Genomic DNA, 144,179 nt, shown 5'->3' on the forward strand with positions numbered 1-144,179 from the left:
AAATGTTCGGGTTACTAGATTCAAACTTTATTTAGATAACGGAAAAGTCTGTGTTTCTGAAAGGTTATCTGATGATACCATTTCAGATTTTAAAAGCTAATGCAACTCCACACTTGCCCAAAATAGTAAATTCAGAGTCCCAAATATGACAGTAGATGAATTCTGATTTAGAGGTAAAAACATTATCTATTGAATCAATAACATCATCCTTTTAATAGAAGTTCAGGTGAATTAAATAGTATTTTTTTATTGACTTTAATTGGATTCCATCCCTAATATATCTTAGAAGCTTCTTAGCCATGGAACAAAAGCAATTGCTGACCTTTTTTACCATGCTAGATATCATGAGATTTCAGTGCAAGGTGATAGAACTTCAAATTCAAATTCAGTCACTGGATGTAGAAGGAACCAAGTGTTACATTGACAAATGTGAGTAGGCAAAAAATGGGTGAATAAAATTGTAATACTGACCATAATGATATTTTTTATTTCTCTCTTTGCTTTTAACTGTTGAAACCATAATTTAATCTTGAGATATTTATTACTATAATTTGGTAATAAATCACAGATAATCTATAGTGATAATAAATTTTCTGACATTTTCTTAATGTTGGTAGTTCTTAACTATGGAAATTGTTACAATTTCATTTTCACTGCTAGCTCTGAAGATTTTAACAGAAGTATCTTTTGACTTGAATGGTATACAAGGAAACACACTGACTTGGTTTACAATGAAGAATGAGGACAAATCATTGAAACTGATCAAGGAGTCATAGAATGGTTTTGATTGGAAGGGACCTTAAAGACTATGTAATTTCAACCTCCCACCATGGGCAGGGACACTTCCAGTAGACCAGGTTGCTCAGAGCCTCATCCAGCCTGGCCTTGAACACTTCCAGGGATGGGGCACCCAAAATTCCCCAAGACAACCTTCTTCCAGCAGCTCATCACCCTCACAGTAAAGAATTTCTTCCTAATATCTAATCTAAATCTGGTCTCTTTTAGTTTGAAGCCATTCCTCCTTGTCCTGTCACCACAAATTCTAGTAAACGTGTCTCCATGTTTCTTGTGGGGATCCCAATTCTCTTAGTCTTTCCTCATAAAAGAGGAAATCTCTAATCTCTAATCTAATCATCGCTCTAATCCCTCTAGTCATTTTGGTGGCCCTCCTCTGGACTCACTCCAACAGGTTGATGTCTTTCCTGTGCTGAGGACCGCAGAGGTGGATGCAGGGTTCCAGGTGGGGTCTCACCAGAGTGGAGCAGAGGGGCAGAATCTCCTCCCTGTCCCTGCTGGCCACGCTGCTTTGGATTCAGCCCAGGATACAACTGGCTTTCTGTGCTGAAAATGCACACAGCTGGATCATGTCCAGCCTCTCATCCTCTAGCACCCTTCTCAGCAGGGCTGCTCTAGATCCATTCTCCACTCAACCTGTATTTGTGCTTGGGATTGCACCAACCCACTTGCAGAACCTTGCACTTGGCCTTGTTGAGCTTTATGGATAATAAATAATTTGTCATCAGTCTGAATCTCAGAAAATGTAGTCATGGCTGGTGATGATCATTCTTGGGCGAGGGCTTTGAGCACCTCTGTGTTGCTTGTGAATATGATAGCTGTTGATCATTTGTATGAGAGGTACATTGCATACATCCAGATGCTTTCTCTATATCTGAGTATTTTGGTAAGAATTTTATCTGAAATTCTCCTATCTCATTCTGGAACACAAAATTGCCATGGAAGATATTATTGTTTTCTCTAAGCTTTACACACTTAATGTAGGTTAATACTGAGATACTTTCTATGACCTTAGGGAAATCTACTCTAGATCATTTGGTACAAACATTTCCCTGCTTTTATTTGTATTCTTCATCCAGAGGGTCCTGGAACTGGCTTCTTAGGGAAGTGGTCAGAGAACCAAGCCAGACAGAATTCAAGAAATATTTGGAAGATGTTCTTAGGCCCATGGTATGACTCTTGGAGATGGTCTTATGTGGGGACAGGAACTGGACTTAATACTCCTTGTGCATGCCTTCTAACTCAGAATATTCTGATTCTGTGATAAACTGTAAGAATGAAAGTAATAAATACAGTCTTTTTTGTGGATTGCATTGAAACTTTTTCTAGTTTAAAGAATATTCATATTTTGGTTAAGAACCTGCTAAATCACTCAGTTTTACAGATATAGTTCTCAACTGCTAAATAAATCACTCTTGCTGCATTATATGATAGTAAATAGACATTTAAAAAAAATCTGGAATGATTCCTTGGTTTATCTATAAAGAAACGCATTTGGTATGAGATGCTGTTGTTTATAAGTACTTTAAGCTATCATATGCCAGCACTGCCAGAAACAATGCTTACCTCTCACACCTGCTCTCACTTCAGTTCTGTGCAATGAACCACACTGGAGAACTGATGGAGCTGAAAAATAACTATTTCCTTCTGCTGTGCAAGTTTTCATTTGAATCAGTCTTGGTTCTGCCACTGTGAAGTTATGCCTGCTCAAGGGAGGATATGGCATAGACAGGACTATGTAACTTAGGATGCTACTAGCAGTTTACAAAGATCAAGCTTCAAATTAATGCTCTCCTTTTTACTGAGTGACTTTTCAGTGCTTTTCAAAAAGCATTTTCTGCTTTATTTTGCAGGATTAATTAGCTAACATGGTACAGTAAAATTTCTTTGGTTTTCCACTCTAAATTACTCTTAATGTTTTATATTTGCTTTAAATTACTCATATTTGAATGAAAAGTTATTGGGTGAGATATTTTTCCTGAATCTGGGAAAATCAAGGACATGTTTCCAACCCTGGCATAGATGGAGGTGAGGGAAAAGGGTGATGGTGGGGGGAAAGAGCCTTTGCAGCTGTGTAATCGCAGCTGCATCACAGGATGCAGGAGACAACACAGCTATTGAGTGTGAACGGCGAACCTGAGTGCCCTAAGCACACCTGCATCTCAGCATGGTTAGTACAGCACTCTTAGTTTTAGAGAATTACATGTTTTTAACTGCCTAAAAGGTAGCTGGAGTATATCATGCTGTGGAGGTGACACTGCTTCCCTTGAGTTTAGACTAGACCACTAGCTTTCCAACCATAATGCTGCAAAGACACTGAGAGATGAACCATTTGTTAAAATCTTATTCACAAGGATCTTGGCACAAGGTAAGCCTTATGAGGGGAATCAGATCTGTTGAACAAAAGGTGGCTCTCCAGACAGAGATGGGCACCCCCATTGCAAGGGTCTGTGCATCAATGTCTTCAGCTGGATTGCCTGAGACCCATCAACCCACTGCTCTGCTCTGCTCTTGCAGTTCTTCTGGCACTGCTTCTGTGTGACAACCTCATCATAAACAAGCTCCACTGCAACAGATTATTTCAAGCTACAGACAAAATGCCCCCTAATTCTCTTAGCTGTCTACAAAAGACTGCCCCGTTGGACTTTTCTACATACAATTTGATCAATTTTGTGCCAGGAACCTCCTGAGAGTCTCTGAGATAGCACATTTCTCCACCCAGGTTGTTAATCAACATATTTAAGCACAAAAATTGGTCTAGGCACTGCAGGGTTTCCTGGGGGAAATCTTCAGGGCAGTCTCAAATTTCCACAAGGAGAGCTTCTTCACCAATTAGTCAAATCCTTAATTGAAAGGGTGGTTAGAAGTTCGGTCAATCACTGTCTCAAGTCAGTCTATTGTCTAAATTACTACATTATCTCCTCTATGCAGATGTATACATGGGGAGTTTCTGGATCACCCAAGGAGTTAATGACTTGAGTGCATCAGGTGTGCACACAGGCACAGCCCTGTTTCTCAGCTACATTACAATTATAACTATAGGACAAACTTGAATTTCATACCTACTTTTATATTTAAATTCTATACCTCTTGCTGGAATTAAAAGCCAGGCAACCTGAAACTCAGTACCTCAGTGACTGTAGCATTGCCTGAGGAGTAAGACTAAATTGTAATTTTTATCTATTTTTTAACAGAAATTATTTTAAACAAGCCTTTTTCTAATAATATTTTTATGCTTTTAACAGATTCAAATCATCTTCATAAATGCAGAATGATTAAAAATAAATATACATCCTCTAACAAATTTAAGGCATGACCTCTCTTCCTTGTGTAATAAGGGCCTAACTGAGCAATGAAGTAAAAGACTTACAATTGCGCTTTTTCTTCTCTTTAGAACACTTAATATTATGCCTACAGCTTACCAAGCTGAAGAACAGCAAAACCTCATCAGAATTTTTATATAAGTAATAGTTCTTGCACACACAATATTAATGTACACTGAGGTTGCTAACTCACAGTAATGTCTAATTTAACTAAATGTTCACTCAGTAAGAACAAACTCACTGCGTTTGAAATGCCAGTCTAATAAAGTAATTGTGGTCCTTTCTTTATTTGCATTTAGCTTTTTGTAGGTCATGGTAAATGAAAGCCAAATGACTACGCACAACTTATGCTGAAGGTAACTTGAGCACCATTTATACCTCCATTCTCCTGCCAGAACAACTGAGCTCATCAAGGATCATAGCCCTACTGTACTACTGAAACAAACCACCAGCTGAATACAGCTGGGAGCATCCGGGAAGGGAGAAGGGAGGAGTAGTCAAGACATATCCTAAGAATATACATCCTATCCTATGAAGGTAATTCCCTCGGACATCATTTTGGGACATTGCATCTGGTAATCTCAGTTAATGGGGGGTTATGCTCAATTTGTAACTGAATGTTACAAATTCCTATATATTTTAGTTCCATATCTTGTTCTTTGTCTTACCAGTACCAATGTTAAGTTAAAAAGAAGTCAGAAAGTGAGAACAAAACAAGTCTCCCCACTGTTACATCTCAGCTGTTGTATTGTTTTACCTACATCTGAAGAGTAACAACAAATACAAGGACTGGGACTTGGTGCTCCTAAATCACTTTAGAAGCTGTTTTTAATAGGTATTTCTGAAAGAAAAGCATCTTAACTGAGGTGTTGTTAATGCAGACTTCTTAATCTCAAGACCTTATTCCTCCCTGCAGAATATCAGCAATTTCTACTGACTTTAAATAGAGGCAGTTTGTGTCCTGCAGGGAAGAAAAAGACCTAGGGAGCATTAACTAAAAAAGCTTTAGCACAGAAAACTGTAACTGAGGTCATCTTGATTCAAATATTTTACACTGTGCTGGCCTTAAATGAACTAATTTGAGACCTATGACCTTAACGGAGGGATTTCTCAATTGACATACTTTTAGCTGATGAAAGGTCTACCTGCAATAGCCTTAGGAAATCTGTATAAGCATATTACTAAGTATATACCTCAGAAAATGTGAAATTCTTCTAGATTTACTAAAATCAGATATTCATATAGAACTTCTATGAGGAAAGCTTCAGATTTTGGGTATTAGCGAGTTTTTGAGTGAAAATAAGAAAGTAATAAAGAATTCTGCTGTGAGCAGATTAAAATATAAAATTATAAACCTTTCCTGTGCCATAAAGAAAGTTATGCAAAATCAATGGCACTGTTTCTGCTGTTACCTAGAAGAGTTTCAGAGACTGACCCTTATATGCAAGGCCCCAAAATAGCAGCTAGTATGTGCCTGAAAAATTTGGAGCTAGCACCATCTTTAAAAAAGATTGGGTTTGAAAATATTTTTTAAAATCCAAATCAAAGCCAGGGATACAGTTAACAAGAATATAAATGATCAGAGGTTATGTTCAGGATTCAAGCTACCCCACATGATTTTCCCTTGTTAAATATAAGATGTAGCCATTTGCATGGTGAAGGAGAACTGTTTCTAAATTATCAGTGTCCCACACCTCATCCCCCACAGTCCCAAAAATAAAAATACAAATAGAAAATTCCAGGAAATAAAACCTGATAAAACAAAATAAATCCTTTGTAATTGTCCCAGTCATTACATCTCAGCTGGCAATGAGTATAGAATGGTTGCAGGTATCTATTTTGGCTTTTCAGCCAAAGTCTATCAGCATGATTCCTCACAGCTATGTGGTGTGGTCAACATTGGAAAGACAAGTGTGTTTCAGCTCTTTCCTGGCTCATTCCCGGCTGTACGACTTGAGAGAGGGTGACTGAGCTAGAGAAGTCCCAGTGCGTGAGAAAATAATATGGGGAGGGAGCTGTCACTGGCAAAAGGAAGGAATTATGGCTCTACTCCATCACTGCTTCCTACAAGAGTTGCCAAAGCATTTTCCCTTCTCTCAAAGGCAGATGAGTATAACAATTCATCTAACCACAATAATTCACTACTAATTTTTTAAGAGTTACTAAAGAGAAAAGGACAAATAAGCACAGGAAAAAAACCCCAAAACTTATATAGCAAATGTTTTAAAGAACCGATGCAAAATATATTTCCCCAATATGTGTGCATGAAATGCTAAGCAGACCCACTAAGCTTGGGAATTTGTGCACATGTAATTCTGACTTCTATCTTCACATCAAGTATTTGGCATGTAAGTGCATGGACAGTTAAAAACATTTGGACTTCATTGCGTTGTTACAGATGCTAAAACAATACAATACTTGGCAATATCTAAATAGAGCATCAGTGCATGACTCCTGCATCACAGTCCCTGTAATGGAATGTTATTATATGTTACAGGTTTAGGATGGAAACAAACCAAAAGTGATATAAAGTTCTGACTTCTCTTCCCACACAAAAACCCAAGACTTTTTTTCTTTTTTTTTCATTTGATCAAGATTGCTACTCTCAAAATTGTGTGTTAGCTTTAGCTCCAGAGATTACAATTTTGTTCTCATGACCGTGTTTTTTGGGTTTAGTGTAGTCTGTTGATTTTGGACTGCTGAATCTGACTACACATATTAGACAAAGGAATTGGATGTGTGCCTTCAATGTCCCCTTCATTAACAAAATTTGCTCTGCAGAAATGACATCTTTGGTGTTTCAGAACTGAAGATATTCTTTTGCTGCTACATTAGGTCCTCTCAGAAGGATATACTTATATTTTTCTGTCTAACTTTCTTCTGTGATATGTTAGTTGATTTCTATTTTTAGTTTAAAATTATACTTGCTTGATGAAAATTTCCTTCTTATAAAGTTTCATACACTTCCACCACATGAATACAGTGATTTTACAATAACAATGAATTGCTCTTAAGAAAAATACTTAATTATGTATTTGGATATTACGTATGTGGATATATTGTATAGAGCTGCTCACATTTTTTTTTAACATAACTTCTTTATGTAACTACCTACGTTTGTACTTACTTATTATGTACTTACCTATGTAAGCACCTATTTATGTACTTATATTTGGCAATATAAGGGAAAATGATATTCCACTGTTTGATGGCATACTTATGCTGCAGACTTCTGACAGAACATCCATGTCAGCTGGGATAGATGTGGTGTCATTTGAGACTGATTTAGCTGCAGGAGCAAAAACCTAACTTGTCGACAACAATGGCAGAACCATATTTTTGTCATCTCTCTGTGAGAAAATGTGCTTTGCCAGACATAATAAAGATATGTAATCACAGTAAGAGAGCTTTACTGACATGATGTAACAGTCTAACTGTACTTAGAAAGTAGTTCTAATCTGGATTTTTTTTTTTTGTTTGGTTTGGTTTTGGGTTTTTTCTTGCTTGTTTTTGTTTTTGGTTTGGTGTTTTTTTCTCATAACAACTTTAGGCAGCTTTTCAATGACACAAAAATCCATGAAAACTCCTTAATGCTTCTGCATCTGGACTCTTCCTTGCAATATTAGGTGAAAAAAAGTCTATGTAAAGCCTCAGAGATTTAGTACATTTTTGGTTCTGGACTGTTTGTCTACTGGATCCAGTTGCTTCAGTAGATTATTTATCAGGAGTTTGGTTCGAGTAAGAAAAAGAGTCAAACACAAGAAAAAGAAAATAACTTTTTTGGTCCACCTGTGTAATACGTGTTTTTTATGAAGTTTATTCTAAACAAGATGACATAAATCCCACCATATGATGCTGTTTCCCAGAGTATGTTTTTCACTCTCATTTATAGTTTATACGAGTTTCTTGAATTTGTGTCTGTATTTGAGAATCCAACACCAAGCAAATGGGTATTCAGACTATGTTAAAAATAAATATATAGGTGTTACGGCTCCCAATTTTTTAAGCTTTTTATCAAACTCCTACCTGTCATTGTGACAGCTGTACTTGGCAATGGTGGTAAATGTCATGGCTGATACTCCAACAAGGAGCTCTTGCTCTGGGATACTGTGCTAGGTGAGGTCTTGGTCTCAGAAAACTCAAATTTGTTCCCTCAGAAAAACATAATGGGTTTTTTATACAAGGATGAGATTTTGGTACTGAGTAAATACACTGTAAGGACCCAGATGAAAACCTGCTTATTTAAAAGACCTTTTAGAAACATTAAAAATATCCTGAAAACTGATGGGGAAATAGACCTAAAACTTCTGTTCAAGAAATAAACTCAATACCTGTTATATTTTTGGAGACAGAGTACATAAAAAAATAAATACTAGACCTGAATACAAAAAGTAAATTAAAGCAATGTTATTTTAGCGATGAAAGGAATTTTTTTTTTTTGTAAATATTTTTATTAAAAAAACCCAAACCCAGCACTTTTGTAGAAAATTGCTTTTTCACTATCAGATTTTTAACAAACCTTATAGCAGATGTCTTTACACTTTTATTAGTTTATATATTTTCCATGGGGACTTGCAATAATACATTCCTGATGAGATATTGTGGTTCAGACTTACAAATGCATTCTCTTATCTTATTGTGTTGGGTTTTTTTATTTTCTTTCCTCATTTTTAATAACTCAGTTATGCACATATTTTGCCATTATGTCATACTCTTCTCCTGGTTCTCAGATAAAACTTTCAAGAACAACTAGCTAATATTAGTCTAAATGTTCTCTTTATTGTTGTTAAACTGATGAATGCTTTTATACTCCATTTTTGCCCTGAGATTTTTGAAAAAGTAGAAATCATATCAGGTTGCTGAATTACAGGAAATACATTCTCCAGTATTATTAGGTGCCTAAGCACTTACCAATCACAACTTTCATCTAACTATTTTAATCTTCACCTTAGTATTAGTCTTTACTTAATTTGCTCTGGCTTACCTTCAGTTAGGTCCATTGTCCTTTATATCGTTCTTTACATTATCACAAGGGACTTATTTCTCTCTCTTTTTTTTTGTAATCCTTTAGGAAAATAGTGAAAATTATGCATTTACTGCCTTTAGGTGTTTAGAGAAGTACAAGTCAAATGTAGATTTGCTTTATGTGTGCTGAGGTGGAAAATTTCTGTAACTTTTATTACTGTGTTATACAAGTGAGATGAAGATTTCTTGAAAGTAACTTTTGTGTCTCAGCTAATTTACGCTTCTTGAAAGACAACTGGATTCCTCATAAGCATAGAGAAGAATTTGTAATGTTTCCTTTATTTGCAGAGCAGCACCCTAAATCATTTAAATTGAAAAGAACCTTAGAAAGGTTCACCCAGCTGTTTGCACTGCTAACAAAATCTTAAAGCAAAGAAAATTCCAGGAAATTTGTTCTGTAGAAAAATTTTCTTACCTTTTCTCACTTACTACTTATCACAAGGTTCATTTTAATCTTCCTTATTGTCTGAGGTGTTGTCTTTCAAAACAGCAGGTGTTGAAGTCTATCATATAGCCAAATTCTTCCTTATAGGCATAGAGTGGAGTTAGTAGACATTTAATATAGAGGTACTTGAAGTGAAGCCAAACCCACATGAACCACACAGCTGTAAAATTGATTATAAGATACTGTGTCAAGGCAGATACTTTATTCACTTCCATGGAAGAATGAGTTAGAAGATGGAGGATTAGGTAAAGCAATTATATTTCAACTACCCAAAGTACTCCACATTTTGAAACGGAACATCTCTGTGATTTTAGCTGTTGTAGGTCCCTTCTGGTCAGTCAGAAAAGTTAAGAAATCTAGCAGTATAAAGAATGTTTTCATTGCATGACATTCAAGGAAGTAAAGTAGGACGTGTGTTTTCCCTTGCACAAATCACTGGCAGTATAGAGTCAGCCAGAAGGGAAGGTCTTGTGGGAAGACCTGCTGGACTGCTGCCAGTAGGCTTTACTGACATACTGTCCCTGATAACCTGAAAGGGGGAAATTCTGAGTTTCCTTACTTTGTCAAGAACACTGGCAAAAATAAATGGTAATTTTATAAATTGTAGCTCATGACAAAATGTCAGTCAGGATTAGGATAAAAATAGAAAAAGAGTGTGTGAGAGACAAGGATCTATGGACTTTTCCTTTCCTCTTGCTAACTATAAAATTATTTGCAAATCTTGTTTAGATATTAAATATTATATAGTTAATTGATCTGTTCCCATGGTGGATAAGATATTTTTGCTTCTGATATTGTAGTGTATTGGAGCATTCAGTCTGTTTGTGCTTGCACTTATAATCATAGTGAGCAAACACTAGCTAGAATCAGAGGTTCTTCTCCAGAAAAAATAAACACTAAAGGAATTTTGTCTGATTTAAATCAGATATATACTTCACCTAAATGTCAATTAAAGATCCCCAGTTTTTACCACTAAATACTAATCATAAAATTAACCTAGCAATGCAAATATATTGCAACATAGTATATAGTCAACATAAATATATATCATCATACAAGAGATCCAACACATATAAGAATTTTAAAAATGCTGAACCCCTAATTTGCTTCCTTGATGTACGAGTATTATATAGCTTTTTTATTATTTTGCTGCATATTATTATTTTGCTGCATCATTATTTTGGCGGGATTTGGTCTCATTCCATTTACAGGTAAACTCTGAGAAATAATTGGCAGTTACACAATATAATTTATAATAATATAACATAAAATAATAACATATCATAATATCATATCATATCACATCATATCATATCATATCATTAATATAATTTGTCACATGTAAAAATTATTTAATGTAGTATATATGTGTTTATGGTGTCTTTACTTTCATCAGCTCCTTTTCATCAGTAATTGAAACATATAAATTGAGAGTCAATAAGTCTGCCTACAATATTCCCCTAATGTAGCATGAAAAATTAAATGAAAAAATTATCTTATTGATTTTGCTTATCTAACTAACAAGTAAACCAAAATCAGCATCTTGTGTTAAACTAAGTACAGCTGATCAAAACTGATGTGCTTGTATAAGTATCTTTTTTTTCCCCTTTCTTTCCACTGTCAGAATTAAAAATAAATAAAATGGAAAAAAATTGATCAAAATGTTATGAAATTAAAATACGGGGCACGATTTTATTTACCTGAAGGAACATTCAAGACACTAAAGTATCTCCAGGACCATGAGCAAATCCACAAGTGATTGAATCCGGTCACAGCAATGGGTTGGCAGGGACAGCATCACCTGAAGGACAGGCTCGGAAAACCACACATGGCTTTCACATGGGACACATGATTAACACTGGGACAGAAAACACCAGTGAAATCTATCTTAGCAGGAAATTTTCCCCCTTTTCTGACATGGTTATAATCTTGCCTTCGTGTAGTACTGCTGAAAACAAACATATTCTCATTCTTTAGCCTTGTAATTTATATTTGGTTCAAGAATTTAAATAAAATTTAATGTTTGTTGAATCAATTTGGATAATAGTTCCATAAAACCAAATTTCTTTCAGGGAAAAAAATCAGAGAAAACCATCAATTTTAGTTTTACGAATCTCGTATATCATCCACTGTCTGAACAGATGAAGTAAACAGCATGAGAGCATCTTGAAGCATTTGAAATATGTGGTAAAGTGAGTAATGATCACATAAACATAGCATATAATTATTTCTACTTATAAGGGGGCAATATTTCAATAGTAGTTTTAAAGGTCATATATTTTGTGATGAAATATTTACTTGAAAAGAACTTGAGCATTTGAACCACAGTTTATCTTTGCATCTTTGAGCAAATTAGCAGCAATTTGGCTTCAGCTCATGAGGTTTTCTTCCCTTTCTACCCACAGTAGGAATCCCTCTGAAAGCGAGTAGGCTGTTTTACAACTGAAACCTTAATTTGAGACAAACAGATGTAGTGTAAAACTATCAAGGTTTGTTTGTTTTGCTACTGGAAGAAAAAAATAAAAAAAAAACCCCACAGATTATCATGCTGGCTACTTTAACCACAATCAATAATTTGAAATTCACCATTAATTCACCTTTAGACACTCGTTAAGGCCTTACAAGTTTTTCTAAGAAATAATTCCACAATTTATCAGATCTCCAGAAAATGGGTTACCCTACACTAAGAAAAAGTTATAGAATTAGGATTCAGTCTTCAACTATGCTACATCTGGAGTCTTATGACTAAGTTAATGTTTAAAATTGTTTGTGCTTCATGGCAGAAGAAATACCTCAGAAAGGCAATCTGAGCTACAAGAACCATATAGCACCACATAGCACTGCATCATACCCAGTGTAGAGTACTGGCAGGAGAAATATTCCAAATCCCTTTTCTCCAGAGGTTAAGTATTGGATGAAGAAAGAAGTATTAGGTAAAATTGACATCCTAAAATATCTTTTAAAAAATCAGATATGTTGATAGAACTTCTTCTTCTCACCTTCTGTCAGCTGTGTACTTAGACCATTCAAAAAGTGAATTTTTAGTTCAAACTCTTTTTATTTTCTCTCTCAAGAGAATGTTCTATTCATACAACTCAAGAAATTAATAAGAAAAATACATACAGATTTTTCTGACACTGGGTACTTTGAACCCATGTCTTGGGCAAACATGAAAGCATGAATTAATGAATTACTGGGAAAACATAGATTCTTACCATTGAAAAGACCAGTTTTATTTTCCTTTCTTGAGATCATTCATTTATTTTGTCCATTGACTCTTGAGTATAAAGGTAAAACAATTCCTACAAGCAGATTATATTATAAAGGAAATGGGAAAAAAATTAAGATTCATCTATTAACTCTTTGCTGAAAAAACTATTTCACAACATTTTCACATTTCCTAAAGGAAATTTCTATTTGTAATCTACTGCTTATTTCTCTGAATATGTTATAACGAGGTTGACATACTGAGACATCATTCTATGTCTCAATTTTATGTCATAGATCAGAATAATAAGTAAATATTTATGTCCAAAACTTACACTTAACAGTTTCTGATAGTGCTTAAGAAATTAGACCATAAACTAACTGACCAGAATTATAATGCCAGCTGAGACTCACCATTAGCAAAATGTGATGTGAACACTTTTATGTTCAGTTAATATTTTTCTTTTGCAATCACTGTCCGTTCTCACATTTTCCACAGAATTCTGGCATGTCCCCTGCAAGTATCTTTTTAGTATTTAGCAATGTTTCAATCAATTTCCCAAGTGTGATGAAGAACCAGTTCAAGCACTGACAAACCAGTATACTTGAAGGAATTGTAAAAATCTTAAATAGTTAATCTGTACAAACCAGGTTATTTTCACAGTGATCCATGGGAAATCATTCTCCTTTGTTAACAAAAAAACTATAATCTGACAATTGCTCTATTATTTATATAGCTTCTTTAAAGTGTGGTAGCTGTCATGAAAAAAATGCAGAATGTCTATTAATACTTCTTGTGGACAGATGCAAGTAGCAATACCCATTATCTTTCTGAAATTAATAATAGTGAAAAATATTGCCCACAAGTCGAATCTGTCACCCTCTAGAGTCACCTATTTATTTATAATGGTAAAAATAAAGGCTCATTGAGTGTGAAGGTGGCTAATCTGTGAAACATGAACTCCATCCTCATAGGAAGATAAGGCATTTGAAAAATTTAACCTCACCAAGGTAAGGACCTTGATAAAGGTTGAGATTACAAGAAGACATAAAATTAAGGGAGAGAACTTGAAATAAGTAAGACTGGAAGATCACTAAGGACTTGAAAAAGCAAACTGGTTTTTTATTATCTTTTTGTAGAGTCATAAAATTATCCTAACTAGGCAAAAGGGTAATCAGCATAAAAGACAAAAAGAATGAATTTTGAAAAGGCAGAAAATATAGAAGATGGATTCAGAGACTGACAGTACTCTTTGTCATCTGCTCATCCTTCACTGAGATAGGCTAAATAAAAAAATCTCTATTTTACAAGGACAAATAAGAACAAAAATAAATTTCCTGTTACATTGTAGTAAACCTTCAACTAAGCTATTTCTTTCCATGCTGGTAAGCAATTTTGCATAAAAGATCTTTTACTCTAAAATGTAGTCCCTAGTGAATTTTGTACAAGCTAATTATGGATTGGTGAAAAATAAGATAAGAGAAGTGCTGACACAATCTTAAATAGCAGCATGCTAGACTAAAATGCCTAAGTTGGATAACAACTTCTGAAACTTTGTTCACTGGTGTGTACAACATTGGCTTTTAAGCAAACGTAGCTGTTTGCAGCTCAGCAACATAGCTAAAGAAATTTTATAATACATAAAATGACACAAATGTGATTGGTATGTCACACTCAGATCAGTATGCTATGCATTGTGCATCCACACAGTATGAGTGGTTTCTGCACCATAAAGATTAGAGTTTAAGTAATGGAGTAAATGCAAGTGTTATCTATTTTGTATCATTCAGGACTGCAGTAGGAAGATTATTGACAATATCCAAGAAAGTTTGTTGGGAAGTTGAGGAGTGAACGAAGAACTTTTCATAGCCTGATTAGTGTCTTGAACTTCTGTCATATTCTTCTGGTTTTGTTTTTTAGCTTGATTTTTGGGATTTTTTTTTTTTTGTATTTTTGTTTTATTTTAAGACTATGACATTGTTTCTATTTATTCACAGTTTTTTGTCTAAATAAATTCAAATAGCTTTTCCAGACTAAGGTGAATTGGTCCTGAGTCTCTAAACTTCAAGCTTAGCAGTGCTTACTTGTACAGATAAAAACCCTGAAGCTAAATTTATGAAAGGAGTATTTACAAAATTTAATTTTGCATACATCACTGGGAAAGATGAAACACAAAAGAGAACAAATTTCTCCTTACTTACCCATTATGATCACTTCTTAATTCAGTTGGAAATAATAAACACACTTTCTTGGGCATCTTGGCAGGGGAATTAAATTCTGTCTGTGCAGCTAAACATAGTTTGAGTTTGTCAAGGGAAAAGAACCACAGTTTTGTCAGCCCTGAAAGCAAGCAGTAAAATGTGAAGGTAAAGTCTAAGTAGTATACCACTGAGGTATTGGATTACTTGGATAAGACGTTCACTGCCTTGTTTGTTTGTTTGTTTTCTCATGTATCTAGCCTTCTTCTCTGGAAGAGCAGAGCTTGTTAACATGCTAAATTTTCATGTCCTTCTCTTGGAAGCCTATGTTTCTTGGGAGGAGAGCCAGCAACTGTGCTGATGTGGTTATTGCCCACTGCTGTAATATAGTCACCATTAGGATGGGGGTCTGTGTGTCCTGAGTGGAAAGATGAAGGATATCCTTAGTAAGACATCTGCACAAAGGGTTGTTGCATAAATATGCCATGGTTTAAGAGCATGAAGGGCTCTCTCACACTTTTGTGTGTAGAGGATAGCACCTCTTTCCTACTATGAAGTAACATTTAGATGAATATACCAATCATTGAACTAAGGAAGTTTTATCTCTTCAATCTTAGCGGCAGAGAGGAGATGTTTCCATTTTGTTTTCCTACACACAAAGATGAGATCTAGGAGAGCTGTAGTCATGAAAACAACACCAGTTGAGCTTCCCACCCTACATTTATTTCCCTTCTCTTTGTAAATGCATGTGGTCTTAAGCTTAGTAATAATTGATGCAAAGTTAAATATTTATTAAAAAATATTTAAAATATCATCTGCACTTTTACCTTGCATGTTTATGCTAGATAAGAGGAAACGTTTTTAGTCAGATGAAAAAACATCAACATTCTATTTCCTGTAAAGAGAGTAAATTACCCCATTAAATATAATTTGCAGGAGGTTTCCAAAAGCTTCAAGATCACTTAAACAATCACCTTTCTGACACAGCTTCCAACCCTTTTTTGACTTTAAAGAATCAGCTCCATTGTTTGCTGGAGCATCTAATCTCTGCTAGATTAATTCCATGGAGACACATTCCAGTAGTTTAATCTCTGCTTCATTGGATTTCTTGAAAAAATAAATTAGAGACTTCTGAGCACTGAAGTTTTAGATTCCAACTTCTCTATTTCAAATTAAAACAAAATAAAATAGCGCTAGACCTAGAATCTTGGTCCTTAAATATACTTCAACACTTGTAGAAGTATTTTGCTTTAGAAAAGGACATTGTAAATTTTAGGAATTGTTAAATGTTATATACTGTACTGATGCTAATATTACAAACACGTACAGGACCAAGGTTGAAGACTTGACTGACTGAGCACTGGTAACAATAGTTTTAGTGGAGCCAGTTACAATATTAATCACGTGTATAATCATACATATAAATGTTTTCATGCCCAGGTATATTATTCAAAATTATTTTCATAAATGCCTTTATTTTGTGTCTATTGAGATTCTACTTCTGAATCCTGTAAGTGAAGAAAAACTGAGAATGAATTTGAACCTTACATAGTTTCCATTTTGTGAACATTAGAGTAGAGGGAGCAAAGAAAATGAGGAGCAGAAAAGTGTACTCACCTTTATAAAAAGAAATCATAACAGAAAATCGAAATGGCTTGACAAATGGACTCCTCACTACAGCATTTTCACACAGGGCCTTAGGTGAAATTCTGATTATAAATTATAGTCACTTACTAATAATAGTTATGTCTCATTTTAAATAAACACCTGCTGAAAACTCTTTGGGAACAGGCATTTTTTCGTTGCTCCTCTACAGAGTTGTGTATATTCTTCTATTTAAATAATCTTCACAAAAAAATAAAATGTATATGCTTCCAAAAATTATGTTAAAAGTGAACATAAAACACAAAATCAAAATTCATTTATATCTCTCCTAGTTATTACTCAAAAAGCATAGGATAAGTCACACTGTCTCTCACTGTTCATATGAGATGCATGCAGCTAATATTTTAAACAGAGAAGTACTGAAATGTGAGAGTACATTAAATAATTTTTTCTGGGTGAATCTACAGTAATTATTACTAGTTCTCTTTGAGAAAGTCTTGAAATAATAGCCATGATCTTACTTCTATTAAATAAAAGCAGGATATCTGTTTACAGAAGAGCACCCAGAGGGGAAATAAAAATGTACGAAAACCTGTATGATTTATATAGATCTGTGACTTAGAATACCAGCCTGGGATTCTCATGAAAATTTTACAGTCAGAATAATAAACAATTTTCTTCTAGATCAACTGATGAATTCCAAGTTCTTCATCTCAAGCAAGAGTTCACTTGACTTCCAGTGCCAGTTCATTATGTGAATAAAGGAAATTATAATTTTTTGCTACATTATTTGTATAAATAGCAAAATATTTAACATATATATGTAATCTTTCCCATAGGAAAATTTCTAAATGTATTAATCTGATTTTCCAGGGGTTTTTGGTCTCTTGACAGAGATGATAGTGATATCTTTCTTTTAAATTCTGTGAAATAGTTTCACCTGCTCACATACAGATGCAGACATTGTTGCAGCCTTTGTGGTAATAAGAGCTTTTATTTAAAATCCTCTAATGAGCCACTGAGGAAAGGATATGAGTAATATTTGAAATTCAGTTCATATGACCTTGAGAGACAGCCAATACAAAGCACGGAAGAGGAGCACACAATAAAGCCAGTAAGAAAAAAAAAAGGATCTTTTTAAATGTATCCTGTTGAGGGGGAGTTTTCTCTTCATCCCTCATTCACAATGAAAATGGATTGAGGTAAAATGAGTCTCCATATCCTCACATATGGACCAGTGTATTCACCAAACTCCCATTTCATTTAGTACAGCATCATAAGGGGATCAAGATGGACTCACTGTAAAGTTTTTGGTAAATATTCATCCACAAGTCCAAAAAGTTAAGAAATGAACAGAGGAAAAGGGTATAAGTGTTTCAATATCCTCTTGAGTGAAACTTTCTTTTCTACACAAAATATCCTTTAATAGGTCACTGGAATACTTCTGACCCAAAGTTAAAATGGACAGAGGTCCCTTCTCTAACCTTCCACAATTGTCTCACATGGAACCTAAATTACCTAACACTTTCTTGAATGGATTCCACCGTAACTCAATAAAATGTGCTAAGGGGAACTGAGGAGCAATACTGGAGTAAATTTGATTTCATCTGCCACCCACCCTTTAATTGCTTCAGTGTCTGAAGTCTCTGACCATTTAATCTTTGAGGCCTAATAATGTGCCCAAATGATCAGTTACAAGTATTTAAAAATTGCCTTGTGTACATGCATTAGGAGCTCTTGGTAGGTGCGGCAGGAAGAAGTTGCTATAGAAACACCACCTTAACACACTCCATTCACTGAGGGCTGTAAAGAGATGCAATGGCCCCTGCATAACTACTATTAATCCACATGATATTTGAAAATTACCAGGCTTTTGCTCTCAAACTCTTGTAATTCCAGGGGAACTCCCCTTCCTTCCCTGAACCCTGGCCTCCCATCTCTCCATTCAAACCTTCCCAGATGGAACTTTGCTTGAATGTCTACTTGCCTGTGTTATTTTGTTCTGTTTCATGCAGACAGATGAATTCAGCTGTGATCAATATGAATAACCTAAGATTAAATAAAATCAGCTGCTTTGTCAGAGATACCTATGCAACCAACTGGCAAAATACATTGAGAGTATCAGTTTGGAATAATGCTTGGAATAAATGAACTTTTTTATTTCCTGTAGCTTTTCCTATCTGATTCAGACTGCTTAAAATCTGCTGTCCCATCCATTGATCCATTTTACCTTCTTTCCAGAATTTTTCTCCTTAATCTGGCAAGTAATTAAATGTGTCCTTTCTTCCATTCCTTATTCAACTTTTAACATTCCCGACATTTAATCACCTGTAAGGGATAGAAGTACATACACAGTACTATTAATCTTTCTCGATTGTAATTGTGATTCAATTTGAGATTACAATCTCCGAAGAAAACTCAAAAGTTTAATCTACCCAGGACTAAAACTAAATCCAAGACATCTTGTGGAGTTAACCCCAGTCAAACCTTAAACCAGTAATTCAGGAGGTAGAAGCCCTGACTTCTAGACTATCCTTAGATTGGAGGGAGGCATAAACCTAAGAGAACATAATGGCCTTTTTTGCCATTCAGATTGTTTCCTGTTCTCTTAAGGTAAACCAAAAAAAGAAAAACAAACCAAAAAAGAGCATGTATTTGAGGCAGAATAATTAGAGAACTTATTGAGAATAAATTATCACAGCTGGATTGTCTTCCAAGGGCATTGAAGCAAAGGAGAGACTTTAAACAGGATCTTTCTCTGCAGATGTTAGATGTCTGCTTTCCTCTGCTTACTAAGATTGCAGATGGTTCTTTTAGATTACTTTGGTTAGTGACCTTCTCCTTTCTAGATATGAGCCTCTACAGTGTCATTTGGATAATATCTGGGCTAGATATCTAAAGTGTTAAGAGTTCCAAATTAATTTCCTCCTTTATAATATTCTCAGATCTTGTAACTAAAAGGAATGTATTAATTCATTGGTCTGTAAACACTTGTGAAATTATTCTTCCTGTCAGAATTTTCCATTTAATTGATTGCCCTGTTTTGGACTGGGATAAAGTTAATTTTCTTTCTAATAGCTGTTGCAGGGCTGTGTTTCTTTTTCAAGAAGAGAAAAACTTTAGTAACATGCTGTTGTTTTAATTGTTGCTAAACAGCGTTTCCACTAAGTCAAGGACTTCTCAGCTTCTCACAGCACCCCACCACTAGAGAAGACTTGGGAGCACAAGAAGCTGGGAGGACACACAGCCGGAACAGCTGATCACCGACCAAAGGGATATTCCATACTGTACGATGTCATGCTCATTTTATAAACTGGAGGGAAAGCTGCCTGGGAACTTCCTGGGTTGTAATTGCGCTGTGCAAAGCTTGTTGTTTTTTTTTTTTTTTTAATTTGTGCATCATAAATATTATTTGTCCTTCTTTTTCTGTATATATAGCATGCTATAGTGTATACAGAGGATAATATAGTGTATACTATAAATATAGTATCCTTTTCTGGGTTTTATATGTATACAGTGTGCTGTAAAAAAATCTAAAACTGTCAAAAGTCAATGATTGTGTACTGGTTCCAGCCAGGACCGAGCTAGGCTTTGCAGCAGGCTGGAGAAGGCATGGCTAGAACCCAGAGATTATTCTGTACTAATTCATGTCATTGCCGGGGGTGGGGAAGGAAGTTTTTCTGAGAAGAAGGGATTCCTTTCAGTCAAGTGTGGCAGACAGAGAAGGGGGATAATGCTGGTCCCAAGACAGGGCAAACAGTGGGTTGGGACTGGTCCTGAGCTGGAGGGAGCTGTCAGGGTGGTGTGGCTGTGGTTGAGCTCTGCAGTGATGACTTTTGCATGTGAATCACTCTCTCCTTTACGCATTTTTGTTATTGTTGTATTAATATTGTTGATGTTACTGTCTTTTCTTCTTATCTCAGTGCTGTTTCCAGTAAATTATTATCTCAGCTTGTGATCTTTACCTCTTTTTCCCTCCAAACCTCCTCTCCATCCTGACAAATAGAGTAGAAGGATAGGACGTGAAAGCGAGTATGCAGCATGTGGAGAGTCTAGTTATTTTTATTTGGGAGCACTAAACTGGGAAATACCATTCCTAAATCATGACAGGTATGTAAAAGTTACTTTGACAAAATAATTTTTTTTTCTATGAAGCTGTAATAATATAGTATGTTTTTAATGTGAGGAAAATACAAAATATTTTTATTTTGTTTTCTTATTCATCTGTATACAGTGAAGTTGCTTTGATTTTAATAGTACTTCATCCTATTTTTTAGCAAGGCTGCAATTTTAGAAAAATCAACTTTTTTTTTTAAGATTTAACAGTAATTGTTTTCTAACAGTTGTTGTAATGTCTTCTTTTCTGAAGGCAAAATATATTTCTATACAAATGTAATAATTTGTTTCTTAATAGTATCAGAATTTTGTTATCACAAAAAAGAAAAAGAATAGAAAAAAGGAAGAAAAAAACCTCCTGATTTAGTAAGCTAATATAAGCAATGAGAACAGATATCAAGAAACCAAAGTGTTCCCTGAACTTAGTTTAATTCATATATGAAGAAGGACCACCTTACCCAGTGTGATTAATCTGAAAAAAATGCTGAATGTCAGGTTCTTTAATGTCATCTCACCTTATTAAAATGAGACACATACAAGTGCTGTGTTAAAAAATGCCAACAGTTTTTACATGAACCCTGCATAGGCTGATATATATTATTTAGGTGCAGCTGGGGAATTATTTTTCTTCAAAACCTAGATAAGTGATATCTCACCATCATATGCTATCAGGAAGCAGTGTCTGGTCTGATGTAACAAGAATTATCTCCTGGTGTATTATCTTTCCTTTACTTTTGTGCTTTATTTCCAATTTCAGAGGTATTTTGGTAGTTCAAAGACTTCTCATATAGTGTGAGTGCACAGTTCCCAGTTTTGTCTCACATTGAATCATTGTTTATTTATTCACCTCAAAAAGTGGTTGACACCACACTTGAAAGCAATAACTTCTTCAGACATTCTCACAGTAAAGTTTTTGGATTTCTGATGTTCTCTATATTTCCTTTAGGGGAACTAGTGTACTACTAGCAGCTTAGATATTCCCATAGAAAATATAAATTTCTTTCTTTTCTTTATCTTTTATTTTTGTGTTTATAAAAATTTAAAGAGATAACATGAAAACATGGCACATCTCACTTTGGACACCAAATTAATAATAATAATAATAATAAAAAAACCAAAACAATAAAAAACCACAACCAACCTACCAAATAAAACCTAACCAATAACCTCATCCATCTAAACAAACAATTTTTTCTCAGTTTGCCTTTACCACTGCTTAGACTTGAAACACTGAATATGACTTTTCCCATTGTTTGTAGGATGGGAAACATAAATTTAAGACAGACATTATTTCATCTCTGGTACGCCATGGACACAGGGTTTTGAAGTAATTTGAAGTGTTATCCTGACTGTACAATGTTAACTGGCTATGTATGATTACTAACTGTTAAGTATGTATGACAACTACTGTTAAGTAACCAGGCAGCTTTTGAGTTTGATCAGCAATTGAAAGCATTTTTTTTGAAGCTATATTACTTTATATTAGACCATTAAAATTATACTGTACTATATACTCAATAAAAAATAAGGCAGTTATTATGTCTGTAATCATTACATGATTTTGAAGGTTAATTGGTAATAAAATCTGAAATGTCCAAGCTGTTACAATCATAACTATTATATCATTTTTAGAACAAAGATCACATAACTAGTGAACTATAACAGCCCTCCCAGTTTTTATGAAATATGTCTCAGGAGGTCTGTTAATCTCTTCAGGGCCATCTGTCCTATTTGAATCAGAGAAGATAAAGACTTTTGGGATCAGGGAGAAAGTAGGGCAATGCATTCTGGGACATATCTAACTTAGGTAGAAATATCCAGGAGGGGCTGTTAAACAAGGATCATTGAACAGGACACATGAATGACTAGAAGTCTGGCTAGAAGACTCCTAAAAGTGCAATTCTTTACACAGAATTTCACCACAGCTTGCTGAAGTTAGTAATAGAAAGAAAAATTACAGTGATTGAAGTTTGGATTCCTCAGACTTTATCGGAAATTACTTCCCTTGTCTTCATGATATTTGTCTCCTGCCAATTGTGCTTTTTTTGTCTTATTAAGAAAAAATGTCCTTTTTATGTAGGTATGTACTGAAAAATGGCAATATAATTTAATGCGTCTAGTGGTCACAATTATTGAGCCTCTGGCAGAGACAGGAATTTTTGTTGCTCTTTTTCTTTTTTGTTTTTCAAATAAAAAGTGTATTATGGTATAAACATTCAAACAGCCACAAATAAATAAATAAATAAATAAATAGAAATAATAAAGTAGTAATATTTAACAAACCACAGAAATATGATAATGAAATTTACAAACTTTAACAATTATGAGCAGTTTGTATTGCCCTGGTGGAAAATCACAGCCACCTGCAGAAACAGGTGCCAGAAAGGCGGTGGCAAGTTCAGCTCCTCACCGGTGCTCACCCTGTGAGCCCCTTGGTGCTCTGCTGTATCCGTACTCCCTTAAGGGCTAATCCTCACACTCGCTCTGTCTCCACTACTAGAATGGCTTGCTGTTGGCTTGTCAGTCTACCCCTGGGAAGAAGTACACAGAGACTTCTCTTTAATTGGGACTATGCATTTAGAAACAGCTCGAGATATTTTAATGGCCTCCTAGATATCAGTAGGGAACCATACGCTTTATCAGGTTCAGCTATACAACAATGAACAACCTTTTCAGAGCCTGTCAGTGACAGGGAGTTTAGACTGCTGTATGTGCATTTGCTTCTCTTTGAATGCTCCATCTCTCTGCAAGTAATACTGTCCAACAAGGGAAAAGGGCTTTTTTATTATTTCAGCTGTAAACATCAAAAGCTGGCTCTCATCTTTTCCCCTTCAACTTAGTACAAATAACCAACTAGTCAAAGAGCAAGAACTGCCTTAAACAAACTACAAAAGAATCAGAATAGCCAAAGGTGTAAAAAAAATCTGAGCTTCAGATGTGGCTCCCTGATAATAACATTGTTATGTTAAGCCACTGGGTTGACTAGACTAAAATCACATGCTGAACCTTGCTTTTAAGCACATCATTTCAGAGGCTGAATTTCAGACTTCAGCTTTCCTAAACTGTGAAACCTCTAAGTACAACATAGTTAAAGTATTATTTTTTAATTGAATTTGTTAAAAGTTCTACTGCTTTTAGCTTGCGCCCTGGAATAGAGTGCAATGCCATAAACAATATTTGATTATATTTGTGTAAAAATAATTCACGCAGGAAACTGTCTTTAAAAACTACAAGATATGCTGATAGCAAAGCTCTCAGTATTCCCAAATATTCCCAAAGCAATATGTTTCACACCATCTCAATACAAATATACAAGCAAACAAGAAAGACATGATGTTTTATGCAAACCTAGGTATATTTAGTTCTTGCTCTTACAACTGAGCACTGTTGAACTAGTAACTAAGTAAATGCAGTGGGAAGATTCTCACAGATGAGAAGCCACTTTGATTACAAGAAAAGAAATCTAAACACTGAAAAGCCCCAAATATTTCATTAAGTTACTTTGGCTTGTTGAAATGCCATGTATAAGCTAAACCAGCATAACAGAACCATTTTATACTCTCATCTCATGGCAAATGTGAAACAAAACTTCCTCCAAAAACCCAAATATTATTTTTTTAAAAAAATGTTGTTCCTTTTAAATTAAATATTTTATTTCTTTTCTGCAGTGGGTTAGGATCTACAAGGACTCAGTTAAAGCACCTGTCTAAGGTGTGATAAGTCAATTACATGTCTTAATCTGTATATCCTAGACTAATATGCATTTAAGAATTATTCACATTCTTGTCTTTTAACATGTTTTACAGATGTACACTTGCCATTCCTTACTTTATCCCTATACTATTTATTCTCTTTTGCATTATTTTTTAATTATGACTATGACCTTGCTTTATCTATGACCTTACCATCTGGAAAGCTGATAAGATTACCAGCCATGCCTCTGGCACCAGGAATGTCACTAAAAGGATGAGGGAAAATAGAAAGGAAGTATTTTATCTAATGCAATAATTCAATGTCAAATAGGAGCTGAGAGCCTCTCATGGCAGAGATTTCTCACTGGGGTGAGGATTCCCTCCTACCAAACTATAGGCCTCTACCCCAGAGGAAGTCACTACCTCTACTCTACAGGTTCTTCTAATCTACAGTGTTCAAGGCAATCTCCCAAGATATCAGTCAAGGATCTAGACCCAACAACTGGTGATTCTGTTTCTGTCTGTCCTTGCTGTAATAAATTTGTTAATTAGCTCAGAGATGAGAGGAGGTTGTAGTATATTCTAAGGTCAAACGAGACTGGATGACAATATTGATGTCCAAGCTTTCATATCTCCTCCTGAAAACATTCAGTTCACCTCATTTCACCTAGGGCTTATTTAAGAATGATCTGGCAGCAGTTGAGGACTAAAATTAATTTTCCATGGGTGTCAGCCTGTTTTGAATGCATCCACATTCCTCAGGTCACCAGTTGCACTGTCACCAGCAGCTGTCAGTCCTCATGCTCCCAAACTTCCTGTCACCAGGCAGGAAAGAAGGTGTCAGCCTTATTTAAGGTAAGGATGAGTGGATTCCTAAACACAAGTGTCTTGGAACAATACTTCCATGTGTTAAATTTTCATGATGCTAGCATATCCTTGGAGCATATCTGAAGCAACTGGACAAGAATACATTTTGTTAAGGGCTATTGCACTGCATGCTATATAGTTGAAGGTTATGATGTCTTGTGGAGGGTTGGAGATAGGAGGAGGAGGAGGAAAGCAGGAGGAAAAGGGAAGGTGTTCCCAAAGATATGAGATTATCCCAGGGAGTGTGTCCACACAGAACTGGTAGATGATGGACTGAGTCTTACATAGGCAGCTTCTAGATGATTCTAACCTGCACAGGGATTGGATATTTGGATGTCATATGCTCTCATGCCCTGCTTTGGCCAGCTCATTATAGAGAAGATGAACACACTCTCACCTGAAGGAAATCTGTCTAACCTCTGCTGTTTGTGCAATACTTGAAGGGCTTCACTCCTCCCAGCGTGTGCAGACTGTACCCAGAAACAGAGGGAGGCTGATGTCTGAATGCCAGACTTTCGGTGTGCCTCCAGCCATTACAGAGAACTTAGACTGGTTTCAGCAAGGCTAACCCTACATGAACACCCTACATCCACCTGTAGGGTCAGTGTGATGCCAGAAATTCTGCTGCTCTGTGTGTGCTGAGAAGGGCTGGATATTCCCACAATCAAGGACCTGTAGGAATATGACATTGTGTTTGAGAAAAATCAGGTGTAAAAATTTAAGCCCAAAAACCATAAGACATTCTTACAAGTGTTTCTATATTGCAGTGCAATTATGACTAAAAAGCCATTTTTTAGTGGTATTTATGTACCTAGTGTTTCCATCACATTCAGCATAAGGATACTTTAAGCACTTTAGTGCTTTCATTGATTCTGCCTATATTATAGCTACTTAAGGGACTTAAAGCAAATGATTATTTTAAATAATATTTTAAGGATTAGGTAGAAAAGAACTTGTGTTTCTGCCTTCCTTTGCCTCAGAAGGAAAAATGAAAAATAGGCTGTGTTTGTTCCTATGGAAAACAACCTCAATCCTTGCTTAGAGGAATAAAGTAATGCAGCTAAAAAAGGTCATAATTTCCCCAGCGTGTGTGGAAAATGATACATAGAACACATCTATTTTGCATTTGTGAGCAAAAATTACAACAGTAGGAAAGACAGCAAAGTACCCATCCTTTTAAAAAGAGATCTGGAGAGCAACATAAAGCTGTGAGCTTCCCCAGAACTTCAGCTTGGCTCTCCCTTAAAGTGTGACAATTATAAAATTATTTCAGTGGATCTCTGTCTGTCATTAGCCCTTGTGATCCCTCCTCAGCGATGAGGAATGATTCACCTCAGGAGAGTTAAAGCTGCAGTGAAAGAATTGTGTGATTACTGTGTACTCCAAAGTATTTTAAACTGGATGCGTAAGAGATAAAAAAACACTTTCCCATAAGGGCATATGAAGAGAACACACATTTTAGTTGTGTTACAAAAGGGAAGCTAAACTATGTACAGTACAAGTTCTTATGAGTTCTTTTCCAGAAATAAAAATCAGCCAAAATTTTCAGAGTATTTTAGACATTATTTCTATTTTTTTTTAATCTCAGTTTTTCTTGCTCCCTTAACAGTTGCTGGATGAACTGCCTTAAATACTGTAAAGTATCACATGCATATGATTCCCTCTATGTACAATCTTCTTCAAAGATGAAAGATCTAATTTCTCCATTTCTGCTGTCTGCAGTGAATTTTTTTCACACAGCTCTAGATGGCAGTGCTGATAAACAACTAGTACATTCAGCAGGGATAGATTTTACTTGGTGAACTGCTACAATTGATTTGGAGTCTTAACCTTTCCTCCACTTACCCTGTTTCCCACTCTACCACCTGCAGCCCTATAAACAGAAAAGACTTGCATGATGGAAGCCATCTGTACAGTAACTCATCTCATCAGAGTGCTGAAGAGCTGTTCTGCTCAAGTGTTATCAATGTCTTCCAACTCACTGTGTATTTTTCTTATTGCTAAAAACAATCCCAAGCATTCTCTTTGGCAGATTAGTAAGGAATTCAAGTAGCAGATGTTCAAATCACTTTTTATTTTTTTGCATATTGAATCTCCATAAGGATACCAGGATCTGTTTCTTGGTCTTTGTGCTAAGTGTAGCAGTTCAATCATCTCTGCTCTGTAGACAGAAACTACAGAAATGACTGTGAATATATTATATGAAAACCCATGTACATTTTTTTAAAAATTATATTTAGCTTCCCTGGGAAATACCAAGAACAACATAAACAGGTTTTTATTCTTATGCCCCATGAAAAATAAATCTCATGTCATAGGCAATACCTGAATACATGTTTACAATCTACTGCTGCACAAACTTCCTTCAATCAAAACTCTCCCTAATGTACAACAAATAGAAATGTCTACCTGACATTCCTCAGTATAAATTCAGCATACAAAGTTGTGCCCTGAAGTTATGACTGAAGTTTTTTGATGGGATAAAATCTACTGGATTAGTTGGACTGCGAATCTTTTTGATAGCATACATGTTCTCTGTGTTGAGAATATAGAATTCTCATTATAATTTATAAAATCATAGAATATGCTGAGTTAGAAGAATCATCATGCAACAGGATCATCAAGTCCAACTCCTGACCCTATGCAGGACAACCCAAGAGTCACACCATGTGTCTGAGAGCATTGTCCAAACACTTCTTCATCTTCATCAGGCTTGATGCTCTGACCACTTTCCTGGGGAGCTTCATGCCATTTTCTTGAGTCTTGTCACTGGTCACAGGTGAAGGAATCAGTGTCTGATCCTCTTCTTCCTTTTGAGGATGTTAAAGACCACAATGAGCTCTCCCCTCAGCCTCCTCTTCTCCAGGCTTAACAAATCAACCAACCTCAGCTGCTTTTCAAACACCTTCCTCTCCCGACCCGCCACCATCTTCGCGGCCCTCCTTTGGAACCTCTCCAATAATTTAATGTCTTTTTTATATTGTGGCACCCAAAATTGCCCCCAGCACTGGAGGTGAGGCTGCCCCAGTGCAGAGCAGAACAGGACAATCCCCTCCCTTGCCCAGCTGGCCGTGCTGTGCCTGATGAACCCCAGGACAAAGTTGGCCCTCCTGGCTGCCACGGCACTTCTGGCTCATGTTCAACTCACCGTGGACCAGGACCCCCAGGCACCTTTGACAGCACTTCTCTCTTGTTGTTTGTTCCCTGGTCTATACACACAACCAGTATCACCCCATTCCAGGTGCAGAATCTGGCACTTGCCTTTGTTAAATGTCATACAGGTGACTGCCCATCTCTCTAATTTGTTGAGGTCTCTCTCAGGACCCCTCTGTCCTCAAATTGACAGCTTCTCCCAAGTTAGTGTCATCTGCAAATTTAAAGTCCTGTGTCCAAGTTGTTAATGAAGATGTTGAAGAGGGCTGGGCCAAGGATGGAGCCCTGCAGAACCCCACTAGTGACTGGTTGTCAGTCTGATGTCACTCCATTCACCACAACCCTCTGTGAGCCCGTTGCTTCCCCACCATGTGACTTGGTCATCCAGCTGTGTGCTGGACATTTTGTCCAGAAGGATACTATAAGAAAAAGTATCAAAAGCTTTGCTGAAGTCCAAAAGGATTTTATCTACCAGCTTTCCTAGATGTCGTGGTTTTAAACTGGTAACTAAAAAAAAAATTACTTATTTCTTGCTGTGAGATATGGATTAGAACAAGAGCAAAACAGGCTTAAAACTTAAAAGGAATAAAGAATTTTATTAACAAACTACAATAATAAGAACACCAGAATAAACTTTCATAAAACTCTTTTTATCCCTTACTACCTACCATTCCTTTGTTCACATGACAACAGAGACAAAAACTTTAGAACTTTGATGGTTAAACCAGTCCCAATTCCTGCTACAGTCTTTTCATCAGTCTTTGTAGAGAAAGAGAAGTCTCTTTCTGTTAATCTATGGAGTTTCTCACAAGAAAACTATTTCTGCTATAGTTTTCTATTGCCCTGATGTCAGCTGCCCTGAAATCTGTCATCAGAGTTTACTCCTCCCATTTCACCTCACTCTGAGGTGTGTATGGGCCATGGGTCTAGGGATGGCATTTTAAGGATGAGTTATTCAAAGGCAAAAGTCTTCTTCATCTGTCTCTGTGAGCTCCACTAGAAAACAGTTTTCTCATTGCCTCTCAAGACTTCAAATCTTCCAGCACTTCACTGTATCACAATTATTCTATTTTTTATTTAAAATTTACACTTTGAACACTCTGTTCCTCCCTATATACTGTCATGAATTAAAGGAGTTTTTTCAAGACCTTATTGTCCATTTCCATAGTCTCAACAGAAAGTTATTTCAGCTCATAAAAGCATCTCCTTATTCTCTACTTTTTCTGAAACTTCTTTTTCCTTACTGTCTCTGACAGTCCATAAAGTCTCTTTACATGCTGATCACTCTCTTTTCTTCTCTCTGGATAAAAGGATTAATCTGCAAGTCTCATCTGGGTAATGAAAAGTTTAAAATCTTGCCCAGGCTTTGTAGATGGTTCTGTGACTGCTGCCGGTGCAGGAGCTGGAGCCGTCTGCGATAGAAAATTCCCCATGGCTGCTCTGGAGAGTGTAGTCACTGTTTCAGCCTGCCGCAGGTCCAGAGCTTTTTCTCCTTCTTTACTCGGCAGTCTCTGGTGAATTCAGTCACAGCAGAAACTGCAGCCGAGCCAGGGACCGGCCTGGCCCGGCCAGAGCCCGGGGCAAGCCCCGCAGGCCCCATCTCCCGGCCGGGAGCCGCTGGGCCCAGCCCAGCCCCCACCCGGGCCGCATGGGCTGGGCAGGGAACGGGAGGCCAGCCGGAGCTCTGTTACCTTTCACAGCCAGGAAACAAAGAGGCTAAAAGTGCCTTGACTTTACATCTTAAGGTAGGGTTCACAAGTTGATCCCACTTTTCAATGGTCAAAACAGCTGTCAATTCCCAGTAATGACCAATAATTGGTCAGGAGAAAAGACTCCCATCAGTCCCCAGCAACTTCAACTTCCTTAGCTCTCAAAACCACCTTAAAGGTAAAGTCACCCCATGACACTAGATTAACTTGTAGGGCTTCATTATCCTAGAAGGAAATCAGGTCCAACAAGCAGGACTCTTCCCTCATGAGACCATGCTGGTTGGACTGACTGCACTGTCCTCCAGGTGTATTTCATGATTTTACCAGGCACTGAAGTGACCAGAACAAGTAACTTTAGGTACATAGGCATTATGTAGGGTTCTCTTAGTAAAATATATGGTGCCATGCAAGGTTCTGAAGCATTTTAATGGGATCTTTTACACTGGTAAGTCTTAGAACACCCTCAAGCACGATTTTGGCACAAGTTGGCTGGGACTTACCCAGCAATTTCCATAGCTTAGGGGTAAGAACCTTCCAGGAATCATTACTACTGGGCAATTTGCATTTAGAAAACTTATTTTGGAGGCAGTGAAATTATACTAGCATGCCCACATATTTTTCTGTGCCAGCAACTTAGCTCTCCAATATATTCTTGGACAGGTTTAATTTTCTCCTACAGAAATAACCTAAATTTTCAATGTTTTCCTTCTTTAAAGAAATACATCATTTCTTTCAGACTAAAAGTTTATGAACAGACACAGGTACTGCAGTTACAGAATCCAGACAAAAAAAAAAATAATAAAGAAAGTTGCTGGAACCACATGGGTGTGAAGCTGATGAATAGTCTGGAGCAGGAATCTTATGAGGATTGGCTGAGGGAGCTGGGGGTGTTTATCCTGGAGAAAATGAGGCTCAGGGAGAACCTTATCACTGTCCACAACTGTCTAAAAGAAGGTTGTATCCTGGTGACGGTCAGTGACTCCCCAAAGTGACAGGAAAAGAGGAAACGTCCTCAAGTTGCATCAGGGGAAATGTAGATTAAATTTTAGGGAAAATGACATCACCGAAAGAGTGGTTAGGCATTGTAATAGTCTTTCTATGGCAGTTTGAAAACTGCCATCCCTGGAATTGTTTGAAAAGGTGTGAATGTGGCTCTTGGAGATATGGTTTAATGGTGACTGTGGTAGTATGCATGTGACATTGTGGTGGAGTTTACAGTTGGACTTGGTGACCTGAGGTCTTTTCCGAAATTAATAATTTGGTGGTTCTGTGGTTTATACCCATCATTCCAAGGAATTTTTGCTGAAGCGTGAGGAATATTTGAAATTTTATTGAGACTTTTTTTTGAGAAGGTTTCATATTTATTAAACCTATCAAGATAATATCAATCAAATAAGATTTTATTCCTTGAGCATGATGCAGAAGAATGTTGATGTTTGGTCAGAGAAGGTTTTTAACTTGGAAATCTTGGATATCAAACACATGGTGAAAAAAGAAACACATAATCATTGTGAATCTTGATTTACTGGCACTACAATTACCACAAAATTAACATTTCACAAAGCTATAGAAATAATTTTATTCTTTGCAATATTTAGGATCTTTAGGGAAACTTCCCAGCATAACTGAAAATCATATTTGTTTTCAGTTGCCCTGTAGGGTTAACCTATAGCCTCAACAAAATATTGAGGTATTGAGGATCATAATTTGGCAAATGCACTTCAAATCCTACTGGATGCACATGCTTCAGTCTTCTCGGTTGAATGCTACTTAGCTGAGTTTCTGATTAAGGTTCTTGAGGGGAATTACTCTGTAGCTCACATGCAAGGGCGTCTGATAGCCATGGGTACTGATGGCTACAAAATGACAGAAGTGCAGGTACTCTTTGAACTTAACCTACCTAAGAACAGAGCATAGAGGCGTATCTTGATAATACAAGAATAGACTTTATTGCAACATGAAATCTGCATATTAAACTCATAAACAGTGCAATGAAACTAGTATAGAATATGAGATTGCAAGGTGTAGCTATATTCAGGCCTGCTGGAAGTATTACCATTAGATAAAACTCATCATTTCTTCTGTCATGTGCAACTCATAAAAGTGACTTTACATGGGTTTTATCACTATTGACTAGAAAGCTAATATATTTTTTATAACTATTCAAAGCTTTTTCTAACTAAAGAATAAACATTTCCTAACTGAAGAAAAGAAGGATATTACTTTCTCTCTTTCAGGATATTTCTACAGTCAGTTCCTGCAGTTAGGCAAATTGTGATGTTTTTGAAACTCAAAACATTGTAGATATCCATCACTTTTGATGAAGATTCTGACAGGAAGTCTTCTGAGAGTCAATAGGGACTGAAAAAAGGCTATTGCAGTTTTGGAAATGTCATGCCTAAAATACCGTTTTGAATTAAAATATATATAATAGATATCACACACTTTTTGCAAAATTACACTCTCATGGTCTAAGATTATTCATCTGCTCCTAAGACTGAAAAAGCTTTGGAAAAGCTTGACATTCAATATTAAGGTAAAAGACCCACAGCAGAGTGCTACAAATGTCCACACATACACAAGAGGATGCCTTTACAAGACTTTAAATTTTTTTTCAATCACTGTACAAATGAATTTTCCTGGTTAATATTTAGTCTTTGGGAATGGAAACAAATAGCTGTTCTGGTCAACCACAGTAGGATCATTCTCAAGCTTCATTTCATTAATAAGACACACAATTCCTCTCAGACACATATAAATCTAAATAAATATACTATGCCCTGTGTTTGCTTTGTCTGAAATAGGCATGCCAGAAAAGCCACATTACATATGTTATATGCTGAAAATCTTATAAATTCTTTTGGCAGTTTTGTTTTATAATTTCTTACTTTTATCAGCTAAAGATTTTCTTAAATCAAGCTAAAATGTTCTGCTTAGAGAGAATGCTCATTCCTTCTTATTCTGCCCTTGTTGGCTAATGAGAATAATTGGTCCCCATCCTCTTATAACATTCCTTTATGTATTTATAGGCAGTTATCATGGCTCCCCAGTGGTCATTATGTTTAGGTATTGAACATCTGCTCAAGAGTTTATTGATGCTGTAGATAGTGCCATATCTGCTGGGAATAATAGCACATTGCTCTGTGTGGCCATTCGGGGAGCCCTACCTGCAGGAAGGTCACTCAGTAGTAAATCTGAAACACCTACAAAATGCAAAGTCCTTACCATAGACACAAAGAAGGTATGTATTTCTTCACATATCAGTGAATTAAGCTGTTGCAAGCCAAGAGGCAAGATCTGTTAAAACCACACATAATTGTGACAATTTTTTTTTTTTTTAAAGAGGCAAGTATTTTATCTGTATTTGATCATGATGTTTTCATGGTGCCTCAAAATATCAGATAAAGATTTTACTTATTCCCAGATATTTTGTACTGAATTCCTATGAGGTCTTGACATTTCCGTAGTGCCTTCCATGCTTGAGAAGAAAATATTGCAAGCCTGACAGGTGTTGACAAGCAAAACATTCATTAGTGAAGCATAGTATTAATTATAAAGTTTGTGTCCTTTGTTTTGATCCGTACTTTGTCTCAGAGTAACTTTTAGGTAAGAAACACTTGATTTTAAAGTCTACAGTAGAAAAGAGAGGAAGTTCTGAATAAGTTTATAAAAAAAATAGAAGGTGACTTTGAGCTAAGAGTACAGCCTGATCTACAGATAATTTCTTTTTTATTTATTAAATAATACCAGCTACAAAAGCACATTTAAATCCTCCACTGAAAGGAAATAATTAGTTTAACACCAATTAAAATGATATGTAATAGTTCAATCAGTGGGATTTTTAGGTGGGATAACAGAGAATGAAGCCAAAAGGATATAGGCCTTTGTGTTCTCTGACGTTTAAGTGAAAAACACAGACACAAATATCACACAGTATTTTGTATAGTCTGTTGTAGTAATCACTATGTCTACCAACATGTTTCAGTCACTGCGCTTCTTTTTTTAGCTCATTTTCTTTAGTCCCTAACAATGTTCTGTGAATGCTCTAAGGATTAGACAATGGAAGGAAGTGCGGAAGGAAGGCAGGAAGGCAGGCAGGAAGGCAAGGAAGGAAGGCAGGGAGGGAGGGAGGAAGGAAGGCAGGAAGGAAGGCAGGAAGGCAGGAAGGCAGGAAGGCAGGAAGGCAGGAAGGCAAGAAAGAAGGAAGGCAGGAAGGCAGGAAGGCAGGAAGGCAGGAAGGCAGGAAGGCAGGAAGGCAGGAAGGCAGGAAGGAAGGAAGGAAGGAAGGAAGGAAGGAAGGAAGGAAGGAAGGAAGGAAGGAAGGAAGGAAGGAAGGAAGGAAGGAAGGAAGGAAGGAAGGAAGGAAGGAAGGAAGGAAGGAAGGAAGGAAGGAAGGAAGGAAGGGAGGGAGGGAGGGAGGGAGGGAGGGAGGAAGGGAGGGAGGAAGGGAGGAAGGTATTTGAATATCTAAGTGAGTAGTATCTCCTATTTTTAACCATCAATATGCTTTAAATTATTAATATGTTTTATTTTATCATACAACCTCAAAAACGTGTGGCCATGTACCATGATAAAGATGTGACACCTAAGCTGAATATTGCTGTATTGTTTTTATGTACTGATAGAGCAGTGGAGTGGTGTCTTACTCTATGCAAAAACTGCTGGCAGATTAGCAGCCAAAATGCTGAGAGCCTTCCAATTTGAAGGCATGGGGTGGGCCAACTGGCATAGTATTTATGAAAGGGACATTCAAACTATGCACATCGCTAAGCTGCCACTGTGAATGAGAAAAAGAAAGACAAGCAAAGTGTTATTGAAGCAAAGCCTAGAAAAAGAGCATCAAAGAAATTGGAACAATGAAGGGCTGCTTTGAGTATGGGATCATGAAAGCCTGAAGCCCTGTGGCAAGGCTGGCAGGTGGACACATGCTGCTGCAGATCACAGCAGCAGGACAAGCCATCAGGATACTATACAGAGTTGGCAAGGTTGTTAGAATCCAGTTGGGGTAGATTAGAGGCCCTGCAGGGAAAGGATTAGCAGCTATGGGCATAGTTTAAACAGCAGGAAGGTGAAATGAAAATTCACAGTCAACTTATAGCTACCCTTATGCTTTTTTTCTCCTTGTTGTCAGTGAAAAAGACCATCATGGAATGAAATACTTTGAAGTTTTTTTTTTTGATATTTTAGTCTAGAATATAGTTCCTACTCTATTCTATTCCTGGTTCAGGGGACTGAGAACATTGTGTCTCTAGCTGGTAAGCAGAGAAAAGCCCAGGTATCTATCTTCCTCTTGTATTGTTTTCATTTGAGACAAATTTAAATTTCTTTGGAAATACTGTGAACAGAAAACTACAATCATGGAGAAGTGAATGCTCTACATGTAGTTTTTGACTAGTTTCTCACAGATACACTAGAAATCCAGTGTGTATGACTAGAAATCTGGGATGTGATAAGAATTTACAATGAATTTCATGAAAGTCCAATGACCATGTTTTGGTGTGGATTCTCTAACACTCATCTCCCTGATGACTTAAGGTACAGGAAACTTCCAGTTTTCTGCAATTTGGCTAACCTTCTGCTGAGGTTTCAAATTTAAGGGCCAGGCAGGTCCTCTGCACTACTACCTTACCAAAGAATCTGACCTCTTTTAGAATGAAGCTGAAGTTTGCAGGATAATCCTTCTCCCTCCCTGTTTGGTCTTTATTGTCCTTATATGGAAACAGAGATAATAACTGGAAGAAAATACCTCTAATGATAAAGCTCTCTTCTGGTGCTTTGGGGCAGAAAGAGGGAACATGAGAAAACAGGACCTCCCATCTTGTACACAGTGATCCTGTTTCAATTCTATGGCAAACTCATTTCCATGCATATATCAAATCAAAATACAACTGGTATCAATCAGCTCTCTTTTCTTTTTCTTTCTTTTTCTTTTTCTTTTTCTTTTTCTTTTTCTTTTTCTTTTTCTTTTTCTTTTTCTTTTTCTTTTTCTTTTTCTTTTTCTTTTTCTTTTTCTTTTCCTCAAACAGGCCTTACCCAGATGAACCAGCACAGCTAGTTACATGATAGATTGTATCAAGCCAATAACTATAACATTTATACTGATTTTATTTCATGAGGCATATGGACTGGCTTTCAATTTTGACTCAGTTCATATAGTAAGAGGTCAGCTCTGAAATAAATGAATAAAAGTCCATGTGTATTCTGAGAAGTATTCACTTTACTGCTTGCCTTTTCAATTGCTCTTGATAGTCACTCTTGATTGAGGACTTTTATAACTATATATAAACGTTGCTGATCGGGACTTTTAGGTTGGGTCTTTTCATTAGAGTTATGTTTGTAAACTCTTGCATCTGGCAAATTTAAAATTACCCAGGCATACTTTCCCACATTTTTTCTACTTGTAAGTAAAACATAAGTTATTCTAAAGGGCTCAGGTGAGTTCCTGCAAATATCACTGTCTTTGCATTCTGATGTATTTAAAACGTTTTTTTTGTGACTGAATCTCATCCTTCCATAAAATTACTGATTACATAGTCTGGTGTGAAGTGTAGGTGATTGCTGAGAATTACTTTTTTGTTTGTTTGTAGTTGTTGCTCTCAGTGACATATTTCAGCCTCACTAAACCAGAACTTGTCCAAATCTGCCTTCCTGTGTTACTATGAACAATATGATAATTTTATTTGGAATCTTAAAGGCAGCTTCAACCTGGGTTTCCTTATGCTCACACCATCATATTAAGATTATTTTCTACATATTTTTGTAACTGCAAAGACTCTCCTTCTATACTTTTCCAATTAAGTAGTATTGCTAAAGCTCACTGATTTCATATTGGATAACATTTGTACCCTCTTTATCCCTAGCAACTCAATTTCCACATTCACATGTATTCAAAATGAGGCTGTAAATCTATTTTCCCACTCCCTCTTATTTATATTCTTTACAACCCCCTTTGTTTTTGCATCATACTCTGTAAAAACCTTTTAACTTTGTTTTTAAGAATATTCTGCCTCTACCTTTCATTTGTCATTTGTTACTGAGAAACTGAATTTTACCTTGAATCCACAATGCTGTGTAACAGCCTCAGCTGTTACATATCCAAAGCAAACACAATGATGCTTGCTTCCTGGTTTTCAGTTTCAACAGGGAAGGCATAGTCATTAAACTTCTGCTAAATTATATCACTACCATTTTTTACTCTTCTAAGAATTTTTGCTTGATTGGATATCAACAAGAGACTTAGTGATGGTAAGCCACTGATGAGAATTGTGGTGACAAGTGTTGTCTGGTTTTTTTTTATTGCAATTCCTCTCTGTTTGAATCTCTTCTTTTTGTCTTTTGGTTAAATAATAAGTTGTTATTTTGGGACTTTTTTTTGTTTTACTACCTTTCACAAGAGGGCATGGGAAATCATTAGGGTTCCTAATTGCTAAGTATAATTCTGATAATTAGAATCAGTAAGTGTTTGCAAGACTGTTAGGGCATCCTGTTTGTTTTTTTTTTTTCAAGTCATACCATCATTTGATGAGAATTTATAGGGATTTAACAGCTTTATGATATTTCACTTACACCAAAGAAGAATGAATTACATATGGGAGGTGTATGATGAACTCAGTTTATATTTAATTAGAAACTGAAGTTAAAAGCCTGGTGCCAGGCAGGAGTAAGCTGCAGGTGAAGGCTGAGGTTGCTATAAACCTAATAAAGAAGAAAATGTGGGGTTTTAAATTGAGATTGCTGGTAGGGTGGCTGTGGGTTTCTGTAGTGACAAACTGTACTTACAGATTCGAGGAGTCCCTGATGAAAAGCTGTTCTCATTCCCTAATGCTTTATGGGAACACTACAGCCTCTTGGAATATTTTTCAAGCAAAAAGACATCATCGTGACAACACTGGAAAAAGAAGGGCAAAAAAATTTCTTTCTGGTAGGGAAATAAAGACATCTTAAGCTCGACTTCAAAAGCTCTCTACAGCAAACAGTAGCTGTGGAGATACCGTTTCATCTTTGCCTCTGGGATATTATTAAGCCTTTCTAGTAGCTTTAACTGCAGGAGAAGGGATTACAGAAGTTGCTGCTGTGTAGCTGCCTGACATACAAATATCTGGAAAAGCACAGATCACGTTTTTGTACAAGGGCCACTTATTAGACAGCATTGAAAGCTTAACCTAGAATGAATAGCACACCACACTGCTAGCTGCACACAAACAAAAAACATGCAAGACCCTCATGATTCATGCTGGCCTTTTAAGTGCTTTGGGTGAATATTCAGGTTCCCGGCTTCCCTTTTGTCATGGCTGTGTGTACAGAAATCGGTGCTAATTGAGGCTGTGCTGTTTTGGTACAGAGAACCATGCCATGCCATTCACCCTGCTTCAGTTCAGGCTGTGTCAGCATTTCCATGACAAATCCTTATTTTCAAGGGTTTACAGCTTAATCGGACCAAAACCCGCGATTGGCTGAAATGACACATGCTGTTCCTGTGTTAAAGGTTTTGTGCACAGGAGCCAGAAACAGAGAAAGAAATTATTTCAGGTGCTTCTATTTACTTCGAGCTGCTGCTTTGGCCTGGTAATGGCTTTGTATTCCAAAATGGAATGTATAGGGTCAAGGTCCTTATTGCGAGTTACTCGTTACATTTGAAATGGGGGGTAAAAATATTAAAAAAAGAACAGTGTGTTTTTTTCAGTGCTTTTCAGCAAATCACTGACGATTTTGCAAGATTAGCCTGGTGAATCAGGGATTGGAAAAGAAGTTGCAAAGTGGCAGGAGTCAGTTTGGAAACAGACGTGCTCAAAACAAGTCTAGTAACACTTTGTTAGTCCTTAGAGACTGTATTAGACTGAACAGCCATGCTTTCTAGGCATCCATAGAAATAAGTCTCTGGCAGTTAGTAGCACATGATGTCCTTAGCATCTGCTGCACCCTGTCAAATCTCAGGAACCTGCACTGAAAGACAGATTTTGTTTTTTAAAGATTAGCATGAAAAAGGAAAGTCACCTCCTCTAAATACCAATAAGAAAGAGTTTGATGTTATAAAACAAGAAAGCTGTCATGGTCAGAGGACAGTCGCTGCAATAAATAGACCTTAGGGCAGAAGTAGAATGTGGTTTCTGGCCAAAGGTGATGAGGAGCTGGGTGCTTCAACATGACCTGCATAAAATCAGGCAAGTGAATAATTGTCTGTAGGTTTGGATGTAAGCTTGATATTTTTCCATATCTGTAAGTCAAGTGCTGACGGTGTCATTTTTATTCTTAGGGAGCTGATCTCTACCACTTGCAGTGCTTATAAACAGAGCTAGTGCTATGAACTTGAGGGAATCAAACTTTTCTTTCATCCCACATGCAGTCTGCATGTTGAGGGGTTATATAGCCACTGAATTTAAGTTATTTAATTCTATGATTAAAGTAAGGACATTATTTGGTCTGCACTTAGATTATCACTTAATCTTGCAGTATTCACAAAATACATTTCTCATTTTTCATTTGCAAAATTGAATAAGTCCAGATACACTGGGAGACAGTTCATAAGAAACTCAAACACCTCACGTAAGTATAAATCTTCAGAGAAAGATTTTAATTATAAGTCAAGTTATTTTTATTATTTCAAATAATGGTATATAACAATGAATGCTGTGAATCCATCTCCTCTAGGTCACTATAAAATCTACTGCATACTTCAAATTTTTTCCATGTGTAAACCATACAAAATTATACATTTTAGAAGAAATAATTGATGAAAATATAGCTAATATTTATATTTTGAAAAGGAAATTAGATTAAGTGGGAAAGATTGTCACTTAATTATTTTAAAAATGCATAAGCAACTTGGAAATTGAATTCCTCAATGAACTAGTGTCTAGAAATGAAACGACTTCTATAAATAGCTATTTGCAAAATAGGTCCAAACTTCCACTTTGAAGAATTTATTATTGACTTTAGTAGGTTCCCTCAAATACAACTTTAAATAACAGAGCACTTTGATGAATAATATATATGAACTAGAAATTAATAAGCAATCTTAGATGAAGTGAGGAACCTGAAAAAATATTCCTCAATTTATTAAGCTGTTTCTTTCATGGGACAATGGAATAAATGTGAAATCAAATAAAAGATATAAGAAAGAGAGTATTGATCTTGCAGTATTGTTCTTGCAATACTGTCCTTTTGCTTTGTCATAATTGCTCATGCTGTATAAAAATTAAATGACTGACATAATATCACCAGACCAAGTGGAAATTGAAATGCTGACATGCAATGACACTGCTGTTTTTCCACATATTTATAATGGAATTCTCTGTTTCTTGTTTGGTAGATATAACAGTGCATATTCCTAGGGTTTACTAGTATCACATCATTGCAAGATAAAAAAATCTTTGATAGTTGTAAAAGTGAGAAACTGTCAACCAAATCTAAAAATAAGCAAAACAAAGCATTAATTTAAACTATTTAAAATCAAACTAAAGCACTGATGAGACAGAGGGAAAGAATGGCACAAGTGATAGCAGAGTTCCTTGGCATAGCATGTCTTCTCCATTGGCTCTTGAAAGGCAAGACCATCTCACTTGTGTACAACATCCACATACGGGTTGTCATAAAAGGAAATTGCATGATCTACCAATTTCAGGAATCTGAAATTCTGGGGGTTTCTGGACCAGGACCTGCTTGACATTGTTCTACATTTCAGAGAACCAACAAAGTTCATGTGACTACTGATGGACCAGAGATATCATAAAGAGAAATCTGGAAATTATCTTGTGAAACTTGATTTAACATCCCAAATTTTTCTTTCTCTTCTGCTCTTCTTCCTTGTTCCCTTTTTCTTTTCATCCATATATTTAATTCTGCAATTATGGGATCAAATGTTTGTACTTTTTCTTTCCAGGCTGGAATGCCTTCAAAGTACACAGGTCTTAGTTACTGACTTCATATCAGAGATATATGAGTAAATCTGAATACTGTTGTTACACAGGATGTCAATCTAGAAGCTTAATAATCCCCTCTGACTTTACAATCCATGAATCTGTAGAAAATTGCAATAGTAATTTGAAGATCTTAGAACACTTCCAAGAAGAATGGGATATTTTATATACAAAATATTTGCAAAGACAATGAAAAGTCCTTTAGGTCTATAGCCAAGCTAGCACATTGTAGAAAATTAATTTTTATACTTGTGCTTTCAACAAGAAATATGTCACTATGTAGAAATTATATGAAAAGGATAACCATTTCCTTTACAACAAAGTGTGCTGAAAAGGAAAACTTGTATAAACACTTAAAGCACAAATATTGTCTTTATTTTTCTCCTTTGAAAAGCTGAAGTACATTTAAAATTATCTGGTGTAAATGATATAGCATGTTATGATAAAGAATCCAGCATTTTTAAATCAATGTGGTATTAGATTTTGTAATAGGGTTAAAATACTGCTTAGATGATTTTAAGTTGCTAAATTACATTTAATATATTTCAGGAAAAAATGTAAAAATTATATCAGATTCATAGCTTAGGTTGATCATAAAAACCAAACACATGTAATTTTTCTCTTACATGAATATGATAGTTTCCATTTTTCTTTTTCAAACTGGGTAAACGTGAATCAATAAAATACAAAATATTATATATTCTAACACTTTAAATTCCTTTATACATGTATTACTTTACAAAATCTCAAATTCATTAATTATATTTTACCTAAGACTACATAATCAGTACAAGTAAAAAAAAATCTGTAATAAAACTGTCAGTTCTACACTATATTTCTGATACTAGCCAAGCTAAGAATATAAATAGACATACTAAATATGTAAATTTCTTGATAATTTGCAGTTCAGAATATATTAAGTAAATTACCAGTATTTTCTTTAAAATAACTTTATATGTAAAATTTTTTATCAGATTTTTCTTGTTTTAAAGTAATAGCTTCCTTTCCTAATAGAAGAAGGGACTACTTTATCCAGTCACACATTTCTTGTTTTAGAAATGGAATGGTCCTTGAAATAGCTAAGATATTTTCTTTCTAATCTGATGCAATTTGTGGCACTTGAATTAAAATTTTTTGTCTATTTTAAAAGTAGGAAATTCAATTTCTACAAGTTATATTGCTAGTAATTCTTTAAAATCTTCAGATTAATTATTTATTATTCTTAGTTTTCATGTATCTATTTTAGTGTTCCGATAAGGAAATTTATATGTGGTTTTAATATTATCCTTTAAATTCTAAAGACTAGAAAGGTTAAAATATATAAGTAAACAATAAAGAATACTTAAACCAATAAGACAATACTTACGTTGTTGAGATATTCAGTGAAAAATAATACTTGTTCAGAATTTGTAACAGAAGAAATCAATACAGAGAGTGACATACTCGTATTTTATGTATGGTTGAAATACGTAAAGACGGTGCCTGTTTAGTATGCTGCACTTCAGTTTTTGAAGTGGTTCTGGCCTGCCTGTATACTTTTAAAGAATAATTACTTACTTCTTAATACCCTAAGAGGAAAAATCAGAATGACAAAGCTTCTTTGAAAAGATCTGCAAAAAAGCCAGCTTTCTATAGAAAGGAAAGACTGGGAATGATGTCAGAAAAACTTCTAGTGCACTGATGAATTGTTCATAATCAATTTTAATTTTAGGAGCAAATACCGAGGGAAAAAAGAAAGTAAAGATTGAATGTAAAGAGAAATTATTCAGTGATATGATCTATGCACCAAAATTGTAAAAGGAAACAAATTTTATGAATGTCACTCTCATAAATTGTAAAATATAACCGACAGCTTACCCCTGTATCATAATATGAAGATACTTTTTTATACCATATATTTAAAATTATGGCTCTCTCTGTCAGTGGTGTACTCAAGTAATGGCAGCTGATATGCCAACAGCCCTGGTCATATCACTCCAAGACAGAGGAACAGACACACAGATTTTTTTGGGGGCACTAGTGAAAACAAGACTGTCAGCAACATTTCCTGTTAAAAAGGTGGAGCATGTAGTACTTCTAGCACAGCCCTGCAGCAATGAGTGACCTTTTAAGTGGTACCATGCTATGATAATGAAAGCCTTAAAAAAGAGGAAGGAGCAGTGGGAAGGAGATGCAGCAAAGCTATAGGCAGCCCATAGTGATATGCTTACCCAGGTATCTTCTGTAGCATCTATCAGAAACTAAAAGGTTGTTCAGCACTGTCAGACTTGTTGAGTGCCTCAGTAGTGTGGGTGGAACTGGAAAAGGAATGGAAGCACTTTAAAAACATCTGCTTCAGAAGGAAAATAGGAATGTGGCAGAAGTATAAAATATTAAGATATGTGATTTACTGCTAAACATAAATCTCCATTTTTGAGGACAAGAAGAAAGGCTTATAATGCACACATATGGAAAAACACTGGAGGCATAAATTTGTATAATAAGAAATAGAAAGAGAGGGGAAGAGAGAGGTGGATTTTCCCCATAGAACTGAGAAAGTGCCTCTGGCAAAAATTTTTGAGTATGTCATATCTCTAAGTTGGTGCACACAGCTCAGAGATCATACCAAAGTAAAAACTGGACATAAACTTGTCCCAGACTGGGGTAACTCCATGGGCACAATGTGGTCACCAACGCTGCTAACAGCTTTCTGTGCTGAGGAAGTTAGCTTGCAGGCATGGGACATAGAAACAGTGGTTTTCATCAGGGGCTCTGAAGTGTCTGTGAAATAATTTGAAGCTGAACATAATCTAGTATTATGATTATAATGAGTATTATGGACTGTTTCCATCCTTCAGTCCTCTACTCAAGGCAGGTCTGTGTGAACCTGACAAATATTCCTGAGTTATCCCTGGAAGCAGTGGGTAAGTCTAGGTAAAATGATGTGCGCAGACCTGCTCTTGGAAGAGCTCAAGTTCAAAAAGCTAGGGGACCCAGGGCACTCAGGAGCTGTAGCTGCTCTTGGGAGAAACAGTGTACTACTTGGAGCCTTAGAAGTCCTGTCTGACAAGCATCAGTCACTGCAACACCTGCAGGGAGATGATGCTGGACAAGGCTTGAAGCCTCTCTTGATTTCCTCTGACAGATTATATCAGCTTTATCAACCAAACAGAGTATTTCAGATGGTAGAGTAAAACACAGATCTTCCCAAGGATCATGTCTTACATTGCACAGCACTGGTGAGCACAAGTCTCTCTTCACAGGCTGCAGCAGTGACTCCTGTGTACCTTAGGAGTAGATGGCTTTATAGCAGTGTTGTTACACTTTTGTACCACAGAAAAGCTGTGAATAATTTCTTGAAAAGGGGATGTATTGTCTTTCTTGTGTGGGAGTGTCATGTAAGGGGCTCTGACGGTATGGGGAGTGAGTACTGGTTTATCACAGCACTATATTATTTTAAACTCAAATTAAGCAGCAATGCAGGAAAAACAGGGTGAATTAGTAAACAAGAAGCTTTATCAACACAATAGTAGTACAGTATCTGTACAGTACAGTGCAGTGCCATACATGTCATGTGCCATTCAAAAAGTCAATTAAAATTAGGCCTTTTAATATTATTTTTGCATAAGCGGAATTCATGCACAAGAAACTTATAGTTGTTAATAAACTGAAAACTTTCTCATTCCTGAAGTAACAATTCCATGTGGTATTGACAGTGAGCTTCATTTGGAAAAGGTAGTGAGAAGGATTCTGTCAAATCTTCAATGAAGAATCAAAGATTCTTAAGAGCATAAACTCTGACAAGTGCGAAAATAAGAAAAAATTCATTAAAATTTACAGGTTTAAAAATTATGTGAAAAAGAGGTTTATGTATCATTTGAGGAAGCAGATCTCTCATTTATGTAAAGTTTATATATGGTTTCATGCCAAACATAAGCATCTTACTAAATTTTCTTTCATTCACATTTCTGAATTACCTTTTCTGTGAAGAGGGAATTTGATGGAAAATTCTTTAACAATTGTTATGGACTACAATTGAGTTCCTGAGGACTGATATGAAAGGTGCTGGTTTATTAAAATCATGAGACTATTAGCTCCATTAAAACTCTCAGTATCATTTTCACATCTTTATTAAAAAGAAATGCCAAATAAATTAGCATGTAAGAAGGGATATAACTTTGAACAGAGTTATTTATAAAGATGCAGTTCTGTGATCTGCAGTAACATTTCAAATGCCTTTTGTCTCTACCTCAGAAGTAAGCACTCTGTTTATCTTCCATTTGTCTTTTGTTGTTATTTGCAAATTTACTTCCATCAAAAGTTACAAATTCATTTCTTCTTCTTTTTATGTTTCTCCCCTTTTCCTTCACTGGTGACATACTTACAGCTGTTCAATCCCTCTGTGTCATTTTGAAATCTGTGAGAGACTGCTGCAAGCAATATCCAACATCTTTCCTGATCATAACAATTTGATGTAGAGCCATTTCCTGTGCAGATCTAAAGAGGAAAGTAAATTGGAATTTTATTTCAGCTGGAAAGAAAGCAGCAGTGCCAAATACCTGAAGTCATTGAAGATCTGATTTCAAAGATGATCTTAGAATTTAGGACCCAGGACACCTGTCTCAGTTAGGATGCTACTGGTAATTGGCTACCAGATGTGGTTGCCTTTTGAGCTGGTAGAAAAGTAGCGAGCATTAGGAAAGGCAAAAGTTGCAGAGTTAGCCTTGAAATGGGAAAAACAGTGCTACAGACTATTTGGAAGAAAGTATATGCCCTTACCTCAGATATGTTTCAATTTAACAATGACATTTTTAACCAGTTTTGGAACTAGGCTTATATTCTTCTTTAATTCATGTACTATTCTCTATTTATTTCTGCGGTATTAGGTTTAGCAATTTAAAAATAGTGCCATAAAGTTAACCCTTTTCTCTTTAAGTAAATAGGTAGCTCAGATATATTAATCTGTTTCTGTTACCCTGTGCTTTGATAGTACACACAGCACCCACCTGCCCCCTATGTTATTGTACCTTTCTGCGTGGGCAATATCCTGAGTACATTCATGTGTAATAAACAGAAAAATCCTGTTCTACAGGGCAAAAAAAAGATAACATAAATGTACAGCAAACAGAGCACTAAACAGTAAAACTGAAGCATTGTGTTGTGTATTGGAAGACATTCTGACATTCAGAATGAATTTCAACTGCCTTATGACATTTGACATGTTTTTAACATCCTTTTAAGCACCGGAAAATACAGATAAAAATGTGCTAAGAGTTTTATGGTACAGATAGAAAGCCATAGCTCCAGTCCTAACATCAAAACTCAGGAAGCCTGCCCAACTTTGATTTATCTGCTTAGCAATTTGGGAAAAAATGGAAAAAGGAGATGTCAGCTAGAGATCACAACCAAGCATGAGTCAACTGTATCAAACCACTAAAAATAAAAGAGAAAATAAACCCTGACATTCCATCTTGATGGAGATACAACAGTAATACCTGGAAAGAGCATGGACAAATTTTTCTACTTAATAACAGGAAGTCATACCAGGAAAGAAAATGTGCAGCTACTTATGGTGAATAGAGCAGAAAATTTGACCAAAGAAAAATAAAAAAAGAAATAAATAAACATAAGACAGGGAGCAGCTTAGCAAAAGAGAAGGTTGAGGAACTTTTGTAATAACCTTCAAATATCTCAGAGGAAAATGCAGAAAAGGAACACTGCTCACCTCGTTTAATGTGAATATGTTGAAGAAAGAATTTGAATCATAGGATCATTCAAGTTGGAAAAGATCACTTTGAGATCACTGAGTCCAACTGTTAAATTGACAAGTCCACTACTAAATCATGTCTCTAAGTGCCACATCTACAGTCTTTTAAATCCTTCCAAGGGATGGTGATTCAACCACATCCCTGGGCAGCCTGTTCAAATATCTGACCACCCTTCCTGAGAAGAATTTTTCTTCTTTTGAGTTGGAACATGGAAAATACAGGTTCAATGTTAAGGGGAAAAATGATATATGATATGTCTAGCTTTCCATTAATGAAAGTTGTTAGGAACATGGTTAAGCAAACAGCTTCCAGGAATGATGTAATTGTATTTAATTGTGATTTGGGTAAAATCAGATGATGTCCAGAGCATTTTTATGTATGTTTCTTTCAATTTTCTTGAAAAACAATATTTTCTCAATAGTAAGGCATATAAAAGCTTATATCCAGTAATAAAATTTTTTGGACACCTGTATATAGGTAGTCAGTGGATAACTTTTGATTATCTGGTAACAATTCAAAAACCCGATTTCCATATTTTGCTGCCTACAGATCTTAAAAATATGGCAGTGTTGGAAAACTCCTGTAGCTTGAGGTTTTCCCAGTTTCCTAATGTGCTTTTGCACAATCCCTTTAGTATTAGACTTTAGGAACCCTTTAATGCATCGTACCAAGAGACATAAATTTAACTCCCAAAATTATTTACTATCCTCCACAAATAGATAAACTATCTTAAAAAATCAATTAATCACTTTATGAATAAATGACTTTCACAGAAAGACTAATAAACGTGGTTCCACATGCTCAGCATCATTATAAACACAGCTTGTTCATTTCTGTCTGTTGTGCCTTTTGTGTTCAAATCTCAGGCATCAATATATATTCTATGACATGTATTTTTAGTTGCTCTGAAGGTGGGGCAAAGGAAGGCAAAAGGGGAAAAAAGACAATTCTTCATCAGTGTTTTTCAATACAAGAAATGTCAAAGGATTTTGTAGCAGGAGGAAGTTCTATCATTATGAATGCTTTTTCACTATTTTCACTTCTTTCATTGTTTGCAAATCACATTCAGACTTTTCCATTTTAAAAAATTTGTTCATTGGTTAAAAATGTTGAACAAATGCTATGTATACTCAAGACCAAAAGGAGATAATGAGCTGGTATGGATACTGCTTCAAATAATCAATATGTGCAATTTTGAATAGCAGCTGTTTGATAGGCTATGAAAAGCATGTGACATTCATCTATCCCCTATACGAATTATTCCCTCTTTTACTTTATAGTTTCCAGTTTTCAGCACTACCACTTTCAATCTGTTGCAGATACTGCAAAATCTGCTGCTTTGGCAGCCCCTCCAGTTGGCAAGATTGTTCAATGTTCGGTGCTTTTAGGAAAAAAAAAAAAAAAAAAAGGGTTGTTACATGCACAAATCAAGAGCAGCATCTAAAATAAGAAATAACTGTGAATATATGCATGAGTATATAACAGTGAGTAAGTCTGGGAGAGTCACCTGAGTTTAAGAACCGAACTGGCATTATTGAGTTGCTTCTCCACTCGTGACAATGTTGAATATCCCTAAAGAAGTCACTTCCTCTTTCTGCTGCTGTCTCTCTCAGTGATCCTGATCGCCTTCGTAAGGTGTTTTTTATATTTATATTAAATCAAGACTACATGCTATTACGAGTATTATGACTATATAAATAAAAGTGACTGACCTTGTCACTCATCTGCACATCTCCGCATTAGAACTGCTAGAATCTGTTTTATCAACAGAGGGCCTGTACACAGTGTTGTTCTGGATTTTGTGTGAAGATCTTAAGCCCTTACAATTCTTGATATCTGATTAGACAGTCAGAATAAATGAAAAAATCTCAGTCTAGTGAATTTCCAAAGGTCAGCCCAATAAAATCATAGGTTTATTTCTAACAGCATACCATATATTCGTATGAAAACAAGAGAACAAGCCAGGATATTTTGGTTCTTACAAAATATAGAGAAGTTGTAGTTTTTTTGGAAGTTAAAGGAACAAAGAAAGAGACTGAAGGTTTGGGGTTAGCATTATTCACACATTAAAGAAGTACAAATTAAACATCTAACAGATCAAGCTTTCATAGCTTTTTTAAAGCCAAAATGGATCTTTAAAGTAGCATTCAGACTATTTCCCTCTTTCAGAACATGCAGGTATATAAGTCAGGTTGAAAATATTTAGAAATCTTTGAACTATTCTATTGTACCTCAAGCCTTTGAAGATTGCAAAAAAGTGTTTTAAGGAAAATAAAAACATAATGATGCTATGAACAAACAAAAAGAACACAAAGAGAGCACAAGTGGTAACAGACTATATTAAAGAAAAGTTGATGGACAGACATAGAAGTTGGGACATAAAGATACATGAATATTTCTGTTTTTTCTAATTACTTTAAATACTTTGAAATAACAGTACTCAATCTCCGAGAATCATTCTTGTTATTACAATCTATTTGTATTAATAATAGGAGATGCAGGCAGAGCTGACTAGGTTTGAGTATTTTCTGTTTTGGGGGACATGGCTAAAATTCCAATTGCTACATTCCAAGTAATGCTTAATATAATTTCTTGACCTCGTATTCTCCTCTTGTCCTGTCTGTGGCACATTGCAAAATTGTATTAGCCTGTATTTAGGGAATCTGCAAAAGATATCAATCCTCCTCTCCTCGCCTCGCCTCTCCTCGCCTCGCCTCGCCTCGCCCTCGCCCTCGCCCTCGCCCTGGCCCTCATCCTTGCCCTCGCCCTCGCCCTCACCCTCTCCCTCTCCTCGAGTCTCCTCGAGTCTCCTCTCCTCGAGTCTCCTCTCCTCGAGACTCCTCTCATTTTAATATAGGACACACTGAACTGACCTGTGACCCAGTCTAACTCCTGTCATGAGTGGCAAGACCTACACAAACTTCAGATGTTATCCCTTTACTATCTCATTTACTGGCATGGCTTTTAGCCTGGGTGAGCTGTTCAAAGTTAATAATTCCTATTTGCAATGGATTTCACTGCCACAAATTATACTCAAATAAAATATTTTACCTCAATGCCTTCTAGACAATAAATTTCACTTGAAACCTGCACTTTGAAAAGTTCACTGACCTCTACTTAGTTGTCTAAGATGCATTTTAAAGCAACAGCCTTTGCAATAATGAAGATTTTCCCCTCTTCTTTTATCTTAGCCTGGGAAACAGAATATATCAAATATTTTGATCACACACACAGACACCTCCCCCCTCTCACCCTCCCACCCACCCCCAATATGTTTTTGCTCAGTTAAGTCTAAATCTGACTACATTTAATGTTCAGTGGCAATGTGAGCAATTTGTGCCCTATTCCTCACTTTCCTGACTGATTTGGTAGGGTAGCCTGGTTTTGATTTGTTTGTTTTGTTTGGGTTTTTTTTCCACAGGTTAAATCCTACAGTATTTGAATATGGAATAGTGCTTATTTTTTGAGAAGGTGCATCCAGTTTTACAAATTCTGACAGGAAATGATTTTTTATGAAGGATGTCTTCTCTTGAATTATATTTCAGCTTTGTATTTTTAAGATTGTGACTTAAATTTGCATGGGAAAATCTGGAAATTATTCTTGCTTTTTGGAAAGTAAGATCTTTTTTCCTATTCATTCACATTCATGCAATAAGGCTCTCCCTGCAGAATTCCCTACAATGAATCAATGTTTCATTTTTTTATTCATCTACAAATACATTAACTACTCTTTTAATAGGTATTTATAGGGGAGGGGGGAAGAAATCTTTCCTGAAGCGACTTTATAATGAATACTGATAATAAAAAAGATTTCAATTAAAGATTAGTAGAAAAGGAAAAAAAAAAAAAAACTTCAATAGATACAATGTGCTCTGCATATTCCTTAGAAAGGATAGTATGAAGTAGTACTGATAAGAGATACTCCAAATTCGGTGGTGGTTATAGATCCAGCCTGGGCAGAAAACGATAACAAAAAGCATTCTTTGCTGTGCCTGCTCTCTGGGCTTATGTGATCCGACATAATTTAAAAGATTTTTTTCATATGACCTCTCTCTTTACCATATGATAGGTTTTCCTCAGAAAGCTATAAAACTCTAAATTAAGCTAAGAATAACGAACCATTTTCCAGCTAGTTCCAGCTTGCCACACTTATCCATACTACATATACTTTGGACTTAGACTTTAGGATAGTACGACATCAGTAGAGTCAACACCTGAAACCAACATCAAATTGTAAGTGTTTTATATTTCAGCAGTTCTTTTTTCTTCCTCTTGGCTCTATGGAAGTTTTGAAAGTGACCATGCGTGACTAGAACAGACATCTGCAGAATTCTGCTTGGTGTCTCAGGAAGAATATTACATGACACCAGCACATTAAATCAAAGATTTTAAATTAAAAATTAATTTTTTAATAAAATTAAATTACTTAAATAAGTAAATTTTAAATTAATTAAATAACTTCAGCTGTAAAAGCATAACGTAGGGGATAAATATTTTCAGCTTCATTAAATTAAGGAAATTTATTGGAAAAATATGAACTTTCTTATAATTAAGTTGTTGGTTTTTTTTAAATAATGAAATTAGTAGCACCAATTATTTTCTTTGTGAATACTAAAATTTTCAGCAGAATATTGAACATCTGTGGTTGAATTTTTAAAATTTAAAAATCCACTAAGATAATGTACATATCTTTTCTTAATGCTTTTCTCCATAGTGCCTTGACAAAAGTTGTCATTTTTGGCAGCCTTAATGCATTTTATTTGTAGGTGTTAGCAATTAATTAGGCTGTAATCAGAATAATGTTCTGTTTCATAAAATAATAACTTTCATAACCTTCAACTGTAGGCGTACTGGGGCAAGAGGTACAGGATAAGAATTAGTAAAAGAGAGTAGCTTTGCATTCATTGTCTTGCATGTCTTTTGCTTTTAAAAGCATTTGAAAACAGAAGTAAATGCTTACTGAGAGAAAAAGGGAGCAGAGTGGGATAAGGAACATAGGTGAGAAAAGTTTAGGTTGAATGCTTAATGCATTTAAATTAAAAAACAATATTATAAAACAGTCATGGTAATTCATTCAGAGAAAAAAAAAAAAAAAAAAAAAAAAAAAAAAGATAGCCCTTCATTTTAAGGCTGTCCTTTCAAATTTTATCCAGGTCATTGTGCATCAGGGACAAAGTATTAGCTCTGGCACAATGATAGGAACGACAATGAAGTCAGCCCACAGACAAATTTTGTCCTAACTGTTGATAACAACTTCAGATTAGTTCACAACTCTACTCAGACTGATTTAGACATTTTAAACTCCCAAAGTGTATATATATATTCACAGAGTAAAACTATGTCTTACACCAAATGGCATCCTTGTGAGAAGATAGAGAGGAATAGAATATTTATTATTTTTCTCAATAATAGTAATGGTTTCCAGTAGAGTTGTGGTCTGTGGTTCCTGTTAATACTGAGACTGCTTATTTTCTTACTTCCACTTTTCTGCAATTTAGTCTGTAGCCTGCATTTGGCTCTGCTGCTCAGAAAATTTTTGTTCATATTTCTGATCCCTCATCTACATCCCTCTCTCCTCCACTGACCCCCATATTCCTCTACTGTCTCTTTTTTCTTTCCTCAAACATTCTTCACCCTGATGTCATATTTTCCACTAATGTTTTCCTTTTGAAACTACAGTTTTGCTTTAAGCCTCTGCTCTCATAAAGACAAAAAATCTCACCAGACAACCATAGATTTGCCTTACTTTTTTTCTATTTTCTGATTGCTACCCTTTTCAAAACTTCAGAATTCTTTTTTTTTTTAACCTCTACAGCTTATTCAAAAAAGTATGGTGGTTGGGTTTTTAAATTTATTTTCTAAACCAACCGTAGAACAGTATGAGAATATGTAGGACAATATGACAAATTCATTAAACATTTAAATACTGCTCAATTCACTATTTTTCCCAGGGGAAAAAAAAAAAAGTGGTTTAAAATGTTCTTCCATTTAAATAAAAATATTTTAAAATATATTTAGCATAAATTACTTCTCTACCTGAAAAATCTTTTATTGATGGGAAATGGATAAATTAGAGGAAAACTTAAGCTCTAAATGTCATTATAAAAGCTTCATAATTCTGATTTAGGATCTTGCTCAGTGACATTAAGCAACCAACTGATTTAAATGTGCAAAGAAGACTGTACATCTTGTTGGTATGTAAGAAAGAATCCAGTCCAAAAGCAAACCCATCTCAGTAGAAACTTCTGTACAGCATAAGGATTTCCAGGACTTTCATTTTAACTAACTTCAGCAACAATTAAGTTTTGGAGGGAAAATGTTCTCCTTTGTGCTTGCTTCAGTCTTCTGTCAGTGACACACTTGATTGTAAGCACCAGCAGAAAGTGTTCTCGGGAGTGGCAGTGGCCTTCTTTTAGAGAAATATGAAACAGGTTGGAAAAACACTAATAAAACTTGGGAGGAAAATAGTCTATGATGTCAACACTGCCTTCAAATCCATGAACTGCATTTATTAAAAAAATAAATATACACTTATGTCACGCTCTTAATGTGCAAAGAGTGGGTGAACATTCTATATTTAATTAAAACACAAAATTATGACTTCAATCTGCACATGCAGACCTGAGAAGCAGCTTAAGGTACACAAAAAATTTATATCTGGTATTCAGATATAGGTGTGGGGGGATGTTTTAACCATATCAGGTGCCACACCATTCCTCTAGTGTAGAACAAATATGATACATTATTTATTAATATTTGAAAACATTTTCAATATTTCAATATTTGAAGTTTCTCAGGCACTTTTATAGAGTTTAAATCATGTAAGTGAATCACAGCTTCCCAGGGTTAGGAGATCTCTTCAGTTATTTTCATTTCTTTTATTTTAGTTTTTGGTTCCTTTGGAAACCCATACAGAATGTTCTTTTTTCTCAGTGCTGCCTTTTTGGTAATTCTTTTGTTCTACATTTGGTGCCAAGGAGCACAGACCATTTAAAATCCATACAGCAGCCTGTAATCTACTGAACCATATGCTATTTTTACAGCAGGTCACCTGTGGAAATGCTTTTTTCAATCAAATCCTCCTTCTTTTGGCTTGTCACTCTGCTGGTTCACACTGGGGCTAATCCTGGTGCTGTCACTCTGCAGCCACCGGAGCCACCATCTGCTCTTTGCCTACTCCAGCCTTTGATCAAACAGTAAATAAATCCTTCAGGATAGGGAAGGATTTCCTGGGTGCTGGCCATACGGCAACATATTTGGTCATTGCATGGAGCCCTGGGTAGCACTGTGATGGTTGGTAAATAAAGCACCTTCCTGTTATCTTCACTTGGAGTCACAAAGATTTCTCAGTGTGGAAACCAATCATTCTCATCTGCCTCAGAAGTGGCAAAGGTACTCGTGCACGGCTTTGAAAGAAGGTCATCAGGTTAAGGCATATCTTATCAGGTGGATATTGTGTGCCTCAGAGCAGCAAAGGCTAACCTCCTGCAAGGACAGGGAAAAGACCATACTGATATTCCCACAATCCCACCTGAAATATGTTTGCTGACAAGGAGTTCTGGTGGCCCAGAAAGATGTTGATTAAGAATTGTTTTCTCAGCTACATGTGAACAGACCTGAAATCAAAATTATAAGGCTGGGTAGCTGCAAGAGGAAATCCAAAATTCCAAAGGGGATAATGATTTTTTCTGACAGAGGAAGGAATCTGCAACCACTACAATAATACAGGCCAGTACACTTTAGCAGATCTTGCTTTTGCTGGGGAGGCAACAAGATGGGACACAATATATCACTTTTCTCTCTGTGTGCACGGGGTTCAAGCGCTGACCAGTACAATTCTTGCTAAACCCTGCAAAACTGCATCTGACATTGTTTGAGATAGGACACAGGCTAACACAGTCGCTGAGTAAGCATAACTGGTGGGCCTTAAAATATCTGTAGATCATAACAGAATTGCTGAACTAACAAGCTGCTGAGCCAGCATAATGAATAGAACATAACAAAAATAATGCAATAACTTTGTGGTTAAGACAGCTGTAAACAAAAGAAAAGAGGAGCCGTCAATCAGCCTGTTTCAAAGAACTGGCTCCCCAGTCTCTTGTATTTGGACTAAAATGGATTTAGCAAAACTGCAGTTTTGGATAGTCTGGAGAGCTGAGAATGTATGTGGCCCATGGGTAAGGAGAGAAAAGAAACAGAAATTCATCAGTGTGGGTTCAGCAGAAGAGAATCAGTATTGCAGATGCCACTGGATGAGAAAGGTGAATATTTTCTCCAAATTAGCTTGAAATACTGGCCAGGATATGCTTGTGACTCCTAAGAGCCAACGGCAGGCATCCTGCACACCTTTGTAAGATATGAGAACTTAGAGATTTAGACAGAAGAGTACCTCATAACCAGAATGCTATGCTGCTAATGAGTTTTTCCTAGGAAGTTTATCATAAATATCCACTGCTTTTTATATAATTTCATTAGTTATGTTTTGGAATGGATGCAAAGATAGATAGACAGATAGATAGATAGATGATAGACACATCCATCCATCCATCCATCCATCCATCCATCCATCCATTGCCATAAAACTTATCACTCATCGTTCTGTTGCTATAATTACCTGTAATCATTGTCTGGATTTGATTGCTGTATTGCTGACTTGTAGTTCTATTTGTTGTGCTTTCACTTAGTGGAATTTTTATAAGCTACCGTCAGTGTAAGGTATTAAAATCATCACCTTCTGGATTCCTGTGGTTGTACTTCTACTACTTTCTGTTAATTATCTAATATTTACAATTACATCTCCAGAAAATTAAAAAAAAAAATAAAAAATAGGATACCGTAATTGTTCATATTGCTAACCTGCTAGCCTGATTTCTTATACATTTAGTCCAGGAGAACTAGTAAAACTACTAAATTACCATGACAGCTAGCATGTCTGGGAATGCTTTAAAGGGTAAGGTATTGGAAGCTGTTCCAAGTCAGCTAGTTGGATGTCACCAGCATGTTTTGGTTGGAGGAGAGTTTTTTGTATGGACACAAACTGCACTTGTCTGTTGGATTTGGGAATGAAACATAAAAACCATTTCACCTTATATAACACTTACCCACAGCCTAATATGCCTTTCCTGCTCATATCCATGAAACTTTTGAACAGCGTTCTACAGCTTGTAGTGGGACTTCCTCTGTTTTATCGGATGTTTATTCCTCTGTTTTGCAAGATGAAACTTTCTTAAAAGTTCTTTTGAACAAAGCAGTACTTACAGCATTTTAATTTATATATAAATATTTGTTAAAATCTTACAAAACTTGGCAGAGCATGATAGCCTCTTACTAGGGTATGGATGATCTTTATAAAATAAATTAATTTTAAATCCTATTCAGCATGTACTAAGAGTCATAAACAGAATATTTTGCCTTTTTTTTTGCTTTATAATTAAATTAAATAAAAATTTAACATGAGATTTTATATTGTCCTTTACAGAAAACACATCTTCAATTTCTTCACACCTTTTTTTTTAGAACATTTTTTCATTTATTTCTCATTCTGTATTTTGATAAAAAAGCAGAAAAAAGTATGCAAAACATAACACATTGAGCTCTCCATTCAAGCACAAACAGAGTGTTTACTCTTGAAATAGTGGAAAAATGTGCTATGTCAGCATATTTGATTTTGAGTTTATAGGAATTTAAGTCATTAAGCTTAAGTCTAGACTCAAAATTACTCTTTTTTTTCCTGTCATCTGGTTTTAATTGGCTCATAATTTTATGTCTTCACAGAATGACTCTCACATGTTACTAGTATTTTAGCAAAAAAGCGCACAGAGGAAAAATGCATGATTTTCCTCTGTCACTTCCTAAATCCTTTTCTCAAAGACTTAAAGAAATATTTAGCATTTTAAGGTCTATTCCTCTCCTCTTCTGTTCTCAGACTAATTTCCAAAATGAGGGGAGGAAGCTCCCCTTTCCTCTTTTCACCAATTTAATTGTTGTCTTGTGGGATAAGTCACCAAAATGGGAAATATGAAAAAGAATTCTGCAAGGTAACACCCCCAGGGGTTCTGTGGATGTTCACTTCAACCAAGAAAGGTTTGGAAATGCACTGGGGGGTCAAATATATTAGCCTTTGAAAATCCGTGCCTAAATTCAAATATACCATAGTGAAAATGCAGAGAGCTGCAGCATTTCCCCCTCTCAAGAAGCAGCGTTCCAGGTCAGCAGCCATGTTGACAGCAGCTGTTCCTGCCGTGCCTGAGCCCTCCTCACTCTCCTTACGGAGGGCAGCGCTCATGTCCATGCTTAGTCAGTGCTCAGATATCTTTATTCATCTAGGCAGACATTCATCTCCATCACAATGCTCAGTGTACAGCCAGGACACTCGGATTTTATGGTGCCTGTTATAAGGGAATATGCTAAACAGGGGAAAATACACTACTGCTAGTGAAAGCATTCAGAATTCCTACCAGAGAAATAGGCATACATCATGATCTAAATACCTAAATAACAGTAAAAACATCATAACTATAGCTGAATTCTAATTACTACTTAATGAAAACTAAGATTCTAAGTAATAGCAACAAAAATAAAGAAACTCCTAGAGTTGGAGGTTCAGAAAAAATAAATTAATAAAAACAGATATCATGGAAAGTATACTGTCAAGATGTTGCTCCTTGTTTAGTGAAAATTAAGGTGGACTCTTCACAGTACTCAGACAAACAAAATGCAGTCTGTGCTCCAAGACAGTAAATATTGTCATTCTTAATTTTTTGTCAAAACAGAGTTGCCTAAATAAATAGGGAAGCAAATGCTGTTTGAAATGTATTTTCAATAGTAATTTACTATTAAAGGTGGAATTTACTCTGTATCTGTTCTTTTATTCCTTTCCATCTATTTAACAATTTATTCTGAAACTAGCTCCATTTTCCATTGTCTTTCTAAAGGCTCAATGAAAACTGTGTCACTGCCAACTGCTGCTGCACCTGATGCTTTATTTTTGCAGATCTCTCCAAAAACCTTGAGACATAAGCTTGTTCATGAGGCAAGCTTTTGCTGCTAACCTAATGCAAAATAGCCAGTGGTGCCATTTAGTCGGCGTAAGATTGATGCTTTAAGCACTGCACATGGTTAAAATTTGCAATGATATTAACTGGGGTTCAATGTATATGTTAACAGGAGGCTGGAGGCCTCATTGGATTCCTTTGTGCTATATTCAAAATCACCATAGGTGTTATTTATACCACTTCTGTTCTTAGGGAATTTGCCAAGAAAGAAAAGTCAGTCCAACACAGTTGTCATCTAAAAATAAACACCAATGAGATCTTCTTCCTGTGGGCTGTAAGGTCATTCTGTAACTCAGCATGGTTCATTGATCTCTTCTACCCCCTGTGCCTTTCCAGATTTATTGGAAATCTGTTCAAAGGAGAATGTATCTTACTGCTTGCTACTCTAGGAACTGCTGCTAAACACTGAGTAAAAGATTCTTTTCTATTCTCTTTATTCCTTGTCCTTAGAGAGAGAACCGAGGAAAATCTTCCCAAGTCTCTCAGACATCAGCTGAAAACAGATGAGATGGGAATACAGGTTGAATACCTTCTGCTGCTCTTCCTTTGGACAAGTTCACTAAGTTCAGGAAACACCATGGGAACAATTCATGTCAGTGTGCGTCTGTATTGCTTCTGTCATTAGCATGAAGAGCCTCAAAGTAATCTATGTCAATGATCTAATTACTAATAAAGAGCAGCACTGGGTACAGGTCAGATGTGTGCTTTTTATTTCCCTTCCTTTTTTATATTTCACATATACATATATATATACATATGTATATATTATATTCACACGTATATATATTGTGGAGAGAGAAATCCTACTACTAGCAAGAGATATATCTATATACCAATATACTTCTCATCAACCTAATCACATAATGCATTTCATCATTTCAATAATTCATATTACTCATTAGGAAAAATGGAATTTCATCCACATTCACTCAGGTTATGTCCCCTCTTCACTGTAAATCCTGAAACAAATGGGAAAATGTGAACACATGTGCTGGGAGTTTTACTAGGAGCTCAGCAGCTGGAATATAATCACTGAGGGTTGATTAATTTGTTTTTCATTACCTATTTTCTTTCTTTAAAATAAAGGTTTTTAGCAAGACTAATGTATATGTACTCAAGCCGGCAGTATGTGCTGGATTAATAAAGCAGTTTATGAGCAGTAGGATCCTGGGGTCTGCTGTGCTATACTGAAACAAAAGGCTCACTTTTGGGGTACCCCTGGAAAATAGTATACAAAAAGGGAGAGAGGCTTAGTGCATCAAGAAAATGAAAGATTAAGCACTTGAATTCCTTTGATTCCTGCTACAGAGGCACATCTGACAAAACAAATTTGTGTCAGGCTTTTTGCAAAGTGTTATCTTCTGCTTTCCCCTACTGCTGGGCCAGGCAGCTGCATACCCCTTCCCCATCTGTGCCTCGTTCATCTCTTCCCTCTCTTCTATATACTTCCTAATCTTATACATCCACTAGTTTTTGGCCTGATGCTTTTTGCTTCTAAGCATATAATGATGGAATAGAAAGGCTATGCTCTGAGTCCTAATAATTTAATACTCTTACCCAGTAAATTTAAGATGATACTCTCTTTAAACCGTAACCTGATGTGTGTGTACATATATTAACAGTATGTATGTATATATGTACATATATATGTATACAAGTATATATAATATTAACAGTATTTTTTTCTCATCTTTCTTCTTCATCCCAAAGATGAAGAGATCACAAAAGGAATATTTCTCTTTGACCAGACATTCAAACACCTCCATATCTATCAACCCCTCTCATCCTCCACACATCCCTGCCTTCATAACTCCTTTAGCCTCCACCCAACAGATTCCTTTGTTCTCTTCCCTCAAGCAATCATATGCAGCACACATTGTGAACCTTAACTAAACGAACACAGAGGAATTTGCAAAGTGGTTTTAAGTCCAGGGGTGAAAGGTGTTGTTTCAGCCCAACAGAATGGCATGCAAGGAACTCAGCTGTCATACTTTAACATTGCTACTAGGCAATTTTAAAATATTTTAAGGTCTTTTGCCTGCTATCACTGCTGCATAAGCAAATGACCAGTAGTAACAACTGCAATATCAATAACAAAAGTTTACAAGAGTGAGAGAGATTCACAACAGAGCCCAGCCTTACTACTGACCATGACAGCCATCCACTCCCTCTGTCTGAAACTGGCCTTACCCAAACCTTCTCTTTGTCTCAGGACTGGAACCACCCCACTGCTCCCTCTGCCATGCTTACTCGAAGGGAAGGTAGCAGCTGGTACCCTTTAAAGTCCTACATATCCTGTGCATAAGTCCAATGGAAAATGGAGACTGGCAGTCATGGCCTGAACAAAGTCACACCACCACTGAGTGATGCTGTGCCAGACATGCTGGAACTTCAGTATGAACTGGAGTCCAAGGCAGCAAAATACCGTTGTTAATGCATTTTTCTCCATCCCTTTAGCAGCAGAATGCAGGCCACAGCTCATGTTCACCTCGACGGGCATCCAGTACACCTGGAACCAATTGCCCTAGCACTGGAATTACAGCCCCGGTAGTGGAATTACAGCCCCAGTATTTGCAGAGACTGATCCAGGTTGCACTGGAAAATGGAGGAGCCCCATAACACTTGCAATATATTGGTGATGTTGTCATATGGGGCAACACAGCAGAGGAAGTCTTTTAGAAAGGGGAGAAGATAATCCAAATCCTCATGTTGGACAGTTTTGCCATAAAGTAAAGCAAGGTCAAGGGACCTGTTCAGGAAATTTAGTTCTTAGGAGTAAAATGGCAAGATGGACACTCAGATTCCAATGAATGTGGCCAACAAAATAGAAGCCACGTCCCCACCAACTAGCAAGAAGAAAACACAGGTTTTTTAGGTACTGTGGGTTTTTGGGGATGCATATTCCAGATTATAGTCAGATTGTAAACCATCTATAGCAAATGACATGGAAGAAGAATTATTTCAAGTGAGATCTTGAATAACAAGTTTTTGAGTTGTTTATCCAGTAGCCCTTGGGTTAGTAAAGACAGGATAAGATGTGAAAAATGTGTTCTACATTACATCCAGTGGATAAGAGTCCTTCCTGGAGTCTCTGGTAAAAAGTTCACAGGGACACATGAGGACAAATCCTGGCGTCATCTGAATTGAGATTTCAAGGATGGTACAGCTGATTTACAGCACTCAAACTCCACCCAATCCTCACCTGAATGATGTGGTTTAGGAATTGTACTCTCCAATTCAGTACCCCCACCAATACTCTCCAAACCACACACCACTTTCTCTTGCTTCCTCACTGCTGTGTTGCAATGGAGAGGGGAATTGGAGGCACAAAAGGCAAAGATCAAGGATTGAGGTAAGAACAATTTACTGGAAACAGCAAAGAAATAAGCAAACAAACAGTAATAATACAAATGACACAGGGTACAAGAAGATAAATTATTCATACAAGAAAAAAAATCATCCTGATAACAGACAGTACCAGACATTTCCCTCCAGCATGTTTACTCAACCAGAAGAAAGGTGCTTTTACCCACCCCTGGCAAAGATGTGGGGTGTTAAAGAATAACCTCTGTGTCCTAGGCATGCTCCATCCTACCTACTGTATAAAGTTAGCTTTGTCCCGGCCAGAACCAGGACACTGAGGAACTACAGTTCTTCAAAATAACTTTCAAAGTTATTAATCAATTCACAAATGTAGGAAGAAAATAATCCAAAAGTACTGTTTTTCCAAAAGGTATATTATTTTGTCTCCCCTTACATATACAAATGAAAATTAGACCCACAGTTCTCAGGATTATATTTTTTCATTCAAAAATCATTTGTGAATGAAAAAGGCCACCTACAAAAGATGCTGAGGATCTGTAACAATTTTGCAGTTAATGCCTTTATCCAGACGTGACTGGACTTCATGCCCTCCCCAAGCTCTTCCCATCTGCTCAGCGAAACATAGGCTAAGAAAACATGTCACTGCTGTAAATTGATCTTGAACTTTCCTGCCTCACATTTATGTCTTCTAAAAAATCCTTAAAGCTGTAACTAGAGCAGTGATGTACTCGGGTAAGAAACAACATTGAGTTAGGCAACCAAAATCTAGCCATTTTCTCTTTAGTGTGAAACGAGAATCATTTCACTGAAAATAAAGGTGTCAGTCCTGTTTATTTGGCCAAAAGCATTTCTAATTTATGGGCTTAGTGGATTGGCTCAGGTTCTCTTTGGGCTTAGGTAAACAAGTAACATATCCTCCAAACCAATGCAATTGGAGCAGGTCTAAGTGCTACACTTTGCTTCTGAGTACAGAAAATACAAGTTTATTGTATTGAGGGGTGAGGGATCTTTTATTTTATCAAGATTGCTGAAAATATGAAGGGAACTAAATATACCCACACAAAAATTACCTCCAGAAGCACATTTAAATAAGACTTACAGAAGACAGTTAGAGGGGAAGAGCAAGAACAGAAAGTGTCTGCTCTGATTTACTGTAAATCTCTCCCTGGGTGATTTTGATGACTCAAGACCTAAGAAGCTTAAAAAAATATATGTGACAGAGTCAGACACTGTTAACTCTATGAGTACAAACAATAAATATTGTATCCCTCACTATGAAAGAAAATTATAGTATCTTGAGCTCTGAAAGAATAACAACAGCAGTGTAAGAATATTATATTTCATAAGCACTTGCAATTAGGAATCAAAATTAGAAAGAAAATGCCCCAAGCCTCTTTTTTTAATAGATTTTATATTTATGAATAACAAAATTAACAGGCATGTCTCAGTTCAAATGGTACTGTAAATATTATTTATTTATCACGAAAATGACTGAAATATTTTAACACAGCAAAAATATCCACAGTACAATTTCTTACTCTAAAAAAGCAGCAAGTATTTAGCTGTGGTAATTGCCTCTGTGCACTTGAATATCTCTGTACATATAAAAAAAAAAAAAAAAAAAGAAAGAAAGAAATAAACCAGTCCATCTCTAGACACAAATATAGTTCTTAAAGCACATTTATGCAATAAATATAAACACTGGACAAAATCCTGCCAAAACTTAACTGCAGTTGAATCTGCCTGATCCAAATTCCTTTGATAAATTTCAACCAAATCATTCTCATAAACATTCTGTTCTTAAGCTATTTGAACTCAATTCATTTTCTTTGTAGTTTACTTTGCTTATTCTGGGTAAGTTGAGGCTTTCAGTAAAATGAAAAAGTCCTTTTCCATAGATGAAGACAGTTTCTTTTAAATGCAAAGAAAAAAAAATAGATTAAATATTTACATTAAAATTAGTTTAAAATCTGTGGTAGTTTTCTTCACCTAATATCTAATATTCAGAAGACCTTTGTTTTGTTGTCTTATCTTGCTTCGGTGCTGGTTATCTAGTGATGATTTTGGGAATGTTACTTTGGGCTATCTCTCAGTAGTAAATTAAAACTGCCCAGAATCAGTTTCTGCCAAGGAAGCCAGCTATAATAAATCATATCTTTACTATTTAATTATTTTGACTGTCAAAACATGCAAGACGTCCTGACTAATGGATCAAAGCCTGCGCTGACTGTTGAATTGTGAGATAGGTTTGAAACCAGCCTGTCCTTTGTCGTAGAAGATCGAGTTTTACTCTTATGTTGGAGCCCTATTTAGTATATCTGTTTATGTGTAGCTTTTACCTCTTTCTTCTACAGTTTCCCCATCTGCAAGGAGAGGAACATGATGCCTGCTTCTCCTAACCCACACTTTGCAATCTCTAAAGGAAAGCATTAGCTATGTTCCTTAATAAAGAAAATGAACTGTTAGAAGACACAATACAGACTTAGTCCACTTGTAATCACTGTAAATCTCCCAATCTGACATCCACAGAATCCCCTTTATGTCATTACTTACTCTAAAATGAAAATATGCTGAAGGAACCATAGAACTGACTTTCTATAATGTCTATTAAATATGTATTAAAAGATTTTTTAGAGATATAATCCCAAGAAATATAAGGCCAGAATGCTGGAAGTTTTCTTCGTTTTAAATATTATTTTTATGAAAATTGAAATGACTACTTATTTAATGTTACTTAATATGCCGAAAATAGAAGCTTCAATTCAGCAATATGTTCTTGCCACTGGCTTGTAAGTTGTCCTGCTTAAGTTAAGAGAGTTTAACAGGAGTTATAAAAGACAATCATTTTGTAATCAGTGTCAAAGTGATGCAGGACTATACATTTCTGTTAAAGCTTCAGTGTGTAATCTCTATTGTCTATAAAAGACAGCTACTAGCACTGTGTCTTCTTATTTGGTTTGCCTTCTAAGGAGTGGTATTTCAGTGCATGTTTATATTCTAGTGAATTAGAAAACAGATTTTTCTTAGAGAAGTGGAAAGTGTTATGCAAAATAATGTCTGAGGCATATTTTCACAAATTTTAGGAGTCAAAGTTGAGAATTAATGCGTGCCTTGGGTTGAGTGAATAATAGGAGTTATGTTATAATATATGAATTATGTGGAAATTGATTTGGTTCACTGTTCATTTCCTGATGTTCGAATAATTTCCTTTAATATTGAAAGCACAACTTTCTTTTTTCTTTATTTCAGTAGTTCCTTTCACCCAGAATCTTTGGTCTGTAATTATAAAATCAACCAAACAAAAAATCCCAGTGTCTGTTTATTTTTTCTGAGTGTTTATAGTGTAAGGTCTTGATCTTACATGTGTGAATAATTTTAAGTGGATGAGCAGAATTAAAATGTTTGCAGAAGTATTTATAGGAATAAGGCTTAAATCCAGCTTGTACTTGCTGCTTGTGCTCTTTTCTGACGCAGGACTTGCCTTTGTTGCTTCAGAATTCTTAGTTCTTGAGAAACCATTCTCAAGTTAGAGCATGTCTTTAGTGTTGGTAGATAGAAAGTTTAAATCCTTAGAAAAGACAGGAGACCTGACATGTGCCATCAGGGACATTTTCTACCTTTTTTAGTAGAGAAGGCAGGTAAAAGTCTTATGTAAAACACCTTTCTTTTCCATATCTACACAGACACCATGAAGAACAGGACTTAATGGTTAGGTGATAAGGAATGAAACTCCATTGGAATAAATTTCATAAGGTATTTAAGATAAAGATTTTGGTCTCCTAATCGTCTTTATTCTTCCTAATCTTCTAGAAGTACTAGGAAAACAGATGTCTTAGAGAGTCTTGAGTCTGGGATGTATATGCTGGAAGAAGAAAGGTGTTGTCAACCATAGTAGACTTTCTCTTAAGTCAACAGCTCTCTGCTCCTTCTCTTTCCCAGCACCCCAGTCTGCAGAAGACAGGGGAAAAGCAATAGCCCTGAGACAGGGCACACTGGAGGTGAAGTGTTTAAGAGCAGCTCTGTGAGCTACCCTGTCAACCTCTTTAAGTAAGTCAGAAGGGCAGAGGGAAGAACATGGAGTACAGTGTGGGAAAAGGGAGAGAGTGATAACAAATTGCCTGCCTGCAAGGATGACAGATGCCCATTGAACCTTTAGTCTGTCTTTTAATTCCATAGATACTAGATGTATGTGGTGATGTGCTAATCTTGTGGATCCCTGGACCTTTCTTCCCATGAAAGCAGCTGGTAGGCAGACATCTGCACTGTGAACTTATTGCGAGAGATGATTCTCTCACCTCGCCCCCAAAACCGATCAGCGCTCTCTCTGATGGATGAAGCCGAGTGTGTGTGTATTCAATGATGCCTGCAGTTTTCCTTCCCCAGGAAAGCCAGGGATACTCTAAGGAGCCTGGATCATGGGCAGTTTTTCAGATATTCCCACAGAAGCAAGTGAACATATGAGTCATAACAAATGGTCTTGTTAATAGCATAGTTCTGGCAAGGATGTCCATGAGAAATATGGTACCAAAAGTTAAGTTGCCTTGAACTGTGCAAGGAAGCAAGAATTCAGGGTGAAAAAACATATTTTCAAATTGAGGCACTGCCAGGTTATTTCTGACACTATCTTCAGTCAGCTTCTTCAAAGACATCCAGAGGTCACATGTGGCTCCAAAGAAGCCTCCCCCCAAAAAAAGACTTGACAATCTCACCCATTTTTCCTGATATTTATATTTCCATCTTGCTTAAATTGGAAACAGACCTGAACACCAAGCCACGTGTGGGCAGGGCTAGCTGGAGTTTGAAAAGCAGCATCAGCATCCTGCAACAAGCTGGATGATTCTGCACTGGGTCTGGTGGGGATAAAGCTAACTTTTGTCATAGCAGCCTGTATGGTGCTGCGATTTAAGTTTGTAACTAACACAATGGTGATAATACCAGTGTTATGATAATCAGTGTTTTGGCTGCTGAGCAGTATACGTATAGCATCAAGGCTTTCTCTTTAACTCATTGTTCCCTTTGAAGAGGGTAGGCTGGGTCTGGGCAAGAATCTGGGATTAAACACAGCTGCTACAGCTGACCTTAACTGGCCAAAGTGGTAATTTATACCACGTAGTGCCATGGTCATCAATAAAACAGTGCTTGCAGACTTGTCTGAACATTGGTCTGCTTGTGGGGGTGGTGAATGATTGCCTCTGCATCTCTTGCATGGGTTTTTTTTCCCCTCTTTCCTTAATTTATTAAAATTTCCCACAACCCCATAAGTTTTCTTTCTTTGCTCTTATTTTCTCTTTATCTTTCTGGGGACAGGGAGATGTATGGAGCAAGTGTCTGCATTGATGCTTAGATACTAGCAGGATAAAAAAACCACAGGTCCCACAACATCTGCTTACACTGTTTCTGGTCTGGAGTGGCATATACTTTCTCTGCTTGCACTGTGCCATACCTCCGGTCTTGTATGGAATGACAAAGCTCTGACTGAGAGATGGGAGAAGAGAAAGAAAAATTAATCCTCCAGGACCACTGGGAGAATGTGGCTAGGCAAAGTCTCAAGAATATTTCGTCAGATAAACATCTATTTTTTTTTTCTCCATCTTAGTCTCCATCTATGTCCTTACACAAGGTCTCTGAGTACCATTTCTGAGCTCTGAAGGTCAGTGAGGGATCAGTGAGGGTATTCTTATGTGATATTGGCTAGTAAGGCAAGAGAGGACTGCTTTGTGCTACTGCAGCACTTAACATCCATTTCACAGGAGTAACTTGGATCAGTGGCCTTTCTCAGACACTGCAAACAATTTTTACTCTCTGGTTCATTCCACATATTTTTACTCTTCCACCATTACTGTGTTGCTCAGCACAGCACCAGCTAGGCTCCTAAAAGCCTGGAGTCAGCAGCTGTCAGTTTACGCTGTCAAGTTTTCCTTTTACTCCTCCCGACTGGTGCTGTGGAAGCAAATACTGTAGCCTCACTCCCCTTGCTTGCTTGGCAGCTGTAGCCCTTCCTAGATTTCAGAGGATGAATCCATTACTAATATCTATCAGTCCTCAGCTATTGGATCTTCCTGCTACATATACTAATAGAATATGGCTCAGAGATAGCAGTCCCTATAGCTCCATCACACTCCTGGTTTAGCTTCAAGGAAACGTGATTCAGCATCACACTAACACAGATGGACACTGCTTAAGCCCTGTGACATTCATCAGAGAGAGAAAAATTGAGATTTCCTCTTTTATTTTTAATGTGTTAACCTCCAATAAACTGTTTCCAAAGAAATTCCTTTCCTCTGGCTGGAAAAAAATAGTTCCACTAAATAAAAAACCACCAAAAAAACGCCACAGCATTTTATAACTTAGGTTTTACTGGACATCACTGGAGCTACTGACTGGCAGCAGCCTAATGGCACAGAACTGAATCAGAAAACAAACAGCTTTCACTGTAGCTTTTCACCTGGTTATAAGGGTAGCATTGGCAATGGATGGTCATGGATGGGTCCAAAGAGGTGGAGGTGAGAAAGATAATTATATATAACTTATTCCCACTCTAAGCCTGAAGATTTCAATGGCATATATGGCTATGATTCTGAGCTTTGATGGAGAGGAAAAGAATGTAGCTAAATGTATGTTGAAATGAAGTACCATTATATAAAATATACAAATTATTGTTGTAAATGGAAAAGTGGGCAGAGTGATGTTTTTTCCCCTTATTTCTTTTTTAGTCCTTAACAATTTACTCACTCCTTTTAAGGAAATTCCTTGTCACTCCAAATGTTAAATCAATGTCACAGGTGCATGGTTCTTTGTTTTCCCTGTAAGAGTGAATATTGCTTTACAGGCGGATGCTATATTTTAATAAAAAGGTATTTTGCACTGAATTTTATTATAATAGAAATGGACATATTGTTGCATGTTTTCAATTGTAATAAAGTAGATTCATTATAGTATGAAAAGGACTTTGAGTTTGAAAATATGGTTTTTTCAGAATATTTAATAGAAAAGAACATATCATTTCTCTATATAAATTGATAGAAAAGGGATGCAATCACTGTGAGAATGCATATCCATTAACAGGACCACCAGAAAAGGAAGAATTGTGATGAATATGTTTGTGATTTTCACATTTCATAGATAAATTCTATCAACCAGAAGTGAAAGCCATTTTTCCTCTTAAAAAAAAATGAGTATGAGTTTAGGTGAACTGTATTGGTAGCTCCTTGCATTCAAGGACTTCTCTGCCTGACAATACCTCATAAAGTAATTGGAGTAATAAATACTCTGCTTGCTTACAACTAAATCTGATAGAAACAAACACTAGAGAATAAGATGTGGCAAAAGTAAATTAACTGGGATAGACACTGAATAAAGACATTGAGGGTTTTATCACAAAAACAGAGATGGCACTTAAGGAAGGCTGAGTTCTGTTCCTGATTTGTCTGCAGAGGGTCTGTGTATTCTTAGATCGTAAGAAAGCATTTCTAATTGAAAATGTGCACTTGTTTAGCTGTCTCTGTGACTCTCTAGAGGTGATGTGGCATCATGTAGCTCAGGCCAGGCAAACTTAAACAACCATATATTTTTAAAGGCAGTCTTCAGTGTGGTTATAGAGGGAAAGTGCAAAGCCCATGTTTACTAGATTACTCGTAAATTACCTCAGTGATGCCTACCTTTTGGTTCTTGAGTGTCTTTAATTTTGCACAGTGATCCATTCTCCAAAGTTAATGAGAGATACTATGGCCTCTCCAATCATGATATAAAATGGAAACCATGGAAGTCATTGACAACAGATTCTGCAGATGCCAAATACTTGCATGGATTCAGAGGGCAATGAAGTACATTCACAGAAGACAAATTCATCAGGAGCTATTGAGCAGAAAGATTAGGCCCTGAGTTTAGAATTCCCTGCACCTTTCTACAGCCTGGGCTTGCATTACTAAGAATGGTTACATGTATTTATTCTTCCTCTACTAGACCTTGTTTGGAAATGTGTAGATGGATGTGGATTCAGCCTAATATAACCATTTTGATGATTTTAAGTACTGAATGACTTCTGATTATGCCAAAATAATTAACTGCATATATTTTTTGAATAGCAGTGAGAAAATGATCAAATTAAGAATATAGTAACTAAGGAGGTGGTTTTCTCAGACTTGTTTCTGTTTTCACACAAACCAGGTGGCTGTGGCTTGTTACTTCCTACTGGTATATCTTTCAAAGAAACTGTGATAATCTAATGGTCATATAGACTCATCATATAATATATAATGCAAGAAATAGACAAAATCTCCCATAAAAAATGCAGCTATTGTAGAATGCTTCCTTTATTATTCTGAAAGAAGATATGGAAATGATTGTTCTGATTGCTTACTCTTTTCAAGAAATAACTGTAACAGCCAACTTCAGTAACATATTGTGCCAAATTGTAATTATCATGGGTGTGGTATAAAGCCTAAAATATATAGACACAGAAATAGATTTCCCATTTTAGAAAGTCCTGGGAATATATCTTGCTGCTGCAATTTCAAATGGCAAATAGATTTAGGACTTTTTTAATGTTATACTAAAAATCCTCTCTCTGCACAATTTTTTCCATTCCTCAAGATAGTTTTCCCCCCTTTGATTTCAAACCCCAAACTTCTATGACTCACTTAATGTTTACACAAATATTCCACACTTACCAGCATAGCAAAGACTGAAGAAGTGGCTGTCCACAGCTCTATCCAATACCAAAAGTTATTTCAATGAAAATAGAGTACAAAATTCATTCCCACACTTCACAACTAGGTCTTTCAAAGATTGCAGCTTTTGAACAAAAGTATTATAAAACACAGAAGGAACCCCTTGAGTTTTGATATTTGAGGAAATTGTCTCTCATATAAGAGAGATTCCCATCTGAACCAAAGGATTGAAACCATCCCTCACATTTCTCTGTAAGTTTATAACTGTTTAGAACATTTCATTTACGTAACACATAAAGCCAAATGCATATAAAATTCACTGCAAGCTGCTGAATTCCACAGTCTAGCAGAGCTGAGGCTGCCACAGTGCCATGGTCCCAGGTCCAGCCAGAAACCAGCCTGAGGCAAGTATGCATCCTTGATAGCATACACTCACATGTGTACTTGTCATGGGGCGACTTTTAAGGTGGTTTTGGGAGCTAAGGAAGTTGAAGCTGCTGGTGACTGATGGGAGTCTTTTCTCCTGACCAATTATCAGTCATTTCTAAGAATTGACAGCAGTTTTGACCATTGAAAAGTGAGATCAACTTGTGAACACCCCCTTAAGATGTACAGCCAAAACTCGCTTGTTCTCTTTGTGTTTCTGGCTTCTGACAAGGTAACGAGGCTCTGTCTCGGCCTCCTCTCCCCCCTCCAGGCTGGACAAGGCCACTGAGGATGGAGGGAGGGGGGGGGAGGAAGAGAAACGGAGCCGGCCGGCCTGGCTTAGTTTGTAGTTTCTGCTGCTGGACTGAAACCTGACACCATGGACATCTGCAGCTTTTCTAAGACTTTAATTCTTTTATTACCTGGATAAAATGTACAGATTACTCCTTTTTCCAAGAGAGACAGAGAGAGAGACAATCAAAATGAAGAAGACATCATAAAACCACCAAAAACAGTGAGGAAAAGAGTCAAGTTTTAGGTGGGGAGGAGAGAATAAGGAGATGCTTTATAAGCTGAAATATCTTTCTGTTAAAGCTATAGAGATGGTGTTAGAATAGTGTTTTGAAAAGACTCCTTTAATTCATGACAGAGTATATTGGGAGGAATAGAGTGTTCAAAGTGTGGATTTTGAGCAAAAGAGAGAGTAATTGTGATACAGTGAGGTGCTGGAACAGAGTGAGGCGAAGATTTGAGGCCTTGAGGGGCAATGAGAAAACTGTTTCCAGGGAAGCTCACAGAGACAGATGAAGAGGACTTTTGCCTTTGAATAACTCATCCTTAAAATGACATCCCTAGACTCATGGCCCATAACACACCTCAGAGTGATGTGAAATGGGAGGAGTGAACTCTGATGACAGATTTACGGGCAGCTGGCATCGGAGAAATAGGAACGTATAACAGAAATAGTTTTCTCGTGAGAAACTCCATAAATTAGCAGAAGAAGACTTCTGTTTCTCTACAAAGGCTGATGAAAAGACTCTAGCAGGTATTAGGACTGTTTTAAACACCAAAGTTCCAAAGTTTTTTGTCTCTATGTTGTCATGTGAACAAGGGAATGGTGAGTGGTGGGGGATAAGAGAGTTTTCTGGAAGTTTATTCTGGTGTTTTTATTCTTGTAGTTTTGTTAATTAACTCTCTTTATTCCTTTTAAGTTTTAAGCCTGTTTTGCTCTTGTTCTAATCCGTATCTCACAGCAAGAAGTAAGTAATTTTTTTAGTTACTGCTTTAAAACCTTGACAGTACTCTTCCACAATACATATGTACATACACAACTGGCCACACAAATTAGCAAAGACAGAAGCACTCACACAAATATAGGTCACAGCTTTTGTGTTTCCATCTCCATCTCCAACAGCTCAGTTGTTAGTGGGCAATTTATCCACATAGCATGGATCCCTCCTTTAGATACCCGGTCTACATGTTACCTAGGCCCTGGATTCCCTGGTTTCCCAGTTTCTTTATACTCATAAAGACAAGATGCTGGTGAGTCTGGCTCCCATATTTTGCAGTGTTCCCAGTCGCTGGTCCAGTCACCTGTATCCTCTCAGACCACTCAGATCTCTACTAGTCCAGTAGATGTTTGCTAGTGAACAAATTCCAGCAGGTACCACTCCAGCCTCTCCAGTTGCTGGCACAGGAGATACATGGTCGCACTGACCTGAACTTCTCGGTTCTGTCTGCTGACATTCAGGTCTCCATGTACATATGCATGTTGAAATTAAAGAGCCTTACTCAGAAAAATAGTAAAAAGCAGAACTTAATGTGAGTACAGGGCAGATCAAGGCAATCAGACATGGCATATGGCCAATGAAGCATATTGACCAGCAGCCTGAGGAGAGATACCTGGTCCTTTTTATCTCTTCATCTCTCTGTTTTCCCTTTCTTGTTACTTCACAAGCTACCCAGAACCCTCCCTTTCCTTTCCTTTGGTTTCTCCTCTGATTGTCTCATAACAGTCTTGTACAATCCAAATGCTCCCCCCCGCATCCCACACCGAATCCCCAACATCTATGGGCAGTATGCACTGTCAGCCTGTAAGGAGGCCTGCAGACCATCTCCTGTTGACTGATGGATCTCAGTCACAGCCTCAGGGGCTGACACCCTCCTGAGATGCCTTGTGAGGGGCCAACCTGGAGAAACTCATCCTTCTACTTGCTTTTGTGCCTCTGGGCTTCTCCAAGTGTGTGGAGATGACCTTATCTTCATAAAACCTATCACTGTACAAATCCATCTGAAGTAAGCATTGTCTGTTCATTTTGTAGGTGTATTGTGACAATGTAGTGTCACAGGACTGGCTGGGTGGAGACAAAGGCACATTTGCAAGCCTTGTGGGATCATACTTCAGTCAGCTGTTGTTTTTTGAGCAATCTGTATTCAGACAGGAACCAGAAGTAACATTTTTCTGTTTCCTTTTCTGTGATATCTTCCTTGCACCTAAACTTTGTAATACCTGTTCCTGAATTAAGTGGGGACATTGGTTATATAGAATGAAGTCAGAGCCCTTGAGAGACTTGAAAGAGAGATCGCTTCTTCTGCCTAATTAAGTTGCTTAATCCTCTTTTTGCAAGTATAACTCTTAGCTGAAATTGAAGGAAGAATGGAGGATTCAGTCACCTAGGGCATGTCACCATCAAGCCTCTGCCTCTTCTCACGTAAGAGCAGTTGCAGGGAAATGCAATTTATAGCATCTTAAGGCAGCTATCTAAACCAGGCCAGACTAATTACAGACTGAAATGGCCAATATCCCTCCACTGATCAAGGCAATCCAGGGTGACAAACTCAGATGTAAACACTGTAGGCATCATTTAATCTGATGAGTCTCACCTTAGACTCAATAGTTAGATGTGTAATACAAGAGAACTGGATGTTGCTATACAAAAAAGTCACCCCCTTTTCAGCATGTGCCATGTATATATATATATATATATATATATATATAAATATAAAGTATAACATGAGAACTGATGATCTAGAAGGTAAAACACATCTCTTTCAATATTTCCTTTTTGAAATTAAAGGACCAGTAAGATCAGCATGTTTGTTTAATTCAAACATGTTTGCGTTCATTTTAGAGCAGCAAGACCTTAAGCCAGAAAACTCCAATCCAGAATTTTCAAGAGAAAAATTTTGAGTTTTTTGAAAGTTTGTAATTTTTTTTTCTTTTAGTTTTTAGAGGATTCATTAATTAAAATCGATGAAGATAAGATCAGAACAAAACAAAATAAAATATTGGCATGTTACAGGAAAAAAAACCAACACAGTTTTTTTTCAGGAGCACTATTCCTAAGCACTAGTCTACTAGTTCATATCTTGCTTCTGTCACATGACAAGTCATGCCTGACCTGGTAAAAGCAGAGTATGGAGGAGCTAAGCTAAAGTCAATGTATGACTTAAACAAGAGTGAAAATTTTTAAGCTGTGCTCATAAATTCATGTTCAATATTGCCTCCTTTATTTGATGTGGTCATTTAAGTGCAGCAATTATTTAATTATTTATTTAAAGGCTTTTTTTTTTTTTTTTTTTGGTACTATGTTAGCAGTGGATTCATACACAACTTTTTATTTTTTTGTTTCTGTCCTTGGTATGCCTTACAAATTTTGCTCCATATTACAGTTCTTGTCACAGTTCCTGTAAGAGTGATTTGGCAGCTGCCAAGATGCAGTCAGAGGTGAGCTCCATGATAGGGAAGTACTTAAGCACAGGTGACAGGCTGCACAGCAGCAGCAGCATGACATTTTTTCTGAGATACAGACAATGCAGGCAGGAGCACATTGCATTTGATACACACAAGGGACAGCTGTGGTAAGTGTGGCACTGTACTAGTAAGTGCTTTGAAAGATTATGACAGGCAAAATCTGACTTTTATTAAAAAAAGGAGGTGAAAAAGAATCTAATGGAAATTCAACAAATGGATTCTATATGTTGAGATTAATTTCATCCTACATTAAATGAGTTACATGCATACTGTAATGAACATTTAAAAATACTTTCCACATAAGAAGTCCAGACTTTGAAAAGTTTTGACTCTCCCTGCCTGACGTGTGTTAAATATGACCTTGTTCTAAAAGTGGTACCACCAGCACCACTGACATGAATAAAAGTGGCAGTGGTAGGCTGCTGTTTGACAGAAGAAAAAACAGGTATCCAGTCATCCATTTTGGTTTCAGTTTCCCTTCAGACATATTAATTTCTGTGTTGCTCATTATCCTCAGCAGAAAAATAAAAAACAGAATGCTGAACAATGCTGTGATCCCTCTGGAAAGTTAGAAGTCATCTATTCAAGAGCATGTCCTATGACCTCACATTGATTCATCATTGAATTTTATTTTAAAAGACACTGAAAGGAAGAAAATGAAGGGTAGAATGGTTCATTGAGACCCACCACTGTCAACTATCTTTCTAGTTTTGTTGATCCTTTTAGAGATCAATCCTAATGTTGTCAGTGAGTGGTTACAAAACACAGAAGAGACAGCAGTGGAGGTATGTTGGCTTTTTGCAGCACCAGTATCTCTCACAGCTGGCAGGATTTTGGACAAAAACATTTCTGTCATTCTGGAATGCACATGGAGAGAAAGCAAAGAGATATGTGTGCTATTAGGCTTTTAATTTTCTTCACAGTAATATGGATTCATGAAATTTATTCTAAGCACAGCTGTTAGGCTTTTTCAGCTGTAAAGAAAAAAAATACAGAGGAAAAAAATTCCTTTTGGCGTATTTGCCTCTCTTATCTGTGTTCTATAAGGTTTTGCATTTCCATATAGTGGGAAGATCCTTAATAAACACAAATTAATAAGGGTTAACTTTAAATAGGTACAATTATGCTGCTTAATAATTGCAGCTTTCAAAATTTGGAAATTTGGACCTTGTGACACAACCAGAAACACTTTTTTTTTATTCTTTTAAATTACCAGTAAGTAAAAAGAAATCTGACTGCAGGATAAGGAGATGACATTTATCTACATAACTATCCTTTATTCTATGTTTCTTCTTTAGAGATTGCATAGATTTTTTGTCTTCAGCCCCAGACCTAGTAGGCAGTAAATTCCAATTCTTCATTTTCCTGCCCAGTCACTTGTTCCTTCAGAAGGACATCTCCAGAGCCCTCCTGCCCTAGCCTGGAGCATGACAACTTCCCTGCTTTGTTTTACAAGTACAGTGTAGCCCGACATGTAAAAAATGTGTTGGGGTAGTTGAGAAAGAAAGAACAGTGTACGTCACCAGCAAGGGATGAATAGCAAAGCTGTGGGTTCCCAGGAAACTCCAGCCTGTAAATTCTCACCACCATGAATGATCAGGTACGTCATCAGGTCCAAAGTAAAGAGAAAGGAAATAAAGGGAAACAGCTTTCTGTAGGACATAGGCTTAGATAATTATTTTTACTTATCCCTTATGGCTCTCAGAAGATATTCCATAGAAGTAAAATTTATGGAGAATTTTTAGTTAACTGCTCTGGCAGAGGGAGTTGACTACAGCAAATATGCCTAAGGCACCCTCCTGAAAGAGGCTGAGTTCTTTAACTGCTTCAGACAACTATAAGTCTTATTATTTCGAATTTTGCACTATTGCTAACACCAGATTTTACTTTAGTAAGGAATAAGTGTTTGCTTTTTATTGCTTTGCAGTTTCTTTTTTTCACTGGAATTTACTAGAATTAGGAAGAGAGAAAATGTTTGCTTGCAGGATCAATGGAAAGTGAAAATAGAAAGCAAGAAAGTGAGAAGAACAAAATTTAGAACTTTAGCAGACGAAAATCCTTGAAACCAGCACAGCTAAAACAGTGAAATCATTATATATATATATATATATATATATATATATATATATATATATATACAAGAGAATTCTAATTAAGAAACAAATGCAGACAGGAGACAAAATCATAAGTAATGAAACGACTAAAACTTGTAGGAAACTGTTGAGAAGCACCAAAGGAAAAAAGGCAGAACCTGGGATACATTGAATTAGAAGAAGTTTGAGATCAATATACTTGGGGAAAAAGATCCTATATTTCTTTTGAAGTGAAAACTTCAGGATTCTTTCAAGAATAATGCAAAACAGAACTATTTAATAAGCTTTTTTTTGAATTCTTTAGTGTAATAACAAAATATTTTAGATTTCAACAGTAACTCAGGAAAATATTTAATAGCATCTTGTAAAGTGAGATATTTCAATGAAGTAGGATTAATAACTTTAATCTAAAGCTGTTAAAAGAGCTGAGCAAGTGTCTTTATGTGCCAATAATGTTGATTTTCAATAAGTCCTGGACGTGAGAGAAGTTCCAGAGAACTGGAAGAGAACTGGAATGCTAGTGTTTTATCAATATTTTGAAACAGAATGACCATAAAATTTAGGCTTGAAATATATATATTATACAAAAATATGCAAGTGATAATCTAAGATTTGAATAACTGCATTAGCCATCTTTAATTCTTTTTTAATGCCAATCAGCATGGGGTTATAGAAAATATTGTATGAACTAGTTTTTTATGTTATTAACCATGGCTGCTAAAAGTAATAATTTTCCAGTGTACTTTGAATCTGGAAGGCTCATCTTTTAGGAAAAAAAAAAGAAAGAACAAAAAAGTGAACCCAAAACAAACTAAAACATGACATATTATTTTAAACAGACTCTCGCTAACTCAGTGTTTAAGAGGATGCTTTTACTAATGGTGTCCTACAGGCAATCAGCTCCTACCCTACATATATTTGAATATTTGTAGTACTGATTGACTCCGAATAGAAATATCAATGCAACATCAATTATGCAACATCAAAATCAAACAAAAGAGTGCAGCTGTCTTTACTTTTGACTGTAAATTATCATCAGATAGTGGACATGTTATTCACATTTCTTTGGACTTCGGGTTCCTGAAAATTCAACACTTTAATAAGGTTTTGATTTCAGTGTTATGAGGTCTCCCAAAATCTCATGAGTTGTTTTAGGCACAGAAGATAATTCCTATGTAGCCCAAGCTCACAGTACAGCTGGGTCTGTGTTTCTACCACCAAGTAGATTAAAACTCCCAATACTGAATAGACATTAAAAATGTTAATTTGAAAATTACTAAAATAGACTTTATAGATTGATAGAATTTAATAGATTTATTGTATGAATCTTTCAAAGATAGGAGGGACATATATAAATTAAGGCATTTATAATTAAATCCTTGCATAATGGCTAGTAATTTGCTGTTTATCATGAAAAATAGAAGTTGTACTAAATACTATTGTCATAATCTTGGAGAAGAAAAAAATAAAGGCTTAGGTTGTTTTTAAAGTGATTTTTTCCAACTATCATTGTTTAAATTCTAGAAGTACTTGGAAGTTTTATCTATAAATAGGATGTCATTACATCCTGAATTTCAAAAACATTCAGGACAATAAAAAAAATTACTTGATTTTTATGACTTAAATATTTAGATGGCTGGTCTAAGATATTTTCCTAGGGTTCTTCCTCAATCAATTTGGACTAATCACCCCTTGTGTTATAGGCATCTGTGGGTGGGGAGAGAGCACATAAAGAAAGGCAAGTGATCTAGCACAGGGAAAAAAAAATATGACTGACAGACAAGCATTTTAATTTGGTTATGTGCTCCAGAGGAGCTGATAACCTGACCTCATCACGAAGGTGCAGATTGCAGCTTCGTCTCTGCCACTGCTGTTGTGCTGCTTGCTGTATTTCAGTAATTGTTCCATTTCCAAACCACTGCTGATACTAATCCAAAAGTAGGTGTTACACTGGATATTATCATGAATTTCATGGTGATTATCTCACAGCTTATAAACAAAATGCAGTGGTTCTTTAGACAAAAATGCACAATCTCATTTTTCTACTGAATTTAGGATCACAGGAAAGATTACTCTGCTGACATATTTATTTATTAATCATTTGTAGGACAGCATCCTATGACAAAAACCCTGGGCTGATATGGACAACATGAATACAAAATAAAAACTGTCATTTCTCAGTTCTGCAGCTTTTCACAGTCCACACATTCAGAGAAACTGGTTGCTTTCCAAAGCTAGTCCTTCCCAAGAAACAAAATACTCTACCACCACATCTCTTTGTATTCCTGTTGAAAACTCTTGTTCCACTCTGTCAAATGCATTTTGAATGCACTCTTTTAAAGACTGAAACTTTGATGGCTTTGGTCTAAAACTCTTGACTCATTGAAAATAATCTTTTTTTGAGGGGTGCAGACAGTTCTGACCTATGAAAGATCTCAGTTCAGATTTTTATCTTGAAAGAAGTGAAGCAAGCTTGACAAGCTCCAAAATAGATATCACCTAAAATATGGGACACGTATGATCATAGTACAGACAAGAACAGGGCTTGAATTTAAGGTTTAGGCTCATTGGCAGATTGCTTGACCATGAAAAGATTTTTTTTTCACAGATTCTTAGACAATAGCTCCACATTACTTAAATTGTTGCAGTCATTCTGCTTGAGTGTAAGAGGCCAGTAGTCTGTATTTCACTTGGTAGAGTAGGTCCTTGATTGGACAGAAAAAAAAGTGATAAAATAGGAAATTATGCCTATTCATAATATATTAATAGAAAGGTTTTTCCTTATTTATTTCTCTGTTACATCATCTAACAGCTGAAACATAATTTTGTCTTCATTTAGGTCACACATACACTTTTTAAATGCTTGTTTGCACCCTCCTTTTCAATCTCTCATCTTTTACTTTTTGGCTAAGCATTGCACACATGTTTTCAGGTGAAGTCTTGCAATGTTTTGTATAATAACATCAAAGTTTCCATTTCTCTGTTAAATATGCCTCTTATAGTCATTACAGCCCTATTGCTTTGAGCTTATAGACACTTCAGGAACACAGGAGTGCATTCAGGTGTTATAAATTCGCATCTTATTGCAGATATTTATATTAGACTTGTTCGTCTTATTTCTGAATGTCTGTCATGATATCCTAATTTACCTAAGGAGGTCTCCAACTCTATGCATCACTAGCCGTTATCATCACCTTTTCTGTAGCATAACTATTATTTAATAAATTGAATTTAAAGTTTTTTAAGACAAATATCTGAGACACTTCAAGAGTAGTTTCCTTTCAGTCTGAATTTCAGCACATGCTCTCCTTTCTTTAGTAGTTCCTTACCCCTTAAAATTCTGAAAGTGATGTCCATTTTGTCCAGCTAAACTAGAAGTTTCCATGTTGTGCCACATCTTGCTTTTATTTTCCTTTTTTTTTTTTTAATAGCAGTATTTATGGATTAGATTTGTATTTTCCTTGACTAAAAAAATTACTTATCAGAAAAGATTTCATCTAGTTTGCTATAATTTACCTTAGATAGTATAATGTGAAATTGCATTACATTTTCCATTTAACTCCATATTCCTTCATTTGTGTTTTAAATTTAGTTCAGTCTTGCATGCTTTTAAAAACCTGGCCTCACCATGCAACACACTGTGCAATTATAAAATTAACAAAGTGATTTAAAACACAAAAAAGCCTCACATTGGATTTGCATTTCTTTAAATGTATATTTTTGGAATTAAAATAGATTTTTGAGGATGTGGGATAGTTAATGTTTCACTTTTCCCATTGTGATGAAGCTCTTTAAAAGATTCCTGGGAATTTCTCTTTTCTGTGTTCATCCAATATGATGTGTGAAAATTTATTGAAAAAGTACGTAGCTAAATATAGACTTTTTCCCTTTTTTTTTTAATCTCCCTTGTCATAGCAGAGTAGCCTCATTCCTTCTGTCCTCATCTGCCAGGTGCCCCTTTGCCATTCATGTGCTCTGTCAATCAAATTACTCTTTTTTTCCCTGCTCTGTATTAAAATTGAAAGTCTCTGTTTCAATCTGACAGGCAGTAGAAACATTTTTATGTCTGTTAGAATAGGGATAAGTTGCTCAGAAAGCTGGCACTTTCAGTTTCCTTCCATATAAGAAGCCTATCTTTGTTTGCCTTTTCCCCTGGTGTTTCTGTAAAGTGTTCATCTTTAGATTAGTGTTTTGAAAATGCTTATAAAAGGTCCAAGTAACTGTAGTTTTTGTCCCCAATGAATATAAGTAGTCATGATTACTTGATGAAAAAGTTGCATGCAGAAGAGCAGGATGGAAAGTGTTCTCTGGATTAAATATACAGCACATAAATAAAGATTTGGAAAAAAAATTTTCTTAATTTTTTGGTAAAGGGAATTAACTTCTGACCTATGGAGTTTATGTGCCAAGGAGGGTTTCCTTATTACTCTCAGTCAGTACACAGGGCATTTGTCCACTTAACCACTGGAGAAAATGACACAAGCAGTTAGATGACATACATGTTGAAACCCTTCATAAGGCAGGGACTAACAAAGATATACTTTATATGACTCCATAGCAGACTGGATATCACATGTTAAATAGTAAAAATCTATCTTCATTGAGCCAGGGAAGTGGATCATTCAGAAGTGAAATAGGGAAAGACAGTTCCAAAGACGAAATCAGTCGCTATTTTGAAATAAGAAAAAAAAAAAAAACTTACATCTTGAGTATTTTTAGCACTTATTTGCTTTATAAAATTGTGTATTTTTTAAGTTGTCAGACCTCCTCATCTCTATAGAGTACTCTCTGCTCTATAGATGGATTTTTTGGCATTTTCAGTGTGCCCTATCCTCATCAAGCTCCTGCTGCTATTGCTTTTTTTATATTCCTTCAGTTACATTACAGGTCCACACTGCACTCTGAAGTCATTGAAGTGAATTTAAATCTGCTAAGAAGTGGCTCCTAATACAGTTAATATGATCCACTTGCTATGCTTTTAAGGTGTTTGTTGAATTATTTCAGTTGTGTTATGCCTATATATGCACACACAACTACATGTACAATGGAGCCTTTCACTAAAGTCTTAAAAATGTCTGTAATATTTCTGCTCTGCATAGAAGTAAAGGTTGTAAATGTATTTTTCATGTGCAAAATCCAAATCCCACTATGTTTGAATTAAACAAAAAAAAATGATCACTGTCTCTGACATACAGGCAAAAGATGAGTTAAAAAAAATTGTCTGAACACCTGGCATCAACATTTAAGAAAATATAAATATAAATATATATATATATATATATATATATATATATCAGACATAAGTAATATTCCAGTGCTTGGATCCTCTAGTGCAAAGATGCAGGCTTATAGTCCTTCAGTCAGGTCAGAATGTAGCCATAATCAATGACTGGTACTATGAAGAAGGAGGAAAAAACATTTTGCCTGTAGAATTTCTGAGTTCAGACAGGATGGCTAAATTCAGCTATGTGTGGATAGAAAGAGCAGCTAACTTTAACTTGGTGTTTGATTAAAAAAACAAAATTAATGAAAGCACTCAGAGGAGTCTTTCAGTTTTTTGATAACATCTGCTTATTTCATTGGCTCGTTCAAAAGGAACAGACAGCTGTTCAGCCCATTAATTTGGATCTTCCCTTGGAATAGCTAGCAGTCAGCTACCAGGACACAAGTCATTGCTTTCACTCAGCTGTGCACAGGTAAAGGGAATGGTGGATACGGCAGGAAACAGTCCTTAGGTACAGCTGGGGTGGAGCTCTGAGCAACCTGGTCTAGTAAAAGGAGTTCCTGCTCATGGAAGAAGGGTTGGAACCAGAGAGTACTTAAGACCCCTTCCAACCCAAACCATTCTATAATTCAATGTAAAATTTGGAAAAGATTTGTTATATGACCTAGAGCTGTTCTTTGGGAGCATCCACAAATGACACTGTTTTATAAATATGTCTTTTAGAAGTAAAAGACAGGATTGGTGTTTAATAAAAGTTGTGTCCTTCTTGCACTTAAGCAGGCATGGATTATCCCCTGTTGTGGTTTGTTTTTAATAGTAACTGATTTATATGAAAAGTGGGAAATATGAAAATCCCTAAAAATGAAAACTGCAGGTTTTCTTAGCTAATTCTTGAGCTAATTTGAGTTAGTGAACCTGACTATACGTGAAGAAAGCAATTCAGATTAAATGCCATTCTGTGTCAGGGTGCCTTCAGGTTTTTCTCTGGAGGCACAGAACATTATGTTTGGAATTTTTTTTTTATTTTATTTTTATTTTTATTTTGTGTTGAATGGAAAATCCACTTTACATTCTGTTTCCTTTGAACAAAATGTTCGAGTAATCTTCTCATACCTCTCTGTGGGTTTCTGTCTCACAGATGCATCTCCCTTTTTAGTTCATTTATAGCCAAAAGATTTCTTCAGGACATTAGTCAAAGACAGTATGACTTAGTGGGAAATGTTCCTTGCCACTATATCTTCAAAGGATCAGTTTCATAAAATCCTGTATCTATTAAGTTTCTTATACATAACATGTCAGCATATTTTACCAGTAATTGAAAGTAGTAAGGCAAATATGAGGATTCACAACTTTAGGCCTTGTAATATAGATTTCTCTTAACATGACTAACAGAGTTGACAGTATCCATACTTATGTGAATACACTGGCTGTATTCCTAATTGTTAGAAATATATTTTGTATGTACATGTGTATATACATATACAGAGATATTTAAAAATATATAAATAAATTGAAGTATTTAATTGGAACTTCTCCTGTGTGCCAGCTACTTTATATAGTATACACTTTTTTTCCAGGCCACATATTTACTCAATCATCAGAGAAACAGTAATGTAGGTAAACAGTGTAGAATGTGTTTTGAAAGCTAAGTTATTTATGGAAGTGGAATAATTTACCAAGCCCTTGTAGCTTTAGCATAAGGTATGTACATCATCAGCTGTGACAACACAGAATTTACAAGAAAATATGCAACTTATATATTTCTGTACATGCAATACACTGTTGAATGAGGGGTTAAATATCAGAAAATCTGTTTACTTGCAATTAAAATTTGGAAAAGTGCCATAAAAAGAAATATATTATTTAGTACATAAATTTAATGGGCTGGAAAAGCAGAAAGTTAAACTCTGATTTTGAAATCATTGTGTCATTTTTTGGATGAATATTAACCCTCTGATTCAGTATGGGGTAACTCTTCATTAACAATGAAATCAATAAGATTGCTCTCTGGCCCTTTTTCTTTATCTTCTAATACTATTGTCTTCTGAAATAGTATTGGAACTGATACACAGCCTCAGAGACAGCTCTGAGTAGGCACATTTTTCTTTGTATATGAAATACTTTCTGACATCAATACATATATTTAATCTCTTTTGGAATATAGGAATATTTACAATATGTTTAAATCTATAGCTTAATATTAGATTAACACAATCTAGTCTTTATTTTCTAGGGCATGTCATTTGCTCAGGTATTAATACTTTTGAAATAACAAAGGAATTATTCTATCACAAAACCCATAAGAAAATAAATGCAAATCTTGATTGTCTATGCAAACACTAATCTCACATTCTGTTTTCACATTTGAATTGAGAAGTGTACGTTTGCTTTTGAATTGAAATGTTATTGATGTCAGCATGTGCTTAACAGCTCAGGATAGAGAAGTTGCCTCTGCTCCCATGCTCTTACAATTTTTGAAGAGATTGTTGTCTTAAATGTTGTGGTTTTTTCCTAGAAAAGAGACAGCTCATTAGAATTCGTTACCAGTCAGCAGCTGTCACAGAGCATGGATTTCAAACTTGTGGCAATACATCTCTTCACAAAAGCTTTCTCCAAAAAATGGGGGTGCAATTTATATTGCCATTAACCTCAAATGACATTATATGGGTCTGTGCTTACACCTTTTGCTTTGCTTAAGAACATTTTGAAATTCAGTAGTTTAAACTTGTATTATGGCATTTATTCCTTTTAACACACAATTTCTGCTGCTGAAAAACTGTAAACCAAAAGATGGGATGAAAAGCAGAATATTTCGTCACCAAATTCTGTGACAAAAACATGAGGAAAATATTTCATTTCCTTCTCCTAGCAGTCTTTTCTGCAAGGAAAGAGGAATTCCAGGGAATTCATTGCTTCCATCAATGAAAGAGGTGAACTTAAGCTAGAGTAGGTTGACCAGAAAACTCCCATTTGTATTATCAGACACTGAAAGGTTAGTGTGTTATATTGAGGAACAAAGATGTCTGGGGAATATTAGCAATGCAACTTCAGAGCTAGTAACATTAATTTAACATTTCTGAACAAGTGTATTCCAAAGGTCTGACTTCTGAAAAGGATTTTACAGCTTTTACACTGAAATTAAAAAAAAACTAGGATTGTTATTTCCAGACATAGAAACAATATAAAAATATATTACTTGAACATTTCTTTCATCTTTTAAAAAATGTGAAATGAAGAATTCTACTCAGTGTTGCAGGCCTAAGTGTTAAAAACCACAAACGCTACCTAACCATGGTTTCATATCAAATATTTTGCATCCTTAAGCAGAAACTTAAGTTAGAGACTAGCAACCAGCATTTTCCTGTTGACAGTGCACTTACTAAGATCTGAAGGCTCAAGGATGCCACAGCAGGCTATAGGTTCAATAAGAAAATAAAGAGTTTGCAGTTTCTCATACAGTTTAAGTCAGATATTTTCTGAAAAGGAGGAGACAGAAATGGCCTGATTTATAACTCCTTATGATGCTGATGACACTTTTCTGCATTTCTTTGATCTTTAACATCAGGCTTTCTTTGTTTTGGTGGGTTTTTTGTTTACAAAGCTGTTTTACAGTGCTGTTTTCTGTTTCTGCTTGATATAAAGCAGATAGGTGTGCCAAATTACTGTCTTCCAAAGGAGAAAGGTGATCTGTTCTTTTGTTGACTATCTTGACTTTTAAACAAATGTTTTCTCATTTTGCCATCTGCCACTTGCAGAATATTTAAAGTGTGTAACTAAAGAATTCTATTAAATATTTTATACAAAGCAAAAGTCCCAATAATTATTATGTGTGACTGCCAAAATGTAGGAAAAAGAAAATAGTATGAAACATTAAAGAAAGGTGTGTCATTAAAGCACTTTTTAAAGTCTGAATAAGCATATTTGGATATTTTAAGGAAAAAAAAGTGTTACCTACTTTGACAATTGAGACTTGCCCTTGGGTTAAGAAAAACAAAAACCAAACAAAACTCCCCCTGGAGTTTCTTTAATTTGCCTGAACAGCTTATTTGTTAAACTAATCAAAAACATGACTCAAATAAAATATGTATGAAAGCAATCACAGTAAGTTCCTAAAACTTGTGATGCACGCCTGCCATATTAACCTAATCATAGCAACAGCAAGGATGATTTATGCTGAAGTAAGATTACATACAGGAATACCTGCTTTTCGTCCCTTTTTCTCTATGATCCTGTACTTAGGACACAGGATGGGTCCTGTACCAACCATGCACATGCAGAGGCTTTGGTCTCAAGCAGATTTCCAGAGCAGATTTCCAGTGGGCTGCAGCTGGAATGGATTGCCACAACCCCTGGGGATACGCTGCCTTCCCGAGCTGCACCTGTAGAAGCCAAGCACTGCAGGGTGAAATCTGACATGCTGCTCTTGTTGGGGGAATCAGCATGGTGGAATGCTTCATACCAAGGTTTAGGTAACTTGTACTGGTTTGGTACATTTCCACTGGTCGCTGTAGACTCTGTAGCTAAAGGAAAGAGCAGAACATCTCCAAAAGGTGATTCAGCTCCCATGCAGATGACACCCAAAACACCAATACAATGAGATAAAGAAGACTCTGTTGCCCCTGAACATCAGCATACTTAAAGTGAAGATAAGGATCATGGGAATATACCACAATTGTCTTATTTCCTAAATTTTCCAAGAAACTAATGAATCACATTATTTTTTATGAAAGTTTTGGTCTTGTAGAAGGTGTTAGGAATGATCCAAGTACATTGGCCAGACAGAGGGCTTAGGCAGACAGACATCTAGCTTTTGAATCCTTGCCAAGCTATATAGGACAACTCGTAACCATGAATATTAAGTCTAAGCCATAAACTGAGATAGGCAGAGTGTATTGACCTCTGCCAATATGCATTTATGTCATTTCTAGGAACTCTAAAAATAATGACATCTGCAGAGTGCAAGTCCTTCCACAATGAAGTGGCCTTTAGATCACAACTTAGGCATGTTAAGTCCTTTCCTGATACCTCGATTTATGTCAAATGCCAAAGATCACAAAGGCAATCCATGTCAGAGAAAGGATTTGACCCAACGCCTCAACTCCTGAGCTAATATTTAAAATACTCTACAAATCAGTCTATCTTTTTGACAGTTCCCTATGTGAGAAAGTAATTTACTTCTAGGCAAAACATGCTCCAGATGGTTTGCATTTGTAACCATGCTTGAGGAAGAATTATGAGAGCACTTGTTTGGCTCCCATGTAAGAATTAACGATGAAATACTTCCCATTTATGAGTGTCTGGACCTAGCATTTATATACAGTTTTCACTTTCTAGAGTTGGATTCCTACCTATTTTTACCTCAGCTGGCCTTGATGGTAATCATGTTGCTTAGGCATGGACACAAAATTTTTTCCCTCATAACAAAGATACCTGGAACTTAATTTCTTTAAGGCCAGAACATTGTTACTGCTAATATATTAAGCAATTTTCTGCTGAATTTTCCAAAATGTAGGAATGTTTTCAAATTTCTAGGGGAAAGCTTCAAACACTGAATTGAAAATAAGGGGGAACAGAAACAAAGGGAAAAACAGATTTTTTAAAAATCTCTTTCCATATATATGGAGTATGCCTAACTAAAACAGTGCAACTGGCCTCAGCAGAGGTTGGATAATGCTGGGGATATGAACTCGCAAATCATTAGTTTATTTTACCCTCTGTCATTAATATTGTGGCTGTTACTCTTTTTTTTTCTTATCTCATTACTATCTTCAGTAGCTTGTTCTTATCTCAGCCTGTAATCTTTACCTTTTTTGCCTTCAATTTTCCTCTCCAGCCTGGCACAGGGAGATGGAAGGGCACAAGAAAGGAGAAGTGAGAAAGCAGCACATGGTTTGGAGTTTTTCAGTGGGAACACTAAATTGGGGAATGGCATTCCTAAAGCATGACTGTATATAAGTGAATTTAATGTGATTTAAAATTTAATATCAATATATTAATTATAATCAAATGGTGTGATAGTACTTTTTATGACAATTCTGTTTTGGATTTAGATTTATTAAGTATTATTCAACAGTTTTACATTGTGTAAATAAAGACTACCTTTCTCAGATTTACCACAATTTATGATTTCTTTATAAAGATTATGCGGTTTGTGAATCCTTTTTCAAAAAGCTGATCACAAGTGTCTAACAGGATTTCTGATAGGGTGAAAACAGAAGTCTTTGCTTTGAGGTAGAGACAACTGAGAAGGGTAATGAAATCTTGGGAGGCAGGAGAATAAGAATATTATTTTTTACAATAAGAAAAAAAATGTGAAACTTGTTAAATGAAATATACAATATTGTATCAGAAAAAAAAGCCAGCCAAACCAGGAAAGCAAAAATGAAAGCCTAATTTTTTTATCAAAAAAAATAAATCTGTCTTTTGTAAAACATATTTATAAAACAGAAGTTAAAATAGCTAATAAAAATTATTTCTGTTTTTCTAAAGCAGCTTTCTCTAAAAATGATTCATGCTCTTACAATGAGTAAATTGCTTCACAAAATATATAAATAAATAATATCCCTTATTACCCAGTCCTCGTTCTGATTGAAATCTCTGACTGCTTTTGCATGCTGCGGTAGTAACATCTCTCTTCTATCACTTATGTTAAAGAAGAGGATATATATTGCAAAGTTTCTCCACTGTCTCTCTGTGGAAGTAAATTTTAATCTTTAAACATAGAGTAGCTGAGAGCTATATGACTAAACAAAGGATTGTGTACAGCATGTGATGCAGGAAATTAGCCATGTATGAGAAAAAAAATAGGCAACACTTAGAGAATATTAAATTAAAGTAAATTAAAATAAATTCCTTAAAGTAAATTGTTTTGCCAACTATTAATAAACATAAATAAATTATGATTTATGTTAATAACATTAAATGCTTGATTTATTTTTCAGGCTATTTCAAAAGAAGGCACTAGACACCAGTTTATCATGGTGTTCTTGATACAAAATTTCACTGCCTTGGATGGATTTTCAAAGCACTGTTACAGGTAAGTATTTTCTTAGTCCGTGTAATACATTTACATTTACAATTACATTTACAATTAAAGATTGTAAACTATTTGTGTGCATTCTGACTATTACTCAAGCTTTGGAAAAATACCAGCTTGACTATAGAATTGAGCTTATTTGACTAGAGTAAGAAGCAACGTGTCTGCAGTTTTCACACTGATGTTCACTTCTTTTTATATGGAGCTCCAGCTGCCTCAAAGGGAAAAAAAGGGCTGTAATTCATTGTAAGGGGAAAAAACATCAGACACGCTTCTAGTTACTGGGAAATGTGTTTTGTAATATTTGGATTTTCTTCTGCTCCATCTCTTCCTTTCTCTTTGCAGAAAAGCATGGCCCAATTTTTTAAATTTATTTAAATTTCTGCCAAGTAGCCCAGAGCCCATTGGAGCCTTGAAGATATCTATGGCACATCCTTCAAGTGGTAAGCGGAATTTTTTAATTATTTCTGACATGAGTGTTTTTTCTATTAAATTGGCTTGAATAAAATTTGCTCATTTGTTTATTTCTTTCAAGTGAAACTTTTCATACAATGGTCCCAGAACTTGGCACATTAAAAAAATAAAAAATCATATGACATCAACTGAAAAGATAAACATTATGATATTTTAAAGCAAATAGTCACAACTACCACCATGCCACTCCTTCCCTCGCAAAAAAGGACCAAAAAAAACCCCAACCCAACAAAAAACTTCTACAACCTCTCAAAGAGAAAGCAGGGAATGGCTTAAGTAAGATCTTTTTGAAAAATGCTTTTTTTGGGAACGAGCTACAACATATGTAGGTCTCTTTATCAGTAGATCTCAACCTTTCTTGAAAATATCTATTTTACAACAAAGGAACTAAGGCATAATAATATGACCTTATTACCTAGGGTCAGAAGTCCTGTTCAGCAGGACATCAGAACTTAAATGCTTTTCAAAGACAAATCATTGACTAAGACCTGCAGAATCCAGGATTAACCTGTGTGATCTTTTTGTTTGTGAGGCAGAAAGTGTTAGTGGCTAGAATCAAATATCAGTTTCAGCTTTTCTAGCAGTTGTTAAAGGAAGAGAAAATTTTTTAACATTGTGTTTTTAAGTCTGGTTGGTTAACTGCATTCTGTGCTTCAGAATAGTTCCTTGTGGCAACTTGGACTGTTAGTTGTGAAGTACTGCTCTTGAGGGACTTCATACACAAAAAATATTATTAATAAATTGAAGATATTCTCATACCTTTACGGCACACAATATTCAAGTCCCAAGTCTTTACCTAGTCTTAGTCTTGGACTTAAAAGTCTCTGGTTTCTTAAAGATTATTTCAGATGAAAAATATTCTGTAGTACAGGGTTTTTATTAATTTTTGCTGAGTTTAAGGTTCTCTGTATGAGGATTAAGATGGTGAAAATGGCTTCTAATCCAAACTACAAGTGGTGTAGGCAGCAATATTTTTAAGCACTTGCAATGCCAGGTTATAAATTGGTGATGACTTTGTGATAGTAATGGTATAGTCCAAGACAGGTGCTTACTAGTCACATGTGCATCCAAAACATTGTTGTGAAATTCCTTACAGGCATTGGGGGTTCTTTTTCAATCAAAACAAATTCTGATTTGATTTCTGAAAGAAAAATAGAGAATTAAGGATAGAATTGATTTTTGGACTCAGAAAATGGGATGTTGTGTCTCTATTTGACTGTGTTTTTATCACAGACCTATTTAAATTGTGTGGTAAGGATAGAGAAAGATTAAACCTCTTTACTTTAAAATCTTTTTTTTTTGGTGTTCTGCAACTTTATACCCCTTCTCAAAACCTTCATTTTGTCACCTTCTTCTTGATCTAGTTATTAGAAGTTCAGATTTAGCAAAAAGGAAACAATCAATAAATTAATAGGAAAATAAATGTAACAAATATTATGTTGCTGCATAATAAAATCGGAGGGCTGAGTAAGCATTGTGAAAAAAAAACCAGTTGTCTAGATTCAGTGTATGATTTCTATGGATAGTTTTGTACATTATAGCTTGAGGACAAAGGAGTTCAAACAATAATTGAGGAAATTTGACAAGGTCATACAAAATGTAGGAACCTACAAACCCGGCTGTTACCAGTGAAATGCCTGGCTATTCATTTTCCAGGCAAACTGATGGAATTAAGATGTAGATTAAAGTCATTTTAGCTCAATTGCTTTTAGTGGAATTGCTCTGATCGTCACCACAGGGAACTTCACCTGGCTGAAGACTGTGTATTCCCATTCTCTGCTCTTGTTCCTCTTCAAGTCAGTGGATCTTTAACCTATGAAGTCCTTTGTTGCAAGATAAATATGTAATATTAATCAATGGGATTTGCATCAGAGAGGTGTATTACATGATTTGTTTATGCAAATAGTGCAAGAACTGAGCACTCCAAGGGCAAACAGTAAGTAATGTTTGATTGGAGCTATTTAGACTGACATGAAATGCTGTTTAATAAAATAATGACATGTGACTTTTAGCACTAGATTAATCAAAAAGGTTAATGTGTCACTTAAGCAGAAAGAAGGAACAAATAGCATTTCTATTTACTGTTTATGGATGGGAATAATATTTCTGTTGTTATACTTCAAAACAAAATTGCAAATAATTGTCCATGATCTTTTGAAAATGGTCAGATACCTAATAAATGTGTTCAGACAATCATTCCATAACAGTAAGCTACTATTATTAAAGGGCAGTGAAAATAAATGTATCATTGCATGAAGAATTAATTACTTCAGTAATTTCATACAGAAATGCCAGTATAAGAAAAGTGAAAATTTAATAATTCACTGATGAATAAATATAATCCTGAGGGAAAAGCCTGATTTTTCTTGAAATGTGCCAGATAACTTGTCTTTCAAAAAAAAAAGAGAAAGCATGGAAGGTTTATCTCTTCAGTTTCCTTCTCATTTCTTCTGAGGTCCTGTCTTCTGCTAAACCCCTGGACAGACACTTCCTCTGTCATTTTTACATGTACCTTTGTATTCAGTCAGATGAAGTTCAGACAGCCAGAATGATATAAATCTTATTTAAGTGTTATCATCAATAATAACTTACATAATGCGGAAGGCTTTTTTTCAAGGCCTTGATTGTAATATTAACGTCTTTCTTGTTCAATGCATTAATTATCTAGTCCAGGAGCTGAAACATTGTCTTCCAGTTTAGGTGGCCAGTCACACAGATGTGTAATTACAAGTGAAATTATCCTGGTACTTGTCATGGCATACAATGATACAGTGATATTTCACTTCAGAAACTCAGAAAATGACCCACTCCCTGCTCCTCACTGATTCCACCTTGCACAGCTATTGCACCCATTCAGCTAGCAAAGTTCATGCATTCCTCCACATCCTTACCTCAGTAAGGTCAGTTACTGTGTAAATAAGAACATTCCATCAATTTGCTTAATTTTCACACACAAAGGGAATAGTTGCTACACAAAAGCTTCTTCCTCTGACTTGCCAAGTGTTTTGATTTCCAAGACAAAACAGCTATCCATTCTTGTTCCTCTACATTCCTTACAATCAGTAGCATTCTGCTAATTGCTGTTTGTAGGACTCTTCTACTGTAGAACAGCAGCAATAGAAAATAGCAACTTGTGCCTCTGCTCTTAGAAATTACTCAACCAAAATAAACTCTGAAGAAATAACAGTGTTGAAAAAGTCATTATTAACACAGCAATGTTTATTTCCTCAGTTTCAATGATTCAGTCTTATTGCTTTACATTACTTGATGATGCAAGTCAGTTGTAGATTTAATCAAATCAGATAGTCACGCCATTTTGTCTCAAGGAATTCTACAATAGAGAGAGCATTCCGTGAAAACTTATCCATTATTCATAATGAAGAAATATAACTATTTAGTAACATAGCTTTGCCATCTTGAAATATATCTATATTGTGTCAAATTACTTGTTCTGTAGTCAACACCAGACTTTTTACAAGTGTGACAACTTAAAAAGTGTCCTAGTGCTGGTAGGAACTTATCCTGATGAGAAGCTTTGATAGAATTGTTCCCAGATATCGATATTGGGTTCCTCTGAAGGAGAATTATCACCCCCATAGTACAGGCAGGCAGCATAGGATGGAAAGGGTGTTTGCACTGTAGGTGCTCTGAATTGGAAAAGCTAAAGTAAGGACTGATGCCTTCTTTCCTGGAAGATGCTACCCCAAAGCAAAATTGAATGTAGTGCTGTGTGCTGCCATCAGTTACTGAAGAAACATCCTTCATATCCCCAAACTTGTATTGCAGGGGAACAGACACTCTCAGATGGTTTAAATGTCTGATTTGTCTACCTTGGGATTTGCAGTGCATTGCTGCAGGGCACCGAGACTGGTGTTCTTTATGATCCCAGTGAAAAGATCACTCTGATTCAGTAAGATGCTGCTTAAAATACCATTCATTGAAGGTAACACTGTAGGGAAAAAGAGAATAATATAGATAATCTTACATGCCTTCAGATGTAGGGAACAGTTGTATATCATTAGAAAGACCTCTAGTCAGGGAACAGCACATAATGCAGATCCCATCTGTTTGATGGCATTTTGGTCTTTAGAGCTCTTATAGGATATTCTTAGAAGAGAACAATCCTATTAATCATTTCCAGTGTCAAACAAAAGGATGTTCACATGAGAACAGGCTGCTTCACTCTGAGATAAATACAAGCACACACAGGTGGTGTTATTGCTGATGCGAATGGCAGCTGCCTACAGGCTCCTTCATTACAATACCAGCTATGTGTACCCTGCAGCCAAGGGATGTGCACAGCTCAACACAGTGCTGAAGAAAAGCATCAGAACACAACTTTGCACAGAAAAGGCCTGGACCTTCTCAGGCAAACTCTTATGTGGAGCATTAATTCTTCAGTGGATGATGGTCTTCCTGATAGAATCACTACTGGGTTACCTGAAACACTTCTACCATTAGCTGCTGTGCTTGCCATTCATGACATTAACATTTCAAATGCTCAGATAGCAGATAAGATTCTGTACCTGCACCTCCATCTCCTCAACCAAATTTTTCAGCATATTCCAGCTGTATTTCACCATGAAGATAGCATCCTCCACCAATGAAAGTATATTGCAATGAATTGAGCTGAAAACTGGACCATGGGCAGACTTTATCCATCCTTTCTGCTTACTGCCGTGAAATTCCTACAGGCAGATAATAGTCCTGCCTGCCATGTACACATGACTAAAACTTGACTCTTCCCTTACCTCCATTAATCTTAACTCTAATAACTACCCAGTACTCTGCAGCTCAAAGCCTCATAACTGCTCCATATTCACTATGGTAGCCAGGTAAGTGTTTTCATTTGGACACAATCTTTGGCAGCAATCTAATTTTAATTAAGTATTGTGATAAAATTTGACCTTCTTATTGTATCAGACAGTCTGTATTTCTTGTCATCATGGTATGTTATTGGAATGACAGCAGTTTTAAATCTAATTCCTCTAGAACATTTACAGTTGAACATATTGCTACTTCAAGTTCGTAATACCTTGATTCTTCCCTTCACATCTTTAGAATAGTTTAGTATTCTCCTTGTTCTAATAAACTTCTAGTTTATCTCTATGAAAAGAGGTACAGATAGAGTATATTGTAATACATTTCATCTTGCATGTCTATACATGACACCGTAAGATTTGTTGCATAATTCTCCAGTCTTATTGCTAATGCAACCTTGCATCTTTGCTCTTTACAGCTCACTTGTGAACTGAATGAGTTTCCATTGAAGTCCCTGAAGACACTAAATTTGAAAAAACCTCAACCCAAGGTTCATATAGGATCTCAAACTTGACAGTTTCTGTTCAGTAAGGATCTGAAGCAGCAATTTTAAATGGTTTAATTTGCATTTTATGGAGCCTTATCAGTAATAAACACAGTTCAGATACATATAGCTAATATATGTTGAGTTTTTTCATATATGTGTTTAGTGAAGCTTTCTACATTGTGAACTTAATTTTTTATCTTTTGTGTTATAATTTCATTAATGATTCCTGCAATTCTTCACAATTTCACATATACAACTCTTTATGGCCTGAAGACTTAATAAAATTAGGGAATCATAGAATGGTTTGGATTGGGAGTGACCTTTAAAATAATTTATTCTAAGAGAGTGCCATGGAATGGGATGCCATCCACTAGACCAGGCTGCTGAAAGCTCCAGCTACGCTGAATTTAAACATTTCCAGGAATGGGATATCCACAACTTCTTTAGGCAACCTCTTCCAGTACATCACTACTCTCACAATCAACTGGGCTGCAAGGGCAGATTGCCTGGTCATAGCTAATTTTTCATTTACCAATAATTGCCAAGTACATCTTTCAATCTATTCATCTCCAGCCTGTACTGTACTTGTACAGACTTTACAGACTGTAAAGAACTGTCAAGAACTTCCTTTTTTCCTCCTGCTTTATTTGGAACTGTTGCAGACCTCTTGTTGATGTAAAGCTCAATGATCTGCCTGCTAAATTTGAAGGAAGTGCCAGTGTAAGTTCAAAAATGAGTTCAAATTTTGTTTCAGTAAACAGCCATATGAAAAATTACTTCATGTGTTTGAGGAGAAGACATTCATTCTGATAAGAATATATCTTAGAGTTTCAGATGTAAAATAAACATACTTCCAAAACCAGAAAGAATAATGGATTTATAATGGCTTAAGTGGACAGATTATTTCCTTTTTAATAAATGTGTCCAGAAAGTAACTCTAGCAAAATTGCAGTGGCAGCTGACCCCAAACCTTAGAGATCCTACTGAACTGCAGGTTATGTCTTATTTCTGGCATATGTTTCAGTTAAAGCAGTGTGAGTTAGAAGGTATTCATATGACCATGACAGTAATTGAGCATTTTGGGGAAGCAGAATCAACTTGCTTTGATATTATTTCTTTCAGAATAAGAGTGAAAAGAATAACCTTGCTTGTCCCTGCATGAAACTGAGCTTTCCAGATAGGCAGGGTTTGTATCTTATTGTCTTAGGAAAATGAACACTTAGAGTACTTTAGCTGACTACCAAAATGACTAAATCATTGTGAAGACAAAAGCTGTTCACTAAAATTGTTTCCACATTTTCAAATGCTATTTTTCCCCCTGCAGCTCATGTAATATACTTTATATGTTTCCTATTGACATGTATTTAAGAGGAATGTAAATCAGAACCAGCTATAATTAATTTGTCTCAGCTTTTACATTTGCTTCTACTAAAATGTCTTCAACTGAAGCAAAAATCTAAACTATAAGAAATACTGCAATTGCATAATTTAATATTCTTTGTGGAATTCATTATCACTGAAGATTATGGTGCACAATCCTAGTTTTCTTGACTAATTATGGTGGTTACCTATCGGATTGCTAAATGAAGAAACTCCTCTCATTAAATGCAAAATTGCAGGAGGGAGGGAGGGAGGGAGGAAGGGAGGAAGGAAGGTTGGTTTTCTACAGAATAGAGTGGGATTTTTTTTAATAGAAGCAACTTACATATACATTACATTGGGCTACATATTTCTCTCTATTCTGAGGAACAATAAAATGTATTGGATACTATCTTCATGGGGACTGTAACTCAAATCACAGGAATCCTAATTTTATTAGCAGCAATTTGCCGAACCACAATAAATCCTCACTGATATGAGTTTACCTTTCTCACTAATGAACCTCGTTATGTATTTGCCAAAACTGTGGCAGAAACCTATAACAATTGTTTTTAATTATGTATACAGTGAACAAGAATTATCCCTATTTATTTTCAAATGTAAGGAAGCATTCCCTTTTTTAAGAGCAGTTTAAATAACCATATTGATATAGAGCCTAAGATACCATTTAAAATTAGCAGCCAACCCATCCGAATAGGTTTTCTTTCTTCAAGATAATAACCATTGTCACCTTTACGATGTGATTTGTGCGGACATAGATGTCTTCTTTTAACTAAATAAAAGCAGAGCCTTATGACCAACTAAAACATTCTCCTAAAAGGATTACCTGCATAAAATTAAAAATTGTTTCAAAACATCTGATACTCCTATTAAATTAGCAACTTACAACTTACTAATTTAGGTCCTATTAATGGGATTGTTATGTTGTCCATTTTTCACAGGCTTTCTCTGAAAGGCTTTTTCCAGCTTTTAAATTTTTGATAATGTTATGGTTTTAACTGTAATCTATACTTTTTTAGATTAATTTTTTTTTCCTTTGGCTTTAACAACTAAATTAGATTAATTTTATTATTTCCCTATAAAGACTTTTATCCATGTTTTTGATTTTGGTTTTGTTCAGATAGTATTCTTCCTTGATTTTAAGTATTGGAGCAATAATAGTACCACTTCTTGCTTTTCAAATGATTGTAAGCAACAATTTAAACCTTTAAGCCACCTAACATATTCTGAGCTGATTTTAAAACTTTCCTTGAAATCCTTCTTTCCTAAAATTCTTAAACTATCTAATCAAACAAAACAAGCTATTTTTAAAAAATGGTAAGATAGGCCTTATATTATCTCAGTGCTGTTAATTCCTATTTAGATTTGGCAGACAATAGCTACCTTCTTCACTTACTCTTTGCTATTATGATTTTAAAATAGTGGGTTTTTCTTCTCATATGAATGCATAGACATACAGAAAGTACATATTTAGCTATGAAAATTGCTACCTTTTCCATAGCCTTTAACCAATTGAATCTAATCATTATTGTTATTATCTTTCTTCCAGGTCTTAATTTTTTTATTTTTTTTTTTCAGATGAGTAGTTGAACTCAAAAATCAATTATTCATAGAGCCTGAGTCCAGATAGATTAGATGTACTTCATTTCCCTTGTCTAAAAAATCACTTATCAAAGAAGATATCAAATTAATCAGGCATGAACTACCTTTGTTAAGTGTGTGTTGTATTTCATCCCATTTCCAAGTTCTTCCATTTATTTGATTATATTTTCCTTTAAAAGTCTGTCCAGGGCTCTCAATACCATTGATTCATATGACAATGAGTTTACACTTATTTAGATTGCAATTTTCTTTCCTTTTAAAAGCAGGCACTGTATTTTCCCATCTATTATATGTTAACAGCTTCACTGGATTCCTTATGATGAGTTGGCAATTTCACATGTGACATGTTCCAGCATAATATGATTGAGAATACTAATTCCTTTGACTGAGATATTTTGTAAGGTTTTTACCATCTATTGTTTTTTAATCATGATTTTTTTTAACACAAGCTTTCTTTTTGTTGTTTCAATTACCTCCTTCCCCCCTAACCACATTGTTTTTCTCTCATTCTTGGTATCTTCTCCATAGTTAAAAACAAGTAGAATATTTAATTTATTTTTTATGCTGTCCATAAATTTATTTTAATCTCAGTTCTTTCTTGCTCCGTCACTATATTAGATGTCACTAAACAGAATTAACTGGTCTCTAAGGAAGACCTTACATAATCTAATTAATAATTATGGCCAAAAAGTAGGAGTAGGCTAATAAAATATTTTGGTAGTGCAAATATAAGAAATATGATCAATATAAAAAATAATCCTAAACATATCATGACAAAAGGACAAGTGCGCATGAATTCATATTTCAGAAAATTATGATCGAAAATTTACTAACTTTCAAAGTGACATTCTGAAGCAATTTACTGCTAGAAATGCGAAAGCAAGGATGAAACTACAGTTAAGTATCTGATCAAATGTAGGCCAATACCAATATTGATGTATGAGCAAATCATGCTACACCACCTTTGCTGAAGGAGATACACATCCTAACATGCAGTGCAACCCTTCCCGAAATAGGTTAACTAGGTCTAGGTGTCCTAAAAGTCTTTATTTCCTTTCATCAGCTATAATGGAAGCACATAGTAACTAGCACCTCCCTATCTTAAGCAAATTGAAATCTACTCCAGGTGACTATACTTGGATCTTTATTTGCAAATTTTATTTGCAAATTTCCTATACATTTTTCATTTATTCATTATACATAATATTTACTGGGAATTCCACTACAAGCTATTCTGTTCATAGTCTTATGATTATAATGGTGCTATATTATAATATTCTAAATAGGTACAAGGGAAGCTGGTTCACACATATCAAAACTGTGGGTTTTTTTATTTCTACCTGTTTGCTTAGGTAAAAGAAATGCAAGTTGTCCTGCATTTTTTTTTATTTTTTCATTCTATGAGACTATAGACTGATGACGTGCATTTAATATTATCACTGGTGGGGATATGTGGATATTTATACTAAAGCTATATCATTGCAGAAAATGACTTTATAAAAAACTTACTTTCAGACCTGTGGATCAAATATAGAGACCTGAAGTAGGAGAAAAATCGGAACAGATTCAGGGTTATCACTAACTTATTAAACTTCAGCAAAAATGTTTTTCAGTTCATTCTCCATATTCTTTGCCCATTACAACCAGAAAAGAAGTTGAAGTCTGTGGTTTTTTGGTACTTGATGCTGTGAACGACCAAGTCACAGAAGAAAGTCCACAGTCTTCCAGTTTTTCCCCATTCTGTGAATAATTGGCCCAACACCTCTCTGTTACTGTTACTCTCCCAGATGAACTGTATTTACTTTACAGGTGTCCATTTACATGTGTAGCCAAGTTTTGGTTGGATACTCACATTGTTGTCCAGAGTGTGCATTGCCACACACTGAGGCCAGATATTTCTACTTTTTATTCCAGTTTGAGAAAAATAGTTACCTTGGTGGTAACCCATAAAAAGCTGGCTCACCATTTATCAAAACTTTACACTATTTCTGTAAGCAAAGGCATCAGCATTCATTGGTTACAGATTTCATTTTTTTTTTTCAAGTTAGTACTCAAACCCTTATTTACTAGTTATATCACTTGGCTCCTCATGCTCATTAGCTTGCATGGGCAGTTCTTCCCTCCATATGAATCTGGAATCTGTTTTGAGTAGGTGATCACTGAGTCAGTGGTCACAATTCTCCACTGTCAAAATTGTCTTTAAACAGATGAAGGACTAAAACTGTTATTAAAAATGCTTAATTTCAGCAGCTATTTTGTACCTTTCCTCAAATTATGTCACCATCTAGAAATATAGAATTAATTGAAAGATTTGGCCACATGTCTGTGATTTTATTTTAAGAGAATTTCCTACACTTTAAAATTGAAGGCAAAATTTACATCAACCCTTTCTGTTTCTTGGTACCTGTTATTGACAAAAATACTTATTGACTCCATTTTGGTGGTGCACAGGAGTTCTGAACTGGAAGACAACTGCCATTCAACATGCTGAAAGTGATAAATAAAAAGGATTTGGGTATTTTCCATACAACACCCCGTGTTGTTTTTCCACTAGTTTTCAAGCTCCTTTTATTCACTAATATCTTTTTCAGGGATTAAGAACTGAAATTAAAGAATTATAAACTGTTTCAGATAACACATGATTTTAGATCTTGTTTATTCTTGGCATTTAATTTTTGATTTTTGCTTTAATAAAATAAAATTTGTATTTTTTTAAACTTTGATACTTTAATTTAGTAGAGTAAAACCATCTATCTCCTTTGAAGGGATTGTTTACACATTATGCTAAATTTTGTGGAAAAATATAAAGTGTATTGTTTCTAACATAACTTACAGCATGCTTTTTTGCAAGGCTTACACGTGTGTTAACACCTTGCTATGTAGTTTATGATATGCAATTCATAGAATGATAGATTTTCAAAAAAAAGTACTATCAAGCTAATGATCTAAAGGAAAAAAATATGTATCTTTATCATTATATTGAAGATAACTACTGAATTAATAGGGATTTATTTTTTATCTATCAGCTAGTACAAAATTTTGACTTTGTGAAAATAATAAACTAGAACACTAGCTTAAAATTATCTAATTGTACAAACACTTTTATCCATCTGTTAAACTAGAGTCCTAGAGTAGTAAATCAGCTTCTTAGTCTGATTTAGTAATGGCCCATGTTAAAGGATGTATTATGAAAATAAGGTTTAAAATTTTATCATTTTGATCAAAAATCACATTTAAATGTTGAGTTTTCCATGCCCTTATTTACCATTGAGACAATCACTTGAAAGGATCCATTTTTTGATTATTACTTGGCGGTCTATCAAGGAGTTTTATGAAGCAGCAATGGCTAACAGTGAAAGTCAAAAATTTCTGTAAAAGAAAGAATAGACAAAACACCACAACACTGGCCAAAACTCTCTGTGAACACCATCTTGAGTATGAAGGTAGGTATGCATCTTTCTTTTCACTGGAGCTCTTTTTAACAGGAGTTGCCAAGAAAACTTCCAAAATCTCCATCTAAGTACCCAGCGAGGCTCTCTGTTGATGCTGGTCATTTACAAAGTTATGCAATAAATAAAAGCCTTAGAAGCTAGATAATTCCTAACCTGCAAGTAATTTGATAGGGCTCTAGTTATTACCTGAAGAAATGCAAAAGAAATTCATTCCCCCATGTTCATTCTTTATCTACTACAAATGATAACTTACAATAATGGTACAGACTTGTGCAACTCACAATGTTTACTGTCACAGTGATAAATTATTAGAGATCATTTGAAAATATCATTGTGTATGTGGACATGCATTCAGTTCACTTAAATTTTGGCCTCCAGATGTACAGTTCCAAAGTCAACTTTTGAAAAATAGGGTGGGACAAAAGTTAATAGTAAAACTACATTTAGCAGTGTTCTTTCTCTGCTTAATTTTAGCTTAAGAAATATTAAATACTGCTTTTTCTTGTAGAAATTACTCACAAAGTTAAAGGGTCATGCTCTTGCTGCCACAGACAGGAAAATTGGTTAGAGGACCAGAAGGAAGGAGAAAGCCCTGCAAGAATTTAGGGTAACTGCTAGAAAACTAGTTTGGTGCATGCTGTGAAACACAGAGTCTGTTAATCCTAGGGAGGTCCAAAGAGAGGTGAAATAGGCAGAGAAGGCTTTCTGCTACATGGACTCAGTCTTGCATATTAATATCAGAGGGAGATACTGCTAGTGCACAGCAATGATTTGTTGTGATAGAGCATAAGCTTAAGAGAATCAAAAAGTATGAGAAAGGCAGATAAGATGGTAAGAATGAAAGAGATATACAAGGACAAAGAAAAAGGAAAGTGTGTCCAGAAATCACAAAATTTGAGGTAAGTATTTTGGAACATTTCCTTTGGACTATGTTTCAAAACAAAAATACATGTTGCATCCATTCTCAAAAGTGAAACTACAAAGAACATAAAAAAATAAATAAAAAATAAAAAATAAATACATGCAAAGATATAAATTTGGAGATGAGGAACTAAAGGAATGAAGTCCAAGTGTAAGCATTTCATATAACTGGATAAATCCGAACTAGTGCAGTAAAAAATTGAAAACTGGCTCAAGTTAGATAAACTCCGAACAAAATATTTTCTGACACTAAAAAAGTGACTGCTGCAGTGGGAGAAATTCTGCTTCAGTCTGATAGATTTTGATAGTGAATACATGGTTATGAATGCTATGCAATGGAAGCCATAAGAAAAAAAAAAGAGAAAATTCTATGGGATTTTGAAGTCTTACAAGAATTTCTGCAGCAGTTATGACTACTACACTAAGTGAACTGTATAGTTTATAATCTGCTATGAACCATTCTCCAGCAGAAGAGAAGAGAAATGAATTGTGGCAAACAGGGGAAGAGATCACAAATAACTGTTAGAAGGCCAACCACAAGGCTAAATGCCTTTGTGAAGAGGTCAATGTTTGATATGTCTCTTGCTGCTGGGCAAAGTACTGTACTGTGTAAAAATACTTTGATCTGGTGGGATTTAGCTTATTTGCTCCTATCCTTCAGCTCTCAACAAGCATTAAAGCGTATAATTAAGAAAGAGCTTGCTTGCTTCAATCCAGGATAAAGGAAGAAACTCTTTGAAAACACAATCCAATTATGCTGGGGGGGACCTGAAGGCTTGAGTTGCTGAAAGCTGTCAAACATTTATTTTGAAGCAAGAATACATCCTCAGGAGTTAATTTTCTTCATAGAGATCAACACTTGCCCTGATAACACATCTTCATGGACTTGCCTGTGCTTTCCCTTACTTTTGGTCATCACATGGTTGTTGGAAAGATTCATGTTAAACTCACCAAATGCTTTCAGGTCAAGGTGTCATCTAAATCCTTTAGAAGTGTTCCAAACCATTCCTTGTCTTAATTAAGCTAAGGTTCCAATGTTTTGTTCTAAGATTTAAGGTTTTCACCTTTAAGCTTTTTCTGAATAGATGTTAGCTAGAAAAACAGTACATTTGCGAAATAAAGTGATGAGAAGGAAAGTTCTAGGCATTATGTATGCTTATGTCTTGTAGGGACTAGAGAAGAGCTAAATTTAAGAAGTGATTTAATAGTCTAAAGTGCTTGAAAGAACCATTCATCATTACAAAAGACTAGGCTTTAAGTAGCATGGCTATGTGTGCATGTTTTTCAGGCTAGATCCTAAAAGGACCATGAAAGTGACTGCTAAACTTGCCTTTAAGATGTTAATGAAATTCTGCAAAGATCTACTTTCTTTCTGTGAATATCTGAGCCTCTGAACTGTTTAAGTCTCCACTGCCAGACTTTGCCATGTGCCTAAACACTTGTTAAGGGGTGTATGCACAACAGCCTCTGATGCTAATGAGCAGGCGAGGCAGCTCTGTACAGCCGTGTCTCTTTCTAGCACAGTTATAACACTCTTGGGACTGCAAGTTAATAAAAAATATTAAAATTACATGGAAGAATCCTACAATGCTGCACTAAGACAATTGGACACAAGAAGCCAAATGTGAGGAATGAATGCAACAATCAGAAAGGGAAAGGAGATGCAGATCCTATAAACATGAACTGCCTCTTATATCATCATTGTTACTTTATTTTCTAAGACTTATTACAAAACCGTGTAGAAGGCAAAACCTCTTTATTTCTAACACACATTGTAAAATCCATTTTATGAATTGCAGACTATAATGACTTTCCTGCCATGATTTTTATCTGGATTGCCTGCATTACAACTTCTAGATAGATATTAGCCTAAATTCATCAGTGATTTCTAGTTCATGCACATTTGCTGAATTTACAGGAACTCAATTAGATGTGACTCAGCAGAAATATACACCACTACGGGTAACAGAAATAGAATCTTCTTTGCCATTTATTGAGGTATTTTAAAAAATAATGGGGATTAAAATGTAAAATAATAATTAATTTCAAAAGGTGTTGTAATCAAAGTTAAGTTTGTACTTTTTAATAAGTTCAAATACTAAAAAGAATGCTAAATAGTATATCACAGCCCTAGCTTAATAAAATTTTTTCTCACATTTGCAGCACATTTGATTATTCATAGCCACTCTCTTTCAAGCAGAAATATGTAGACATATGTGTCTAATCCAGAAAATTAAGACTCTGTACTTGTATTCAGAGCTTGGAAGACTCCTGGCTTTAAGTCCTCTATTTAATTATTTTTTCAATTCAGCTGATGTTTCTAAATACATGCCTCCAGACCAAGTACTAAAACATGTTCTGACAGGGAGAATAGAATAATTGAATTCTCATCCATTATTTTATTACATCCCATTCATATGACTAGATTGCCTTAAATATACATGTTTGAATGAGGATTTTTGGTAAAAAATCTGGATGTTAATCTCTTCCTGTTTTCAACCTCTTCAGTATTTGCGGTGAGCAACTTGCTTAAATTCCTTATATTCAACATATGTTATTCTCATTTAGTCCTCTTCCTTCTACGCTGGTCTTGGGATTTCTAAATTCAATGTTTAGGGCTTTATTTCCTAAACATAAGGGCTTGAGTTTATCCTATGTAGTTACCTCTGCCAGTCTGGAATGTCTCTGCTCATCCAGTGCAGTTTCTGTCAGATGCTTTGTCGACTTCTCAGATGTCCTCAGCCTCTCAAATTTATTTTGTTGTTACTTAGAGAGCATAAGATTATTGACTGATTAACCCACAGCTATCCATTAAATTAATGCAGCTGTTGTAACTTAAACCTACTAGGCAGCTCAGCCTACTGATATTTTTTAAATTTTATCTCTTTAGTGCAACAAATTGGTATAATAATTAATAATAAATTTAATTTTGATTAATTTTTCATTGTGGTGACTTGCATAATATTGCAATGAATTGGGATACTCATATTGGGATGAATACAATTTTTTTTTATGTCAAATAAAATGGTATTATTTATCAGATATTTTCAAACTGGAATTCACATTTGCTTGCACTAAAGTATGCTTATATCTGTATGCAATATGTGAAAGGAATTTTCCTTTCCTCCAAAGGAGTTTTCCTTTGGCTATCTACAGTATCTGAACCAGCAGTGAAACTTTTTTATTCCCTACAGTGGTAGAGTCTCTGATCTGGAAATATTTTTGAGCCAATAACTATAAAGCACTGTTAAGGATTTACATCATATCTAGAAATAATAAATATAGGATTGGACTGCTAGTTCTCATTGCTTAATTAAGTTATGTCAGGGTCTTTTTAAACAGCAGAACTATCTTAACTCATTCTTCAGAAGAAATTGACACTGGGAAAGAGGAATGACTATATAAGTGGTCCAGTACTCCTCAGTATTTTTTACTTCCATATTTTTAAGGAAAAAGATTATTCTATTAAGGAAAATACTTCTGTAACATTGACATCCATAAGAATAGGACTGGACTCAAAAATGGGTAATGGCAAATATGTCAGTTATGTCACAAAAACAATTTTATCGAGGTTGCATGGCAAGGTTTGGTATTGGGGTGGGCTGCAGGCATGGCTTCTATGAGAAATTGCTAGAAGCTTCTCTTATGTTTGATGGGCCCAAGGACATCCTGTTCCAAGATGGATCTGCTGCTGGGGAAGGCTGATCCCATCAGAGACCTGCATTGTGAAGCAGACATCCACCATGGAGGCTGTCACGCTTGGGCAGCGGATCCCCAAAGGAGGCTGCTGCCCTGTGAGACGCCTGGGACAGAGCAGGCTCCTGACAGGACCTGGGGACCCATGGAGAACAGACCCCACACTAGAGCAGATTTTGCTGGCAGGACTTGTGACTCATCCCTGAGACACTGCCTCCTGTGGAAGGGACCCACATGTGAGCAGTTCATGAAGAACTGCAGCCAGTGGGAAGGACTCATGCTGGAGAAATTCATGGAGAACTGTCTCAGACGGGAGGGAACCTTGCTGGAATGTGAGCAGTCCTCTTCCTGGGAATAAAGGTTCTGCAGAAACAACATGTAATGTTTACAGCTCCCATTCCCTGTCCCCCTGTCTTGCTGGCAAGGATGAGGCAGAGAATTCAGGAGGAAAGTCAAGCCCAGGAAGAAGGGAGTGGTGGGGGGAAGATGCTTTGAAGATTTGGATTAATTTCTCTTTTCCCTAATCTAATTTATTTGTCATAAATTAAACAAATTTCAAGTCACTTCTGTTTTGTCCAAGGTGGTAATAGGTGAGTGATCTCTCCTTGTCTTTATTTTGGTCCACAAGCCCTTTGTTGTGTTTTCTCTCCCTTTTCCAGCTGAGGAGGGGAGTCATAGGAAGGCTTTGATAGGTACCTGGTGCTCAGCCAGGGCCAGCCCACCAGAGTAACTAAAGTGAGTTCTGTGTGAATGTGTGCCTTAATTTCAGTATCTCTATTTTAAAAGTCCACAGGAAGTTCAGCTTGGAAGAATAATAAAGAAGGCTACACAATTTCTTTATTAAAGGAAACAGCAGGAGATGAATTTTTGTCTCCAACTGACAATGAAGAGCTAAAGATGAAGAGCTACTACTGCTTCTAAACAGATTAAATAAAATTAGGAGTAATTTAAATTTTATTCTTTATACATTAATTATATTATTTTTAGACTTAACTGTTAAATAATAACATTTATTTACATTTTATTTTTAGTATTATAGTGTATGTTAAATTGTTGAAAGTAAGTTATATGCAAACTAGTTTTCATCTGGCTAAAGATCTAGCTTTAATTAAATTCCTAGTTTAATAATTCTAGAAGTGAGATCGATCCCATCCTGAAAGTATACACAGAACAGAAAACAGGTGTTATGATCCATAACACCACAGCTACCATGCTCACACAGGAACTACAAATCTTAGGCTGTGTTCCCAGAGTCAATCTTCTGATAATCTAAAGCTCAGTATTCTAAAATCTTGTTTTACAGCTGTGCATTCCTAATCAAAGGGGGCTGTAATTGGCTTCTTCTCCATAGGTAAATAAACAGCCAGAGAAGAGTTGAATGGAACTACAGAATCTGCATCAGGGCACAGGCTAGAAAGAAGACAACACACCACTACTCTGGCAGATGTTTCCAAAAATAGAAATGCAAAATTGTCTCCAGAGATACTGGGCAATGAAGATAGCTTGATGAAGTGAACAAGTTTATCACCAACTTTGTTGGTTTTCATTTTTTCTTCCTCCTAACACTAGTCTTTAACAGTCAATTTATGGTAAAATTGTATCTCATGCAATACAAATGCAATACAAATGTTGTGTAGTTCTTTATAGAGATTTAATAAATAAGTCTGTTGTCAGCTGGGGACTCTGGCCAAAACACATTAATAAAGGAAATGAGTAAGTTATCCATAGATCAAAGAGTAATTAGAGATTTTAGTTCCATGGAAAGATTCTGTGGTAACTGTTCTCTCTTAAAGACATTTAAGCATCAGCAAACAAGGATTGTTTATGTCCTCAGCATGAGAACAGCTGAAGCCCATAAATATTTTTATAGGAGCTAGTTCAGGATTTCATTCTAGTCCTGTAATTTGAAGTTATTACCTTTTTTTTACTCTCACTCTTCATTTAATCCTTTTTGAGCCAGACTGTCATTTTTATTTGGAATGAACAGTATTTTACACTGCAAATCATTCCAGTGATATCACTAATGCAATTTATTTCATCTTGTACAATAAAGCTTTGTCTGGATGGAACATGGCCTTTAGACAAAGAAGTCTTGATCTACTGAATATGTACTTGATAATTTGATAAAGTTTTATCTGTTACATTTCTGTTACCTTTTCTCTGTTACTATTTTTCTCTACAAAGCATATGAGATCACCAGTTTTTGCATTTTTATCCTTGTTTGTGTAATATAACACAAACAAGTGTCTGGTCTTGAAACAGCAGCAAAGCCCTGGAGCTCCCCACAACACTGAACAAAGTGGAGGTCTGCATAAGCTTTTGTAGACAGCTGTCCTCATAATCTGAACAGTTTCTCTGCAGCAGAAACTGAAGAGACACTCTTTAGACAGCTGTTATATCACCTATTCAAAGGAAAAGTAACAATTTTGAAATACACTTACGGTTAAAAATATCAGATTACATGGAGGAGAATTCTGTCATTACAAATTTCCAGTAGTAGTTAAAATATAAAGTTTTATATTTTATATTTTTTATTCTTTGTCTTTTTACTAATTTTATTGTTTTAGGTGACTGAGTGATAGTGATTTAATAGCACTGCAACCAGTTAGGAGCTGTCCATGGTCCCGTTTGCAGGTCTAGTGAGGCTTTCTTTTCATCATAGATGTGAAAAAGAGACCTTACTGAGTACCATGGAGCCAACCTTTGCTTAGGATTGATTTAAAAAGTGACTTAGAAAATTAGAATTCTATATTATTATAATTATTATATAATAATAATAATAATTATTATTATATTATTATTATATTATATTATTATATTATATTATTTTATTTTATTATTATAATAATTATATTATTATTATTATTATTATTATTATTATTATTATTATTATTATTATTATTATTATTATTATTATTATTATTATTATTATTATTATTATTATTATTATTATATTAGAATTTTGGTTCCAAATATTGTTATTATTTTATTTAAATATAGTACAATAGTAGGGATATTTTGCAAGTTTTGACATGATTAGCACCAAAGTTGATTTTAGAAGGAGAGAATAAACTAAAATTAAGGGTAAGGATCTTGTTTATAAGCCTACTTTATTAAATATAATTCCTTCATTAACAATATTTCTTTTTTTTATGTAACTTGTGATAGATTTTCTATTTTTTTCTAAGACTCAAAACTGGGTCACTATGACATTAGGGAAGTGTACCTTCTCTAATGATCAAAACATTTGAACTTGTTCTTAACCAGTATCTTGAGAGATCCATGAAATTCACTTTCTTTTCTTTCATTTGATGATGAATCTTGAAACAGAAGGAAAAAGACAGTGAGAGGGGAAGAGAGAGAGGTACTAAATATATACTGATATAACTGAACTTACTGTTTAAAGCATCTAGAAGACAGATGCAGTCCTTAGAATTCTCCTCTCTATCAATAAGATTACAAAATATCCAGTTAGGTATTTTAAGTTGTTTTTCTGCATGGAAGGAACTGAGAGATTGAGTTTTTTATTCAATTCCTTATTAACTTGGAAGCAACAAATTGGGTGCATGGACAACTTGCAGAAAGAAAATTGCACTATTCGAGGTTCTGTAGCAAAGCTCTGAAGTAAAGGTCTGAAGTGTAGCATAAGTCAGCACTTGCTCATTCAAAATCAGAAACTCAAAAACACTATCCCTACAACCATTTTGCCTGATTTACCTCCTGATTTACGAGTTAAATATTTTCATTCTTAAGGAAAAGTTTTTTATACATATGCAATCTATAAGCATGATGTATAAGAAAAATAATTAAGTACACTAGACCTATTCAACCTGTAAAAGAGAAATGTAAGGGTTGTGATGGTTCTGGTCTTTGAAACCAAAATTGCCTCAGATAGTGAAAGTAAAGAAGTATCATTCATTGTCTGATGACAGTGAATATCTAGTATTAATGGAAGAGGAACAAAATGAAATAAAAAGGTATCTGATTTAAAACATAAAAAGAAGGAAAGCATCTTCACAAGACATGAATATTTGTAAGTTTACATGAGTACAAAAGTCATAGTGAAATGGATAGAAGAGGAAAAGGCATTGCTGTTTTTAAGAGAACAAGGACTTTATCTCGCAAATTCAGTGAGAGTCTGCATGCAGAAGCCTAAACAATTCTCAAGATCAAGTATCAACTGTGGTCTCAGTCGGAATCTTTCAATGAAACCAATTTAGATGAAAACAAGGATTTCGCTACGTTCAAGAAAAGCCCACAAAATGTTTTTATTCAGGTGAAAATTGTGTCCTTAAAATATTACCAAACATTTGCCCTAAAAACTTCATGACAATGATTCAATATAGAGGTGGAAACAAGGCTGGTGAATTGAAAGTGTCTGAGGCAAAATAAACAAAATACAAAATAAACTTTATTCATGTGATTATTTTCTCTTACCCCAAAGACTGTTTATTGCATCAAGCTATTGGAAATAATCTCTGAAATATACTAGTGCTTCAGCTGTGCCCAGAAAATGGTTGTGTTAGTTGGTCTATGCCAAAACTCTGCCAAGGACTGCTCTATTTGGAAATAGAGAGAATAGCATTTCTCATTATGTGTTCCAGTGGCTCGGATTTTCTCTCTCTTCACAATTTATTGTAAGAGATCCAGCCAGGGAGCGAGGGTGTATAGGAATACTGAAAGCCTGGGAAATATTGGATCTCTAGTGATCTTACAAAAGAATTGTGACCATAAAGAGTTCTTCTTTGAACATGGGCTAACAGGCAGAATCTGCACCATGTGCTGCTGATTTTTAGACATGACATGTGGAAGAGTTAAAACATCTGAAGTTTTGTGTGTATTTTACTACACAGTTGCATTAAAAGAAAACATGATTACCAGGATCACTAGTAATATTTTTATTAATTTTATGTTTTTTATGAGCATCAGTTCTGAAAAGAAAGGAAAAAGTAAGAATTTTTTGAAGTCCAGAAAGTAGTTTAATGAGAAATTTAACTTAGCTTTTTATTTCTTTCAAAAAAAAAATCTACTTTTTATAAATCAGTTCTAGAAATGGGAATGCAGCTCTGATTCTCCAATTCTGGTTAATTTCAGAATAGCCTAAATGTGAAGATGTTTGTGTGTGTTTGTGATGTTTGTGAAGATGTTTGAATGTGATGATCTCAGTACAAATTTTTCAATATACAGAGGAGATATTTTACTTAGTAAAATTGTTGCAGAAAAGAGATCTGAACTTTCCACTGAATAGACAGAGATGCTTTCATTTCACTTCAGATAGCAAAATGTTAATTCACACCATGACATCAGTGTTGCAGTTATTGTCCAAGTCCTACCGGAAGGACCTGATGGAATTTCATGGTTTATAAATTTGGTACTGGTATAGTCCAGCTGCTTATAAGTTCTAGAAAATACTCCAGTTAGCTTAAAGCCAAGAAGGAAATATAGATTCTCATCAACTTTCTGGTAATAAGGGCACCATCCATTGAATTCATCTGGAGTTATTTACATATTCCCACAGAAATTGTAAAGAAATTAAATAGAAATATTAAAACAGCAAAATTACCTTTCCCACATGTTATTGAATATAAAGAAAAATCATTACCTTTTCTTGCATTATGCTTCAAGGTGTTATTAAGCTATCCCATCTTTTGTAGAAGGAACGTGTCCTATAAATGATGTTGTTCCCTTGTTATATGCTTTAATTTCATATTTCAGGTAAGAAATAGTGGTTTTTTTTGCACTTTGAAATATTTTAACTGAGATTTGATCCATTCAAATAACAGGAAATATGAGCTTCTGATTTAGTGAATAATGTTTAGTAGTTTAGGGGGGATGAGAAGTCTTCTTAATGATTACATTAGGAGTGAAAGATGTGTTCAGTCCAGCAAACATGGTAATAATTAGAAAATGAAGGCAGACACTGAAATTGATTCCTTTCATTTTGGCTCACCCAGCTGTGACAACATCACTAGTAAAAGAAGGGAAATTCCACTCCCACCAGTTGATTCTTTGAGTAAAGAATCTGCTTCATCTGCTGTTTGTTCTCTTGGGGATCTTTAGACAATTTCATTTTGATTTGGGGAACAGAAAATATTTCCTCCAATATTTCTCCTGCAACTGCTATTCATCCTCCCAACTGCAAGCCTCTAGACAACAGGTGGAAGACAGAGTTGCTGTTTCATAAAAATTTCAAAATATAAAATTAGAATGAAAAGTCAAAATAGCTTCAATTCATCCAGAAGAGTAAAGTATGCACAGCCCAACTGAGTGATATAACTCTATTTCATAGATTCGGAACCCTTCACAAGTATTTTGATTGTTTTAAATGATGCATACTGAGTTAACATTCAAAATTAAAAATAATTTTGAAGAAAAAACCATTTATATATATACATTGACATCAGTCATTTTCATATTTTTTTTAATAATTTACTTAATAAATGAAATTCTCAAAAATATCTCTTTTAGAAAGCAAGTATGACTTACACTTAAAAAAAATTCCTTTTTAATGCTTGAAAGAAGATTTTCAAATTTAGTTGCAATATTACTTTCAATTTTCTATTGAATTTTAATCATAATGGACTACATTCAGTATTCCTGTACTTTCTCGTACTTTCTTTCCCTGTCTTTGAGTATAGCTTCTGGAAGTCAGAAAATAAGGGGAGAGAGAGAAATTATAGGAGAAACTATTAAAAGTGATATTACAATAAAACAGAAGAGTTGGGATGCAAACAGATCTTTTTCTCTCCATATGTCTTTCCCTACAGTCTGCATCAGTCATTAATACTTTTGAGGAGTTCAATTAACTGTTCAGAGACCTTCAGCTAAAGAAACTGAAACAGAAGGCACTTCAAAACTTTTATTACAAAAATTACAGCAGCTAGTTAATGTCACCAATCCACATTTGATCTGTATGTAACAAAGTCGTATTTGATTGAAGAAAAATTATAGAAGTGGAACAGAACTGTAACTCCTGGAAGAAAGCTAAAGTGAATCTTTTTAAGGACTACCTTGACTGTAGAATTAACTTTTGTTCAACAGAAGGATTCTGGAAGTATTCATTACTATAACTTTTCCATGACACATTAATTTTTCTGTGATTTTCCATCTGAAATGGAAAAAATATGTATTTAGTTCCAGCAATATACCCAATAGGAAGGGGACCTGGCATTGCATTTTAGACATTGCAAGGCAGTTGCATGAAAGAGTTAAGTACTGGAAACCTAGCTGAATAGTGTTGAGAAGCAATTTTGATAATTCAGAGAGGTATGCCAAAACTAATAGATATTAATAACAGACAGCTACAGAAGCTACAGTGCATCTATGGACATGCATACACATCTCCTCATCAATCATCATTTTTGTGGAGGCAGCTATTAATGGCCTAAAGCTGAGCTGTATCTTTGGCTATCTTGTACTAATAAAACATTACCTAGGCTTGACTTGAAGGCTGTAAAGTCAAACAATGGTTTATAACAGGCCTCCTCAAACAAGATGGTATCAGAAGCCCTGAAACTGCAAGCACGGGATGATACCAGATATTCCAGAGCTATAAAGTCTAGTCAGAAATGGTCAATTATTATTTATTAAAGGAGTACAGCCTTGGGAACAGAATAGAACTACCTTTTGCAAATAGCAGAGAGAGCAATGAAAACTACCTAGCATGTGTAAAATGTAGATGTAACATGACATGCTGACAAAAACATGAAAAAAAATATTGTGAGTAAAGGAAGCTGGCTGTTAAAAATTGCACTGAATAGCCTCAATGACACCTTGTAAGAAGATGAAAAAACCCACACCAGGAAAATTAGTTTCAAAATAGGTTGGGATGCTTATGTCATGCCAAACAACCCACTGAAAATATGAAACATAACCTCAGAAAAAATGGCAGATATTACAATGCGTGTGTCAGCTTTAACTGTCCCTTAATTTGGGATAGTTTGTAACTGAATATTTTGGACTGTAGGTGCTAATACAATTCTAAACAGATTTATATTCACTCTTTGATTAGCCTACTAAGACTTTAGTTAGACTAACGTTAACTTCTTCTTTTCAAATACAAGGTGTGATTCCCCAGCCCACAAATATGCATGAGGTCTTTCATAAAGTTCCTCACTGTTGCATATGATTAGAATTCAAATATGAGAATAATCAGGGGGTGGGGGGGGATCATATCATATTGTTAAATATTTGATCTTATTTTTTTCTTTGCATGGTCTCAAAAATAATAAATCAAAATCCGGTTTTTATACTTCATGTCAAGAATCTTTTTCATGCTTTAAGAATTGGAATTTATTTAAGATATTATTACAGAGACAAAGGTTTTCACTCAGTAATGTTCAGGCTTTTTAACTGTATGTCTTTTCCATCACCTGCAGATTTGTGGCTTACTGTTCTTGTTTTTTACATGGATAGTTTGTCAGACCTTACATTAAAACCCTGCAAGAAATAACTGAAAACAGGATACATAGAAAAAAGTTGGGTGAAATTTCACATGATCTTTCTAAAGACTGGCAGTACTGATACCTGCCTTTGAGAAATTACTGTATTTAGACACCAAGTTAAAGTGTTAGGACTAATCAGACTATCATTAAATAAAAATTTTTATGTTGGTGAATTGGCACAAAAATGTTAAGCTTTTTTGAGTAGAAAAGTCCCATTTCTTTGAAAAACTAGATTACATCAAAACATAACTGTGTACTGAGCTGCCTATGACTTAAGCCTCAGTGCTTTATAATTCTGCAGAGTAAAAAAAAATATTATTTTAAAATTTTTGAGAAAATTAGGTTTGAGAATATTGTTGGATAGAAAACAGGCCTTTTATTGCTCTTGTCAATTATTGGAACAAATGTTATGTAAAATAACATAAAATATAAAGGAACATTAAAAAAAAAAGAGCAAGATACAGATTTTAAAGCTAAACATGGATGACAACAGCAGCAGTTTTGAAAAATAAATTTTCATAATCTTTTAACTGGACATAGTATAGAAAAAATAAGTGGCCTTTAAACAAAGAATTCTGAAGAGATTTATCCTCCACACACACCTTATTTTTAATACAAAGCCTCTGTCAGGATTTTTCATGTAGTCTTCACCAAAGACTATTAAAAGCTCATTAGTGAATTTAAAAAAGTAATCCTTGCTTTTCTTTTCTGAATAGTGAAATATACATTGAAAGCAGCTTCTTTCTAATACTTATTTTTCATTAAAAATCTTTTTAAAGCACAAAAATATGCTTGGTTTTTTTCCCTCCCTAGAAAATACTAAACTTTGTTGGATGAACAAAATAAATCAATGGAACTTACAAAATTCTATTTCAGTTATTACAGTTTATATCATGGGAATTAAATGAGGATTTGATGCTTTCTTAAATTACAGCTTTTTATTAGAGCTGCCATCAATTTTAGATGCCTTTGGAAATTTTAACTACAGACTTTTCTTGCAAGAAGCAGTAATCAGAATATTCAAAGATTGATTCATAAAATAATGAGATTATGCTACGTAACTTCCTCACATTTTCATTCCATTTTCTCAAAGAGTGAGGATCTAGATGCATGATAAAGCTAGATAATACATAATACTTCATTTGATTGTAATGACATTTGGAAAAATCCATGTATTTGAAAATAAATTATGGCTGCATTGTGCAAACTTTCTGGGAAACTGGGACCTTAACTCAGATGTGGACAGCTGATGTTTGAGTAACACATTAAAAGCCACAGATGATGAAACTATAGTATTCTATGACAGATTGTCTTCCTCAGTCAACACTGAACATTTACAGATGATGGAAAATAAAGTATACAAAGGAGAAGTTAAAATTAATCTCTAATATTTTACATTTGTCTCCAATATTTCATGCTGTTGAAGACACAATTACTATGAGCAGTAAGATAGGTCTCTACCCTTATTAGCTTTCATGCATAATAAATAAGCTTTCAATATATAATGAATGTAAACAATGAATCTGAAAACAAGGCACCTTCCCCCAGCCAGAAGGTTATTACAAAATGCTATAATTATATAACATCTTGAATTCTATGTCTGAAAATTGTGTGGCTTTTTAGTTTCCTTTGTTATAGATGCAGCTTTTTCTCAGATATTTCCATCTACAACTCAGAACATCCTCAGTCCTATTTAGATCTTAACACAACAGTTGTTTATTTGGGCCTTGACTGTCTGCCAGCAGAGCACTAAATGTTGATGGTTTTTTGTTGTTTTGTTTATTAACTGATAAGCAAGATTGTTTACTACGTTAATCAGTGCATCCTTACTCCTGCCTTGAAGGCTATTTATACTGAGGCTGAATATTTCAGCTAATTAGAAGAAGAAGTCATGTTGGATCCATAAATCTTGCATATAAGGTTAATTTTACTGTTGTACTTACTCCTGCTATAGCCATATATCAATGGTTTAACTATCCCTTCTGAATTTGTTTAGTCTTTGCAAAGATTCCTGAGAGCTACAGAGGCATTCTGCAGCATATCTTACAAGACTCCACAAAATATGAGTAGCTGAATGAAAATGGTATAGTGATGTCAATCATTTAACGCCCACTATCCCTTGCAGAAGGCAGACATGGAGTGCCATACTCAGGCAATGCTGTTTTGAACATTTTACAGCTAAAGAAAACACAGGGAACCTCAGAACACTGAATGCTGAAGAAAAACATTTTTATTAAATACTAAGTTTTCTTAAAAGAAAATAAAAGGGTTTCAAGACGGTTGTTTAGTTTTTTCATGATCAAACAATTTACTCTAAACACTAATACTGACAGATGTTGATTTTCTATCTCTGTTTTTGTTGAGATAGACAAAGAAAACGAGACTTCCCATAGCCAAAGAAAGCAGTGAAAAAGCTTTCTGGAAACACTTGAAAAAAAACCCACAAAACCAAACCCAAACAAACATTGGCAACTGCATATTTGGAAATATGGCATTAATGATTCAGCACATGTAGAAAGAGATTAAAAATGAATATTGATTCAACTAAACACCTACCCACACGTGCAAGAATAGCCTGTCTTCCTCAGAATTCTTTGATGTTATCTAACATTATGTATTATACTTAGGAAAACAAAAGGTAGTATGAAGAAATCGTGTTTTCAAAGGTTACAAGTACACAGAAATGTGGAAAAAGCACACATCAGGGAAAAAAAAACACTTGTTAGTTTATAGGGTCCTGTAGATATTATATAGTAGCAAGAATCTAGTAAGAGGTAAACATAAATATGTGCAATACCTGAAACAAAGCAAAATCTGTATAGGAAAAAAATCCAGCTGAACTGTGATGCCTGAGCTCAGTAGAGCATGAGAGCAGACAACTTAGTAAAAAATTAAGAATTCTGACTTCTGTTAAAATGATAATTTTGGGCATTGATAGCTTCAAGATACTTCAAGTTCGCTTCAAGATTTGACTTTGACTAATTTTTTTTGCAAAAATTATCATGAAGGGTCTTAAGAAAGGATCTAAACAAAGGACAAGATTTCTAACAGGAAAGAAACCTTTCCTAATTAAAAAAAGCATGTTAATTTAACAGGATTTTGCTATACAAAATAACAAAGTTATAATTCATAAATTTAATCTACTTTTAAATAGATCCATATGAAGAAATGCACTATGTAAACGTAAAAAATTAATAAACCATATTAACCCTATAAAATGTCAATCACTGGAACAGAAAAACAACATTTATACTAGAAAATAGCATTTAAAAGCTAATTGTGAGGTTGAAGGCCTAAAAGTCAGACAACACTGGCAACATTCAGGTAGGTCTAAGAGTCAGGAGCCACTGAGCGATTTTGTCTCCTTATGTCTAGACAAATCAGCCTGTGGGAAGCCAGTAGTAGAGCAATAATGCTGTTCTCAGAGTATACTTTGAATTTTTGTTGATACTTTTTTTCCTCCATGTCTTTATTTTAATTTCTTAGCTGTGTTTTGGCATGGTACTGAGTTTGCCTCACAGAGTTTGCCTTCTGCTTCTCCTTTCCCTTCTCCAGTTTGTCCTTTGGCTCCCCTGTTGTTCTCTTGGCCATGATTTCAGTCCCCTGGTCTCTCTGATCCACTTTCTGAGCCTCTTCATATCTTTCTACATTGTTGGCTCTCTCTCTTTTTCTTTTTATATTTTTTTAATCTCTCCCATTTATAATGTTGCACAGTTCCCACATGGCTTTGATTAATGCACTCTTCCCCTGCTTTTGCATAAGTAGGACTAAGCTAAAGAATTCCATGAACTGTTTTTAGAAGCAGCTTAAAATATTTTATCTTCTCCAGGATTCTCTCATTTTTCTTGGGTTTGGTTTAAATATGTTGGTTCAGAGTCACAGTGAAAGTGGATGGAAAAGATGGAGCAATCCCCTTGAACCCACTCACATGGAGCCTGTGTCCTGTTTAAATCAGCTGAGGGATTTACTATAAGAAAATAGAATACAGTGCGTTATTTCTCTCCTTCTACACAATCTCCTTTGCTAATGCCATGGATGGAATCTGCTTTAGTCTGTGGTATGCAAGCTTCTATCATATGAAGACTATGGTATCCTGACATGAGTAACTTCCCTGCCAAGGCAGGAGATGTGCTTCCCTTCTCACTGCGCTACCTACTTTTTGCTTGTTAGAAACTTAGATTGCCTCAGCCAAGGAGGAGCATTTGTCTTTAACATGATTTTACAACTATTTCTGCCTCCAGGACTATTTTTGCTTTTATGACTCAATCTCCTAGGGCAGATTAGGTGAAATCAGCATTAACCTTCCAGATAATTTTTTTTTCTTTCCGTAGAGGAAAGAGACAAGAGAGCTATAAGGAAGTTGTCTGAGTGTGTGCTCTTCTTTCTGAAAGCAGCAATGTTATGTTGCCTACCTGTAGTAAATTTATTTATTTTTCAGGATCACAATCAGTTAGAAAAGAGGGATTAGACCACGACATCTCCTCAGGACTGAATTTTCAGGCCTTTGTGAGAAGCAGAGAAGAGTCATATGGGGGAAGAGATCATAGACATTGACTCACAAATTCGTCCTACCCAATTTGAGGCACCTAACTGAAATACTTGGGAGTGTAGTCAACCTTGTAAACTCAAAAGAGAAAGCTACTTGAAGGAGACACCTAGATACTCTCAGAGGAAAGTTCAGACCTTGGACTGAAAAGCCTTCTGGAGGTCTAGATCTCTCCCTTTGATCAAGGAAACTGAGAATGCTACAAATCTATGCTAAGAGTCTTCATCATTATAAGATTGAGGGGAATGAATATGGTTCAAAAAGCATATTCTAAAATAATCTGGGGTATCTAAAATGAGGAATAGGTGCCTAACAGGAGGTTACAAAGAACAAAGTGCTTAACTCTTAACGTGAACTTTTCTGTCAGGGCCCTGGAGGTGCCCACAGCCTTGTGTGTCCCTGCCCACCCCACGGGGGGTCCCTCTTCTTTCCTTGGACCAGGAACTCATTTCACACTTCTGGGCCATCAGCCCCTTCCCCAGCAATGCCATTTGACCCAGCTGCATCTCCCCACAGCCCTGTCTTTCCTGCCTGGGGGTTCAGCCCCAGACCTATGTCTCGGGCCAGCCTCATCTACACCAACCCCAGGAATGTGCCTTGTACCCAGGGCTGGCACTTCATCTCCCCCTGGATTTCCTGCTCCTGGCTGAGGTACTGGGATGTGCCCTGTCTGCTGGACCCCACACTGATGGACTCCCGCTGGGGATTTACTGCTCCTGCTGGGTCCTGGCAGTTGTTCTTTTCCACGTGTTTGTTTTTTTTTCCTCTTTCCTTTGCTCCATTTCCCCCTTAAGTGCACCCCTGTTTTCAGAGAATTCTTTTGTCTTATATCACTTAAAGCAGAATCTTTGGGAGCATTTAGGTGCCTAATGAAGCAGATTTGGACTAATGGTATTTTCCACACTGCCTAGGCGCTTCAATTCTATTGAAAAATCAGCACAAGAACATCCTTTCCTCTTCACTTTCATCTGTATTGTCATTCATATCCCTGTTACCCCAACACTGGGCTAAAGGGTGGATAGTAAATTTGAGGCAAGATTCCAGATACCGTTGGGAATCTCAGGAAGAAGATGGGAAACAGACTGGAGCAATGTATAACCAAGTGGAAAGAGGATAACAAATCAAGGTAATATAGAATGGTCTAGTCCATTGCTCTGCAGAGCTGCCATTACTCAGGGGAGCTGGGCAAGCAGGCACCATCACACCTGTGGTGGGTGTGCAGTCAACTGGCCCACATGCAGTGGATTTGCTTGTTGCATGCTCATGAGCCATTCAGTCAGAAACTTGATAAATCCCCATTGAAATAAAAAGAGCCACAGTCCACCATTGAAAGCGGTATGCCTACCTCCAGAAACATTAAAAGAAGGAATCTGATTCAGTGTTGGGTGAAGAAGGAAAGGAGTGAATGCCTAATGTAGGAGAAAAGTCTTATTTTCTCATTCAACACATTGAGAAAGGCATATATGTAAGTGTGGGAATTACAAGAAGAGAGCATTAGAAATCCTTCAAGGTTTGCCATTTGTTTCCAGTATTGAAAGATAATTCAAAATTCAAGCCATGTTTTGGACTAAATCCTCCCAAATCATTTTAAGGTGTATGGGACACAATTCAAAAATTTGTCCAAGGTCTTTTGAAATCTGGCTGCTGCCCAGACTTTTGAGGTGTTTTACAGACAGTGATGTATATTGTCAGGTTCTTTATATGGCTGTCTGGAGGTGATTGCTGTGCTGAGAACAGATAAGGTAATTGGCACCATGCTGAGGTAAGATTAGGAAAGACAGACTTATAATTCCCTGGGTTATGTTCTGAGGGCCATAATTCTGAAAAACTTAAAAAAAAAAATAAAATTCAATGTCAAATAAACACAAGCTCTTTATCATTTGGGTTTGGGAGTTGGGAGGAAAAATCAAGTAAAAGCCTCCAAAGGGGCAAACATGTCACAGAGACATCACAAATGTAGTGACAGGTGCTCCACACAGCAGAAGTAAAAAGCATCATTTTCTAACCACCAAATGAGTGCTTCTTCAGAGAAGACAGTAACACAGCTTCTTTATAAATGAGATTTCCTACCTGACAATATCTTTTCTTCCCAAGGATCTCAGAACACTTTCTAATTTCTTCATTTCAGTTTGACAACTGTTCCAAATCAACTGCCAAATAACCAGAATTAACCAGTATTTTTACCTAGATATGAATATGGACATTCTTTGGACATAATGAAAAGAAAAAATTGGTGATTTACTGTGAAGATCAGCCATTCTTATGGTGTCAGTCATTTTACTCTTGACTAGGCTGAGCCCTGAAGTCTGTTTCCTGGAATGAGCTTCTGTACAATCTTCAGACTTAATGCATGCAGTCTGTTTCCATTTAAGAACAATAGGGGAGAACTGGAGCACTCCGGACCATGGGAAAACTTACGTAATACTACTGCTTGTAAACTAAAGATAGCTTTTGAAAAAAAGGTTGAGATGGCACTTTAAATCATTAATAATGAATGCCTTCCAGGAAAACCTTTATGTATGAAAGCGTGTCACTGACTTAGGCCCAAAATTAGAATGGCTGTGTGCATTTAGGTCTCTGCCTGTACTAAAAAAACTGATAGTCATGAACTTGCTTTGGGAATCCTGCTCTGGTATCAAGGCATTGCTGACATAATTTTCACAGGATTTATAAGGCATAGAGGTTATTCATGACCAACAGAAATCAATCTAAAATTGTCAGGCAAATTGAGTTGACAGTCAATCAGTTAGTTAAAGATGGAATTTAAATCTGTTAAGTATATGGGAATTATGGTCATCCTACAGGATAAAATGCATGTGACAAATTCTACAAAAGATTTTATTTCATCTACAGATCTTGGTTGTCAGGGAGAGAACAAATTCAAGTTTTATTTTTTTCTTTCAGATGTTCTAATATATACATACTTTAACATCAGAATTGTATCTATGTGATTTTACAGTCTCTTCATACATCTGCAACTTTGCCACTGTATTATAATGGTGAGTTATTCTTAACTTAGGAAGTCCTTTCTTAGTGACACTACCAACCCGAGGAAACTGGGGATGTATTAAATAAAAGGAGGTACAGCTGGTGACTTCTATGGAGACATTTGCTAACTTGCAACACTTTTGTCATGTTGGAGTTTTTGGACTGATTTTGAGAGTGATAAATTTACAGATGAGAGCATTGCCTTTATTTAAAAGCATTTTGTTTCAAGTAGTGTGGTCACCTGTTAATACCAATCAAAAAATAATCTAGTTTATCCTCATGTTGACTCTACTCCATCTGTGGAAAGTAGATGGGATTGGAAGGGACCCTAAAGATCACTTGGTTCCAGTCACCCTATCATGGGCAGGGATACGTTCAGTTTTAACAAAATCCCACCCAGCCTAGCCTTGAACACTTCCAGCACAACATGCCCTTGGTAGGTATCCTTCTAGAGCATTCCTGCTCCCTTTAGATGCTGGAAGGCTGTTAGAATGTCTCCCTGGTGCCTTCTCTTCTCCAGGCTGCACAATCCCAACTCTCTCAGCCTGTCTGCTCTCAGAGTGCTCCAGCCCTGGGATCAGCCTCATGAGCCTCCTCTGAACTCACTCCAACAGGTTCATGTCATTATGCTGAGGACTCCAGAGCTGGATCCAATACTTTAGGTAGGGTCTCATGAGAACAGAGTAGAAGAGGAGGATCACCTCCCTCAACCTACTGGTCACATCCTAAAAGTGATTCAGAAAGTTATAGATCATTACCAAAATCTGCTTGACATGGTTCATGCAGGGGTGAGGCATCCCTCTTCAAAGCAAGACTCAGTCTATAAACTAGCCATCTCATCTCTTGGAATATGGACCTTGAATTTTTTTGTAGAATCACAAAAAATTTGGACTCATTCTTCTTAACACAGGCACTTAATTATCCTTAAACTGAGGTTATTTCTGCTGATAACCAAAAATGGGTATAAAAAATATTATTTTTTTTATCAACATTGCATCTTGTGAGACTGTTCCCATAGATATAATAGTTTACTAGGTGAAGACCATCATGAGGTTTAAAAAATAAAATGTCTTTCCTCTACTGGGGTTAGAAATTAACAGTTTAATTCTATTCAAAAAGAAGAACTTTATATTCAAACTCAGGAATGTTTCTGGAAATAAAAAACATGAAAACCCTTTAAAGATAAATTGCGTTAAGTTTTAGGAATTAGCTGAATAGGAGTTTTTCAGGACAACAGATTTGGATCTGAGCTCCTAAATTAAATTGAAACCTAACATTTGAAGGTCAAATACTTTTTTGCTTCTCTTCCCTTCAATCCAATACCCAGTGATTAGCAATGAGAAAGTAAGTTCATCTCTCTAAAAATACCATAAATATTAAAGCTTTAGTAATCACTGAAAAATAAAGTTCTTACAGGACAGGAAATAATGAACATATGCTAAACCTAGCAGCTAATAAAGGTGTGTTTAAACAGGAATTTATTCTCTTTGGTACAAACATGGCTATACAAGACTTATCCTAGCAGAAATGGGTTTAATGTATTTTTATTTTAATAACTGAGAGGTCTGAGCTGTTAACATGATGAGATTCCAGAAAATACCTCTTTAATTAAAATCGAATGATGGAATTAGACTGCTGTTTAATTCCATTGTCTTACAAATCATAACACCAAAGACACCCTAAAATGTGGATCAACTATACCTTCGACAACAGAGAAATGGAGAAGAAAGGGTAGAAGCTTCTTAACATGTTTTCTTCTGAAAGACAAGGATAGAATTCTTTCATGTGGATAATTAAAACAAATTATTTTCACATGCCAATATTTACTGTACTAACACTTGATATTACAAACCTTGCAGGCAGCCTAAAGCAGTAACTTAAATTAATGAAGGAAAATGAGATGAAAGACTACACATAATGTTGAAGGTTGAAGAAATTTTTAGAAATATCACTGTAGGAAATTTTTAGCTTAAAAGAATATCATCAGAGGGACTTAAAACCTCTACATTTCTGCAACAAAAAGAGTCCTTAAATTGGTTTTTATGCATCAGCGGAGATTGTGGAAGAAAAGAAATACATAAATAAGGAGTGAAAAAAAAGGAAAGGATCCACTTGGAAAACAAAGCAACAAGTTAAGAAAATTGTGGATAGATCATCTTGATCTATCTGAAAGACAAAATTTTCATCAAAATTTATGTGTAGGTTTTTGTTTTATAAGTTTATCTTCAAAACTGGGTATTTTTTCATAAAAGGAAAACCCATACCTTTTGAAACTCAGTAATAGTGGTAAGTAATATTTAATTGCAGAACATAATATTTTTCAGGATGTTACTCAATAATATAACTTCAAACTCCTTACCTTGATAAAAGAATAAGAGGAAAAAATAATTTCTTAGTCACGTCAATTATTAGTCGTTGCTTTGCATTTGATAACACTAATCCCAACTATCTCAAATGTTATCATATTTTTAAAATTATTTCCTAAAACATAAGAAACTGGTACTTTTAAAAAATGAGGAATGAACACTAATTAAGAAATGGAAAAACAAGGCTATGTGAAAAAGTTGCTCAAAATAGTCAGGAAAATTTTATTGGAGAAACGGAAAAAATCCATTTTCTTCAGTCTATGATACTATTTTAAAAACTTTTTAAACTAAATGCATGCTTTAGGTAAAAATTACCAGCAGCTGCAGACAAGAAGAATCTTTAACAAAAACGAATTTGTAGAAGACAAATTAACAGAATTTAAACCCCACAAATAATAAAAAATGTTAATAAAGTAATAGAAATTGTAATAAATAAACACTAGCTCTAAGGAGAGATTTTTAAAAATATATGCCATATATATGTTTTAGAAGATTTCAGAATTTAATCAACATTTCAACAAATTAAGAGCTTGTCATTTCAAGGCTAGGTTTTCTGATGGGTTTTGTTGCCTAATTATAAGCTCAATTCACAATGTTTTCAGTGAGCTGGCACCCAAAACGCCTGGATGTATAAATTCCTGCTAAAACCCATCTTCTAAGTATTGGCTGCAAACAAGAAGGAAAAGACAGAATAACATCAAACTTGTCCTTATTTAGAACCTCTCAACAATAACATAATGCTTACAGAATCATTGGGACATTGGAAATTGGGAGTGGGAATTTACAAGGGTGGTTGACTCAAATTCTTCTCCAAACTGCTCTTTGACATTATGAAAACTCTTTAAATATCAGTGGCAAAAATTTTGATTGAATGTATGATTAAAGCTGTGCCTAATAATCAAGGTTATTTATACAGACACAGAGACACATGTCCTTTTATAAATATAAAACAGAATATTCTTTTTGTGGAACAGCTTCAGATACACAGCTCTGAGTGTATCTTTAAACCCATGCCTGTAAGATAATGAACAATATAAGTAAAACTCCTAATGGCAAACCAGAAATAAGAATACTTGAATTTCTCCCTCTAGGATTTTGTCTGACTACATTTATTACTAGACTATTAATGGTTTGATCAAAAAATAAGAAGACCTGGAATATTTATCTCCAAGACTGTATTCATAGCAGTGAGAATATAGCAGAAAGAACAGTTTTAGCCTCAAAGTGGATGCTTATTTCATTGAGAGAGGTAAGTGGGGTTTCATTTCCCATCTAACTTTTCTGTGGAGTTCTCCATACTCTGCATGCTGTGCTTTGTAAATCTTTCTAGAGGATTTTAAATTTTCCTCAATATTGTTCTGCCTGTGTCCATCAATTAGCAATGCAGATTTCACACAGTAGAAGAGTACATAATAAAGGGATCTTGTCACTGAGTCTCAGACACCTTTGTGTTTTTAACTCTTAAGTCTTTAGAATTGTTATATTATGTTTTAAGGAAATGTAGCAAGTTTGGCTAAGTGAATATAGTTGTGGGGTGCAGGTCCTGACTTTGTTCTTGGGAATGCAATGACCGCACCTATAGTAAGAAAAAAAAAGGAATAATTGATGGCCACTCAGGGTAGTAGTATAAACAACATGAAAAATGAAATAAAAATAAAAATATTACAATTAATAACATGACTATCCTAAATACAGTTCTTCCAATCACTTAAAAAATAAGCAGATCAAAATATGGAATTAATTAACAAAAGGAACAATATGGAAAGAGCTAGAAATCAGTCTTGAGATGAAAAAACACGAAGAGCTATGAACAAACTTTTAGAAAAAAATAAAATGCAATATTGGATAGATTAATGGGATCAAAATCACAAGATAAAACTTCACGTATATTTTCTTGAGGTAATTATAATCTATTCTCTAGAGTCATTTAGTTTTCCTCTGGTCATTAAGCATTTTAATGTGTTTGTGTGTCATACTGGTATTTGAGCTTCACAAACATTGAAGCTTTCAGCCTTTTATTTCTATAGATAATAAAAAGAATAAACCTTCCTGAAACTTGACCTAGCAAGTTTTCTAACAAAGTAACACAGAGAATCTGTCTGGTCATATCAAAAAATAACTGCGCAGCATATAACAAAAGTTTTGGGGTTTTTGCTTGCTTGTTTGGTGGGTGGTTTGTTTTTTGTTTGTATTATGTATGGTTTAGGTTCTTTTTTAAAAAGAAATTATAAAGAAAAGGCAGCCTTCTTGAATTCACTATCTTCTTAAAAATCTAACAATTCCCCATTCATCTTCTAAGTATTAGCTAGACAGAGTAACAACATTAATCTAACACTAGTAAATAATCTCTTCAGTTCAGGAAAGTGAGTAAATTCCAATATTCATACATCACTGACTACACTCTCCTTTGTTTTATACCAGTCAGGTTATTTTTTTTTTTTCCTTTGCGAAGATTATTTTGAATCATCTCTTTTTATTTACTACTGCTGATGCTTGGAAAGACACCTGCTCCTTTTGCTTCATATCTCTAGAGAGTTGCTCTTTTTTATGGTATTCCTTGTATTCCTAGAGTGAAATGGGGATATTAGCCTATAATGCTCAGGACTGAATCTTTGTTAAATTTATTGCAGTGGGTTTCTATTTGGAAACAGAAGATGGGATCTTTCTTCCACAGAATTAATGTCTATTTCTTAAAAATCCGAAAGCACTAAAAAGGATGAAACCATAAGGATATTGTATATATTTTCAGAGATTTTTTATTTTCCCAAGGCAAAAAGAACCCAATTCCAGTGACAATAAATGATAGAGAAATCTTAATGTTAGTCATCAGTAACTCCCTCGCTTTCTTTCCATGCATTTGTTACTTGTCTCTTGCCTAGGTGAAAGTCTGTTCACTGTTTTTGCTCTCTCACTGAGCTGCTGGCAATTCTCTTCCTAACACAGCCCAGGATGCCTCTTCATACGAGGGCACACTGGGGAAGCATGTTCAATTTGTCCACCAGGACATCCAGGTCCTGTCAAGCTATTGTCCAGACAGACAGCTTGTGAAGGACTTTGCTTTTCTTGTTGCTGAACTATGCAAGATTCCAGTTGTCTTATTTGTCCAGCTTGTAGAGATCCTTCTGAATGACAGCACAACCCACTGGTGTGTTGGAGTCTGCTCCTAATTTGGAATCAGCTGAAAACTTCCAGAGGTTGCACCCTTAGTGCATAAACTTGCACATTCAACTTTCCAACCAATCTGCCACCTTCTTACTTGATTATTATTCATTATCTCCCTCCCTGGTTGTTCTTACTTTAAAGTTCTCTACAACTCATTGGTCACCCTTTTGGCAATTACTATTGCATTTGATTTGGCCCATGAGTGATTTATATATAAAAATATATCTTATATTGCCAGTGACTTATATCTAAAACATTATCTAAAACTCTATGTTTTAAATAAAACTGTATGTTAGATTGTACAGAGGCAACTTTTATCTAGAGTTCCTTTTTTCTTAGTAGCCCCACACCTTTAGCTTCCCAGATGGATCTTAATATTTAAAAAAAACCACCCAACCTGATTAGGCTGTGGCTCGCTTTCCCTTCTGCCATATCATACTTACTCTGTCTTTCTCCTTAAACGAGTTCCTTCCTGACATTACAATTAAAAATCTATTTCTGTTTTTTCACTGGACATGGGAAAGTAATCAGTTGTAATTAATGATTGCATGGATAGATAGATAGATAGATAGACACAGATGTATAGCCAAGTTACTCTTGGAAAGTCAAATCAGTAAAAATTTTAAAATTATCTCTGGTTTCAGAGATTCAGTAGTTATTATTCTTTACTGAGGATATACTGTTATTGTTACTGAGTCTGAATCCTATTAATGAGAAAATTTTAAATTCATTGTTGGTGGGGTTTTTTTTAAAGTTTATTTATTTTTTTTTAACATAGTTCAGCTGTCTGTCTTTTTCCTCAAATGGGTGTTTCTCAAGTATCCAATTGCAAACCCATTGAAGAGATATTCTTTATATTCAGTGGAAGATTGGAATAGAGACAAAAGCATGCAGAGATTGTTCCCAGTGATCTATGCCTCTAAGTTTATCTGCTGCATCTTACACCAACAGCATCTTCTTCAGGCTACACTTTTATTTTCAGCCTGAAGGTCATAAGAGTGCAAGGTATTACATTGACATGCAAGATCTACTCTTCATAAAATTAAGTATCACTCTCCTACTCACAGAAAGAGGTAGTTTTTTCCCACAGTGCAATTTGCCACTGGTAACACTGGAGCCAAGGTGAATAATCTATATTATAATAACTTGTTAAGAATTTCCTCATAAATGGGAATTATGAAAGTCAGATTTTTCAGAGACTTTCATATGTTTGCCAGCAAATCTATAGCCTTGTCTGTGTCTGACTTATTTCACGTGAAAATATCAAAAGCTATAAATAGACTAGATCTGCCTTATTCATTCTTTGCCAGAGAGACATAAAGACAGTCTGTTTGACATCAAAGTCATGGTGGGAAATCACAGCCTGATCCAAGTTTAGAGTTGCACCAGCTGTGGGTTTTCTTTACATGCAAACTGTAATGTAAACAAAGTGATTTTGCATCCATCCATTTTAAATGTAACTTAGTTTCAGCATCGTCAACATCCTGAGTGCAATCTCTCCTGTCTCTTGTAAACAGGGATTTTTGCAAATGTTCAGTCACTGTGCAAGGTGAATTAGTGAATTAGGGAATAGGTGTCTAATTCTGAATAAACAGTTATTGTGGTTCCTGTGTGTGGAAGTATGAAGATACTGAGGTGTCTCCACAAAAGGAACCACATGTGGGGCTGAACTTCATAAGTAAAAAAGAAGGAAGACATCAGTTGGAAATAGAGCATGACAGCCTCTGAAAAGGAAAACAGTTAGTTTATGACAAGGTAAAAATCAGTTCACATCACTTGGAATGAGAAAAATTTTAAGAAGTTTGGGTTAAGGAATGATGATAAACTGAAAATTAAGGTACTGGTCAGTTAAGAGTCTGGAAACAGCATAAATCAAAGAAAAGATTTCTTAACAAAAACCTTTTAAATATAATAAAATAAAATAAAATAAAATAAAATAAAATAAAATAAAATAAAATAAAATAAAATAAAATAAAATAAAATAAAATAAAATAAAATAAAATAAAATAAAATAAAATAAAATAAAATAAATAAAAGTAAAAACAAATACAATAATCCTTTAAACATAATAGTTATACTGACAGAGATTGAAATAAGTCAGACTTTAATTTTTTTTAAGGAATGGCTATAAAGATCACTAGTTGTAAAGTTATCATTCTTTGGTAGCAAATGTGTAAATTTTGCACAGCAAATTAAAAGGTGTGTGTTTTGACACTGTTTCAGTGATAAATCCAAAACATAGCAACATATCTGCAGAAGATATGTCGAAAGCCTGCAGCAGCCATTCTGGCTCTCATTAACGAGAGCCCTGTGTAGAAGAGCAACTTCTTACACTTATCTTAACTTTGATAAACAATCTCTGTTCTCTTGGGAAAGGTACACACCAGAGGAATGACTACAGCCATAAACACCAGGTGTGTATGCCTCCTTTTTCATCCCCCAGGATGATGGGGACTGCATGTTTGAGTGAGCGACTGAAAAGGGCAGAAACATCTGCTCTAAGGAGAGCTTGGAGGTGCCGGCTGTGTTGTCTTTTCTCCTGCGCATTCCCAAGACTTTCTTTAAACTTTCCCGTAGTAGAAACACATAAATACTGAAGTATGTGTAATAAATATGGATCCTGCTGGAAGAAGCAGTGGTGTCTGTTTGGCTTTTTTTCCAAGCTGCTGCAATAATATCAACTACAATGGATAAAATTAAACCTACCCCAGACAAAAAAAAAAATAGTATTTGTAAATAGTGGTGTTAGGGATGCTACACATCTCTTCCTAGTTCAATTGTACATGTATTTGTATGTAAATCTGACTGCAACATAGTCCATACCAGCCTTTAGAAAAACAAAAATCTATTTTGCATAAAACTTACCTTAGAAATACTTAATCTCTCTGAGAGACAGGTTTTGTGGAGTCATCTCTAGTTTCTATATTTGATGACATTTATTTATACACAATCATTATTTTATCACATTAAAAAAGTGTGGTAACCATAATCTCTAATGTATAGTTTATACATATAAATAAAGTTCTTATATTTCTACTTTCTAATGCTAAAACCAATGAGAGTTGTAATCAAATCAATATTAAGCATTTTTATTTGCACAGTGCAAATATGAGGTACGAACTAGACATTTAGCAAACTGAATACTGTAACAATGATATTTTAGTTTTCTATAGAAACAGCAAGTATCCTGAATAAAAAGCAGAGAGCAATATTCAATGGAAAACAATAAAGACAGCTTTAAATTGACTGACTAAACCTGTTTCTATATTAAAGATAATATTTTCTGTTTGCTACTCTAAAAGTTGAGAATTATAACTACAGTTTCCAAGCCTGGCATATGATTAATGAGCTCTACCCTCTGCTGTATTAAAAAATGGAATGAAAACTTAATGGCTGAAGAGTGCATATATATCTTCAAAAATAACAAACAAACAAAGTGATAAAAGGTGTCTATGTTGTTCACAATTCCCTTGACGCTGATATTTTTAGAAACACAGGCACACATACATGATCAATAGTACATCCTGTGAGACATTCAACTAGTTCTCATTCCTAGTGATTCACATATTCAAGTAAAATTTGAAATATACATAGTCCTTGTATCACTAAGTTAAAATAATGTCGTAAACTAAGCAGAAATAATTTGAAGCCCCAAGGAGGATGGTGAAAATAAGTGAAATGAGAATTTGCTCAGAATGGCTCTGAGTAGTTAAGAGACCAATAGAAAAATAATGTTGCTAACTTGAGATATTTATCCTAGAGGTAAGCTCTCCACAGTCCTTTAGCTGAACATTTATATCTATCTATCTATCTATCTATCTATCTATCTATCTATCTATCTATCTATCTATCTATCTATCTATCTATCTATCTCTATATATCTATATATCTAGGTATCCTAAATATGTGAATTTGGCAATTGCAAATTGCTGTGATGAGAATGTGTAGAACACTGATGCAGCCAGCACAGTACTAACATGGGGATAAAGATTTCATTAAATCTTTTAGCAGCATGAATCATGGTAATGATAAACTCTTATTATTACAAACTCCTAGTCTTTATGTTTATGTCCTAAGATAGTTGTGGGTATGCAATATCACCAGGATGATTTTATATAGTTGGTACAGATGGAAAGTGCCCTTGATAATCTTTAGTTGCTGAGCTTGAGGCTCTTCTGTCAGAACTGTAGTGGGCTGTCATCTTTTTAATTTCATTTTTCTTGGTTATACTCATTGCTAATATGCTATTGCTCCCTCCCGAAGGGGTGCGTCTCATTTGATTGTGATCTGTCTTTTGATTTTTTTCTGTCTCCTGTGAATTTGGCAGAAGGTCCTGTCTGTTTGCACTCTTTTACTCATATCTTGTTCTTCGCCAGCTTGTGTGTCTCCTAGGCTGAGCTACATCTGTTCATCTTTACCCCTTTAGTGGTCGCATATCCCACATGCGTATGAGAAATACTTACAGCTTGTTCTGTTTGGCTGTTTCATCCCGGATTTGAAAAATGTTTAACTACTGCTTGTACTTGCATATTTTAACATGTAATATATGTTCTAAGCAAAAGTATTGCTGATAAAATGATGGATACAAAGTGATACTCTTTACATTGTGATTGATATACATGATTTCTTGGTGTACAGACGTCTGCTTTGGGTACATCTTTTACAGAGTCTGAGAGAGCTGCCTCTGGACCAGATCAACACCTGCTAGAATGGGATAGACCCACGGCTTCCACTGAGCTGAGTCTGACTCACGATCTCATAGTGAATTGAGATGATTAAAGTCATAGAAAAATAATGCAGCGAGAATAAATTTCATTGAATTTGCTTATTTTGTGGCCCTGTGGAAGCTAAAGTCTTCATGTTAGAGGCATCATGCTGAAGAAAGGTGTCATTTAAATGGACGTGTGGCAGGAAGGAGAACATAAGGAAACAGAAAAAATATAGGAAGTCCACATCAAGGGAAGAACATATCAAAAGAGAAGTTTCCTTCATTCTGCAAAAGTGAATCATTCATCTTACCCAGCTATACTGTGCATTCAGCCCACTCAGTAAGGCTTCTGTTCTGAAGCACCATCTTCCACTGCCTTCCTGTGTTACTTCCTCAGTTGCTGTCAATTATGACAAAAAAGTATCCCATGTAGAATTCTGATTTAGAACTTATTAGTAAATAGTAAGCAACTAAAAAATTTAAGCATACTAATTAACACACTAAAACTTACTGGAAAGTTGCTTTCTTTCTCCCTCTCTCTCTCTCTCTCTCTCTCTCTTTTTCTCTCCCCCCTCCCTCCTCATTCCTTTGTTTCCCTTGGTCCAATATTTGTATTTTGTGTCTGGGCAGGGCTCTACCTTGATGCAAGCCTAGAAAACCATGGATCAAACCATTATAGATGCTGTATATTCAAAGAGAAAAACATATATTTTCTTGGGTGAATGACAATCATTTACTATATTTATGGCCCATTACAAACAGCAATAGTCTTGAATGCTGAGTGAAATATGGCAGTGTTTGAAGTAAGAGGAAAGGAAGGAAAGGGACTAAACACCAGCCAGAAAGAAGTAAAGCTATGAATGGACTAGGCAAGGAGATTCTTTACATTTGCATCCTGGGTTGGCTGGGGTATTTGTTGGGTGGTTTTTTTTCCACTTTTGCCCTTTGCTCAGACCTTTGCTCAGTGACACAGATTGGTTGCCATGGGTCATGAAGTCAAAGGTGGAAAAAGGTCCCAGGCAATCCCTCAGTGCCCACGGTAATCTTCATAGTCTTTCTGGACCTACAGCAGAAGTCTTATGATTGTGTTTCATTTTCATCCACTTTTTCTGAAAATTTACAATAGAAATAAATTATGACTACATGAGAATTTAATGTTGTATAATTGCAATAGTAAACAAAGTTTTGAGTTGTTTTTTTATTATAAACCCAACCAAATTGTTGTAAAGCTCCAAAAAAGATTATAAATAATTTTCAGAGTGAGTAATCCAAGTACACAGAGATTACCTAAGTAGCCTAAAGTCAGTTACAGAGCTGGAATTTGAAATAAGAACTCCTTGACACAGGTCAGTGAGCAATAGTGGTGGAACCTGCCTCTACTTTATTATGGTAATCAAGATGATATGATTCTCTTAAGAGTTCTATTTTAATTTGTCCTGCATGGATAAAAAGCAATTTAAATTGAGAAATAACAAATGTCTTATTCCCTATAAATAAAAAATGAAATAGAAAAAAAAGGTCAGAGGAATTACTCAAGCAAAGAAATAAAATTTTTGCTAAAGGAGCACTGAGTTTTTAATCCAGAAAATGTTGCTATTCTCATATTGATTCCACAGGAAATAACATGCATGAATTCTGAAAGGTGAAAGCCACCACTTTAAGCTACCAAAAAAGTTAAAAAATAAAAAAGTCACTAATCCTCTGGTCTTAAAATAAATGCACCATTTAATAAGCAGTTATCTTGTCATTTAAATAGCAATCTCCTGAGCATATTTTAGCTAAAAAGTACTCTCCTAAAATATGCCAAACACTAAACTTCATTTTATATGTTCCAAAGAACAATTAGGTGAGCTAAAATTATATCAAGTGTATATAGACTTCCAATCTATAACTTTATACCTAAAAATAAAACCACCACCAAAATCATCTATAGCAGAAAACAAAATGTAAAAGACTGAAGAAGACAGAAGAAATACTCAGCCTTGAACATGCTATTAGGATTAATGGAGAGGACAGATCAGAGAAGGTTGGGAATGGGATGTTTAAAAGAAAACAAAAATAGAGAATGTTGGGGTGTGAAGAGGAGGTTTGTAGGGTGCACTAGAATAAGTTTTTAGTCTTTCACCAAAATTCACAAAAAGATATGCTCCTAGAGGAATCACAAGTGTGTGAAAAGCCTAAGGGTTCTCAGCAATAGGCACTAGAAAACAAAATAAGTCAAAAGACATCATTATTTTGTCATGTTTTTTTTTCCAGAATAAACATCCAAATATAGTAGAAAAAATTAAAGTGTCTCAGAATCTACTTCAGATGTCATAAAGGTAAAAGAATTGTTTTGATTGAAATTATAAAAAAATCAACAAAACACCCAGAGCAAATCAACATCAAAACAACATGTATCTTATTGTTTTGCTTCTGCTTTGTTATCACATTAGTACCAGATAATTTCATGAGAGAAATTAATGAGATTTTCCATTCCCTAATAGCTACCCATCAGCCAGTGAATACTTGAGCTTGTTCTTTGTCATGATGATTCACAGGACAGAAAGTACAAATCGAATTATTCATACTGAATACCTGTGAGCTGCATGTATTCAGTAATTTTGGAGATCAGAATGTCAAAATATAGAATGTGGTGTTTATTTTTGGTCACAAAAACTAAATCTTTGTTCAAGGTTGTATAACTCAAGAAATATTTATTTAAAAGTTAATCATAAATCAAGCAAGAAAGTTAGAAAGTAAGCAAACAGCAAGCTGTTAATTAGGGTCTGTTTTGTTCTTGATAAACACATATTAAGACTGAATTTTAATAATAGAATTAATTTTGCTTATGAGCAGGGATAAAAAAAATATCCAGTGTTAAAGTTACTTAAAAACTGTAAAGTCGGTTTTTAACATGGCTTATTATATAAGATCTCACTCAGTCTTTAAGGTAATCTAGTACTATCCTTTTTGACTGTTAGTATCAGGCAACTTTAAGTATTCCAGGGATTTTAGTGCACTTTGTATTTCACGGAAACAGGAGGAGCACGCGAGGGAACAGGGAAGAAATGTTTTTTTATGACATGCTCTTATATCAGGTTCTTCAAATTTGACTTTTTTGGATTACCATATTTAACTTTCTTGAGGGGGAGAAATTCTTTCCCTTTTAAGTTAACACTTATCATGAGCTCCAGCACTAATGTATTTGTTATAGTAGCAGCATATTAAGGTGGCTTATGCTGTGTTTATTTTACAGCATTAAATTGACATCTATATTTGTTTAACTGGAAAACTAAGTGAACTGATGTCCTGAGGGATGAGATAAGGTGTCATTTTTTTAGTCTTTTATGCATAGTGGAGGTATAAAATGGTTTATGTTAGGCTCTTCTCAGATGCCTTGATCTTTGCTGGAATGGAACGGAACATGTTTGAAACCTTCCTATGACCTCCCATCTTTCAGGGAGATAAATCAATTTCTCCATGTTTGTGAGCTACTCCAAGATAATCTGGATTTACCTCTGTGCAGGGCCAAAGGGTTCACAGAAAAAATAGCTAATACCTTTCTTGGCTGTTTTGTTACACATAGTCATATCAATCCAGCAGTGGATGACATGAGGCAAGAAAAGTCAATGAAAATTTTACCATGAAGTTGAAAGGAAAAAAAAAACCTCGCATGATTAAATTGTTCTTCATGTTTTTTAGTATCATTTAAATGATTCAGTTTTTTAAAAATTTCCCTCTAGTAGAGGAAATCACTGAGATAAATGCTGACTGAGTCATTCAAGCCACTTAGAAAGATAACATCATAGATTCTATTTTTTTTTCCAGTTTAATGTGTTTTATACTATGGCAACCTGTGGAAGCTTTGAAACTCACCAGAAGCAAAAACAATCCAATGTAAGATGTAAGATATTAAATAAAAGGCACTTAATTTAACTAATGTTCAGTGTAACAGGAGTCACATACATAGCCAAGTAATAAAAGCAATACTGTTATTGAAATGGATTCTGCTGCAGGAGCTATAAAGAAAGGGAAAGTATGAAAATCTCATGGAGGACTTACTTAGATGGATAATGGCCACGATGTTTCACTTGCACTTAAGCAGATGAAAAACAATCTAACCAATAAATACAACCTTTTAATCATGACCGGTAATACTTTTCATAAATGATTGATTTGGAATATTGTATATTGGAATTTTTCCACTTTGTCTCTTGGTTTGTCATCACATTTCTTTTCCACACGTACACTTACAGCCTTTTGTATTCGCTGTCTTTTCTCTAAGTATTAATTTATTAAAGAAACAGCTAGATTGTAGGATAACTACCAGTGTCCTACACATATATATGTCCACCATCATGGTCCACTTCAATCTGCTCTTCATCCCACATCTACATTGAAATGAAAGCAAGAACATTTCTTCAAACTGCTTCACAAGGAAAATTTTAATCTTATAAATGGCTTGAGGAAACTGAAAAGATAAGTATATTTAATAAAATGTAGCTCTTCAAATTAGAAATCGGTGGTCTTAGCTAAACAATTCTTGAGGACAAGAAAGGCAGAGCAAAAAAAGGATAGATGAAACCACTACTGTACATAATTTTGCTGCCAGGCCTCCCTTTCTGTCAGTGTTGATGACTCTTTTTCCATTTTCTCAGTATTAATTTATGTTAATGTTTGATGGCAAGATATCATTCTAAAGTCTTTAAAAGCCCTTGAAACATACTAAATTCTGCTAACTTCTCAAGACTGAAACACTGAATATAAGTATATGTGTGTCTCCGGTTTTACATGCACACATGTATATGAAACCCAGTAAATCAGTATGTTAATGATAGGTAAACATATGGATCTGAGTTTCACATCCATGCTCCTTCTGCCTAATGAAGTTAGGAGCATGCAAAGGGGACAAGGCATTACAACTGCATGTCATCTTCCCAGCTGAGAAGAAAGAAGGCTGAGTACAATAGCAAAATAATTCTTCAACTACTTCTTTGATATTCTTTGTTTTGTAAGTCATCCCCATGTCACTGTGAGTCTCTTTTATGTTTCTTAAATATTCATACAGACTAAACATTACATGGCAACATATTGTGCTAAAATAAATTAGTATCAAACACTGTACTTGTGTGAGGAAATGAATTGTAAAAAAGGTGAAAAATGCACAACTTCAAAGAGGTCTGTGATTCCTGCTTTTCAAATAATGAGGGCAGGCTGCATGAACAATGTTATCTTGTACCAAACAATGTACAACAGAAAACTCAGCAGCTATGATTTACCACCAAAAACCATGAGGAGAAAGGGAATATGTCATTAAAATTTAGTTACAAAACATCTGCAGCAGAATCCTAATAGAGAACTACCACTTTCTATTATGGAATACTGCAGAAACTTGGGGATGTCCTTGAAATTGAGAAAGGTGAATTTTACTGGGCTGTATGAAATGTTTTTCACCTGTTTTCCAATACAGACTGCAATATGTCCTGTAGTCAAAGACAAAAACATTACTTAAAATGTTTCAATATGTATCCCAAATGTATTCTAAAATGTGACCTTCAAAGAACAAATATCTTAAAGCACACTGAAATATTTCTGAATATTCTAAAAGATTGCTGCCAAATCTACTGCATTATTTATTAATTTAATAATCTATTCAGTATATTCTATATTTATTTAATATTATGTGTTAATGTGTGGTGTATGAAATCAAAGATAAAATAAGGACACCTTTTCAATTTTACACCAGTGTGTTCCTTATATGGAAGTTCTTACTTCCTTTTTGGAACTGTGTCAGTACCCATATCTTAGGACAAAATCTGATATCACTCAGTCTTTATTATGTGCTTTTTAGTTGTGTTTTCAGTGAAACAGAGAAAATCTGTGGCATATGGACACCCCAGGGTCCATGTTTATCTGCTACAAAGAACTCAGACAAGGCTGCATTCCCCCTACTTTCCCACCCCAAAATACATCCAGTATGTGACAGATGACATTAGGTAAGCGTCCTGGAGATGGAGACAAGGATACACCCAGCTGGCTTCATATCCCTTCAAATCATGAGTTAGACAGCTCTGCACTGGAACTGACTGTAATGGCCTAGTCTGAAATTCTTCAGATAATACATAGATTCACAAGGAGACAACACAATAAGTTTCTGTGCAAGCCCATTTTCACTTTTTGTCTTCATAAGATTTCAGAATATTTTTTAGGATATGTATGTGTATTTTTTAGCTGAAGGAATGCACTGGAACCTGTCTGTAAAAAAACTGATACAATGACATAAACCTAATACTAGAATTGACAGCATCTCTCTAAAAAGCTACATAACTGAAGGGAATGCATTTATCCTCACCAGTCCTGAAAGTCTGATAGTCTTTTTAAGCATTTGCATTAAATTCTAACTGTGCTTTCACCAAATGTTTATGTTGGATTTTACTCAGTCCAGGAGGAGAAGGACACAGGGAATGCCTCCTGGGGCAGAAGGTAGAGATTGAAACAATAAGTACAAATCCAATTAAATTTACTCATTATTACTCAAAATAGGCTTTGTCCATTACTTTCCAGTTCTTTTCTAAAAACTTGGGTATATAAAGAAACTGTATAACTCTATAAGATATAGGATACTACATTTATTTCACTAGGAAACTTCAAAAGGAAAAAAAGTTGTGAATAAAATTTCAGAGTAAGTTTAGTGCAGATGAATGTGAATTGATTCATGAACCTTTATATCTATGCACACAGAAACAAAGCACACAAATATGTAGAAGATAAATCAAAATTTAAGAAAACTGCCTCTGGATTGAACTATTCTTTACCAGAAACAAGATCTTGGGCTGTGAACATTCTGTAAAGTTCAAAGTTCAGCATCATGCAGAGAAGTCAACCAGATGTGATAACAGACAAAAATCATTATTTCACTCAATAAATAAACAATTCAGCCACATCTTGAGTAATGTCTTTAGTTTTGGGTCTGTCCCTTCAAAAATATTGCAGAGAGTTAAAAAAATATCAGCATCAAGGAAGTTGTTGAGTATGGAGCCACACTGATATGAAGAATAAAAATAGCCCAAAGCTCTTGAGTGTGGAAAAGTGGTAACTGAAGAAAGATATAATAAAGCCCTACAAATTTATGAATGAATGGTGTCAGGATTGTCCACACAAGTGTTAACTGTTCACTGCATCTTATGGTACAGGTACTAGGAAGCTCAGCCTATCAAGTCAGCCAAATTCCAACTCAAAACAACGAGGCAGGTATTCAGAAGCTGGAGCAGGCAAGTGCAATTCCCTTATGTGAATGGGGACATTTACACAGACTCAGGAGTAGAAAGAAAGATGAGTTCATATAAAAAAAATACAGAATCAGATGTTTCCTGTTAAAAAACAGCTGGGGATAGAAAGAGAATTAGGTAGGAGACTATAACTTCTCTAGAGTTATTCTTATGTAGAAAAAAACTCAAGTGCTGATGAAAAATACTGGATCGGACAATCCATCAGTCTGGGCCTGTATGTTCTTATGTTTTCCCTAAAAAAGGACAGTTCAAGAGGAGACAAAAATAAATTTTCTTTTTTTTTTTTTTTTTTTTTTTTTGTGACACAAATAACTATATATTTTTGTGGTAATCATCAAGAGCAATGTCCTTGTACGGCTTGAGTAACGAAAGAGGAAAAACAAAGAGGAATGCATGAAAATTTTCATTTCAAAAGAATATATTAGAGGGTATGAATCTTCACAGTAGTTCAAAGTTAAGATCTGGAGACTGTCACACAGATTGGTGCTATATTGGCTCAACAAATACTAAGTTAACACTTGACTCATGTGTCAAACCAATAAAGGTCTCATTTCAGACCTTGGAATTAAATGTTTGAGAAACTGGAATGGCACTGTGCCTGACTTGATTGACCAGGAGTAGAAGGAACAAACTTATAAAGATTAAAGGACTTCCATCTATATGCCTATCTTGGCTGTAACAAATTTGTATTCTTATATTGTGCTCCTTTTCTTCAGCATTGTGCTAAACTGATTATCAAACTGCACAGGTGTGCAAAGATAGAGATGTATAGGAGAGTATGAGCTTTAATCACTTTCTGCTGAATATTTGAAACTAAGAGAAACAGTTATGTTTCTTTAAAAACACACCTATCACATAATTTTATATTCAAACTATACTGTTTAGTTAATTAAAGTTTGTTGAATCTTTCTTTTTTTCACCTCAAACTTTTAGAGCTTCAGATGAATCTTTACAATAGGGTTCTAATTTTCAATGTAATCTCAATATTGATTATTTCAGTTATTTATGCCTAAGTGAAATGAAAGAATCATTACCTACTTCTATTAATGGACAAAGAAAAAGCAAACAATGCATTAATTACATTTTCCATCTATACTACATTAAGAGCTGATGCAAAATATGAGAAATGAGAAATACAAAAACATCTAAAAAACTAAGAAGTTAATTGTAGACTGGAAATAATTAAAGGATCCTCAGCCTGCAAACCTGCATACAGGCACCTGGTGGGGTTAATAAACCAAAACATAGATATTCACAGATATAAAGTACTTGGAGCACAGTAACACCAAGTGGGACTTTCTGCTCTAAATGGACAGTATTAAAAACAAAGAAGCTTTTAGCTGCTTATATTATGGAGGAAAATATTAAAACACAGTCAGTTTTATCTTCTATAGTATGTAAACCAATCAAATGAGAATCAAATCAAAGGACTGAAAACCTCTTTCTATATGGCTATATGTGACCATTCATGCAGAATATTTATACAGTGGGCACTTAATTGTTCCAGATGACATCAGGAACTCAGGAATTCAAGGAAGGACACATTGATCAGATGTATGAATAGAGAAATGTGTGGGGAAAAATTAAAAATTATAATAAGCAATCACTAGCTAAATTAGGAGTAAAAGATTAGGCATGCAATTCATGTGGCCAATATAGACATCAAAGATTTTGTGAATTAAATGTTGCTTAAAGTCTGCTTATTCAATTTGCACATTGCATTTCCTTTTTGTTCTTTTGTAGACACCAAGGCAGATTTTTTTCCTCAAGAATTTGCCAAGAACCAAAACCTGAAAATATTTGTAAGAAAAAAAAGTCAGAATTTCTGCAATAGAAATGAACATGTAATTGCTTGGAAGACAGCTTTAAAACATTCCAAAATAATTCCTGGTAGAATACAAATATTTGGGTTTATTGGTGAAGAGGAATGAATCTTTATATTTCTAACTTCATGGAGACTAAAGAGAGAAGGAAAAAATACCGCATGTAGCAAGCAATCAATTGCATTGTGGTACTGGGAAGAAAGAAGAAAGCAAAAGGTAGTGTATTAAAATGACCATTAAAACAAAAAGGGTTCCAAATATCTATCAAAATATTATTGCTATCGATAAACTCTCATTTTGCAAGTTCTCTAGAGCAGATATTGAATTACAAGACCCGTGATCCAATTCTATAGAAGCTGTGGGGACATATTCACTCACTTCAGCCAAAAGGGTCATTCAAACAATCACTAAACTTGGGAAAAGAACTTGTGGTGTTCACATAGATGTGCTCAATAATCCTCTGGATTTTAATGTTCATGTTTTCCTGGTCAATGTATATTTCAGCACTTGTTTGAACACCCAAAATTTAGACTGCAATTAGTTCTTTGTGTTAAACAGACTAGATGTCTTTAACTCCTATGCTTTTTGCATCAAGTTTACTCCTGATTCTTTGGTCACATGCACCTTTGTAAGTGGTCATTTTTCCGCCCATATCTGTATGCTGGCTTTTGTTGTTACTTGATATGACGACTAAGTTGATTTAATTTTTACAATTTCTTCTTATTTTATCTAATTTTATATACTGACATGAGAATCAAAGTATCCTTACTTAAACAAAGTTTTCCAGACTCTATTCTACATACGCTTTTAAAAATAGACAAATATGTTGATTCAGAGTCATGTTTCCTGAGTATTCAAGATATTTTGCTTAAAGAGAGGCTTAATTCTCCTTCTCAGTATCATGAAGATATTGTATATTTGTTGTTTATTTCCACATCACATTAGCAAAATGTATTGGCACAATGTCTGCTTCAAACACACACACACATTGGAAGAGCAACAGCTTCTCAGCAAGATCAAGAAGATGGAGAATCATGATATGAGAGAATAATGATAATAATAAGGTCTTACTCAAATCCTAGTATCTGAAACAATTTCAAAGAGATTACTGAAAAAGGCAGTCAAATAAATGGAGGGGTTTAACTATTTTAAATTTCCGTTGGCTTACAATTGCCTTTTTTAGATATGAATTTTAGACTTATTGGGTTTCAGTGGAGTAGTTATCTACGGAACAGTACAGGGATCATAGAAGTTGCACACATGTTGAATTTGGTCCCGTGGATTTTATCTCATTTTATCTGAACAGTAAATCTGTAAAATGGATTAGCCTTCAATTTTAATGTAATATTATAAAGTAAGATAAGATGGCTTGCCATTATAAGGTACTATAAAAGTTTAAGTAGCTGTTTTCGGGATAAATCTGTGGTAAGTGACCAATAGCTATATGCCAGTACCTAATTTGTTACACAGTTTTTTCTTCTAACAAGTGGTTTATGGCTTCAACAAGTATAAACAGTGGTGAATAGAATGGGAGAAACTTTATACTTTTCAGATGTTTAAGATATCCACAGTGTTCATAATACATTTTTGTTCATCTTTCATTACAGATAACTGTGAATGCTCACTTTTTCCATTAGGAATTAGTTTACTTAAGCTGAAATAAAGCAGAGTACTTTCCTGTACTGAAATACCAAGACATGATAAGACCCCTGAAACATCACCAACCTTTCCAGTATTTTTAGCCACACCAGCAAACTAAGAGGAATTAGGATACTATGAAAATGCCACATCATTTCATTTCATTTCACTTTTGTATTCAAAGTTATTTTTGAAGTGTCAGGGTACTGAAAGCCTAAAACTTATTTTACTTTTGTAAAGCTTATCTTACTTTTCTTGGAGTACTTAAATAAAAAAGTGTGTACAATATGGCTTTAGGGTTTGTTTTTATTTTTATATCAAATGTCTCTTATACTTCTAGTGGCAGAAATGGCACATGTATTTTATGGTTTCCACTTGAAGTGTGTTTTCTTCTATTAAAAATTTTCAGAATCAATGTTCATTTACTAACAATATTTTGTGTCACCTTCTAGTCACATGCCTCTGTATTAACCGTGGATCTTAATGTGCCTAATTGTTAACGTGTGCATGCAGTAAACATCATCTTGTCCTACAAAACAAATTATTTCTTTATATGCACATTTTATTAATCATTATATAAGTGAAAGTCTGCTAATGAAATTATTTCTTACAGTGCTGAACTTAATTTTAATCCTCAATAACTTTCTTACAACCTTATGGTTTCTGTACAGTCCCACGAGAGTGATGTTATAGTTTTAATATTATCCAAGACCCTAAGAAGTTGCTCCTATAAAGGACTTGGATTGTTGAAATGAGTTTAGCAAGAAGTTTGGGTTCCTTGAATGTCATCTCTACATAACCTTGAACATGACAAATGAGGATTTGAAGAGCATTAATAATGTATGGGAAATGCAATCTATTTTCCGGCTCCACAGTCATAATTAGGTTCTGATGGAGCCGTCTCTACCAATTTACTGAGAACCTTTTATTTAAAAAAAAACCTCTACTTTTCAGTGTTTGTCAGTGATAGTGAGAAGGCATCAAGGCCAAGTTTAGAAGTAAAAGGATTAGGAATTTGGTGTAAGTTGCCCTAATACCAGTTATTGTCACCAGTAGACAGGTGAGCCTAGTCTGCTGCTGACTAAAGCAAGTTTCACTGCAATTTATGCACAAAGGAACAGGTACTACAACACATATGAGGCCCCCAAGAAAATATATATGTTTTGGCCTATATAACCCAAATAATTAGAAACAGCAAACACGTAGAAATAACTTCTGTTATAGCATTTTGCATTTAGTTACTAGATCAAAATACCCTAATTGTGAAGGTGTTTTATTATGATGACTGTGGTATTCTCTAGAGATGTTTTAATTTTAACTTTATATTAAAATTACCTAAGTCAATTTTATGCACTTACGAAAATATTTTCTGGAAAGAATAACTATATATTGATTTTTTCACTCCTTCTATTTCTTAGGTAGTTTTGAATGGTTAAGAGAAGTATTAAATTACAATACTGAATCCCAAGAAGGTTGGAATTTGCAAATGAGACAGGACAAAACCTGGAAGTTTGAATGCAACCTCTGCAGTTGTGATTACATATTATAATGTTTCATAAGAGCTCTTCAATGTTTTCTTTAAAATGATGATCCCTATAGATCATTCCATATTCACATACCATAATTTTTAGGTGGACCACAAAAGCAGCTAATAATAAATCTTGTTTTCCTGATTTGCTAATGACTGTATTTTACATCTGATAAAGCAAGTACTAACAAATGTAGCGTACTGAGCTTCTATAGGAGAAGCTGTGAACTGCTGGAACCCTTGCACTGAATAGTTCTGCTTTATCTGAGCATGAATAGGCACTAGTCATAATTTTCAACAGAAATATTCCACTACAACATTAAAATATTATTCCAGTACCCAGTTATGCTGGGGTCAGTGCTAGCACATGATAGGATGTGGACAAAATAGGGCAATCTCTTTAAATGAGATTTAAAAGATATTAAAATGAAATTATGTTAATCATTGATTCAATTAATGGAAAAAAAAATTGAGATGTTGTGGTTAATAGACA

The sequence above is a fragment of the Poecile atricapillus genome, chromosome 3, assembly GCF_030490865.1.
Source record: "Poecile atricapillus isolate bPoeAtr1 chromosome 3, bPoeAtr1.hap1, whole genome shotgun sequence".
NCBI classification, from domain to species: Eukaryota; Metazoa; Chordata; class Aves; order Passeriformes; family Paridae; genus Poecile; species Poecile atricapillus.